Source organism: Pseudorasbora parva, chromosome 18, assembly GCF_024679245.1.
Source record: "Pseudorasbora parva isolate DD20220531a chromosome 18, ASM2467924v1, whole genome shotgun sequence".
Lineage (NCBI taxonomy): Eukaryota > Metazoa > Chordata > Actinopteri > Cypriniformes > Gobionidae > Pseudorasbora > Pseudorasbora parva.
The window spans coordinates 7,726,021-7,870,199 of record NC_090189.1 but is presented as its reverse complement, the minus strand read 5'-3'; the positions used below and the strand labels follow the sequence as shown (position 1 = coordinate 7,870,199).

Genomic DNA, 144,179 nt, shown 5'->3' with positions numbered 1-144,179 from the left:
CTATATCTACGACCTAAAGGAAGTACCACAAACTCTCTATGTAATGGATGGGAAGAGGAATTAATTATCACATTGGCTTTTTTAACAATGCGCTCTTTAAAAATGTCTTGAACTGATATCTGTGTAACTCCAATAATCCGAGATGCAGTCTTAATTAACCTCATCAATCTATTCCTGCTAGACAAAGGTAAGGTAGGTAAGTAAGAACATCTACATAAGTAAGCTGACTTGGAAGATTTGTTTGTGTATATTATTTTGTGTTTCTCGGGATTTAGGAAAGCATTAACTCTGAGTTGTAGCTAGTTTAGATTAGTTAGCTCAACAGTCCTTACTTTAAGTTTTGTATGTTTTTTTGTGTTTTGTTTTAATTTGTTGTCAATAAATGTTATCTTTTTACTACCATGGTCTTTGCGATTTGGGTTTTTTGGTCATGCCTTTCTGAATGGCTCTTATGGTCCCTATTTTGGGTCGTAACAAACACCTTTTTTTGTCAGCTCGAACCTCTTTTGAAGTAAGCAGTTAGATTTTAGTTAAAATTAAGTTCTTTTTTTTGTAAAGGTTTTTATTTAAAAAAAATGTCAATTTACACACACACACACACACACACACACACACACACACACACACACACACACACACACACACACACACACACACACACACCGTATAAACCTGAAGAATATATTCAATTAAAAATTACTTGTATTAGCAATTTTTACAATAAATGTATGTAAGCAGCTTATGACATACCGCCTTACAACCCCAGTGAGCAAGATAAAGGGAACTACAGTGAGAAACTAGAAAGATACAAAGCAAACATATACAATTCTGGAAAGTATGTACAGCAAGAAAGGAGAGAAACATTTAGTTAACTGAAACTGTTAGAATGTTTTGGTAGACTTTATCCATTTTGCTTTATTTTTTTACTCTCTGAAATCTTCTGGAGGACCCCAGTTTGAAAACCCCTGATCTACATTACTAACTGCAGTTTTTGTCATGTAATTTAAATCAGTAAACTGACAAGAATGTGCAAGTAATTTAGCCAGCACTGATAATGACCGGTACTTTTGAACATGATTTATTACTTGGGGGAAAAAAATATTGCACTTTCTTTTGAACTTTTTACAGCATGAAGATTTAAATATGAACCATGAAACAAGGGGATAAATACATACAATTTCTAGCATACTTTTCACTTTATCACATCAGAACACTAAAGATGATACGGTGAATTTATTCAGTAGAGCGTGTGTCATTGTAGATGTAGAAGAGCCGCTGGATTCAGTGCAGCAGGAAGTAGGAGAGCAGAGAACCGCAGAGGAACAGGAAGCTCTGAGTGACGCTCTGAGCACCGTTACACAGGTTCCCCTCACAGCAGGAGAAGCTCCCAAAATTACCAACTGATGTTGCGGCATCACACACCTCTTTAGTGGCACAGCTTGATATAGCAATTGCCTGACCATTGTGAGCCACTTAAGAAAAGAAAGAAAACAGAAGTTAAGTCAAAACTAACATAAAAACCACAGTCTGAGCTGGGCATATTGGTGTGTGAACTGTAAAAGTAAAAGAAAAAAAAATCCCACCAATGATGAAAAGAGAGAAAAAGAATGACTTTATTCTTCTTTTCCCAAATTCTTACCTGTTCCTTTAAAGCAGCGATCTTGACTCCCTGAACAATCCATTATGTTTAAGCAGCTCTGACCAATACAACTGTAACATCTCTTTCCATTGGGATTGGGAGGATTGGGGTTATTGGAGAGACTTGGATAACTGAGGATATTGGACATATTGAAGATGCCTGGACTGGACTCTCCACTCAGCGCTGTACAAAATAAGACATCTAATGAAACAACACTACTTAAGCCTCTCCATCAGATCAATTCCTACATTTGTTTTCCTCATTGAATGTCCATACGGAAGTAAAATGAGTGTTGACTTTTAAGCAGATGGTCATTTGCATATTGTCTGTAAAGTACAATACCTGCATCTTTGGCATTACAAAGATCTGTGTTACAGCAGAAATAAGAGACATCTTCACTGCTCAAGCTTGAGGACAGACATCCAGCTGATGGAACACACGCTTTAAACTTCACCGTAGTAGGAGGACTGCCTTCTAAAAAACAAATGATACAGGAATGATGAACATGGTGAATTGATTTACAACAGAAAATGTTAGTCTCTCTAATCAGAGCTGCAAAACAGAAGTTGACTACTTAGGGCTGAGATTGAGACCACTGGTAAAAAAAAATATTTCTTAATTTTTTTTCCCCATTACAAATTATACAGGGAGTGCAGAATTATTAGGCAAATGAGTATTTTGACCACATCATCCTCGTTATGCATGTTGTCTTACTCCAAGCTGTATAGGCTGGAAAGCCTACTACCAATTAAGCATATTAGGTGATGTGCATCTCTGTAATGAGAAGGGGTGTGGTCTAATGACATCAACACCCTATATCAGCTGTGCATAATTATTAGGTAACTTCCTTTCCTTTGGCAAAATGGGTCAAAAGAAGGACTTGACAGGCTCAGAAAAGTCAAAAATAGTGAGATATATTGCAGAGGGATCCAGCAGTCTTAAAATAGCCAAGCTTCTGAAGCGTGATCATCGAACAATCAAGCGTTTCATTCAAAATAGTCAACAGGGTCGCAAGAAGCGTGTGGAAAAACCAAGGCGCAAAATAACTGCCCGTGAACTGAGAAAAGTCAAGCGTGCAGCTGCCAAGATGCCACTTGCCACCAGTTTGGCCATATTTCAGAGCTGCAACATCACTGGAGTGCCCAAAAGCACAAGGTGTGCAATACTCAGAGACATGGCCAAGGTAAGAAAGGCAGAAAGTCGACCACCACTGAACAAGACACACAAGCTGAAACGTCAAGACTGGGCCAAGAAATATCTCAAGACTGATTTTTCTAAGGTTTTATGGACTGTTGAAATGAGAGTGAGTCTTGATGGGCCAGATGGATGGGCCCGTGGCTGGATTGGTAAAGGGCAGAGAGCTCCAGTCCGACTCAGACGCCAGCAAGGTGGAGGTGGAGTACTGGTTTGGGCTGGTATCATCAAAGATGAGCTTGTGGGGTCTTTTCGGGTTGAGGATGGAGTCAAGCTCAACTCCCAGTCCTACTGCCAGTTTCTGGAAGACACCTTCTTCAAGCAGTGGTACAGGAAGAAGTCTGCATCCTTCAAGAAAAACATGATTTTCATGCAGGACAATGCTCCATCACACGCGTCCAAGTACTCCACAGCGTGGCTGGCAAGAAAGGGTATAAAAGAAGAAAATCTAATGATATGGCCTCCTTGTTCACCTGATCTGAACCCCATTGAGAACCTGTGGTCCATCATCAAATGTGCGATTTACAAGGAGGGAAAACAGTCCACCTCTCTGAACAGTGTCTGGGAGGCTGTGGTTGCTGCTGCACGCAATGTTGATGGTGAACAGATCAAAACACTGACAGAATCCCTGGATGGCAGGCTTTTGAGTGTCCTTGCAAAGAGAGGTGGCTATATTGGTCACTGATTTGTTTTTGTTTGGTTTTTGAATGTCAGAAATGTATATTTGTGAATGTTGAGATGTTATATTGGTTTCACTGGTAAAAATAAATAATTGAAATGGGTATAAATTTATTTTTTGTTAAGTTGCCTAATAATTATGCACAGTAATAGTCACCTGCACACACAGATATCCCCCTAAAATAGCTCAAACTAAAAACTAAAACTTCCAAAAATATTCAGCTTTGATATTAATGAGTTTGTGTTCATTGAGAACATGGTTGTTGTTCAATAATAAAATTAATCCTCAAAAATACAACTTGCCTAATAATTCTGCACTCCCTGTATGCTGCCGTGCAAAGGCAAAGGGCCGTAACTTCGTTTTTGGTCGAAAATGAGTTATTGACATTTTTGGGACTTTCAAGACCTCCTTTATCATGTGGATAAATATCGTTAGTCAATTATGTTGTTTTTTCGAGAAAATTATGGATTGTCTGAACAGTAACTTCCAAAAGCCCAGGAGAAACCAAGGCAGAACACCGTAACAGCAGTTACCGCTCTTTGCCTTGGTTTTAGAACACTCAAACTGAGTTACGGTACTCTGCCTTTGTTTAGCCTTGCGTCTAAATTAAGTTACGGTACCGACATGCAGTTATGGTGTCCCGCCTTTGTATTAATGTCTATTAAAGTTTGCCGCGTTTGAGTTACGGTGTAGCCTGTGTACTGTCATACATGTTTTCATAATGCAGAATATTCACTCAGCGCACCTGTCAGGCAGTCTGGGGCTGCCCACTGCACGAGTGTGTGCACTCGAATGCAGTGACAGCGTGCGATCACGCATACAATCAGTAGGCTAGTAACAGTTCGCAATTATATCCATATATCCTACCTTTTCTTGTAAACCCGATAAAATCCATGCCAATGAACGTCATCGGAGATGTTTAATCCACAAGCATTCTGAGAATTATTCCTGTCGTTCACATCAATCTAAAAGTTGTCCTTTTAGGCTTGGCGATTTTCATTCAAAGATGTAGAAGTATAAGCTATGTAGCCTATTGTATCTTTTTTTACTAGATAAAAACATTAAAAACATATTGCAATAAATAATTACTCTGTTTAGCCTATGAATGGGCAATCCGATCCAGTCAGCGCTGTCATTAGCCAAAATATAATAGCGTGATAGCCAAACTTAACCCTTGATTAACCAGCGGCACTGTTTGCTATTTGTCTTATTTATCACATGCATTTTTACAAGATTTTTTATTTGTTCTATTTTTTTATATCTTTGCATTATATATGCAAATGTTTACTCATTAGAAATAATCTTATCTTGTTCATATAATTCAGTGTCACCTATCAACCTGTAAGTTTTGCTGCACACCAATGAAGATTCTCTTTACTAGAGGTATTGTGTCCTTAATAATAATAAGATGGCTATAATTAATTGTAAATCATCCAAAATAAATGCCATGATCATTAGATTTTATAAAGGTGTTACTATATTGATTTTGCAAATGGTGATCAGCAACCAAATATTGATAATATGGAAGTTACTGCCTTTTGCCTTGGCATGACTCCACATTTTTTGCAGACAATACAAAGGCAGAGTGCCGTAACTTCAAAATAGGGGTCAAAAGTCAAGTTTGAGTAAAAAAAAAGTGTATGTAGATATTTGTCATTACTAAAACATCTAAATGCCAGATTTCCAGTGTCCTACCTATAACTAATTTGGCTGGACAACAAAAAATCTTTAAAGTCATTTTTCTCAGTTCCACACTCCAGTGAGTTAAGGTCTTTTGCCTTTGTAGGGCAGTATTGTTAACATAATCTGAGTAAAAGGAATTACGTAACATACATTTGTATAGAAAATTCTATGCTTGCAATCATAAATCTTATATATACAACTCTGTCCTTAATAAAAGCCTCTGAGAGACTACAGGGACAATCTGCATTTGTGACACAAACATTAAATATTTGTGAGGCAAAAAGTACTTTTGGTGGCTTTTCTTTATTGCAGACTGATATTTCTTGATGGTATAAAGTTTGTGGTCAACAAAGAATACATCATCCCTGCTCATCTCCTCTCCATTCAAGTGATCAGGTGACCCCCCCCCCACACCCCGCACCCCACATGTAAAAATCCATTAAGACTTTCATGTCTGTATACAATTACATATTAATATATATTCCCACTGCTGGACTTACCATATAGTTGTGCTACTGTTACTGAACTGAAGCACTTAGAAAAGTCAGGGCACGTTGTTACCTCTGGATCTTCACAAGAACCCGTATGACTCAAGCACTGATAACACCTGAGAGAGTGTCCTTTAGGAATAAAAACACAGAGTTTTTGAAGAAACAAACAAACTAAAAACTGAGAAAAAAAACTCAGAAAGTGAGAGAGATCAATGCGAAATTAATTCATAAAAAACATTTTGTCTTTATACCTGCAGTTAAGAGAATGAATAAAAGAAAAACAGAGAGTTGCAGATCCATCTTTGTTCAGGAGGTGAATGCAATAATGTGTTTTAGAGCTCATTTTATATCCGAGAAAAAGGGATGGGCCTTGTAAGGGAAGATCATAATATAAATATTAAGAGGTGTTGTGAACTTACAAATACACTTCCAGATAAACACACACACAAGACACAACCCAAAGCCAAGAGGAAGGAAGGGAAGGAACAATGTCCAAAAATGGCAAAACCTGAAGAAACCGCCATCCACCGACACAAGTCAGTTGACAGCTCTAGCAGCTCTGGTTCCTCTGGAAAAAACCTGAAGGCACTGCATAGAGATCAATGCAGAGGATTCTGTATAAAGACCTCTGTTCTTTCTCTCTTCGGGGTGCATCTTTTGAGTTGAATGATAGGTGTATCCTCATGGAGAAATTGGTTCTTTACGAGTATTTGCTCAAATTGCTCTACTATATTTTTTTAACTTGAATTACTCTGATGAGAACAAGTTCTTTTTTTACATCTATTGCTTTGAACTGCATACAAGGTAATTAGCCGCTATATTCTTCCACTCATACAGGACTGCCCTGTTGAGATTGGAAAAGCTGAAGTATTAATCTGTAACCTTTTGATATTTTGCCAATATATATTGATCATTGTGTAACCAGTATTTTTATATTTTGTTTAAATACATTTTATTTTTATAAAGACAAAGTACTGTTCAGTTTTTTACTTCAGCTTATAAAGACAGTTCTATAGAAAGAGCAATATAGTGCATCTGACAAGGCCAAGGTCAACTAACCAGCGGGAAGAGAATCTGCTGGAATGAATGCAATCAAAGGGTCATTGACTGATTATTGATTTTGTATTGTTCATTAAAGGGTAGAAGGTCATTCACCTAGATTACTGGTATAGAGTGTAGGTTAAGGCCTAATTCTGACCTGACAGCACAAGGCTACTTAGTTGCAATTATTATTATTGTATTCTAAGGGTTAATCAGGAGCTGAGGTACCAGATCTCACCACAGCCCTCATGGGATGATGACAGGTTAACAGAAAGGAATAAAACATTGAATTTTAGGAAATAGAACGTGGGAATCAGGAAATTAGTATTTTAAGGAAAGTGTCCAGTATGTCTACAGTAATGAACAATAATGACAAAACATTGGAAAATGACAGATTTAAACACATTGAGTCGAACTGAATTTGGTTTAAACAATGACCGGACACACTACAATTTATAATAGTGATAATTCTCTTTCTTTACAATTTCTTATCAGCATTTTTATTCACAAAAGAGAGCCACGGCCCACTACTACCAGGTGTGTCAATTTCTGCTCCTGAAGTCCACTGTCCCATAAAGTTGAGGTCCAACCCTAATTTAACACACCTGTCCTGAACCAGCTAATCAAGGTCTTCAGGATTATTATAAAAACTTCCTGGCAGGTGTTTTGGGCAGGACACACATCTGCAGTATACATACTGTATTTAAAGGACAGTTTAAAAGATAAAAATTAGTAATAGAATAGTAATAGAATTAGTGAGAATAAAACATAAAATAAATAATTCTCCCATTCAGTTCACTTACTTAAAAAAAAAAAATTGTAAACCTGTTACCTTAAAATCATGAAGTCAATAAACTTCATGCTTAATCAAAAAAAGGTTATGTGAACTTGACAATTATTAAAAACTGAAATTAAGCATGACGTTTATTTACAACGGGTAACGGGTTAACATATACCAGAAAAACACAGTTTACATGATAACCACACACACAAAAAAAAAAAAAAAAAAAAAAAAAAAAAATCTTGCTATATTTACTACAGATACTCTAAACCAGAAGAAAGAAACCAGTCAGGTTTAAAAAGACCCGAGGGTGGTTAAATGAATGTTCATTTTTGGTTGGACTATCTGTTTAACAACAAACTGATGCTCAAATATATTTAACAAAGCTCCACATTAGTAAATGTTTTATTTAGATTAAGAAGAGTACATGCACTAACTAGCAAAACCAAGCCTAACCAGGAAACTGATACAGGTCAATGATGAGTAAGAGGACTTGACAAAAGATATTTCAGTACGGTACATCTAGTACAGTACACATTTGGACCTGACAGTTAAGACTTTCATTTGCATAATAATGCTTAAGGTATAGGTTGGGAGGCGATGATGGGAAGTTATTGAGAAATCAGGCCAATTCTTTTTGTTCTCTTGTTCCATTAAAAGATTAAAACGGGTGCAATAAATAAGGAAATAACTTTCAAGAGAAACAAAATAAGGAAGATAAAACATGCCAATGAGATAAAAACAACATACAGCTCTGAAAAAAAAAAATTAGGAGACCACTGCGAAATGATCCGTTTCTCTGTTTTTTTTTTTCTATTTATAGGTATGTGTTTTGGGTAAAATTAACATTTTTGTGTTATTCTATAAATTACTGACAACATTTTTCCCAAATTCTAAAAATATTGTAATTTAAAACATGTATTTACCGAAAGCAACACCTGGTCAAAATAACGAAAAATATTCAGTGTTGTCAGACCTCGAATAATGGAAAGAAAATAAGTTCATATTAATTTTTAAGCAGCACAATACTAATGTTTTAACTTTCAGAAATCAATATTTGGTGGAATAACCCTGATTTTGAATCACAGCTTTCATGCATCTTGGCATGCTCTCCACCAGTCTTTCACATTGATGTTGGGTGACTTTATGCCACTCCTGGTGCAAAAATTCACGCAGCTCGGATTTGTTTGATGGCTTGTGACCATCCATCTTCCTCTTGATCACGTTCCAGAGGTTTTCAATTGGGTTCAGGTGGAGATCGGGCTGGCCATGACAGGGTCTTGATCTGGTGGTCCTCCATCCACACCTTGATTGACCTGACTGTGTGGCATGGAGCATTGTCCTGCTGGAAAAACCAGTCCTCAGAGTTGGGGAACATTGTCAGAGCAGAAGGAAGCAAGTTTTCTTCTAGGACAACCTTGTACGTAGTTTGATTCATGTGTCCTTCACAAAGACAAATCTGCCCCATTCCAGCCTGGCTGAAGCACCCCCAGATCATCACGATCCTCCACCAAATTTCACAGTGGGTTCAAGTTCAAGAGTTTTATTTGTCACATACACAGTTATACAGAATACAACCGGCAGTGAAATGTAAACAGGTCCGCTCCATGGACAGCAAATAACAATTAACAAAAAAAGCACAATAAATTATAAAATAGGAATAGGATAAAGGTGCTATATATATATATATATAAATACGTGGATAACAGAAGTGCAGGAGTGTAATGTTGTCACATGCCTGTCCTGTCTTGTGTGCACTTGTGGGTTTTGTTATGTTGAGCATGTGCTCGTGTCCCTGTCGGTTCCCTCCCCCTTGTTATCTGATTATTGGTTAATTTGCCCCACCTGTTCTCCCTCATTATCTGCCTTGTTTGTTCCCTTTATATCTCCTTGTGTTTGTCAGTCTGTGTTGGATCCTTGTGTATGTCTCGTCTACGTCTCCCAGTTCCCCGTGATTCCTTTGGTTTGAGTCTTTGGTTTATGTTTTATGATTATGTGTTTTTCCCCCTTGTGGGTTTTGTTTTGAGTTTATGTTTATTTTGTAATAAATTATCTTTTTTCTCCTGCACTTGAGTCCTCGCACCTTTTCCTTTGTGTGTAACGTGACAGAAGGATCCAACCCTAGAGGATTCAGCAAGAGGATTTTTTTGTTTTTGTTTTGTTTGTTGTTTGCTCGTTGGACTATGGAGCTAACCAGGCGCGTACAGGTGATGCGGCAGGTGAACTCTAAATACATCCGCCAACAGGGGGCGGGTGTAAGAGAGTTCGCCTGTCAATTCCTCAAGGAGGTGCATCACCTGTACCTTAACGACACAGAGAAGGCAGAGGTTTTTAACCTCTGCCTGGACATGCCTCTCAGTCCCACGGAGGTGGAGAAAATGGGGACTCCGGACTTTTGGGAGTTTGTGGACCGGCTGGACTCCAGTCCCTCTAGGACCAGGGTCCGGATAGCTCCGGTGGTCCCAATGCCGGTGGATCGCGTTCCGGTGGTCCCATTGCCGGTGGATCGTGTTCCAGTGGTCCCTTTGCCGGTGGATCGTATTCCGGTGGTCCCAGTACCGGCAGATCGTGTTCCGGTGGTCCCTGCTCCGGTGGTCCCGAAACGGAGGAGGAGGAGAAAAGCCCCCTCCGTGCCTGCTCCGGTGGTCCCGATTCCAGGGGTTCCAGTACCGGTGGATCGTGTTCCGGTGGTCCGTGTGCCGGTGGATCGTGTACCGGTGGTCCCTGTACCGGTGGATCGTGTTCCGGTGGTTCCTGTACCTGTGGATCGTGTTCCGGTGGTCCCTGTGCCGGTGGATCGTGTTCCGGTGGTCCCTGTGCCGGTGGATCGTGTTCCGGTGGTCCCTGTGCCGGTGGATCGTGCTCCGGTGGTCCCTGTGCCGGTGGATCGTGCTCCGGTGGTCCCTGTGCCGGTGGATCATGTTCCGGTGGTCCCTGTGCCGGTGGATCGTGCTCCGGTGGTCCCTGTGCCGGTGGATCATGCTCCGATGGTCCCTTTGCCGGTGGATCGTGCTCCGGTGGTCCCTTTGCCGGTGGATCGTGCTCCGGTGGTCCCTGTGCCGGTGGATCGTGCTCCGGTGGTCCCTGTGCCGGTGGATCGTGTTCCGGTGGTCCCTGTGCCGGTGGATCGTGTTCCGGTGGTCCCGAGTCCGGAAACGGCCTGGAGGGCTGTGATGGGATGCTTTGTGGTGGCAGTCCTGCATGCTTGGAAGGAGCACAGGGCTTTATCCGAAGCCCCGGAGGCAGTTCCGGTGGTCCCAGTTCCGGTGGATCGTGTGCCGGTGGTCTCAGTTCCGGCGGATCGTGTTCCGGTGGTCCCTGTGCCGGTGGATCGTGTTCCGGTGGTCCCAGTTCTGGCAGATCATGTTCTGGTGGTCCCAATGCCAGCAGATCGTATTCCGGTGGTCCCAGTGCCGGTGGATACTGCTGGACTGGAGAAGTTTCCCCAACGCCCTGCCTACGCCGCTGAGGCGTCCTGCTCTCCGTGCGCCGCTGAGGCGTCCTGCTCTCCGTGCGCCGCTGAGGCGTCCTGCTCTCCGTGCGCCGCTGAGGCGTCCTGCTCTCCGTGCGCCGCTGAGGCGTCCTGCTCTCCGTGCGCCGCTGAGGCGTCCTGCTCTCCGTGCGCCGCTGAGGCGTCCTGCTCTCCGTGCGCCGCTGAGGCGTCCTGCTCTCCGTGCGCCGCTGAGGCGTCCTGCTCTCCGTGCGCCGCTGAGGCGTCCTGCTCTCACCGCGCCGCTGAGGCGCCCTGCTCTCACCGCGCCTCCCTGGCGCCCCCTGCACTCACCGCGCCTCTCTGGCGCCCTGCTCTCACCGCGCCTCCCTGGCGCCCTGCGCTACCCGCACTGCCCTGGCTGCCTGAACTCTATGGGCCGCCCCGGCCGCTTGAACTTGGTGGGCCTCCCGAACTCGGTGGGCCGCCCTGGCCATTCGAACTTTGTGGGCCACCATGGCCTCCTGAACTTTTTGTTTTCCTCGTTCCTCCCTTGTTTACCCCTCCCTTGTCTGTACCTTCTTTGTCTGTCCCTCCCGTGCCCCCCTGGTCTGTCCCTCCCGTGCCCCCCTGGTCTGTCCCTCCCGTGCCCCCCTGGTCTGTCCCTCCCGTCCCTCCTTGGTCTGTCCCTCCCGTCCCTCCCTGGTCTGTCCCTCCCGTCCCTCCCTGGTCTGTCCCTCCCGTCCCTCCCTGGTCTGTCCCTCCCGCCCGGGTCTGTCCCTCCCGTCCCTAGTGGAGCGTCTGGTAGCCGCTCCTTAAGGAGGGGGTAATGTCACATGCCTGTCCTGTCTTGTGTGCACTTGTGGGTTTTGTTATGTTGAGCATGTGCTCGTGTCCCTGTCGGTTCCCTCCCCCTTGTTATCTGATTATTGGTTAATTTGCCCCACCTGTTCTCCCTCATTATCTGCCTTGTTTGTTCCCTTTATATCTCCTTGTGTTTGTCAGTCTGTGTTGGATCCTTGTGTATGTCTCGTCTACGTCTCCCAGTTCCCCGTGATTCCTTTGGTTTGAGTCTTTGGTTTATGTTTTATGATTATGTGTTTTTCCCCCTTGTGGGTTTTGTTTTGAGTTTATGTTTATTTTGTAATAAATTATCTTTTTTCTCCTGCACTTGAGTCCTCGCACCTTTTCCTTTGTGTGTAACGTGACAAATGTGCAAACAGCATTATAATGAGTAGTTACATGGAACACAAGAATAAAGTGCAGTGCAATATCAGTATGTGAGTTTGTTAATACTGAGTGAGGTGAAGTCACATGTTGTTAAGTGACAGCGTTCAGGAGTCTGATGGCCTGTGGGAAGAAACTCCTCCTGAGTCTCTCAGTTTTGGCCATCAGGCTACGGAAGCGCTTACCAGAAGGCAGCCGGGTGAAGTGGGGGTTGGCCGCGTGATTAATGTCCTTGTTGATTTTTGTAGCTCTACCTCTGCATCGTTTGATGTAGATGTCCTACAGAGACAGGAGAGCTGACCCTGAGATGTGCTCGGACAAGCGCACCACTCTTTGCAGGGCTTTGCAGTCATGACTGGTGCTGTTACCATACCACGCTGTGATAGCCTAGAAATCTAGACGCACCCTAGCGGCAGCAAATTTAATTTGCCCGCAAGTGTGGTCTAGCAACTCTCAATTCCTATCTGAGCTGTATTCCTCAGAATCTGGACGGCCCAATCACATCGTGTAGGTAGGCTATAGAGTCGGCGGGCGGGGCCATAATGACGACGGCCGAGTTGCGTTTGCGTGCTTCTAGTAACACAGTCTTCTAGTAAACACAGAAACTGGCGAACGGCGGCGGTCTTTCGAATCAGCTCTGCCCGCGCCTCCGGAAGACTTGGAGTTAAGCTTTCCTCTGAGAAAAGAACAAAGAGCGGCACTGAAGTCATTCTTAAAAAGGGAAGATGTGTTCGGAGTTTAGCCGACCGGATACGGCGAATGTTTAATCAGTCAGCGAGCTCCCCTTCACCGTCGTTGCTCCGGTTGGTGTACCGCTATCCTATCACGTGAGTTTGAAAGACAACCATTTATCCCGCCCCTCAGATTGAGCCCTGTCTATGATGAGTTTCCAGACCAAACATCTTGATGTGGGTCTGGCTTGTCAGGCTAACGCTGTGATGCACTGAGTCAGTAAACTTTCTATCGCCCCTGAATAGAAAGTTTTCAGGATAGCTGGTGAGACCCGGAATTTCCTCAGCTGGCGCAGGTGGTACAGTCTTTGCCTGGCCTTTTTCACCTGAGACTGGATATGTGCAGTCCAGGTCAGGTCCTCGGAGATGTTCACACCCAGGTATTTGAAGCTGCTCACTCTCTCTACTGGTGTCCCGCTGATCATGAGAGGGGAATATGACCGTTGCTGTCTCTTCCTGAAGTCCACAATCAGTTCTTTGGTCTTGTTCACATTCAGAAGGAGACAGTTGTCTTTGCACCATGATGTCAGTTGCTCCACCTCGTCCAAATATGCGGTCTCATTGTTGTTTGAAATGAGGCCCAGGACAACAGTATCATCCGCAAACTTGATGACAGAGGTGGAGCTGAGTGTGGACAAACAGTCATGCGTGTAGAGAGAGTAGAGCAGGGGACTGAGGACACAGCCCTGTGGAGCTCCCACACTCACGGTGATGGAGGGGGAGGTGAACTGTCCTACTCTCACCACCTGAGGTCTGCCAGTGAGGAAATCTTCAATCCAGTGACAGAGAGAAGAGTTCAGTCCGAGATCCAGGAGTTTGTTAGTTAGCTTAATGGGAACTATGGTGTTAAAGGCTGAACTATAGTCAATAAATAGCAGTCTTACATAGTTCCCATTCTTGCTGTCGATGTGTGTGAGGGAGGAGTGGAGGACGTGAGAGATGGCATCTTCAGTCGATCTATTGGGACGATAGGCGAACTGAAGAGGGTCCAAGGTGTCAGGGATGGAGGAGCAGATGTTGTTTTTGATGAGTCTCTCAAAGACCTTCATGACTAAAGATGTGAGAGCCACTGGGCGATATTCATTTAGGCAAGAGGGTTTACTGTTCTTAGGGACAGGGATGATGGTGGATTTTTTGAATGAGGTTGGGACCACAGATGTAGCAAGGGACTCATTGAAGATGGATGTGAGGAGTCCGGCGAGCTGATCAGCACAGGACCGCAGGACACGACCTGAAACGCCATCCGGACCAGCAGCTTTCCTAACATCCACACGCTTGAGTGTCCTACGAACCTCATCCTCCGAGACAGAGATCACGTGATTGTTGCAGCTCTGAGCGATTGTCTCTGACGCGTCACTCGGCGGTGTCGCGCTGCCGCGATTGCCATCAAAGCGAGCGTAGAAAGAGTTTAACTCGTTCACAAGCAACGGATCAGCTCTCACTTCTGCAGAGGATTTCGTTCCAAAAGCACAGATGGTCCTCAGTCCCTGCCACATCCGCCAGGAGTCGTTGAGTTGGAAATAAGACTCCACGCGATCCCCATAACGGAGCTTTGCGGCTTTAACGGCGCGTCGGAGAGCATAACAGGATGATTTATAATCACTCATATTCCCTGTTAGTAGACCGGCGTTGTATGCGGCAGTGCGGGCGTTCACTGCAGCGCGGATTGAACTGTCCACCCACGGTTTCTGATTAGAGAAGGACGTTATAGTTATTGTTTGTGTGGCTTGATCTGTCAGTGTGTTGATGAAGCAGAGCGCCACATCAGTGAACTCGCTGACGTCCGATGAACTCGCCCGGAACATGTCCCAGTCAACGTCATCAAGAGCTGCCTGTAGCGTGATCTCTGAATGAGGCGACCAGCATTTAACTTCCCGCCTCACCGGGGGTTCCTGAACGAGCCTTTGTTTGTACTCAGGTGTAAGGAAAATGGCGGCATGGTCCGATTTACCAAAGGCTGGTAGTGGACGAGCCTTGTAGGCATTCTTAAACAGAGAATAGCTGTGCCCGGGACCGCGGGCGTGAGCCATGTTTCGGACAAACAATAGATGTTGCAGTCTCTCATGTCCTGTTGAAAACTTATCCTGGCTCTAAGATCGTCCATCTTATTCTCCAAGGATTGGACATTCGCGAGCAGAATGCTCGGGAGAGGAGGACTGAATGCTCTCTTCCTCAGTCTGTTGCGGATCCCAGCGCGTTTCCCGCGGTGTTTTTTGAATCTTCGCCGACGAGTCGAGTGGCCTTTTTTCAACTCGCCGTTCCGAAGAATCTCAGGTGGCCACAGAGGATTGATGAAAGCGTCTTGAACCAGGTCAGTGTAGCGATAACCTATATCCAAAAGTGTTTTGCTATCATAGCAGACCAAGGCTGATGATAGATTAGTAAAAATCGAGAACAAAAGAGTGTAGAATAATAAATAAAAGCAAAGTCTCAGAGGAGCGACCTGAACGGCGACCGAACACGGCGGCGCCATCTTGCATCATTAAGGGTGGTGCGAGACACTGTGGCTTGTAGGCCTCTCCAGGCCTCGGTCTAACCATTAGATGACCAGGTGTTGGACAAAGCTGCAAATTGGACTCATCAGAGAAGATTACCTTACTCCAGTCCTCACCAGTCCAATCCTTATGGTCTCTTGCAAACCTCAGCCTGGCTCTTCTTTGCTTCTCATTGATGAAGGGCTTTTGTCTAGCTTTGCACGACTTCAGCCCTGCCCCTAGGAGTCTGTTTCGAACCATCCTCGCTGTGCACTACACCCCAGCTGCCTTTGCCATTCTTTTTGAAGGTCACTTGATGTCATCCTACGGTTGTTGGGTGACATTCGAATGAGTTGGTGGTCATTCCGGTCAGTGGAGAGTCGTTTTCGCCCTCTGCCGGTCTGTAGATTTGTTGTCCCCAATATCTGCTGCTTGACCTTGTTCTAATGAACCGCAGTCTTTGAAATGTTAAGGATGGAAGCAACCCGACGCTCACTGCATCCTTCTGCCAGTAAAGCTAGAATTGAACCCTTCTTTTCCTTCTAAAACTTTCCAACTTTTTTGGCATGGTCCATGGTTATTTTTTTGATTCCAATAACTTTTGAGGTACTAATAGCACTGTTTTTGCCATTCAGCTGGTCCTACTGCAAGAGTATAGTGATGACCACAGAAGTGTTTTAAAAAAATACTTTTCCTTATTAAATAAGATTTGCTTCAGGTGATCACCTAATCAGCACCTCGTTCAGTAGAATGAGGTGTGCCTGTGTTGGAATTCAACAGACATTGAAATGGAATGGCTTCCATCCTTGTAGAGACGCTGATTTAAGAAAAAAAATTCCAGTGGTCTCTCATTTTTTTCCAGAGCTGTATATGATAGGATGGAACAAAGGTTCCTCAAAAAAATGCACTGTAGTAAGCACTCCTAGGGAGTGTGGGGTAAGATGAGCCACCTATTTTACTGGAGCTTGGGCATAACTTTTGCATGTTTAAGAGAAGCATGTCATATCTTGCTGTCTATAATTAAAGCGTATGGGAAAGTATTGATGTCAACTTTTAGACTGTGTATGGGAAGCATAGTGATATTTTTTTGAAACAAATATAATGTTGATTACTTTTTTCCCCTCAATATAATGGTTTGGAGTGAATATTGGCCAGTGATTCTATTTGCTTTGGTATTATTTTAATTATTTAAAATAAAGAGTTCAAACACACAAATCAGGAAGAGGCTGTAGCGTTAAATTAGCTTGATTAAGAAACTTGGGGAAATACAAGGCAGGAGTTTTCCAGCATTCTCAGTTTAATGTTGAATGATTGTCCTGTTCTTGTTTAGTTATACTGTGTTATATATTTCCCGCCCAAACCCATACGAAAAAAATAATTCAAGTGTGCTATTAGTATACTTATTTTAAACTAAAATAAATGTTTATGTACTTTTCAGATATATGCTTAAAATTGCCCTTAAATATTGACTTATGCTGACAAATTAGAAGGTTAAGTATATTTGGAGAGTATATAGTCAATCTTTAAATCAAGATATAAAGCATAATTAAGTATAAGTAAACTTGTCTTGTAGTTGTGTTTACACTTGATTGAGTAGCCTATTAAATCATTTTTTTACATTAGTTTTTCTTAGAAACTTACATTGTTTGAAATTATTGAGTTATAAATAACTCAATCATTTAAAATAACAAACCAGTACAATGGTTTGTACTGTATAAAAACCATTACGCATATGAAGAGTCCCCACAAAGATAGTGAACCAGTGTGCATAGGAATTTACTTCAAATGTTCTTTACTCTTTCCTCACCAGTAGCCACTTTTCCATTGTCAGGCCAGTACGAACAAGGGGCTCACAGTATGCTGGGCTGGGACAATAGCCCCAGACCTCAAGCACAGAGGCCTAAATCAATAGTGTCCCATATTTGGAATTAGTGCTCTGCATTTCACCAACACTGTGAACACACACATGGGTGTGTGTGGGCAGCCATTTTGTGCTGCAGTGCCTGGGGAGCGATTGGGGTAATGAGAGTAGAAGAGAGCGCTGCACATTCACATCTACATGTTTAGCATAAGCAGCCTTTATCATCTCATATAGATATCGCTTATAGATACAGTACACAGAAAATCCTCATCGAAAGGAAGTTACTTCAAACTTGTTGAAAATAACATCAAGTTCAAAACACATTTCAAAATGTCTTAAAATGTCTTAAAATGTCTGTTAAATGTTGAAGTTAGCTTGTAGTTTGATAGGATAACATGAGAAATGAGCAGTGGTGTTACCCAAGCCCCAGTTGGCCATCTTTGGACCACAGCATTTACTGGCGATCATCTCTTACAGAATAAACATGAATTAATATCTCTTAAGGTGTGATGATGATACATTACACGACATATGATACATTTCAGTATGTTTTAATCGTTCAATCGGTGTTTCAACCGCAGAAATCTTTCGGAGCATCAGCGAGAGCAACGGTTCAGCAGAACGAGTGCAGCCTACTGTATCACCAGGCGTTTGTAAATCTGAAAACTCCAAAAAGGAGCAACATTTTCAGACATCCGTTTAGCACTTTCACAGAGGAAAACACCAGACAAACAGTGGTAGTCGTTCACAAAACTGACTGACTGTTTTACTCACTGAGAAATTGCTTCAGATGATTCAGAGAGAGGGCAGAACGTTTTGTAAATGCGTTCGACCAATTCATAATTTAGAACGTAATCTAAGCATCAAAAACAGCCGTATATGTGCACACTTCAGTTACACAACTGTTAAAAGAAACATATGAAAATCTTAACAGGTTATTTTTATACATTTTTTTTAATGATCATACTTATTTCTTCTGAACATGATAATGATTTAATATTTTTTCTTTAAGACAAAGCCCTATTTATTATGAGATTTTCTTTTGGACTTTTTACAGCATGAACATTGAAAATATGAACCCAATACATAACATTTTATTTACATACGATTTCCTGTATTCTTCATCACATCAAAACACCAAAGAAAATATTAGCTATGTATTTGTACAGCATTTTACATTGTGTCTGTTGCAGCTTCAAACAGCTTGAATAGTCACCAAATATTGTAAGGAACAAAAATGAGTTAAATATTCAGTAAAGTGTGTCTCGTTGAATGAGAAGAGCCGCTGGATTCAGTGCAGCAGGAAGTAGGAGAGCAGAGAACAGCAGAGGAACAGGAAGCTCTGAGTGACGCTCTGAGCACCGTTATATGTGGAGGTCTGGGGGACGCTCTGAGCACCGTTATATGTGGAGGTCTGGGGGACGCTCTGAGCACCGTTATATGTGGAGGTCTGGGTGACGCTCTGAGCACCGTTATATGTGGAGGTCTGTGGGACGCTCTGAGCACCGTTATATGTGGAGGTCTGTGTGACGCTCTGAGCACCGTTATATGTGGAGGTCTGGGTGACGCTCTGAGCACCGTTATATGTGGAGGTCTGTGGGACGCTCTGAGCACCGTTATATGTGGAGGTCTGTGGGACGCTCTGAGCACCGTTATATGTGGAGGTCTGGGTGACGCTCTGAGCACCGTTATATGTGGAGGTCTGGGTGACGCTCTGAGCACCGTTATATGTGGAGGTCTGTGGGACGCTCTGAGCACCGTTATATGTGGAGGTCTGTGGGACGCTCTGAGCACCGTTATATGTGGAGGTCTGGGGGACGCTCTGAGCACCGTTATATGTGGAGGTCTGTGGGACGCTCTGAGCACCGTTATATGTGGAGGTCTGGGTGACGCTCTGAGCACCGTTATATGTGGAGGTCTGGGGGATGCTCTGAGCACCGTTATATGTGGAGGTCTGGGGGACGCTCTGAGCACCGTTATATGTGGAGGTCTGGGTGACGCTCTGAGCACCGTTATATGTGGAGGTCTGGGTGACGCTCTGAGCACCGTTATATGTGGAGGTCTGTGGGACGCTCTGAGCACCGTTATATGTGGAGGTCTGGGGGACGCTCTGAGCACCGTTATATGTGGAGGTCTGGGTGACGCTTGGAGCACCGTTATATGTGGAGGTCTGGGTGACGCTCTGAGCAGCATTATATGTGGAGGTCTGTGGGACGCTCTGAGCACCGTTATATGTGGAGGTCTGTGGGACGCTCTGAGCACCGTTATATGTGGAGGTCTGGGGGAGGCTCTGAGCACCGTTATATGTGGAGGTCTGGGTGACCCTCTGAGCACCGTTATATGTGGAGGTCTGGGTGACGCTCTGAGCACCGTTATATGTGGAGGTCTGGGGGACGCTCTGAGCACCGTTATATGTGGAGGTCTGTGGGAGGCTCTGAGCACCGTTATATGTGGAGGTCTGTGGGACGCTCTGAGCAGCGTTATATGTGGAGGTCTGGGTGACGCTCTGAGCACCGTTATATGTGGAGGTCTGTGGGACGCTCTGAGCAGCGTTATATGTGGAGGTCTGTGGGACGCTCTGAGCAGCGTTATATGTGGAGGTCTGGGTGACGCTCTGAGCACCGTTATATGTGGAGGTCTGGGGGACGCTCTGAGCAGCGTTATATGTGGAGGTCTGTGGGACGCTCTGAGCACCGTTATATGTGGAGGTCTGGGTGACACTCATGGTGACGCTCTGAGCTCCGTTACACAGGTTCCCGTCACAACATGAGATGCTCACAAGTTTAACCGATGCTGTGGCACTGGCATCACAAATGCCTTTAGAGGCACATCCTTTTAAAACCGATGACTGGTTTCCAGTCATCTCTGATGAAAAGAAAGATTAGGTTAATCTAAGCTTTACCTTTATATGTGATCTGTATATAATTTTTAAACATACAGATAAATCAAAATAACAACTTCATCTTCTTCTTCCTTTTCCAGATTCTCACCTGTTGCTGTAATGCAGCGGTCTTCATCCCCTGAACATATCAATGTTTGTGAGCAGCTCTTCCCATCACAATAGTAACATCTCTTTCCATTGGAGCTAGATTCTACAGAAAGGTATTTTTTTTAAATGTATTAATTCTTTTTTTACTTACATTTTATTTTCTGTACAAAATATAACCCATTGGCTGATCCCACCCATTTCCTGATTATAGAAGTACAGCGAGTGTCGATTGTTGGTTTATTTGCACATGATTACTGAAGTACAATACCTGGAGCATCTTTGGTGTTACAAAGTTCAGTGTCACAGCAGGAAGAAGACATCATTGAAGTGCCAAAGTTGAAGGACCAAGTTTGACAGTCACTTGGTAAAGCGCAACCTTTAACCTTTACTGTAGTATTCCTGTCACCTAAAAAGAAAAGAAACATACTGGAAGTTCAAATGCACAGCAGAAATCCACATTGTCTATTTTAATATATTTATTTATCTCCATCCGTCAAAAAATAACAGTAAATTTCACTCCATTACACTGGACTTACCAGTTTGTGTCACTGCAGTTATACTCGTACATTTGGAAAATCCACTCTCACATGTCATTACCTGTTGAAATGCAGAAGAACCCCCTATACCTGCACTCTGATAACAGCGGAGAGAGTGGCCTATAGTAATAAAACAGAGAAACAGTGAGGAGAGAGATCCCGTCTCTCTTCATACCTAATAACATTAAAAACTATTTGTCAATTTGTCTTTTGTCAATTTGTCTTTGTACCTCCAGTGAGAAGAATGACCAGAAGAAAAACTGAGATTTGCAGATCCATATTCGATCAGGAGGTGAATGAAATAACATGCCTGTTTCAGTGCTCGTCTTATATCCTAGAAAAAAGGGTGGGCCCTTTTGAGATAATGGCAGGTTAAACAATGTATTTCAGGAAAAAGAAATGAGAAATCAAGTAATTATAGTCTATTAACTACAATGACAAGACATTAGAAAAGAGACATAATTTATCACATTGAGCCTGCTTTGAAATGTGAAGAACTAGGTTTAAAAAAAGTGCTGGACAGATTTGACCTTGTTTCAATCATAGACAATACTTAAGCCTAGTCCCAGACTAAAACGCATGTTTTACCTGTTTTAACCGCAAACAATATGCACGGGTATATCTTTAAATATGTAAGTGCTTTTTTTTGGTCACAAGATGCACACCAGTAATGTTTTATTTTCTAGCTGCTTACATGTCCTAATTGAATTAAGGCTTAATCCTAGTTTATTTTAATCTGGACCTAAAACTTATTATAGTGGTATTCCTTAAAAGCATTTTTATTCATAAATAAGAGACACAGCTCACTATCAGATGTGTCCTATCCTGCTCTTGAAAGCCACTGTCCCATAAAGTTGAGGTCCAACCCTAATTTAACACACCTGTCCTGAACCAGCTAATCAAGGTCTTCAGGATTATTATAAAAACTTCCAGGCAGGTGTTTTGGGCAGGACACACATCTGCAGTATACATACTGTATTCTAATTCCACATTAATACAACAGTAACCATATCAGAGTCAGTGCTGGGTAGATTACTTATATTGTAGTCCATTACTGAATATAAATTACACAATGAAAGATGTAGCGTAATCTATTACATTACACATTTTATATAATATAGTCTGACTAAACCATTGAGTGGATGTGTTTTTTTACAGTGTAGGTGGAATTATGCAATAGAGGAAAGGTTTATAAAGCTATGGCAACAGTTGCCTTAATGATGTTTCCACAAGGAAACCTAACCCTAACCAATGATGAGTAAGCTGACATGACATGATATTTAATTACGGTACATTTAGTATAAACCTTTGGGCCGGACAGTTAAGACAATCTGCATGAGAATGTCTAAGATGCATGTTGGATGGTGATGATGGGAAGTTATTCTATTCTCCTTGCACACCAACATATTTTAGTGTTCCATTAAAGGATTAAAATGGATGAAGTTCAACAACATAACTTACATATAAAACACACTGGATGTTGAACTGATAACACGCAACATCCAGCTGTAACAGATTTTATTAAAATGTAATTTAAATATGTATATTTCATTTAAATAGTGTGATCGACTATGTTGGCACCCTGCACTGAAAGAATATGAATGATAAAACAGATAAACAATGCAAAATAAATAAAGAAATGTACAAATAAGAAATTAAAAATATGGTAATTCAATAAAACAGTAAACAAATAGATGGAAGGAAGGTTCCTCACCCTGAAATTAGTAGGCAAGTATGCACTGTAGTATGTACTCCTAGGGAGGGTGGGGTAAGATTAGCCAACCATTTTACTGGAATTTGGGCATAAATTTTGTATGTTCAAGAGAAGCATGTCACATCTTGCTGTGTGAAATTAAAGCTTATGGGAAAGTATTTTGATGTTACCTTTTAGACCTGTGTATGTCAAGCAAAGTGATATATATTTTTTTAAATCAAATCAAACTTTTTTCGCTCTCAACATAATGGTTTTGAAGGAATATGGGCCAGTGATTCTATTTGTTTTGGCATTATTTTAAATTATTATTTGCAACACCCATATTTATATAAAAATAGGAACAGGAAGTAGCATTAAATTGGCTTTATTGAGCAACTTGGGGAAAATACCAGGTAGGAGTTTCCCAGCATTCTTTGTTTTAATATTAAATTATTTTGTCATGTTTATATATTTGTTACTTTTGGTTTTCTCTTTAGTCTGATTCTCAATATGGTATTTTGCTTATCTAAAAATAGGTTTAAAAAGTTTAAATATAAAATGTAATAAAAAATGTAAATACTGTTCAAATTGTAAATATAAAAGGAATGCAATCATTTACAAATCTCATAAACTTATATTTTATTAACAATAGAATATAGATAACATATCAAATGTTGAAAGTCGTGAAATGTCTTGCCAAATATTGGCTCATTTCATGAGAGCTACAGTATTGTTCAAAATAATAGCAGTACAATGTGACTAACCAGAATAATCAAGGTTTGTAGTATATTTTTTATTGCTACGTGGCAAACAAGTTACCAGTAGGTTCAGTAGATTGTCAGAAAACAAACAAGACCCAGCATTCATGATATGCATGCTCTTAAGGCTGTGCAATTGGGCAATTAGTTGAAAGGGGTGTGTTCAAAAAAATAGCAGTGTCTACCTTTGACTGTACAAACTCAAAACTATTTTGTACAAACATTTTTTTTTTCTGGGATTTAGCAATCCTGTGAATCACTAAACTAATATTTAGTTGTATGACCACAGTTTTTTAAAACTGCTTGACATCTGTGTGTCATGGAGTCAACCAACTTGTGGCACCTCTCAGCTGTTATTCCACTCCATGATTCTTTAACAACATTCCACAATTCATTCACATTTCTTGGTTTTGCTTCAGAAACAGCATGTTTGATATCACCCCACAAGTTCTCAATTGGATTAAGGTCTGGAGATTGGGCTGGCCACTCCATAACATTAATTTTGTTGGTTTGGAACCAAGACTTTGCCCGTTTACTAGTGTGTTTTGGGTCATTGTATTGTTGAAACAACCGTTTCAAGGGCATGTCCTCTTCAGCATAGGGCAACATGACCTCTTCAAGTATTTTAACATATGCAAACTGATCCATGATCCCTGGTATGCGATAAATAGGCCCAACACCATAGTAGGAGAAACATGCCCATATCATGATGCTTGCACCTCCATGCTTCACTGTCTTCACTGTGTACTGTAAGGCCGCCCAAATCGTCCCAATGGAGGCTAACGATCGGCGGGTGAAGGTCACTGCGCGTTCGTCTTTTCAGCGGGGAAAAGGGGATTTTATTTCCAATTCCTCGTTATCTGACTCCATTTAATTATAATTTAGAATTTAGGTTTGAATGCCAATTGGTTATTTGGTCATTTATATTTAATAGTTTAACTACACATTTAATTATTCCGTTCAACCCTTTGTTGAAATTATGTCCGTTCATAACCTGAATAATTCCAGAGCAAGTCAGAATCAATCAAAGTATAACAATTTATTAACAATCAGGAAATGTATAACGCCAATTACATAATCAATTCAAAGGTATACTTCACATCAAATACCCTAAAGTAAAGAATGAGATGTATACCGGACTTATCAAGGTTACATAATGCTGCATGGGTTAAAACGTCCAGCATTACGGGCTGACCTGAGTACAGTATCGAGCCCTGAGCTCTTTGCAACATTTCCTTAAATACCCAGAACCAGATACATACCCAGAACCATTTGAAACTCTTTCAAATGGAAACACGAGTTCACAATAGGAATTTGCATTGATCAAGTCCTATAGACTTGATTAGAAGAGAGGCCAAATGGCTGAAAGCCACACCCACCATTCACCAAGGAAAGATATCTTTAAACCCTTAAAACATTTATGATGTTCTAGTTTACTTCTGTGGAGTTGAGATATTTGTACCAGGCGCACTGAGACATTTCAAATGATATCAAACACATATAATACTGCATTGTGAGGATTGACATTGTAACAAAGAGATTTCTGGTGCATTTCAGGTGATCCATATGAGGGGCAGCAGGAGTTTGGGGGAAGTTTCATGTGAAAGGAAAGGCATGTAAATTAGAGTCATTCATAGATGGTTCACTCAGTGTGATGTCGTCTCGGACAGAGACTCTAACTGTATGAATGAGTTCAGATGCTAATTTCCTTTGTTTTCTCAGAGCGATTAGACATTTCCAGCATCTACTAGCTTTTTCCAGCCTTACAGTACTGTGGCTTGAATTCAGAGTTTGGGGGTCATCTCACAAACTGCCTGTGGCCCTTGGACCCAAAAAGAACAATTTTACTCTCATCAGTCCACAAAATGTTCCTCCATTTCTCTTTAGGCCAGTTGATGTGTTCTTTGGCAAATTGTAACCTCTTCTGCACATGCCTTTTTTTTAACAGAGGGACTTTGCGGGGGATTATTGAAAATAGATTAGCTTCGCACAGACGTCTTCTAACTGTCACAGTACTTACAGGTAACTCCAGACTGTCTTTGATCATCCTGGAGGTGATCATTGGCTGAGCCTTTGCCATTCTGGTTATTCTTCTATCCATTTTGATGGTTGTCTTCCGTTTTCTTCCACGTCTCTCTGGTTTTGCTCTCCATTTTAAGGCATTGGAGATCATTTTAGCTGAACAGCCTATCATTTTTTGCACCTCTTTATAGGTTTTCCCCTCTCTAATCAACTTTTTAATCAAAGTACGCTGTTCTTCTGAACAATGTCTTGAACGACCCATTTTCCTCAGCTTTCAAATGCATGTTCAACAAGTGTTGGCTTCATCCTTAAATAGGGGCCACCTGATTCACACCTGTTTCTTCACAAAATTGATGACCTCAGTGACTGAATGCCACACTGCTATTTTTTTTAACACACCCCTTTCAACTAATTGCCCAATTGCACAGCCTTAAGAGCGTGAATATCATGAATGCTGGGTCTCATTTGTTTTCTGAGAATCTACTGAACCTACTGGTAACTTGTTTGCCACGTAGCAATAAAAAAATATACGAAAAACCTTGATTATTCTGGTTAGTCACATTGTACTGCTATTATTTTGAACAATACTGTACGCATTCCAAAAAAGTTGGGACCGTTACTCCATTCAGACTTGCTCCACTGCCGCAGCAGTGTTATATTTTCCGCTCCCGATGGAGCTCTGCTCCAATCACATTTTTACACGTACCACAAGCTATTTGCAGCAAAATGCGCCACCCGAATTGCCCAATGGAACCAGTGCCCATACTTGGGCGCGCTGGACACGGAACTCCACAATATTATTTTTTTGCTCGTTTGCAGTATTTCCTGTGCAGTTTGTAGGTCACTCGCCCATTCCACCACATCTTGCCCTCAGGTAAACCCGTCAATTCCTCCAATTCCAGTTCCTAACCAAGAAAGATCAATTAGTTATGTTCCATGGCAAGCTACTACAAACTTCAACTCCTCCGGAAGAGCCTCTGCCTTTTCGACGAGAGTCAAAAGTCTGCAACCATTTCAACACAGGAGGCTGCTCAAGACAAATATGTCGTTTCTGCACATCTGCAATTATTGTGGTGGCGCTCATGCCCGCACAGTATGCCCTGTTAAGAAACACACCAATAAAAATTCAAAAAATTACTTGTCGACTCCCGTGAATATTTTACGTTTGTCATCATAACTGGCTCAGCACCCTGATCCAGAATTTACCAATGATCAAACGTTGATCAAACCAAAGTTTGATCCGAGCTTGGTGTTCCAATCGCACAGGAAAAAAACAGTGGCCCAGACACATCCATTGAATTCCTAGGCATCAATCTGGACACATTTAAATTTCTGGCTTCTTTACCCAAAGAAAAAATTGATAGAATAATCTTGGTCTCATCCATGTTTTTAGACAGCCCAAATTGTTCTAAGCTCGAACTTCTCTCCCTGCTCGGCCACCTAAATTTTGCAATGCGCATAATCCCGCAAGGTCGCCCTTTCATCTCACATCTCCTTTCCCCCGCATCCTCCGTTAGCGCGTTAGAAGACCAAATAACACTAACCAATCCATGCCGTAAAGAGCTAAAGTTATGGATAACCTTCCTCAAACAGTGGAATGGATTATCTTTCTTCTATAATACTTTTGTGTCTCTCCCAAGCGATATCCAACTCTTCACTGACGCAACCCCCTCCATTGGCTTCGTTTTTTTTTTTTTTACCAAGGCCATTGGTTCGCATTCACCTGGCTACCGCAGCTTCTGGACACGACCCATTTCTCAGCCTCTTCAGCGCTGATTGAACTTTATCCTGTCGTAGCAGCAGCCTCTCTATGGGGTGAAGGATGGTCCACAAATAACATCATTGTTTACTGCGACAACGAAGCAACCGTGCACTGCATTAACAAAACCCGCTCTCATTCACCCGCAATGATGCCACTATTAAGACGCCTCATTTGGATCGCATGCAATTAATTTATTATAACAGCGAAACATGTACCTGGATCAAAAAATCGAACTGCTGACTCTCTCTCACGTTTTGCTTTTCAGAAATTCAGACAGCTGGCTCCAGAAGCGGACCCCAATCCAACCACAGTACCTCCCTATTCAGAATTAATTTTCCCGTAAACCACTCCTTGAGACCACTGCTCCACGCTTCTCTAGATTCAATTTTCCAAGCTTTTCCCCCAGAACTCTCCAATCATATCGAACAGCTAGGAGATGTTTTAAAACCTTTCATTTAATTTAACCTACCCTTCCAGGATTTCTCTCTGCTCACAATTACGTCATTTGTCTCCTACCTCAACAACATTTTCCACAAATGTATTTTCAGCTCAATCTCTCCTGCTTTAACGAACTCACATACTTCACTGCTTATTAAAGGCATCCAAAAGACCCGTCCTACCCGCCCAGACGCTAGACAACCCCTAACGCTAGACCTACTCACCAAATGCATCCGTACCCTCCACCTAGGCTACCATTCTATTAATACACCTAGCACGACAGTTAGCTCGCCATCAGCGAATCGGGACACAAAGCAGAATGAATTGGCTTATTTCTCCATTTTCCTCTAAATGAGCTACAGGCAGCTGATTTCACATGCTCAGTTAGCCCATCTTCCTTCCTGGAAGAAAGCAGTCACATCACCAATCCTTCTGCAAAAAATACATTTAGTTTGTCACAGTCGAAAATGTTTGAGTGAAGCATTGTAAAGTCATATTTTAATCAGTTTTTTTTAGCTTCTAAAATGTATAGTTAGCATGTGTCAAAGCTGTTGTGTCAAGCTAACATAGCAAGTTTCATCATGACTGGCTTCCCTTATCACAACATTGATGTAAAACTTTGTCATAACATAACAGAATTATAATTTTATGTACAGTATTAATAAAGAACCCCTTTCTAATATTCAGGTATATCCCCTTTTTATTCAGGTATGCCACACAAGAGGATGGTATCAGCAAACAGACTGAAGCATAAAGGCAAGACACTGAGTCTGAGGCAAAAGCCTTTAGCCACATGGGGGGACGTGAGGACTTTTCATATGTCAACAGTCATGGTTGATGTTTATTATAATCAGATACCACAACAATTTAATTCAAAATCGTTCTTTGTTCGACCCATTTCAAGCAAGCTTCGCTCAGCGTCTTAAACTGAAGAAAGGGGCAATTACAACTGTTATTAATTTTCATATTTTACTTTTCAAATATATTACAACTGTATTCCTGCAAGCAGTAAGTAGCGATTTATCCACTTATTGACTGTTTAAACAATTTCTGATTAAATTGAAAGTTTCTTAGAGAGACCATTGTCTACATAACGCAATATGCTAGTACAGTAATAATAGGAAACTCCAAGTACCATACAAAACTAAATAGTGTGTCTAATGACAAAGGGTTATATTATTTTGTATTACAAAATACAACCGTAGATACGTTGCTAACAGATCGCTCACTCGATCCTTCTAGCAAACGTCACCTTTTCCACCATATAAGTTAAAACGATAGTCATTTGACAAGGCTATTCATTTTGTAAAAATATGTATATTTATATTTTTGAGAACCGAAGTATGATGTTTTTTCATGCTTGTATTTAAGAGTACATCACAGTCACTGCGTAACCTACATTGTGACTAACGTTATATAAACATGCAATATCGTTGACGCAAAAAGACGATTCTAAAATGTAGTTTAAAAAATAAAAACTTGCACAAAAAACACCGGTTTTGGTTTTGACGGAGGAAAAGAAGAGCGCTCATGCTTACGGCTGCCAGATTTCAGTCATTTAAATCCCCCAATCAGAGCTTTTCTGTTAAAAGAACACGTATACTATCCAGTGTTTTACCTAAACATGTACAAATCTGGCAACAACATGCTCTCTCTCGTGCACAGGCTGCATTTTAGAAATCTTCATTTGAGATGTTCTGATAAATAGAAGGTTTTTATTTAGCTGTAGTAGCCTCTTTTCTAAGTATTTGATGAACACTTGATTAGCAAGTGCAAAGGTCCAGTTGTACAAAAGATGATCTGCTGCACCCTGCCGATAAAAGAGAAGCTGAGAAGTTAAAAAGTTGCAGAGTGAATGCAACAGAAGTGTCTGGCATCAATGATTCTCTCACTCAGATTGTTCATCAGGCTGGGCAAAAAATGTGATTAATATTTGTTTTGTTTTAGTTTAGGCAATTCGATATTGGTTTTATTTTCTGTATTTATGTAGTGTAGCAGCATACAATACTACTGGGTCTGCTAAACATGAACTTTATTTGTAGGCCAAGAATCTTCTCTAAATGTCACTCTTATTTACTTTTACTGCACAAAGATGCAACAGAAATTAGTCGATTAAATCTTTAAGCGCTCAACATTCCTTATGAAAAAGAAGTTTATTCAAGTGTGCTATTAGTATACTTAAATTAAAAATAATAAATTATACTTTCAGTCTACATTTTATGTACTTCACAGAAATAAATTATACTTAAAATTGCACTTAATTTACTTGACTTATACAGAGAAAAAGGTCAAGTATATTTGGACAATACATGTACTCAATCTTTTGATCGAGATATACCTAAAAGCATAATTTCGTATTCAAAGTAAACTTATGTGTGTTGAGTAGCCTATTAAATACTTTTTTGCACCTAGTTTTCCTATAAACTTACATTGTTTGAAAATATTGTTTTATAAAGACAATTTGTGTAAGCTAGTCCACAGGAATTTTACTCTTTCCCTGCCACTGACTCAATTTTCTCTGTGAAAATCTGTGTTTTCACTGTTTTACAGAAGAGGCCGCTATTTGAACATGTAAAAATAATACAATAAAAGCTAATAGACAAAAAAAAAAGAAAAAAAGATTCACAATGGTAATCAAGCACTGCTTTGTTTATGGGTTGTAAAGCTGCAGATTCCCCTTTTGAATGACAAATATATCTGCTTAAATAGACAGTTATCTCCTACACCGAGGCTAGCTGACATTCGCCTGTAGGCCTTTTGGTGTGTTCAGGTGCTGTTTTTTCCCCATGAGGCAAAAACTGAGTCGGCTTTCATCGGCGCCAGCTCTTTGGTCTTGGTTTGGTGTTTCCCTACCTTAATGGTCCTGTATGTAAGTTTATCACTTTACTTAAGCATAAAAACATGTTTTTCAGATATTTAGGAAATATGCTAAAGTGTAAATAAAAAAAGAAAATAATTGTAAATAAAATTATGCTGTCTGATTCCATTGAGAATCACACTCTGTAATAATGTCAAAATCATAACCCAATATATAATTTCATCAAGATGATATCCATGCCCAACACGCCTGTCTATGACACCAAAGGTTTCTTATTGAAAGCAATGGAGTACTGCACGTTAAAAAACAACGCTAAAGGGGTACCCTGCTCGTATAATGCATTATAGAAATCTAGACGCACCCTAGCGGCAGCAAATCTAATCTGCCGCGAGTGCCGTCTAGCAACTCACAATACACTTCAACGCTTCACGTTGCTCTGGTTGGTGTACCGCTATCCTATCACGTGCAGAGGGAGTTTGAAAGACAACCGTTTATCCCGCCCCTCAGATTGAGCTGTCAATGGTGAGTTTCCAGACCAAACATCTTGATGTGGGTCAGGCTTGTCAATGCAATAATAAGTTAGTACTGGCTGCAGATAAAGTCCTAATTGTTGGCAGTAGATTGATTGATTGATAACTACCCAAAAATAAGCACCACCTAAATAAGCACACAAAAGGCCGGAGAGCTGGAAAATGTGTACAGGTGGTATTCCTCTAGGAACAGGGTTGGGAAACACTGCTTTAAGCTCAGCGGTTGAACCGGTTTCCAGACAAAGGGAAGCAGCGCACAGAGAAGTCTCAGGTTGCAGGAAAGGACTGGAAGAGAACATCACTCAGTAAGACTACAACAATACAACATATAGTACGGTTTTATAGGTAGTTATGATGTTGTTGGTGATGATAAAACCATACTATAAGACTCTTCTCCGCCCTTTAATACAATACAAAAAAACAACAACAGAACATTATCTGATTTTCTTTCAGAGTTAGTACTGGCTGCAGATAAAGGCCTAATTGTTGGCAGTTGATCTTTTTCCTATTTAGCACCTAAAATCTGGAACAATCTTCCTAGCATTTTTCGGGAGGCAGACACACTCTATCAGCTTAAATCTTGACTAAAACATCTCTTTAACCTAGTAAACACAACACATTATCAATTTCTATAATTTAAGTCATAAAATGGCCGTTAGGCTGCATAAATTATGTCAACCGGAACCCGAAAACAGTTCCCATAACACCTGATGTACTCGTTACATCATAAGAAGAATAGCACCTAAGCTAATGCTAGTCTCTCTGTTTATCCTGCGGTTTACAGTGGTCAGCCGAATCCAGGGCGTATCCAAATCAAATGAAGGACCTGCACCTATACACGACCATCTAATCTATGAATCTGTGGGCTGTAAATTAAAGTGGTGTTTGTCCCCCTCTTATTTCATGTAGTTACAGGTTAAGTACAATAAAAACACGTACACAATCTAATATCTCATCTTTATTTGAAAAACAACTTTACAAGACTTCTTATTTGTTTCTCTAGCTTGGCTTCTACCTCTTCTTTTTCATTCTTGCCACAGATGAATCTTAAAGGGGTGATGAATTGAGAAATCAACTTTCCCTTGAGCTTTTGATATATAAAAGGTCATGGTAATATAAGATTATCCTCTAACTTTCAGAGCTGAAAACTTGTTAGTCAAAGAAAAGCTTTTATAGACACCAGGCCCAGCAAACAATCGGTTTCAGGATATGCTTCACCTTGAGATCATCGTGTGGTGAACCACCGACTCTACAGAATAATAATAAGCAGCAGCAGCAGCAGCAGCAAAAAATAAAATAAAAATAAAAATAGCTAGATATTGCACTATTCCTGTTTGTGGAAGAACACAGTCGCTGCATAACCTTCCTTCGGATCCTAATATTGGGAATGTGTGGTTGAACTTTGTTTTGAATGAAGTTTCAGCTCACGTGGGAAAGACATGTACGCATGTTTGCTTCATTTCATTTGCAGACATATTGAGATTAAAACACAATGCTGTTCCATATTAGATCCGACAAGAATGGTGCAACACACTTATGTGAGTAAAACATGTTTATATGTGATAGTATTGCATTGTTACAGATCAGTTTGATTATGTGTATGTGTCTAATAACATTCCTTAGCATGCTGCCACAGGCTGGAGAATCTGGAGAATCTGGATTAGATGGTTTATTGCATTTCGGGATCAGACTCGGACATGTATGTACCAGGGCTCGAAAAGCCCAACATCCCAGGGGTGTTTTCCAGACGGGCTACCAAAATGAAAGCCTGTCGGCAGGCTGGTGAATCTCAAATAGTGAAATAATATTCCTTTCTTAATCTTTGTTGTTCACTCTCTTTACTTGATATTTGAAGGGCTCAAGCGTGTGTCTGTGTGCGGTTCACACTTATATCCACCGATTGGGTGGGACAAGTAAAAAAAAACAAAAATGTTTTCTAATGATTCGTGGGTGGATGAGAGATAAATCATTGTGTTTGTTTGATAAAGAGGTTTTGCGAGCCCTGTGAGAGAATCATTCGGGTTGCCGCTTTCAAAACAATTCCTGATGTAAACTGCGGGTAGCTTAAGCTCATTAAATATGGAAATCTTATCCAATCCTAGCCGTGGGCGTTTACTTCCAAGTCTCCAGTGCGGCACGCCCATCAAAACCGAACGTTCAGGAGAAACCCTCAAGACCAGAGTAGGAAATAGCCTATTACTTATTAGTTATGATGTTTTTGAATGTAAAAAACATGCAAACATTATAACTTGACCTCAGACAATAGTATAAAAAAAATAAAAAGGCCAGTTCATGAGACCTTTAATAAGGAATCCCATGTCTCTAGCTATTCTGTATTCAAATAAAATACAGTACACCCAGAAATGTCCTCACCGTTGACTTGTCTTTTACCCTCATGCCATCCGAAATGTATACGACTTTCTTTCTTCAGATAAACACAGAAAAATAAATGATTCCTGCTAATGTTTTGGCATCTTGGAAAACTCATTGATTTTTATTTGTGAGTGATGATAGAATCTGAAATGTTGACCGTTCCAAGATGGCAGACATGTCACTGGACCAGTTGAATGTGCCATCTACATCTAAATAAGGTATTTTGCTTTTTTAGTAAAAAAAACATTTACAGCTTTTTTACAGCATGACAAGTTTTATTGAATACGACCACAGGAACACAGTAATGTATGTTATTTCATAAAATGTCACATCAGAATTTTATAACAAAATACATCAAAAATATAGTAATACAAGCTATATTCTGTATCTGTAGAATGAGAAGAGCCATGGATTCAGTGCAGTGTGTCTTGTAGAAGAGCCGCTGGATTCAGTGCAGCAGGAAGTAGGAGAGCAGAGAACAGCAGAGGAACAGGAAGCTCTGAGTGACGCTCTGAGCACCGTTACACAGGTTCCCCTCACAGCAGGAGATGCTCTCTAAACTATTAACTGATGTGGTGGCATCACACATAGATTTAGAGGCACAGCCTTTTAAAACCAATGACTGGCCTCCAAAACTCCCTGATGAAAAGAAATAGAGCAAAGGTTAGTCTAAGCTAGACATTGATATATGTGATCTGTCAAATGTTTACAATGTTTAAACCTAAGATCATGACTTCAATCTTCTTCCTTTTTTTCCCCTCCAGATTCTCACCTGTTGATTTAATGCAGCGATCTTCATTCCCTGAACATCCCATTGTTTTTGAGCAGCTCTGTCCATCACAGGAGTAACATGTCTTTCCATTGGGGGTGCTAGAGGAATCTGCAGGAGAAAATCAACTATTATTTTATTTTATGAACAAAATATCGAATAAAACAAAGACTCCTTTAGCGGCTCCATTCAATCAGTTCACGTCAGACAAGCTGCACCCTGCTTCTATTTTCTGAGTGTCATATGAAAAAAAAAGTGTTGACTTCACAGAAGTTATTTGCTCGTATTCTGTCCCTCTAGTTCGCTAGTGCATTTCTTTATTTTCCCACTAGAGGTCACTATCTCCTTTAGTATTTTTTTGGGGTTCATCATCGATTATATTTTGCACGTGCTATGACTGCTCGTGTCAGCAGGAAGAAAGTTTGTTACCCTCAGTGTGAGAAAATGTCTGGAGGTGTTGACATGCTATACACTCCTCTCCGACCCCGTATATCTTTGGGAAGCTTGGACATGCCATAATCTGTAAGTAATAAATGGCCCATTTTGTCTTTCTTAATGTTCTGTTACTTAAGAGGTTATTTTGACTTTTATAAGCAAAAAGATGTTTGTGAGCTAAGTCAAGCTAATGTTGATAGCTTGTTTGGTATGTGGTTGCACAGTTTCTTATAAGGCAATGTCAGCATTATCTTTTACACAACCTAGGTCATCAGGTTGTTCATACAGGTTGTCAAAGTAAAACAAGTAACGTTAGCCTTTTTTCCTGTGTAGCTGAGTTCATTTTCTACTAAATTTATCTAATACTTTTACAGAACAGTGAAAAGGTAAACTAATGTATAACTTTCTTCTACAGTAGCAGTAAATACATTTTGGAATTATAAATATGTTAAACAGCATTTTGAACTGCCTGTTAATTTGTGTACTGAAACTGAAATTGACTGCAGTATATTCTGCAACCACATGGTGGCAAACTGACACAAACTGAATTATTTAAAATGTAATTGTGTGATTCTTATATCTTGAGTTCTAATCACTTCCAGCATCTAAATCCACAGTAATGTGTCTTGGTTTGTTATATAATTTATTTTTAATAAACTTTGCTTGTATGTTTACAGTTTTACAAAAAATCAAAAAAGAGAGGTCTTCAGTAAAGGCTTTAAGAAGAAAACTGTGTCCTGTCATTCCTGGAGCCACACCTTCTCTTACTGCATGTTTAGCTCGCTGCATAGGCTGAGTAGCCACACACTCAACCAAGGGCAGAAGAGTAAAAAGATTATCTACCTATCAAGCACCCAAGATGTCTCAGCCTGAAGCTACACCGCCTATGTCCCAGATGGTAGCTCGGTCGGAGTGCTACTCACGTTCTTCACGCCGTTCGTCCACCAGTCAAGCTGCAGCACGAGCCCGAGCAGACGCGGAAGCTGCCCGCACCAGAGCACAGTACGCCAAACGCCAGATCGACATGGAGGTTGAGAAGGCGCGCATCGAGGCAACGCTAAACGCTCTGATGAAAGAGGGTGAGGCTGAAGCAGCGCTTGCTGCAGCTCATGTCCTGGAAGCGGCAGCAGACGAGGAGCACCACGCCATCGACCTCACTGAGCAAGGCATCTCCCCTAAAACGCCTCCTTCCATTAGACGTGCTCGAGACTATGTGAATGCTCACTTCGCCAACTTCAGTTTGCAAGTGAAAGAAGAAGAAAAGCCTGACACAGGACAACTGGTCAGTCATAATGACTCTCACCATCTACAACAGAGCCAAACTCCAGTCGCTTCCTCTCCAGATGAACATCTCACTGATTTTGTAGACAGGGAACAGCTGAAGCCCCCTCCTACACAGATAAAAATGGAGTTTTCCCCCCAGTCTAGACCTTCAGTGACTCCACAGACTGAACTGTCAGATCTAGCAGCCTACCTAGCACGCCGTGATCCAGAGTCCTGCAACGGGTCGGGTACCCGCGGGTATCCGCGGGTACCCGCATAAAAGTGGCTAAAACGGGTGGATTATGACATTTATAAAATTCACGGGCGGGGATGCGGGCGGATAATTAACTCTGTGCGGGCGGGTAGTAGCGCGGATGGGCGGATGAAAAATATGTGCAATATTTCTGTGGCAAAGTGAACGCGAGAGCGAGAGAGAGAGAGACCAGGGCGTGATTGTGAATGAGCGTCACCTGCGAGCCACACCGGTCTCGAGTCCTCTGAGGGAGCTCGGAAGCATATAAGGACGAGAGATCACCAGACCTGGATTTGACGTTGAGTTGTGTTTACGTTTTATTATGCGTGTGCGCATGGGAGATGTCCATGAAGGGCTACTCACGTTACTTTCGTTTTGTTTGGTTAAGTCTTTTAAATGTTCGCTGGTTCCCAGCTCCTTCTTCCCCCATCCAACATTTTGTAGGCTATTACAATTTCTATGTCCAAATTACCATTACACATACACGCAACAATGATATACCATTTGACCCATCACGTCACCACCACTGCGACATTGAAACTTTAGTTGATGCCTCTCGTAGCGCAGAAGGAGCGAGCGTTGCAGGAGTAGCAATGGATGAAGTAAAAGTAAAGCTGGTGAGTGGAGTAGCTATATGAAATTGTTGACAATGAGTCTTTAAAGGCACTTTTGCCTGTTTCATTAGCCCATTCATGACGCTGTTGATGTTGAGAGAGGTGTAGGATAAAAAAATTAAGCATTTTAATTTGAATGTTTTAGCGTGTGTGATTTATCGCGGGCACGGGTCGGGTAACGGGCCAAATATTAACGGGTCTGGGCGGGTACGGATTTAATTTTGAAATTTTCACGGGTCACGGGTCGGATCTGGTGCTAAACCTTGCGGGTACGGGCGGGGGCGGGTCTCCAAAAATGGACCCGTGCAGGACTCTGCCGTGATCTGCTGACAGCGGGATTCAAGGTTTTCGACAACCGTCCTGAATCCTACTTGTCCTGGAAGTCCATCTTCCGCAACGCAATAGAAGGCCTTAACCTCAAGCCCAGCGAAGAGCTTGACCTTCTAACCAAGTGGCTCAGTGGGGAGTCACTTCAGCACGCTCTGAGGATCAGGGCGGTCCATGTGAACAACACACAAGCAGGTCTACAACGTTTGTGGCAGCGTCTAGACAAGAGTTATGGCTCTCCAGAGGTAATCGAAGCATCACTCTTCCAACGCTTACAGTCTTTTCCAAAGATATCCAATAAAGACACTCACCTGCTGCAGGAGCTTGCAGATCTTCTGCTAGAGTTAGAGTATGCACAAAGTGAAAGTTTTCTGCCAGGCCTTAGCTTTCTTGACACCCCAAGGGGGATAAACCCGATAGTTGAAAAGCTCCCTTACGGACTCCAGGAGTCATGGGTGAAACAAGGGACAAAATACAAAAGAGACAATGGTGCAGTTTACCCACCTTTCTCATATTTTGTTCAGTTTGTAAATGACTATGCTGAAATGAAAACAGACCCTAGCTTCGTGTTACAAAGTTCAAACATAGTAGCTCCAAAAGTTGACAAGACACTGGTTAAACCAACCAGATACAGAGTTCCTGTTATGGTGAACAAAACAGATATCAGTCAAACAAACGCCACAGCTCAATCATTCATTCTCAATCCGGACAAGCAATGTCCCATTCACCACAAGCCCCATTCACTCGCTAAATGCAGGGGATTTAGGTCAAAAACGCTGGATGAACGAAAAGGTATTCTCAAAGAACACGCTATTTGTTATAAGTGTTGTTCCTCCACAAATCACAGAGCTAAAGACTGTAAAGCCCTTATCCAATGCTCAGAGTGTAATAGTAATGTACACGTGTCCGCCATGCATTCTGGTCCACCTCCGTGGACACCTAAAGACTCTAACCCTCTGCCTCAGAACCACGGCGGGGAGTCCGATTCCCCAAGCCCTGTAACTACAACCAGTTGCACAGAAGTGTGTGGCCGAGGCCTCAAAGGTAAATCCTGCTCTAAGATTTGCTTAGTCGACGTGTATCCCCGCACATCCCCTGAAGAGAAAAGGAGAATGTATGCCATGTTAGATGATCAAAGCAATTCATCCTTAGCCAGGTCTGCCTTCTTTGACATGTTTAATGTAAAAGGTACCATACTCCCATACACCATGAAAACATGCGCCGGTTTGTCAGAGACTGGAGGGCGCAGAGCTAGTGACTTTGTTATTGAGGATTTAAACGGAGAAGTGTCCATGCTGCTGCCCATACTAACAGAATGTGATCAGATTCCAGATAACAGGGACGAGATTCCCACCTCTGAGGCTGTGTTGGCTCACCCTCATCTACAGGCGATCGCTTCGCAGATTCCTCCTCTGGACCCATCAGCAGAAATCCTTCTCCTCTTGGGCAGGGACATCATCCAAGCTCACAAGGTCCGCAGTCAGGTGAATGGTCCTAACAGTGCGCCTTATGCTCAACGCCTTGACCTGGGATGGGTAGTTATAGGTGATGTCTGCCTCTCGGGTGCCCACAAACCCACAGTGAACTCTTTTAAGACAAACGTTCTTAACAATGGCCGCCCTACCTTCCTCAGCCCCTGTGAGAACAAAATCTATATCAAAGATAAATACACAGAAAGCTGTCATACACTTGATAAGACACAAGTTGAATTGGGGAGGCACATTTTCCGGCAAACAGCAGATGATGACAAAGTGGCACTTTCTGCAGAAGATGCTTTGTTCCTGGACATTATGCACAAAAACTTTGCAAAAGATGATGCAAATAATTGGGTAGCTCCACTCCCATTCCGCACCCCCAGACAGCGTTTGCCCAACAACAGGGACCAGGCCCTCAGTCGTTTAATGTCACTCCGCAAAACGCTAAAAAGGAAACCTGAAATGAGGGAGCATTATGTTGAGTTTTTGGGCAGAATCTTCAGTAAGGGCCATGCAGAACCAGCTCCTGCTCTTACTCCAGACCAAGAATGCTGGTATCTCCCTAGTTTTGGAGTTTACCACCATCAAAAGCCGGGGAAAATTAGGGTAGTCTTCGACTCGAGTGCTCAATACAGCAATGTTTCTCTCAATGACGTGCTACTAAAAGGGCCAGATCTCAATAACACTCTTGTGGGAGTTCTGATGCGTTTTAGGTCTGACCCATACGCAGTCATGGCAGACGTGGAACAAATGTTTCACAACTTTCTAGTTCGAGAAGACCACCGCAACTACCTTCGCTTCTTGTGGTTCAAAAACCATGATCTGGATGGAGAAGTGCAGGAATTTAGGATGAGAGTACACGTATTTGGGAACTGCCCTTCCCCATCCGTGGCTATCTATGGACTGAAACGGTCAGCGATGGAGGGAGAAAGGGAATACGGCAGTGATGCAAGAGAGTTCATTGAGCGTCACTTTTATGTAGATGATGGACTGAAGTCATTCTCTTCCACAGATGAGGCCGTGGACATTCTCTGTAGAGCTCAAAAGATGCTGGCTCAGTGTAACATACGCCTGCACAAAATCTCATCCAACTGTCCTATCATCACAAGTGCTTTTCCAAGTGAGGACCTTGCAACAGACATGCAGGGCCTTGACCTCGGACAGATTACCCCACCTATGCAGCGCAGCTTAGGTTTGGGGTGGGACCTGTCCACAGACCTGTTCAAGTTTCAGGTAACAATCAATCAAAAGCCCTTCACTAAACGGGGAGTGCTTTCAGTCATTAATAGTGTGTTCGACCCACTTGGCTTTGCTGTCCCAGTTATTGTAGAAGGCAGGGCCATACTGAGAGACATTTCCACTGACATTTGTGAATGGGACACCGAATTGCCCAAAGACAAATTACAGCAGTGGCAACAATGGAAAGACTCCCTTAAATATCTACAACAACTTGAAATTCCCAGAATGTACACCTCGATACCACTATCTGCAGCTCCAACTAAAGAGATCCATGTTTTTTGTGATGCCTCCACTAAGGCAGTGGGAGCTGTTGCTTACCTCAAACTCACAGATAGGGATGGGCACAGTGAAGTGGGTTTCCTTCTCGGCAAGGCACGGCTTTCCCCGAAACCAGACATCACTATACCCAGACTTGAACTTTGCGCAGCAGTCCTGGCTGTTGAGGTGGCCGAGTTAGTCCTGGAGGAGCTAGACAGCACAGTCGAACAGGTCAGCTTCTACACAGACTCCAAAGTAGTGCTCGGTTACATCTTTAACAAAAAGAGACGCTTTCATGTTTATGTGCATAACAGAGTGGAACGTATTAGGCGCTTCACACAAGCTCACCAGTGGCGTTACGTGCCCACTCATTTAAATCCTGCCGATCATGCCACACGAGCACTACCCGCTGAGCAGCTCTCTAACTCCACATGGATCAGTGGACCCGCTTTCCTTTCCAATTCAGGAAAGAGTCAAGCACAGGCAGAGTTGTTTGATCTTGTAGACCCAGAGACTGACAACGAACTGCGACCTGAGGTCACTACTTGTGCCACCACTCTCTTAAAGGAAAGACTCGGTAGTGTCAGATTTGAAAGGTTTTCGAGTTGGAATGTACTTCTTAAAGCTATATCCAAACTCCAACACATTGCCCAGTCATTTAAGCCGAACACAGAGAGCTCCTGTCATGGCTGGCACAGCTGTAATGAATATTTCACTGAAGAACAACTCAACCAAGCCAAGAACACTATCATTCGCACTGTTCAAAGAGAAGTTTATGCAGAGGACATAAGACAAGTTGAAAAAGGTGTGCCCCTTAAAAACTCAAGCCCACTCAGCAAATTGAGCCCTATTGTCGACACTAATGGAATCCTCAGAGTGGGTGGGAGACTTAAACGTGGACAGTTGACATCGGACGAAATAAATCCCATACTCATCCCTGGAAAGCACCACCTTGCCCAGCTCATTATAAAACACTTCCACGGGAAAGTATGCCACCAGGGCAGACATTTTACTGAAGGGGCAGTCAGGACTGCAGGTTTTTGGATTGTGGGAGGTAAAAGAGCAATAAGCAGCGTGATATTCAACTGTGTCACATGCCGCAAACTAAGGGGGAGACAACAGGAACAGATCATGGCTGAGCTACCAGAGGACAGACTGTCCATGGACCCTCCTTTCACTCATGTAGGCCTTGATGTGTTCGGCCCCTGGCCTGTCACAGTCAGAAGAACACGTGGTGGGCAAGCGGATGCTAAGCGATGGGCGGTCATATTCACATGTATGAGCACACGTGCCATTCACATTGAAACTATAGAATCAATGGACACGTCGTCGTTCATCAATGCCCTGCGTCGTTTCTTCGCCATCAGGGGTGCAGTCAAACTTCTTAGATCTGATTGTGGGACCAATTTTGTGAGCGCCTGCAAAGAACTGCAAATAGACAAACAGGGCTGTCACAACAGCAAACTTCACAGCTTTCTCAATGATTCTGGCTGCAAATGGCATTTTAACCCCCCACATGCATCTCATATGGGTGGCTCCTGGGAGCGCATGATTGGGGTCACACGCAAGATCCTCGATGCCATGCTCCTAGAGCATAGAAATGCAAAACTTACTCATGAGATATTAGTGACATTAATGGCTGAAGTCACTGCAATAGTGAATGCTCGCCCGCTCACAGCAGTTTCTACAGATCCAGAAAACCCAGCTATTCTTACCCCTGCCATGCTACTCACACAAAAAGTTGCGACTCCACCAGTCCCACCAGGTCAGTTTGAAAGCAGGGATCTTTTCAGAGCGCAATGGAGGCGCGTGCAATACCTCGCCAATGTTTTCTGGAGCCGATGGCAAAGGGAGTACATCTCAGGACTTCAGAACCGCCGCAAATGGAAAACAGTAAAACCAAACCTACAAACAGGAGATGTTGTTCTGCTAAAGGAGGCAGTTGAACATAGGAACAACTGGCCACTTGGTCTCATCACCAAAATCTTCCCAAGCGAGGATGGACTTGTCAGAAAAATTGAGGTGAAGATTTTCCGCAAGGGTGAACTCAGATACTACATAAGACCTATAAGTGAGGTTGTGTTATTGGTGTCTAAGGACAGTACATAGAATCAGGCATTTTATCTGTATTTACAGGCTAGTTATGGATGACATTCTACAGATGTCAGGCGGGGAGTATTCTGTCCCTCTAGTTCGCTAGTGCATTTCTTTATTTTCCCACTAGAGGTCACTATCTCCTTTAGTATTTTTTTGGGGTTCATCATCGATTATATTTTGCACATGCTATGACTGCTCGTGTCAGCAGGAAGAAAGTTTGTTACCCTCAGTGTGAGAAAATGTCTGGAGGTGTTGACATGCTATACACTCCTCTCCGACCCCGTATATCTTTGGGAAGCTTGGACATGCCATAATCTGTAAGTAATAAATGGCCCATTTTGTCTTTCTTAATGTTCTGTTACTTAAGAGGTTATTTTGACTTTTATAAGCAAAAAGATGTTTGTGAGCTAAGTCAAGCTAATGTTGATAGCTTGTTTGGTATGTGGTTGCACAGTTTCTTATAAGGCAATGTCAGCATTATCTTTTACACAACCTAGGTCATCAGGTTGTTCATACAGGTTGTCAAAGTAAAACAAGTAACGTTAGCCTTTTTTCCTGTGTAGCTGAGTTCATTTTCTACTAAATTTATCTAATACTTTTACAGAACAGTGAAAAGGTAAACTAATGTATAACTTTCTTCTACAGTAGCAGTAAATACATTTTGGAATTATATATATGTTAAACAGCATTTTGAACTGCCTGTTAATTTGTGTACTGAAACTGAAATTGACTGCAGTATATTCTGCAACCACATGGTGGCAAACTGACACAAACTGAATTATTTAAAATGTAATTGTGTGATTCTTATATCTTGAGTTCTAATCACTTCCAGCATCTAAATCCACAGTAATGTGTCTTGGTTTGTTATATAATTTATTTTTAATAAACTTTGCTTGTATGTTTACAGTTTTACAAAAAATCAAAAAAGAGAGGTCTTCAGTAAAGGCTTTAAGAAGAAAACTGTGTCCTGTCATTCCTGGAGCCACACCTTCTCTTACTGCATGTTTAGCTCGCTGCATAGGCTGAGTAGCCACACACTCAACCAAGGGCAGAAGAGCTCGTGATCATTGAAGTACAATACCTGGAGCATCTTGAGCGTTACACTGGTCCGTGTTACAGCAGGAAGTAGTCATCCTCATAAGGCCGATGTTCAAGGACACACTTTGACAGGCAACAGCACAATCTTTAGTCTGCACTTTAGAAGTCACGTCACCTAAAGAAAATGAATTATGCAGGAAATTAGGCATTTTTCTCATATCAAACTACTTTTTAAGACAAAATCATAATCTGAAAGAAAGCAAATGACATATCATAAATATATTTAGGAGGTGACAAGATGGCGTCGTAGAGTAGACACGTCTTTTGACGAGCTCCTGTGACATATGCAAACACCCAGTCGATTTATATTCACTTAGTGCAATCATTTTACTTGGTTAGATGGTTATTGTGCCATGTCTTTAGATCAATGTTGTTCAAAATGATCTGACAGAATGCCCAATGCCTAAAATATTGGGTGGAAAAGTTCTATATCGGCGGCGACGAGAAGGATGCCATATATGACATGAGCATGAAGAGCCGCAAGGAGTAGAGTTCCAACTCCATCTTTGCTCAAGCTTTGGACTAGCCTGACAAGCCAAACCCACATCAAGATGTTTGGTCTGGAAACTGACCATTGACAGCTCAATCCGATGGGTGGGATAAACGGTTGTCTTTCAAACTCCCTCTGCACGCGATAGGATAGCGCTACACCAACCAGAGCAACGAAGGTGAAGCAGAGCTTGTTGATATTAAACATTCGCCGTATCCGGTCGGCTAAACTCTGAACACATCTTCCCGTTTTAAGAATGACTTCAGTGCCGTTCTTTGTTCTGTTCTCAAAAAAAAGCTTAAAGGGTTTGTTCACTTTACTGTCCATGTCCAGAAAGCTAATAAAAACATCATCAAAATAGTCCATATGTGACATCAGTTGGTTGATTAGAGTCTCTTGAAGCATCAAAAATACATTTTGGTCCAAAAATATCATCTTATATTTTCATCATCTTATCAAAAATATCTTTCTGCTTGAAAGATAAAGAACAACATGGAATAGTCTCTAGAATAGTAATTTTTTAAATTTTATTTAGCTGTATCATAATCACCACGTGAAATTGTTAAGGAGGCTTAACTTTATACCATCAATGCACACTGATAACTAGCTTAATAAAAAGATAAGCCAGCGTCATTTATTATGCATACATTAACCCTTTCACGCTTAATTTTAATATTCTAACTGACTCCCCAGTGAGTTTTTTCCATAGACTGTAAAAAAAATATGGACGTAGTGTCCGTGACGTCACCCATAGGATTCCGATAAGCAGTTCCGAAGCGTAGAGTCGAGCTGGGCGTTGCCATCTTGTGAGCGAGTCATCGCGTGTCACTCCCGGATAACAGAAAATGGGCAAAAAGGCGGGATGTGCGCGGAGCTGAGGTGACGTAATCACTATAGAGGGAATGCACGTGACGTCATCGTCAGCTGGAGTGACTGTGATTACGCCCCGCTGAGTGGCAGAAAGACTGAGAGGCAGCATTGGTTTACAGCGCGAATGCAGCGAAAACTCACAAAACCAGGCCCGGCGCCAGAAGGGGGGTAGGGGGAGGCTTGTCCACGGAACGCATAGTCATCGCTGTTCTGAGCTTGAGACGGACTTGATAATAGCGTGTAATTTTCTCACTCAAACCACTGCCACCTGCTGCTGCTTCTGCTTTTAGAGTGAAAAGCTGCCCATAACTGCTTGTCTGTGATATTTAATCCTCTGTAAGAATTCGTAATAATTGCATATTATCAGCGAAAAGGAGCTAGCAAAAGATCCAGTGTGTATCTGCATTTGCACTCGTCAAATGATTAAATTTCCAACGTGTTTTCGCCTCGGTGAGTAATGTAGCCAATCACAGACATGTTTGTAGACTTCTACTACTGAATTGGCCAATCCCAGGTGTTGAAGTTGGAATTACTTCCCGTTCAAACGTTTGTCCAGGCGCTGAGTTCAGTTAAACACGCGCAGCAATCCTCTGTAAGTGCAGATATTGTGCAAATAAGAGATTCATTGTATACCAACATCACTGCGGAACTTTGTGAGATTGCGTTTATTGAATGAGTGAAAGCTTTTACTGAATATAAAGTTTATTACCACCACTACACGCATCAAAACACTGACACATCCACATGCGGGATTCACTTGAAAAATCTGATGAATGACAGTTAGAAACATTCTTGTCGAAATGAGGCTCTTAAAAATGTCAGGAAAACACGATTCCTGGCTGCATATCATTATCCATGGATCACTGAATCTTTGGTAAGTTGTAAGGATCGTTTGCTCTACTCATGTTTTCCTCCATTACCTCCAGTCACGCAGCAGTTCTTCTGCCACTCAGCCCCGGCTGAGGGGGCGTGTTACGGTGGGAAAGTGACGTCGATGCATTCCCTCTATAGACGCCTATCCACTTGTAACCACGCCCTTAATTATGCAGAACTTTAAAGGTCAACTGAAGTGCCTTGAAACGCGCCGCATTATTCAATAGGCTTGTTTGAGTTTGAGATGCACCTTGCCTCGCCTGAAATAAAGGCGAGACTAGGCGGTTGCAGTGAGGGGAGGAGTGAAAAAAGTGCAGGCAAGCCGGACAGTTCTCTCCTCTCGTAGTGGATCAGACACCTGCGAGATCAGTTGCGGATATCGCGGGATTCACACTCGTGCGCTCTGTTGCTGATAAACTGGATGTAATTTAAGTTCTGTTGCTTTTATATGAAAATAAATATTATGAACAAGACACCCAAAGTTTTTGTTATTTATTTCCATTCGAAAGACCTGTTTATCAAGCATTTTTACTTTTATTACACACGTTTTTATATATTTTTATAAATATGACAACAATCACATATAACCCACAGAGAGATCGCACTGTCCGAGAGTTTGGGAATATCTATGCACACATAATGAATACACATTAAAACATGATATCAGTTTTAAAATCAAACATTTTAAAAAAGAACCTTGCATCACGGTTGTTTAAACCAATGAGCATTAAGCTGTGTCAGCAAGTCGTTTCCCATCATGCTTTTGCTCCGCAAGCCATTTTACGATACGCGAGTATCGCAAGCCATTTTAGCATTTAAACCTTTGTCTGACTATCTATAAATATATTTAAAGATAGTAACAATTGTATTTTGACTAGTGATAATTATAATTCGACTAGTCAAAATGACAATTAGAGATATCTGCAATTATAATTGCACTAGTAAGAAATCTGATTCGAGATATCTCTAAATACATTTTGACTAGTCAAAACTCTATTAAAGATATCTGTGATGACGTCAGAGATATCTTCAAAAGACGCGTCACACATACGCAAAGGTAATTAGAGATATCTCTAATTCAATATCGACCAGTCATATTTGGATAAGGATGTTGTACGATCTTCAGAACAGCAGGAGGCGCTTTTTCTTAAAAACGAGGGGTCTGAGAATGTAGATGCAGGCTCCGAGTCTGCAGCTTCATACTACTCACTATCCTGGGAAAAAAAAATCGCCCCCGGGCCGTATTGCCCATGTATGGCTTAGGGCGTGCCAGTTCAGCCCATTGCAAAGCTTCTGCCAGTAACGGGCACTCATGTAACGGAGACCTAAGCAATGACGCACTTCGGAGTGAACGAGACGGAGGGAAGTTCGAGGAAGGACATAATAAAAAGGAACTAAAACGCAGCACGAGTCCGTTATGAAGTGAAGCAATAAAGCGGGGTGCCGCGCCTTTCAGTGCCCCGCCTATTTTTGCTCTGCTGCTGCTCAATTAAAAGTGAAGCAATCTTTTGATGGAAAAAATAAATAGGATTTCACATGTAGAAGCATAGTGTGTTTTAACAAGAATGCAGATAATTTGATCTTTGACCGTTAAGAAACTTTAATTAATACTGAAGAAATATTTGTTTATATATAGCCTATATATATATATATAAATAAAGAGAGAGAGAGAGAGAGAGAGAGAGAGAGAGAGAGAGAGAGAGAGAGAGAGAGAGAGAGAGAGAGAGAAAGAGAGAGAAGAGAAGATTATGTGACCTAAAAAATGAAAAACTACATCTGCCAGAAAATTAATAGCAGCATCTCCATCAGTCAAATATAACATTACATTTCAAACACACTGGACTTACCAACTTGTGTCACTGCTGTTACACTCATGCACTGAGAAGATCCACTGGGACATGTTTTTAACTTCTGATCTGCACAAGAACCCGCCAGACCCAAACACTCATAACAGCTGAGAGAGTGTCCTTTAGTAATGAGAGAGAGAGAGAGAGAGAGAGAGAGAGAGAGAGAGAGAGAGAGAGAGAGAGAGAGAGAGAGAGAGAGAGAGCATCTAATGATCTGTATTTGTACTCAATAACATCACAAACACTATTCGTCTTTGTAGCCTACCTGCAGTGAAGAGAACGAAGAGAAGAAAAACTGAGACTTGCAGATCCATCTTTGATCAGGAGGTGAATGAAATAAATAACATGCGTGTCTCAGTGCTCGTTTTATAGTTTATCAAAAGGGGAGGGTCTTCAAGAGAAAATGAGCTTAATAGAAATTATTTTTTAGAAACAGAAACTTAAGCTTACATAATTTACTTGCCAGTTAAAGATAAAGGTTTAATAAGAAATTGTAAATGTGGTCAAGAAAAAAGTCAAACAGAAAATCGTCTTTTTTTTTCTGCAGCAGAAAATTCAATTTAAATAGAAAGGTTTTAGGGATTACCATTCATTGAGGAGGATGGAAAGTTCAGGAAAAAAGCAGTGTCCTCCAGACACTCTGTATTATGTATTTTTCTGACATCAGGTATTCATCTTTTACTCTATATTTCTGATCATTAGATGTTTTGTATTAATTATCTTTGGATTTTATGTATTTATTATGATACATTTAATTGACTAATAATAAATTGTTACATTTTAATATGGCAGCGGCTATCTGCACTAAGTGTAAATAGAATCTAGTTGCTATTTACACCAAGTTTTACACTCAGTAAAAATAACATATTTTCTAGATATTTACACTATAGGTGCAAAAAGCTGTTGATTGTGTGAGGGGGACAGAAATGTTGTAATACCATTTTTTTTTACCTATATAATTTATCGCATCTCTTGCTTTTAATTCGGTAAGATATCAAATACACTGCTGAACAGCAACCGCTAATATCTATAATATTTTTGTTCGATATTTTATGCAAATATAACATATTTTGTGCATCAAGTCTCCATATATTTTATGCTCTCTCTCTCTCTCTCTCTCTCTCTCTCTCTCTCTCTCTCTCTCTCTCTCTCTCTCTCTATATATATATATATATATATATATATATATATATATATATACTGTTAAAAATTTGTGGTGGTTTTTGTTGGTTTAACTTAAAAAGTAAGTAACCTGGTTGCCTTAAAATTTTGAGTTTATTGAAATTAAAAAATTGAGTTGATGCAATGAAGGAAATTAGTTTTAATAAATAGAAACTCAAAATATTTTTGTATCTGAACCACATAAAAAATTTCATAAATCATGAAAATAGCACAATTTGGCATGTTTCACTCCGTCATCAGAAATAACACACACATAATTACCCAATATGCTTACAAAATCTTTTAATAATCTTTTAATAAAGGTTGTCGAATCTCCAAAAATGTTCATTGTATTAACTCAAAATTTTAATTTCAATGAACTCAAAATTTTAAGGCAACCAGGTAACTTTTTTTCTAAATATTTTTTTACAGTGATGCTGCATTTATTTAATTAAAATTGCAGTAAAAATGTAATGCAGTGAAATAATATTCTGATGACTTTTAATTTCTTTGTTCCTCTTTTCTTCTTTTGAAATGCATGTAGCCTAAATGCAACAATAGGCAAATTACACTTATAATAATAATAATAACAACAATTATTATCATTATAAATGTTAACAATTCAAATATCAATTAATATTAATTAAAATAATAATTGTTTTAATTTATGACTATAAATGTCAGTATGTTTATCATAAAATAATTAATGAATGCTTTAAAAAAAAAGTTTTGAACATGAAGACTTTGTTTATGACTTTTTTGACAACTTAATTGATGTTATTCAGTTTGTTAGGGAAGAGCTCCAAGGCTCAGGAGCATTGCATGGATATAGATGGATGTACAGTAAATGCAAGGAAAGAGGACTTCATGTGTGCAAAGAAGATGTCCACCTCATTCTGTCCACTCTTGACCCACTGGGCACCGACATGTGAAGAAAAAGAAGACTGCACAGAAGAGCTTACTTTTCAAAAGGCCCCAACTTTCTATGGCATGTTGACTCTTATGATAAATTTGGCAGCCATTTGGCATTTGTATCAATGGGGCAATAGATGGATTCTCGAGGAGAATCCTATGGTTGAATGCATACTGCACAAGCAGTGATCCTAAAGTCATAGGAGGCTTCTTCCTTGAGACAGTAAGAAGTCTTGGTAGCTGTCCTTGAACCTTGAGAGCAGATATGGGAACAGAAAACAGCACCATAAGGGATATGCAGCGGTATAGTCGTGACATAGGGATGCTGATTCACTCGCTGGAGAAAAAAGCTTCATCTAAATAGTTTTATAACTAGTATTACTTTATCTTTATATAAAAGTACGGCCAACCAGAGAATTGAGAGCTGGTGGGGTATCCTTAGAAAAGAGTGTGTGGAACTTTGGCTTGAATATTTTCACCAAATTAAAGATGAAGCCAACTTTGATGGCAGCTTTTTGGACAAGAAACATATGTTATTCTGTTTCCTGGGCTTAATAATTAGTGAAAATCCTCTTTCTGTCCCGCTTTCCTTGCAATTTTGCCATCTAAAATAAAAGAGGGAAAAAATGTAAAAGACAATCTGCCTGGAAAAGCTTTCATTATTTCATTAAATGGTCGGTTCATGTGAGTAAATTATGACAGATTTTACATTTTTGGATTAATATTTTAATTAAATAAAAGTACACGTATTATTCATTTTATGATCATTTTCATTAGCTGATTTATTTGTAGTGACCAACAGATGGTGCAGTTTCACTTGTAGGGCCTGTTTCAGAAAAGGAGGTTAAGTGAAAACTCAGAGTATGTTAACCTGAAATAAGGCAAACCTTGGGGTTTCTGTTTCAGAATGGGAGGTATGTTTAACCCAAGGAAGCAGTGTAAGTCAAGCCTGTTTCTGAAAGAGAGCTAACTTATACTCAGTCAGTTACCAGGGTAACACACTGTGAACCTAATCTGGTCTGGAGCAGGTTGTTTTGCTGAACCCAGTGTTTCTTTCTGACTCCTTCCCCTTTTTAAAGTGCCGGGGATGTTTAAATACTAAATTCATTCATTGATGATGCATAAAGGCTTTTCATACCGAGTATTTTTTCTTAACTTATTGGCATATAATTTGAAAAGAAGAAGAAGAAGAAAAAACACTTCAATTAGCTTTTTTTCTTTCTTCCTTTATTTGCAGTGCAGGTACATTAATTCACTGTGAATATTTTTTAATCAAGAGGACATTGACAGCATTATAAAACTAGCATCCTGTAGATGAGGAGGCTGCAGTAATTTGTACACTGTAAAAAAAGGTCCCTGAAAATACAGAATAATATACTGTATTAACTTGAAGGAATTTTCCGTATTTTGATTTACGCATTGCATTGTGGGAGCAAGAACCTCAGTCGGCGGGAAACGCAGGAGAAACAAACTTCTTTACACACACGAATCGTCATTACACGCACGGGTCACCATCACGGGTTCAGTCAGATTTCGGAGTAGGATAAACCTCCTGCTTCTGTGGTAAACATTAAGAATTGTATTTTGTTTTTGTTTATTTTTTTATTTATAAATTTGTCTCACAACCTGTTTTAGAGCATTCATTTAGGATTGTATTTTAGGCGCTATCTGACCCGTCTGTCAGAACGTTGCGTTTACCGTCTCGTATGTTCACACGCAATGATTTGTCAGAAGAATCAGCCGCGATGAACAGCCGATTTGTACGGAGGCATCTGATGACCAAACTACATTGGAATTCAAGAACAGAAAAAATCAAGTAAGCCCAGAGCGGTTTGTGTTCAGACTGCGTGTTTTTAGCGAACCGTACCATAAGATGAGATCGAACCGTACCCAGACCACCTCCCGTGATGGTCTCGGCTCGGTTCGCTTTAAAGGGGTCTGAGATCGTTAGGAGTGTTCACATATGGGCCAAAAATCACGCGAACCGCGCTCAGACCCCTGAAAAGGACCAAGTGTGAAAACACCCTTAGTTACAATAAGTTGAAAATCATTAAAACATGGTACTGCTCAGATAAATATGCATGTGGATATAGCAAAACAAACAAACAAAAAAAAATGTCCTAAACCTGACATGAATGTAACTCCTTATAGGAATAAAAATTTCACAAATATAACACGTTGGATTATAGAACATTTTGTGAAAAGAGCATTAGACTGTATACACTAAATTAATATAATATACACTAAATTAAATTTATTTAATATGTTAAATGTTTGTAAAGTCATTAATCCTACACCTATGAACCTTTTATGCTTAAAGGTAACATTAACTGTTACCTGATTCAAATATATGTTTATACTTCATTTTGTAGCTGCTACCACATTCTTTTTTTGCACGTGGGACACCATGAAAATGAATATTAGTTCAATAACTTGCCGTTCTGCCAGTTTTCATCTCTGATATTATAACAATGATTAAGGATTAAATTTACGCTTGCAGTATGCAGACGTCTTTTGTTTGGTGCTGTTGCCATGGTGAATCGTAATTTCGGAGCTCCATTGATCATCATGCCTTTCACAGTCGTGGTGCACACGCTTAAAGGTCCACTGAAATCAAAATTGAAGTTCCCTTTCGGGGAACTCGAGCTGCGTCGAAACGCTGTGAGAACGCCTCTGCGTTAATGCGTCGTGAAGCGCCTGTAGAACCATTCCATCGGAAAAAAGATCGATCGTCGGCGTGATGACGTCATCGACCGGAAGCTATAAAACGTCCGTGAAAACAAACAGGAACTAGCTTCTGAGCCTTCAGCAAGCGATCTGTGTGAACCTGTCTGTCTATTTGGTGTTTTTGTCTGTCTATTATCAGAGATTTTCCACCCTTTTTGTTAAATATTTCATATATTAACAGAGAAAAGAGAAAATAAAATAGATAGAAATGGCGAGTGAGAGCAGCAATTTCAGAAAGTGTGTTCCTCCCTGCCCACGCTACATCATGGGCGGGGACACACATCTTCTCTGTGTTGCATGCTTGGGAGCGCAGCATGCCCAGGCAGCCCTCGAGGGGGCTGCTTGTGAGCACTGTGAGCGTTTACCATTAAGAACGCTGCGCTCCCGCCGGGCACTCTTCGAGGAGGGTGCCTCGGCTCGTGTTCCCCGCGGCAGAGCGGAGGCTGCAGTCGTGGGGTTCACAATTGGATGTTGCAGAGGGGTTAGAGACGGGCGCTGCCTTATCTCTGCCCTCACCTGCTCCATCCAGCGGCTCTTCTCGGGGCATGGAAGCACGCATGGCGGTTTCTTCCCCCCCGAGAGAGTCGCCGGTACTTCATCTGTCCAGCTCTGAGGAGGTGGACGTTGAAAGTATCGATACTGAAGATTCGCCACTTCAGTCCCCTGCTAGTGAAGAGCTAGTTGAGGTTTTGACGCGAGCAGTGGCCAGATTAAACATCGACTGGCCCACTGAAAGATCTGAGGCAGGAAGAAAACGTCATAGCAAGCTAGACGAACGCTTCCTGCCATCTCGCGCTTCAGAACCTCAGCGACGGGGCCTGCCGTTCTTCCACGACTTGCACACCGAGGTGGCAAGATCGTGGAGGAGACCGGCATCATATCGTGTCTTCAGCCCGCAGACTTCAGTCTATAGCAACATCAGCGGGCTGAGACAGTACGGTTATGGGGCGATGCCAAAGGTTGAAGAGACGCTTGCGAGCCATCTCTCACCTTCTTCGGCATCGTCCCTTAAGGCCCCGACTTTACCCACCAGACCATTGAAAACAACGTCAGCGTTGGTGGGTAAAGCGTACTCGGCAGCGGGTCAAGCGGCTGCATGCCTGCACACGATGGCTATCGTGCAGGCATACCAGGCTGACCTGCTGAGGGATCTGGACGGTAGTGATGCTGTGGGGGGAGATATTGTAGCTGAATTAAGATCTTCAGCCGATCTAGCTCTCCGGGCCACCAAGGAGACGGCCAGATGTGTTGGCCGCTCCATGGCAGCATTGGTGGCTACGGAGAGGCACCTATGGTTGAACCCCACAGATATCAAGGAGAGGGAGAAAGCCTTTCTGCTTGATGCGCCGCTTTCTCCTGGAGGCCTCTTCGGTGACGCAGTCCATACTGTCACCGAGAGGTTCCAGGAGTCGAAAAAGCAAGCTGCGGCGCTCAAGCAGTTCCTCCCTCTCCGAGTCCAGGTCCCTGGGGCTGCTGCTGATACCACCAAGCAGCCCAAACCGAGTACGAGCTCTTCACACAGGGCTTCACAGAAGCAGAGCGTCGCTGCCCGAGCTCCCCCTCAGCGTGGGGACGAGGGGCGGCGCTCTCAGACGAGGCCTTCGAGGGGCAGGGCTGATCTGCGGACAGTCCTGATCGCCAAGAAGGCCTCGTCGAAGCGTTCCTGACGCCAGAAGCGTCAGGACGCTGAGGGTGGTTCCCCCCGTAGGGAAACGGTGTTTACCCCTGCTAACGGTACCCGTTTCCCTACGGCACCCTCGGGGGGCCGCGCTGCCAACCCCGCCGCAATGCCGGGGCGCAGTCGGTCTCCGCGGGCCACCCGAGGGTGGTCCGCACCCCCTTCGGGGGGCCCCCGAGCAGTCAAGTCAGTCGTTCCCTGCCGGTCCGCCGCTTCAGGGCACTGTGCTTGTTGCTCAAAATACACCAGAGGCCAGCCTCGAGAGGCTGGTTCCCTTAGTAGATTGTCTAGACGAGTGGAAATGTCTATCAAACATATCTCGTTGGGTCCTGCAGATAATAGAAAGGGGGTACGCTATTCAATTCAGAAGTCGGCCACCTCCTTTCTGCGGTGTCCTACCTACAGAGGTGGGCCCGGAGCAGGCTCTGGTAATGGCACAGGAAGTAGAGACACTCCTGCAAAAAGGGGCTATAGAGAGGGTTCCCCCTCCCAGCAGGGAGTCTGGCTTTTACAGCCGTTACTTCATCGTGCCCAAGAAGGATGGGGGCTTACGCCCGATATTAGATCTGCGGCTATTGAATCGCTCGGTGGCCAAGCTCAAATTCAAGATGCTTACACTCAGACAGATTGTAGCGCAGGTCAAATCGGAGGATTGGTTTGTCACCATAGACCTCAAAGATGCGTATTTTCATGTCTCCATCCTTCCACATCACAGGAAGTTCCTGAGGTTTGCCTTCGGGGGAGAGGCATACCAATATCGTGTACTTCCCTTCGGTCTAGCACTGTCACCCCGCACGTTCACCAAGTGTGTGGATGCAGCTCTGGCGCCGCTGCGTCTACAGGGCATCCGCATACTGAACTATATCGACGACTGGCTGATTCTGGCGAATACAGAGCAGATGGCGGTTCAGCATCGAGATGCTGTTCTCGCCCACATGTCGAAGCTGGGGTTGAGGCTGAACGCCAAGAAGAGTGTGCTTTCTCCGGCTCAGAGAACCACTTTTCTAGGTGTGAACTGGGATTCGGTAATTATGCGGGCGCAATTATCGCCAACACGCATAGCATCGATCCTGGCAGCCGCCAAAGAACAGAAGCTAGGCCGAGCCGTCACTGTGAAACAGTTCCAGAAACTGTTAGGTCTCATGGCAGCAGCGTCCAACGTGATACCTTTTGGCCTACTGTACATGAGGCCACTGCAGTGGTGGCTCAAAACAAAAGGGTTCTCCCCGAGGGGAAATCCGCTCCGCACGATCAAAGTCACGCGGCGATGCCTACGTGCTCTGGTCATGTGGAAAAACCCGGGGTTTCTATCTCAGGGTCCCGTGTTGGGGGCTCATGTTCGTCGCGTAACGCTAACGACTGACGCCTCTCTCACGGGCTGGGGGGCGACCATGAGTGGTCGCTCGTCCCAGGGTCTATGGCAGGAACATCAGCGGCACTGGCACATAAATCGGCTAGAGATGCTCGCAGTGTTTCTTGCATTGAAACAGTTCTTGCCCGACCTCAGGGGCCACCATGTACTAGTCAGAACAGACAACACGTCCGTGGTGGCCTATATAAACCACCAGGGGGGTCTGAAGTCTCGTCCGTTGGACAAATTGGCACATCGGATCCTCCTGTGGGCCCAAGGGAAATTGCTGTCAATCAGGGCAGTGTATATCCCGGGGGCCCTGAATCAGGAAGCAGACAGCCTGTCGAGACAGGGGCCGAGGCCCGGGGAATGGAGACTCCACCCAGAGGTGGTGGAGCTCCTCTGGAAGGTTTATGGGAAAGCAGAGAAAGACCTGTTCGCTTCGGCGGAGAATTCTCACTGCCCGCAGTGGTTTTCTCTGACCCATCCGGCCCCTCTGGGGCTGGATGCCATGGTACAGGAGTGGCCGAGGCTGCCTCTGTACGCCTTCCCCCCGATTGTCCTGCTTCCAGGAGTTCTGGAGAGGGTACGCCGGGACGGGGCCCAGGTACTTCTAGTGGCTCCGAACTGGCCGACCCGAGTATGGTTTTCGGACCTGATATCTCTCCTGGAAGGCTCTCCGATGGAGATTCCGACCAGGAGGGATCTACTCTCTCAGGCGGGCGGGAGATTCCTGCACCCACGCCCAGAGATGTGGAAACTGTGGGCCTGGCCTCTGAGGGGGCTAGGCTCATAGAGGAAGGTCTCTCGGCCGAGGTCGTAGAGACCACCCTACACTCCAGAGCTCCGTCCACAAGGAAGCTGTACGCTTTGAAATGGAGACTTTTCTCAGCATGGTGCAGAGAACGCCAGTGGGACCCAGTTAACTGCCCGGTTGGTACAGTGCTGGAGTTCCTGCAGGAGAGGTTCTCGGCAGGGTTGACCCCCTCCACACTTAAGGTGTACGTGGCGGCCTTGGGTGCCTTCCACGTCCCTTGCAGTGGAGTGTCTTTGGGAAGACACCCTCTAATTACACGCTTCCTTCGTGGCACTTTAAGGTTGAGGCCAGTTATGCACTCGAGGGTCCCGGCATGGGACTTGGCCATTGTTCTGAGGGGCTTGTCCGGACCTCCGTTCGAACCTCTGGAGGAGGTTTCGGATAAGTTCCTCACCCTAAAAACCATCTTCCTTTTGGCCATTTCATCTCTTAAAAGGATAGGAGATATTCAGTCCCTGTCAGTAGGGCCCTCATGTCTAGAGTTTGCGCCAGGGATGGTGAAAGCATTTCTACATCCCAGGCCGGGTTATGTCCCCAAGGTTCCTACGAGCCCACGGGGCCCCATCACTCTACAAGCCTTCTGTCCTCCTCCATTTATGACGTCAGACCAGGAAAGGTTAAATCTGCTGTGTCCTGTGAGGGCACTGGATACTTATGTCCACAGAGCTGCCCTGTGGAGAAAATCCGAACAATTGTTTGTTTGCTTTGGACCCCCTAAGAAGGGGGCCCCAGTATCCAAGCAGAGGATGAGCAAGTGGGTGGTCGAGGCCATCTCACTTGCTTATGAAGCTACCGGGCAGCCATCTCCTCTGGCTGTCCGGGCGCACTCAACCAGGGGTATGGCTGCTTCTAAAGCACTCTTGTCGGGGGCTTCCCTCCACGATATCTGCAACGCGGCCGGTTGGTCGTCTCCTTCTACCTTCGTCAGGTTCTATGAACTAGACCTGGCATCTACAGTAGGGGCACAGGTACTCTCGTAACCGTGTGCGCTTCGGCTTCACACATACGAGACACTTGGTCCTATGGCGATGTGGGTATAAGCGTTCTCACAGCGTTTCGACGCAGCTCGAGTTCCCCGAAAGGGAACGTCTCAGGTTACGTATGTAACCCTAGTTCCCTGAGGGAACGAGACGCTGCGTCGCTCTGCCATACTCCCGGCGTGTCCGTGATCACTTACTTCAGGCTTTATCAGAAGTTAGTTCCTGTTTGTTTTCACGGACGTTTTATAGCTTCCGGTCGATGACGTCATCACGCCGACGATCGATCTTTTTTCCGATGGAATGGTTCTACAGGCGCTTCACGACGCATTAACGCAGAGGCGTTCTCACAGCGTTTCGACGCAGCGTCTCGTTCCCTCAGGGAACTAGGGTTACATACGTAACCTGAGACGTTTTTTAGCTTTTAGTATGACTGTGTTAACCTTAAAGTTATGAATAAGCTGGTATGTTCCAAAACTATGACAAAATTTGCATGTAGGAGATATAAGCATTTAAAATTTACAGTCTCTCATTTCCGGTAAAACGAATCTCAGATTTTGGTGACATCATCGCAGACTTCACTTTCTCGTCAAATCTTCTGTCCTATCAAAATGCTCTCTAGAATCTAAAGCCCGCCCCCTACACTGCTGAAGCTGCGGCTGAAATCGGTCAGTTGTTAACACACATTTACTAATTTCTACATGGTGAAAGGCACATAGCACACTAGATATGTGATAGGAAACCATTCAGTGTAAATATGCTTTAATTTGAGGCGAATAAAGTCTGTTTTCACGTTAGCTGCACACACCGCAGCAGCGCACACACACCAACGTCTCTGGTCTAAATTTAGACTACAGACACGAGAGCGCAGCGCAGATCATATGCGCAAGTCCGCGCAGACAACAAACATATCGTCCCATTTGAATTCTGCACAGAATGCTGATTTCAAAGCGATATGGAGGAGATTATAATGATAAACAATTAGAGGAAACTGGCTTTACCAAACAGAAAGGTCCGCTCCTGCGCTTTAGTTAAACTGTATATTAATTAAATGCTATTGGCTGTTTCAAAAAAGGGGAGGAGCTGCTAACAGCTGGAGCCGTTTCAGGGGAAATTACGTCAACACATTGAATAATGCGGCACATCCCAAAGGACTTCAGTGGGCCTTTAAATCAGAGTCAGTCTACTCAGAGTTGATTGAGCTTCGTCAGTTCAGCTGTTCTGAAACCCAAAACTCAGAGTTTCAAATCTCAGCGTAGGTCAACTCAGAGTTCAAGTTTAAACTCAGATTTGGTTGAACCTCCTTATTGTACACTCAAAAAATGACTCTTTGAATGAACATAAAAAAACATGGAAAGTATTTCCACATGATTAACTTGCTTTATTTCAGCATTATGCAATTCTGTTATTCCAATTTAATGTACTTACGTTGGGTCAACTTAATTTATTAAGGTTGATTAAACTTATTTACTATGGTTGGGCACAGCTTAATTTAATAGTGTCAGCTCAACTACACAAATTTGTTTTAATCTTGTTGTATTAATTTTTGTTAGTAGTAGTGATGTCCGGTTCGCGAACGAATCGTTCTTTTTAACCGGATCTTTATAGTGAACCGGTCGAACCAGTTCACCAAATCGAACTGAATCGTTCTAAACGGTCCGCGTCTCAAATCAGGGCTGATCCCACAAGTTACTGTAGTTATTAACTTTCTGCCAACAGTGACAGTCTCTCAAACTAGAAATAAAACTAATATCTTGAATAGATGCTGTAACTCCAATCGTTAGCTGAAGTGAGACATGTTTTGCTGAGAGATCTGATGAACTCACGAGCAGCTGATACTGAGCATGCGCGTGTAACCGAACGTACCGGTTGTCGGATCTCGGATCAGCAGTACAGAATCAAAACCGTTTCTGTCGGACACGTTCGATACTGAGAACCGATGAGCCGATGAGCTGCGCATGCGTGTTATTTGTTCAGAGGAACGAAATGCAGGTTAAGTGTATAAAACTAATCACGTTTGGAAACATCATAACAAAGTTGTCACTGTATTATTTTAAAGTTTTGGAAACAATGGATTGTAAAACGGTCAAATTAAACATTTATTTGTTTTATCAATAATGCAGGATATTTTCAGGAACAGCTTTTATCTTATTTAATTTCTAAGTCGATACAGATTTTAAAATACATGTAATCAAAACAGTAAGTTTGATATAGACTATTCAGCTTGCAGCAGTTCGCAGCTCAGCACCGTGCTCAGCACACACACACACACACACACACACACACACACACACACACACACACACACACACACACACACACACACACACACACACACACACACACACACACACACACTGATACAGCGGTTCTCGAGTCAGATCGACCGGTTGCAACGGATCACCGGTACAGAATCGAGAACCGTTTCTATCGGACACGTTCGATCTTTCGGACATGTTCGATTCTGAGAACCAGTGAGCTGAGATACTGAGCATGCGTGAGAGCGTCGTAACCGAACTGTTTCTCTCGGACTGGGACAGCTGATGCTGATAATACATGAGCCCGGGTGAACACTGAGGATTTGTGTAAGTAAGTAGGCCTATTATATGTCAATGTACGTTTATTTAATCCGTGTAAAACATCAGTGTTTGCACGACAGTGACAGTCTCTCAAACTAGAAATAAAACTAATATCTTGAAGTAAGTTAGATGTTGTAACAATTGATCAGTTCGATTTGGTGAACTGTATTTAGTGCTGTTGCAAAACATAAATGAAAAAATGTTTCCAAGATGATGATGATGTCAATAATAATTATTACTATACTTAGTTTTGATTACAAATACTTTATAGGAATGTGTTTGAATGTATTTTCATCCGCCGGGATGATAGAAATGACGTCATTACGTAAAGACGTAAAAGAACCGGTGATCCGGTTTTTTTAACCGGATCATGGAAACGAACTGTCCGAAAGAACCGGTTCGCGGAAAAGAACCGAACTTCCCATCACTAGTTAGTAGTATTGACTAAATTATTTTATGTCAATCCATTTAGAAAAAGTAGGATAGAGAGGGATAGAACTGATGCCCATATGTATTCTATGGGAGCTGCATCACATGAATTAGTTTTCTTTATTTCTATAAAAACTAGCACAGTTTCAGTTTCAGAACAGCACAGCTTAACCACAAGATCTACACTTCACGATAATGGTAACCTCAAAAAAAATTTACACAACATAACACTTTTTGATGTCAAATATAACTGTCAAATAAAACATAAAACATGAACAGGTCTTTCCCTTCACTAAAAAACACATTAAACAGCACTTCATTTCAGCATTTACTCTCCTGAGACATCCCAAAGCATGCTGGGAAATAGAAATACACCGCCCAGTTCAGTCAGCGCAACATAAATGATTCATGTAGTCTCAACACAAATGGTTTAGGTTAACTTTTTTTTATTTCATTTAACCTAATAAAATCAAGTAAAATGACACTTAAGTAAAAAACTAAAGATTTGTGTTGTTTCAGCTTATTTTATTTAAATAAACTCAGCAAACAGCTAGAATAATTTTTTTGAATGTAACGGGCCCCTGCTTTTCAAGTTACTCATGCTAAATTATGAAATTATATTTTCTGCCACTAAAACATTTTTATAAATTAATTTACTATATATGTAAAGCTGAGCTGTCTTGTGTAGGGTATTCTCACAAAAATGCGTAATAGTAGTGTGCAATGTCGTGGAATGTATACGCCAAAACTCATTTTGGCGTGTCTATGGCACGCCGTTTTTCGCGTGCATATGATACGCATTTTATGGCGTATTATACATACGAACCCCCCACCCCACCACCCTAAACCTACCCAAAAGCGTGTCATATATACGCCCCACTACCCTAAACCTACCCAAGCGCGTGTCATATATACGCCCCACTACCCTAAACCTACCCAAGCGCGTGTCATATATACGCCCCACCACCCTAAACCTACCCAAGCGCGTGTCATATATACGCCATAAAGTGCGTATCATATGCACGCGAAAAACAGCGTATCAGAAGCACGCCAAAATGAGTTTTGGCGTATACATTCCACGACATTGCACACTCTGACTATTTATACGCATTTATGTGTGATCGGGTTGGCTACGTGATCTTTACTCAAACTGCAATAGGAAATATACGGCATAGCCTACTTTGTTTAGACAAGTGACTGACAACCTAAGTAAGTTTGTTTTGTGTTGTCAGAGTTATGCATGTAAGGCTTCACTGGTGGATGTTATAGGCCTATTAACTTTGCATTCAGCCAGAGAGCAAATAATGACGACATAACCTGCAGGCTGCATTATTGGTTTGGTATTGCGTTTTACCTTCTCCTCTCAAAACGCTGAAAGAGTGGCATCATCCAACTCTCTATCGTTTTTGAGAAAGTTCAGGAAATTCTCCATTTTGTAAAATAAAGATGACTTATTAACAATATACATCGCACCAGGTGGCCTGGTTGAATCTGCCACAAAGATTGGAGGCGGGGCCACAAATCTGTGAGTACAGTTTTTACAAATCCGTGCGCACGGATTGCGAATTTGTGGGAACGGATTTAAAAACTATGGGTACGGTTTGCAAAATCTGAGCGCACGGATTGAAAATTCGTGGGTACGGTTTATTAATCCATGGGCACGATTTGTTAAACCGAGGGAACAGTTTAAGAATTCATGATCATGGTTTATAAACTGAGGGAACGGATTGCAAAACCATTGGCACAGATTTTTTTTTCTTTCTCTCCTATAGGGGACATGCGGGGCTCCATAAATTCGACAGTACCATCTGATCTCACTCAGTGATTGTAGGCTATGCAGAACCATGCAGGAAATGGGGGGAGATATTTTTTTTGTCAGAAATGCAGAAATAAGACATCGTTTTGTTTTATTTGTTACTCTGGTAGGTTATACATTTACAATTTATATTTCATTACGACTAGTATTGTTACTACTAATAAAACCGATCCCAAAAGTTCATGGGCCCTTAGAATCATACAGGATAATCTTATATTACCATAAACTTTTATATATCAAAAGCTCAAGGGAAAGTTGATTTCTCAATTCATCACCCCTTTAACAATACATCCCCTAATTCTGCTCACCTGTCTCCTCATCCTTATATAAAACTTTGCTCTGACCTAATCTAATTACTTATCAGATCCTGACATTCAAAGTCGCTATAACATTTTGAATAGGTTCCCTCTAGCGGATAGAGTGCAGCTTTAACCTAACAAACTGAATGCATCCGTCCTTTCCTCAAACTGCTTGTCCTGATAGGCTGTGATTTTGGAGCTGATTCGAAAACTCTGTTGGCCAGTCCATCCCAGACAAACTAGGCCTACATAATAATACATAAATGAAATGCAACAAATTTTTATTTGTAAATGCTGGACTGCTAAACGAATGATATCTGCAACCGGTTCGATCACATGGACAATGGATAAAAGTTAAATGTCTTCATTGTGAATATATGCAGTTTTGAGTCATATAATTTCTAAGCATTTCAACTTTTGATTTAAACCTTATTATTGAACTAACTAATTGAACAACCAAAAGAAACCAAATTTCCAGTCACTCCTGTTGTTTTAATGTATTTACATTCTAAAATAACTTTTATTTTATGCATAGGAAAGATATACATCTGTTAGTGCTGATGCAGTATTTTGTTTAATATTAATTAATATTAATTTAAGCTTATACTTCACCGAATAAAGCTTTTTTGTTGCTCTTCTGTTCTTTGATTTAAGGAACTGTTCCTTAAACCAAAGAACAGAAGAGCAACAAACAAGTTTTATTCAGTAAAGTGTGCGTCAGAAGTAGCGACGCCTCAGATTGCGTCTCTCATTCGCTGGTTTTTGCTGTAGAATCTGAAGTGCAGAATCTGGGCTCAATGAAACAGGAAGTAGAAGAGCAGAGGAGAGAAGAGCAAAGGAAAGACGATCTGAAGGAAGCTTCCCTTAGACACTCCATCTAATAAAGAAAATGATAAACATTAGTATTAACCAAACTGATAATGATAGTGATTAAAATGGCATGTTCATTGTTGATCAAAAACAATAAAACCTCTTTGACAACACTTGAGTAATTCATAAGATTCTCCTTTTCATGCTGTTCAAGTTTTACACTGTTTTTGTCTACTCTATATTGTGCTACTTATGAATAATCACTCATTTATTATTATTGCTTGTTTAAATTGAATTGTATTAAAATTTGTATCATTTCCTCATTTTAAGTTACTGTGGATAAAATCAAACAGTCAAATAAAGGCCAATACCTCCTGCATTGCAAAGGTCAGTCTCACAGCAGTGGACAGACAGTGTCCCTTCAGCTATCTTTTGTGTCCCTGCTTTACATTGCTCTGCACATGCTTTAGTTGTTAAGGAACCTGCAGCAACAACAACAAAACAAAAAAAAGACAAATGATTAAAATAGGATAATAAAACTAATCTAATTGAACTGCAATTATGTGAAAAGATCAACAAATATACTTTATCTCCAGCGCTATCATTTTCAGTAAATTATGACAGCAGATTTATACAGATCACACTGGACTTACCACCTGATTGTTCCACTATACTGCTTGCACATTTAGAAAATCCAACTGGACATGTCTCCACTTTTGTTTTACAGGAACTTGTCGAATCAGGCATGCACGAGTAACACTTGAGAGAATATCCTTAAAGACAGAGAGAGACATTGAGTTACCGCTCTACAGTATATGTATCAAATAATACACTCAATACTTGCTGTTTTTGTACCTCCAGTGAGAAAAACGAACAGAAGAACAACAGACACTCGCAGATCCATCATGTGTCAGGAACAGAATGAAATAACTGTGTTTCCAGGCATCCTGTTATCTCTGTTCAGAAATGGGGGTTTGTGTTTGTTGAGAAATCGTGTGAATTCCACAAGGCTATATGACCGTTAGCACGCCATCCGTGAATCATGACAAAGCAGAATGAATTGGCTTATTTCTCCATTTTCCTCTAAATGAGCTACAGGCAGCTGATTTCACATGCTCAGTTAGCCCAGCTTCCTTCCTGGAAGAAAGCAGTCACATCACCAATCCTTCTGCAAAAAATACATTTTAAGTTTCAAAAAGTACATTTTGTTTGTCACAGTCTAAAATGTTTGAGTGAAGCATTGTAAAGTCATATTTTAATCAGTGTTTTTTTTAGCTTCTAAAATGCATATGTGTCAAAGCTGTTGTGTCAAGCTAACACGTTTCATCATGACTGACTTCCCTTATCACAACATTGATGTAAAACTTTGTCATAACATAGCAGAATTAATTTTATGTACAGTATTAATAAAGAACCCCTTCTAACAGTCAGATAAGGGTTTCCCTCTGTTCTGATGTTGTTGACTTTTTTTTTTTTATTGTACCCTTGGGGAAATTTGTTTGCAATTGTTTCCACATGCGTAATCACAACACAAACAAACACACATAATACACAGAAAAACAGTATACAATAAGAAATAAAATAAAAAAAAACCGACATCACTGAGACCAGCTCAGTACTCAGTACAAAAGTACTATTTTTCATTTAAAAGTTTAACTGCTTGTGGCATGAAAGATTTTTTCCCCCTATTTTTAAAAAAACACTGGTATTCTAAATCTGCGACCTGATGGTAGTCTCTCAAACTCATTAAACAGAGGATGCCTATTATCCAATGTCATTTTCATTGCTTTATTCCGACATCTTGTTTGATATATTTGTTCTAAGCCTGACAGAGGAATGCCAGTTAGCTTACTTGCAGTACTTACAACTTTCCTAAGTGAACTCTTTAGCACAACTGAGAGATTCCCATACCAGAAGGTAATACAAAAAGTCAAAACACTTTCAATAAATGTGTTTGTTGATGTTATCAGCAAACACGCTGAAGCATAAAGGCAAGACACTGAGTCTGAGGCAAAAGCTTTTGCCACATAACCTTTACAAGAATACATAATTCAACATTCACTTAAATACACGGTTACATTCAATTACACACAGTTTAGTAAGCTTTCGCAGAACTATTATTACATTTCAGTGTGTTGATTTTGATTTAAAAAATATATATTTCGTAATAATTTACCAAAACCTGGTTGTTACTTGAAATGTTGAAACTGTTGTTGAAATGTTGTTACTTCCTGTAAAAAATGATGTTAAAGTTAAAGAATTATTTTATTATATTGTAATGAATGTTGAAACTTCTCCTGTGGTCTGTTGCAACCATCCCCGGCGTATTATAATATCTGACATGGTCAAATATACAGTGAGGAAAATAAGTATTTGAACACCCTGCTATTTTGCAAGTTCTCCCACTTGGAAATCATGGAGGGGTCTGAAATTTTCATCGTAGGTGCATGTCCACTGTGAGGGACATAATCTAAAAAAATAAATCCAGAAATCACAATGTATGTGTGATAAAGTTCGTGTGTGGGAAGGAAGAGGACACGGGGGTCAGCTGGACTGCTGACGCTATTTTATTTCTTTAACTCAAAACACAGCAAGCACCCTCAGGCGTGTGACTTTTTCTCAATACTCTTTGACAATAACACTTCCGGGTCACAGCACTTACGGCTTCCGGGTCAACTCAGTCTCTATCGGGGATGCGCGTCAGCAGTCCGTCTCTCTCTCCCAGGCTTCCGGTTCCACAGGCGTTTTATCCTCTCCCCACGCCCATTGCTGGAACAAGATACAGGTGTTATTAATCTGCGTCCAACCCACTCACTTACCGCTTATCCCGCGGCTCACTCTCCCGCTGCAGACCTCGCTGAACCACGCCCCCCTTGCCACAGTATGATTTTTAACTATTTATTTGTATGATACAGCTGCAAATAAGTATTTGAACACCTGAGAAAATCAATATTAATATTTGGTACAGTAGCCTTTGTTTGCAATTACAGAGGTCAAACATTTCCTGTAGTTTTTCACCAGGTTTGCACACACTGCAGGAGGGATTTCGGCCCACTCCTCCACAGATCTTCTCTAGATCAGTCAGGTTTCTGGCCTGTCACTGAGAAACATGGAGTTTGAGCTCCCTCCAAATATTCACTATTGGGTTTAGGTCTGGGGACTGGCTAGGCCACGCCAGAACCTTGATATGCTTCTTACAGAGCCACTCCTTGGTTATCCTGGCTGTGTGCTTTGGGTCATTATCATGTTGGAAGACCCAGCCTCGACCCATCTTCAATGCTCTATCTGAGGGAAGGAGCTTGTTCCCCAAAATCTCACAATAGATGGCCCCGGTCATCCTCTCCTTAATACAGTGCAGTCGTCCTGTCCCATGTGCAGAAAAACACCCCCAAAGCATGATGCTTCCACCCCCATGCTTCACAGTAGGGATGCTGTTCTTGGGATGGTACTCATCATTCTTCTTCATCCAAACACGTTTAGTGGAATTATGACCAAAAAGTTATATTTTGGTCTCATCTGACAACATGACATTCTCCTATGACTCCTCTGGATCATCCAAATGGTCATTGGCAAACTTAATACGGGCCTGGACTTGTGCTGGTTTAAGCAGGGGAACCTTCCATGCCATGCATGATTTCAAACCATGACATCTTATTGTATTACCAACAGTAACCTTGGAAACAGTGGTCCCAGCTCTTTTCAGGTCATTGTCCAGCTTCTTCCGTGTAGTTCTGGGCTGATTTCTCACCTTTCTTAGGATCATTGAGACCCCACGAGGTGAGATCTTGCATGGAGCCCCAGTCCAAGGGAGATTGACAGTCATGTTTTGCTTCTTCCATTTTCTAATGATTGCTCCTTTGATTGAACAGTGGACCTTTTTTCACCAAGCTGCTTGGTAATTTCCCCATAGCCTTTTCCAGCCTATGCAGCTAACGAGCTCTAACAGGTGCATCTAATTTAGGGTAATAAATGGAGTGGAGGTGGACATTTTAAAGGCAGACTAACAGGTCTTTGAGGGTCAGAGTTCTAGCCGGTAGACAGGGGTTCAAATACTTATTTGCAGCTGTATCATACAAATAAATAGTTTAAAAAAAGCATATATTGTGATTTCTGGATTTTTTAAATTTAGATTATGTCTCTCACAGTTGACATGTACCTATGATGACAATTTCAGACCCCTCCATGATTTCTAAGTGGGAGAACTTGCAAAATAGCAGGGTGTTCAAATACTTATTTTCCTCATATGTGTTGCAGCAGTGTGGGTGGGCAGTTGACAGATGTGGGTATATTGCATTAAACGTTTGGATTTCCAATCAAACACTCTCTGAGAAACCCAAGGAAACACTTAATGTCCAACCGTCCCCACTCTCCCCCTACAAAAGATGATCTGCTGCCACCTGCTGAGAAATAATGCTAATATAATGTCCTTTTACAATTTATTCAAAATGTCCAAAAAAACATTTTGCAGCAGTTCTAAAAGGGGAAAGAAACAAGTAGCAAGGCCAGAGTAAATTGTGTTGCAATTAACATACATTTATCAGTGTAGCAATTTATCAATGTTTTACAATTCTTCTCCTACCGACTCTCTTATTTACTTTGCACAAAGATGTAACGGAAACCTGTTGATTGAATCTTTCAGTGATCAACATGAGCAAATTGCCCTATGCCCTCCTATAACTATTACCAGCAAAAAAAGAAAAAGAAAAAAAAAGACAGACAAAGGTGCGGTGATGACTGCGGTAGGCATGTCATTACCATTATATTGCAATGATGTGGTTATTGTCACACATCTAATTGCACATTTTTTTTTTTTTAGGTTATGTTACCATGATAATGGAACGTAACATATGACCATAGCTTTGTAAATACACAATATATATGTAATGTAAGGATATGCAAATGTTTTTTTTTTTGTGCCATTTCAGAAATATTATATAACAAAATATACTATTTTGTTATTAATAAATAATAATAATAATAATAATAATAATAATAATAATAACAATAATATAATGTAAATAAATAATAACTGATGGATACCAATGATAATAATGAACAAATCCATCAATGATCAACCATTTGCATTGTTTTATTGTGACAAATAGGCCAAGGTTATTTAATTAAATTAAAATATACTTTTTATTTAACATGTACGGAAAGATATCATCATGGACTTCATAGAAAGTGTTGTATTACATACACTGTAAAAAATATAAAATTTTTGAGTTCATTAAAATGTAAATTTTGAGTTAATACAATGAACATTTTTTGAGATTCGACAACCTTTATTAAAATATTATTAAAAGATTTTGTGAGCATATTGGGTAATTGTGCGTTATTTCTGATGACACAGTGAAACATGCCAAATAGTGCTATTTTCATGATTTATCATTTTTTTTATGTGGTTCAGATACAAAAATATTTTGAGTTTCTATTTACTAAACAGATCTCCTGCATTGTATCAACTCAAATTTTTTATTTCAATAAACTCAACATTTTAAGGCAACCAGGTTACTTACTTTTTTAAGTTAAACCAACAAAAAACAACAATTTTTTTTTACAGTGTACAATCTATAGTATAATAATGATTCATTTGTTAAATATGACCACAGGAACAAGGTAATTGTATTAGTATTTTATAAATTGTCACAGAATTTTACAGCAAAAACGAACCACATCAGGAAAAACGATTTACAGCCAAAACAAACCGCAAGCAAATAAAGTACAGAGAAAATGCAAGCTATATATTCAGTAGAGCGTGTCTCATTGTAGAATGAGAAGAGCCGCTGGATTCAGTGCAGCAGGAAGTAGGAGAGCAGAGAACAGCAGAGGAACAGGAAGCTCTGAGTGACGCTCTGAGCACCGTTACACAGGTTCCCCTCACAGCAGGAGATGCTCTCAACATTTTTAATCAATGTTGTGTCATTACAAATAGATTTAGACACACAGCCTTTTAAAACAACTGACTGGTTTTCAATAGTCCCTGATGAAAAGAAAGAGAACAAATATTGATTCAGTGTAAGCTGTACATTAGCATTTGTGATCTGTAAAGTTTAAACCTAAGAGAGTTAAAAAGATCATGACTTTACTCTTCTTCCTCTTTTTTCCAGATTCTCACCTGTTGCTTTAATGCAGCGATCTTCAATCCCTGAGCATCCCATTGTTTTTGAGCAGCTCTGTCCATCACAATAGTAGCATTTCTTCCCAGTTAGGCCAGGGTCTGCAGAAAGAAAACATGTAATCTTTTTTTTTCTTTTTTTCTATACAAAATATCTAATGAAACAACACTCTTTAAGCAGCTCTATTCAATCAGATCAAGACAGACAAGCTGCACCCTGCACTTTATTTTCTGATTGAATGTTATTTGTAAGTAAAATGAGTGTTGACTTCATAGAAGTTATTTGCACATGATCATTGAAGTACAATACCTGGAGCATCTTGGGCATTACACAGATTTGTGTTACAGCAGGAAGTAGTTGTCCTTGTAATGCCGATGTTCATGGACATACTTAGACAGTCAGCAGTGCAAGCTTTGTACTTCGAAATAGAACTAATTTCACCTAAAAATTATACAGAAAAGACCAAATAAAACAGCAAAATTGATTCATAAATGTATTTTCTTTTAAATACAAATCATGACAATCTGAGAAAAAAACTCATTAAATACCAGGAATATATGTTGAATATTTTGTGGTTGTAAATTCTGCCAGAAAAGCAAGTAATTAATAGCAGCATCTCATCAGTCAAACAGAACAGTTTTCCAGTCGTATTGGACTTACCAACTTGTGTCACTATTGAACTCTCGCACTGAGAAAATCCACTGGGACATGTTGTTACCGTTTGATTTGCACAAGAACCCGTCAAACTCATGCACTCATAACAGTCGAGAGAGTGTCCTTTAGTAATAAAACAGAGACAGTGAAAGAGAGAACCATTGACCCAATGAAAAAGAGAAACATCACAAATACTATTTGTCTTTATACCTGCAGTGAAGAGAACGAAGAGAAGAAAAACTGAGATTTGCAGATCCATCTTTGATCAGGAGGTGAATGAAATAACGTGCCTGTCTCAGTGCTCGTCTTATAGCTTATCAAAAGGGGAGGATCTTCATGTGAAAATGAAAAAAGAAAAGAAAAGAAGTATAACCTTCAGCTTATTTACTGGACAGTTAATGATAAATTACAGTTTAATATGGAAACTACAATTACAATGTGTACTATAGGTCTACTTAAACTTCTAACTAACCTTCTTAAAGTGATAGTTGACCCAAAAATGAAGATCGTGTCATCATTCACTCATGTCATTCAAAGCCTGTATGACTGACTTTCTTCAGTGAAACACAAAAGAAGATTTTGAAAAATATGTGTATATTCATACAATGAATGCCAGTGTGCTTCAATGTTGTTCAGACCCAAACATTCTTTGAAATATATTATTTTGTTCTCCAGAAGAATGAAAATCACACATACCTATGTTTTTAGATTTAGGTGTTACCTTCAGTTGTGAGTGTGTTAAGTTATTGAGAAACCAAGTCAACACTAATTCTATGATCATTTCCCTTAAATCTACTTTATTGTTTTAACATTATAAAGGATCACAATAAGTGAGGTTTTCTGGTACACATACACACTGTGGGACATGTAGCAACCTGTTTAAACAAAACCATAAGTTCTCTGAAATCAATAAGATCTGTGACATCCTGAAAGAGCCTTTAATAACCACAATACAGAGGAAGTTTCATAATTTCCATCACAATCTTAACCACATGACTAAGCGTGACAAGTAATAATCTCTTGATGGAAATATTAAATGAATATGATTTTTGTTGTTGTTGTTTTTTTGCCCAAAAACATTACAAATATAATATCCATTGATTTTCCAAACTGCTTGTCTGATGTATCATAATAGGGATGCTGTAAAATGTGAGGTAAAATATATTTCTCTCATTTGTCATTTTATTTTAGGCTTTTAACATAAAATGCAAGGAGTACAAAAGCAAGAACAATAGCAAATAACAGATAACATCAAAAAACACAGTTTGAAATCGACAATGTTTGGCTCAAAAGAATGTATTCCCTCCCTCCATTTGTATAACTGTACAGGTCCTTCTAAAAAAATTAGCATATTGTGATGAAGTTCATTATTTTCCATAATGTAATGATACAAATTAAACTTTCATGTATTTTAGATTCATTGCACACCAACTGAAATATTTCAGGTCTTTTATTGTTTTAATACTGATGATTTTAGCATACAGCTCATGAAAACCCAAAATTCCTGTCTCAAAAAATTAGCATATCATGAAAAGTTTCTCTAAACGAGCTATTAACCTAATCATCTGAATTAACTAATTAACTCTAAACACCTGCAAAAGATTCCTGAGGCTTTTAAAAACTCCCAGCCTGGTTCATTACTCAAAACCGCAATCATGTTGTCCAGAAGGCCATCATTGACAGCCTCAAGCGAGAGGGGAAGACACAGAAAGACATTTCTGAACGAATAGGCTGTTCCCAGAGTGCTGTATCAAGGCACCTCAGTGGGAAGTCTGTGGGAAGGAAAAAGTGGGGCAAAAAACGCTGCACAACGAGAAGAGGTGACCGGACCCTGAGGAAGATTGTGGAGAAGGACCGATTCCAGACCTTGGGGGACCTGCGGAAGCAGTGGACTGAGTCTGGAGTAGAAACATCCAGAGCCACCGTGCACAGGCGTGTGCAGGAAATGGGCTGCAGGTGCCGCATTCCCCAGGTCAAGCCACTTTGGTCTACAGAGAAGCAGCACTGGACTGTAGCTCAGTGGTCCAAAGTACTTTTTTCGGATGAAAACTAATTTTGCATGTCATTCGGAAATCAAGGTGCCAGAGTCTGGAGGAGGTCTGGGGAGAAGGAAATGCCAAAATGCCTGAAGTCCAGTGTCAAGTACCCACAGTCAGTGATGGTCTGGGGTGCCATGTCAGCTGCTGGTGTTGGTCCACTGTGTTTTATCAAGAGCAGGGTCAATGCAGCTGCTATCAGGAGATTTTGGAGCACTTCATGCTTCCATCTGCTGAAAAGCTTTATGGAGATGAAGATTTGGTTTTTCAGCACGACCTGGCACCTGCTCACAGTGCCAAAACCACTGGTAAATGGTTTACTGGTATTACTGTGCTCAGTTGGCCTGCCAACTCTCCTGACCTGAACCCCATAGAGAATCTTTGGGATATTGTGAAGAGAAAGTTGAGAGACGCAAGACCCAACACTCTGGATGAGCTTAAGGCCGCTATCGAAGCATCCTGGGCCTCCATAACACCTCAGCAGTGCCACAGGCTGATCGCCTCCATGCCACGCCGCATTGAAGCAGTCATTTCTGCAAAAGGATTCCCGACCAAGTATTGAGTGCATAACTGAACATAATTATTTGAAGGTTGACTTTTTTTGTATTAAAAACACTTTTCTTTTATTGGTCGGATGAAATATGCTAATTTTTTGAGGGACCATTTTTTTTTTTTTTTTTTTCTAATTTTGGGTTTTCATGAGCTGTATGCCAAAATCATCAGCTTTAAAATAATAAAAGACCTGAAATATTTCAGTTGGTGTGCAATGAATCTAAAATATATGAAAGTTTAATTTTTATCATTACATTATGGAAAATAATGAACTTTATCCCAAAATGCTAATTTTTTGAGAAGGACCTGTATATACTAAAACATTTAATTCGGCCAAGTTTTGAAGCTTAAGGGGAGTCCAAATATTTACATTTTCAGAGAATTATTATTATTTGCAAGGATCATATGCAGCAATAATGTTTTTCTCTTCATTAAATGTTGTAAAATAATTTGTGTAAAACGAAAGTGTTTTGTAGTGATAAAACAATGAAAACTTTCCATTTTTCAAGTCTTAGTATTAGGCTTTACTGTAGAAAAAGTGAGTCATATATGTTGATGAAATTAAATTTGCAGTTAACTTTAATACAAGCAAAATATATGGGTCTAGATTGTACTTTTACATTTTTGATACATCAAAATATAACCACCTAACCTTAATTTTTTACCCAGATGTGTACTAGAAAATTTGTACAGTTGGTGTTCCTCCAAGAACAGGTTTTGGAAACACTGCTTTAAAGGGGTACTTCAGCGCTGGGAAGATGAATCTGTATTTAAACTGGGCCATTAATGTAGTAGAAATGTGAAATTACTTTTGAATTTGGTGCTTTCTAGACTGAGAAAAGGCAGAAAATGTATTTTTGTCTCATAGGGATAAAAGACTACAATTCCCAGAATGCTTTACTGGCCTGTGAGGCCACTCCCAAAGCCACCAACTGGATTACTGTGACTGAGTTAGAGTACAGACTCTACAATTAAAAACTGAACGTGTCTATTCAATATAATGATCGAGTCGTCGCGTGAGTCTCACACCACTAACTCAGATTAGGAGTCAGATTACATTTAACGTCATAAATGAGCTGAATGAGCTCTGATGAGAGCTGAGGTAATCGCGACTACACTCGCGACATACATTCACAACAAATATTCTTTGCTGGACCACTCAAGCTCCAAAAGGCACAGCTGGCAAAAAACTACTTACTTAAAGGGTTAGTTCACCCACAAATAAAAATTCAGTCATTAATTACTTACCCTCGTGTCGTTCGACACCCGCACGACCTCCGTTCATCTTCGGAACACAAATGAAGATATTTTAGTTGAAATCCGATGGCTCAGAAAGGCCTTCATTGACACCAATGTCATTTTCTCTCTAAAGACCCATTAAGGTGAATCACTACAGTGATTGTAAAATCATTTTATTAAGCGACCATAATTATTATTTAAAAAAAGATTTGTAAGGGAAAGCGGGGCACAACCTAACACTTTTTTGATTTTCTCATTTTGTGTAAATCTACTTATTATTTAAATTACTTTCACACATTCAAATATGTTGTCTTGTTTAATTAATACAAGTATACTTGAAACACACACACACACACACACACACACACACACACACACACACACACACACACACAAAAACTGGTTGGAAAAATGTACCTAAGAAATTTACCTTTGCTTTATATTAAATAAATGTTCAGTGATATTTTCCAGAGATTTCTGAAAGTTGGTGCAATTTTTTCTGTATATGTGACGATATGTAAATTGTTTTAGTTTTGTCAAGCTGGCATGTGTGGAAGTGTTTAAAACGAGTGTTTTACTAATAGTTGTGCCCCGCTCACCACTTTACTGGTATCGGTATCGGTGCCTCCCTAAATTTGACCATAACTGCATATAATTAAAGGTGCCCTAGAATGAGTTGAAACAATATGTTAAATTGTTCTCTGATATCTACATAGAGGGTATGTGGCTTATTTAAAGGGGGGGGGGTAAAACACTCAGTTTCACTCAATCTCATGTCAATCTTGAGTACCTATAGATTAGTATTGCATCCTTCATATCTCCGAAAAGTCTTTAGTTTTATTATATTTATAAAAGAAATATGGACTGTACTGAGTCTTTCCGAAAAAAACGAGCGCCTGGAGGCATATCGAGTGGGCGGAGCTAAAGAATGACGAGCACGCGCAGCTACTGCATGAGATCGTCTGAAAGCTGACATCCAGATTCAACTAATACAGATATGATCCAGAATCAGATCCGGAGGCTGAAATAAATTGAACAGGAAAAACAGCAACAGCAGGACGTCCGTCTCTGTGGTATGTACTGTATTTAGTGGCCTGTCAACATTTGTGTGTCTTTACTCGCAGTTTATGAGGACATGATTCGGTTTATGGACTATTGTATGCAACTAAACCTTAGCAGTAGCAAGCAAAACGGTTTTGCATGTCAGACTAGTGTAACGTTATACATAGAACAACAATGGAGTAACCGTTAGCGCATTTGAATGACGAAGCACGCTTTGTGAGAACGCTAGGTTTATGTTTGGGTGGTTTTACAATAATCAAACTGACACCTATAGTGGTCAGCTAAACAAATGTATTTAAGAACACCTTAGATCGCATGCTCCAATGATAAATTAACTAACGTTATACGCGATCGTGTTGTTTACTGATGTTTAACGTTACTTACGCGACGATAGCCAACAACACAGACATTTGAAGCAGTTTTACTCACCGCGCACAACCGTGAACCTTTATCATTGGGACCGCTCCGTCAAAAACACACTTCTTTGGTAACTGTTGATTTCGTGAAGTCCTGTGGCAGCAGTGACTGTGGAGATCGACGCGACTGAAGCGTGATGTGAAGCTTCCCGTCATTTCTGCGTTCAAATCGGTTCAAATGCAGCGCTGCCTTCCCGGAATGCTGTGCTGAAGCGTTGAAGTCGCTTGATGTCACGCATAGGAATAAAGTGAAGCGTGGCGCGACCATAGGGCGCGTCAGAAGTGTTGCTCAGAGTCGATCTGCACCTGAGAGAGTGTTTATGGGCGGCGTGCATTTCCTCTCTCGCTCTAGTCACGCGCGCGCACCCTACCGGGAGAAAAGCCCGTCCGGCCCATACAAGGACCTTCCGCTCTATTGACGTCAAGAGGACCCATACTCGAAAAAAACTCTCTGAAACTTGTGAGAAACCGGAAGGAGTATTTTTGACACAGAAATACTCCATCAAACGCCCAACATTAGTTTTTGAAACTTTGTCTATGTTTAGGATGGGAATCCAAGTCTTTAACAGTGTAAAAAGCTCAGTATGCATGAAACAGCAAGTCCCCCCCCCCCCCCCCCCAGGCAACAATTGTCCAGATACAGTTTTACAGGTCCATTTACAACCCTATAAATTGTCCCTAGGATGTAATGCTGTTTTTGCCTTATTTGGAAGAGTCATGAATATTAATGTTGAGCTCTGCTCTGATTGGCTTATTTCAGACCCTCACGGCACAACTGTTCAGCTGTTCAGCGAAGCGGCTCGTGAGTCCTGACCGTCCTGACTGAACACAGACTGACTGAATGACACTTTAAGCAGAAAATCTCAAATGGAGATTGCTTTCAGATCATCCGTACGCGAGAAAGAGCTTAATTGCGTGCTTGCGGTTGCCAGATATCGGAAGATGCCTTGTAAACCTGCAGTCTCGAAGATTCGGCTCCGTCAGTTCTGCCTGACAATAAACATGTTCGGACATATGCAAATGTTGGGGGAATGCATATAAATGATCCCCAACACTTGCGTCACGGTTGGCGTTATGTTGAGAAGCACTTATTTTTCTGTGGTGTTTTTGATTCACAAGATTTACATAAGAAGTAGAAGGCAATGATGTTTGAGACTCACAGTATGTGATGTCCATGTACTGAACTCTTATTATTTCACCATGGCAAGGTTAATTCAATGTTTCATTCTAGGGCACTTTTAAACTCTACTGTTTTTCAACATATGGGTTTTTTGCTCAGGTTTAAGCAAGAAAAAACGACTTAATCCTAACAAGGTGACATAATAGAGGGCACTTTTCTCTTTAAGAAGGTGGAAAAAAAGTTATTTAACACCAGCAAGATTTCTTGTATGAAGATTTTAAATGCAAAGGGAAAGGCATGCAAGTCAGCTGATTTTGTCAATTGTATAAGTTTAAAATTAAAATGTGTGTGAATTTAACATGCGAAAGTTATATGTTTGAAATATGTTGTTTAAATTTTGTGTGTTTAAACATGAATATGAAAGATTGCAGCCTATACGTTATACTATGTATGAAGAAATCATCATGACGGCAGCCTCCTTTTTAGAAAAGTCTGGATTTAGGGTAATTTGTATTAACTCCAGAAACCTTTTATGCAATATTACGTCTGTGGTTTTATGTATGTTGTGTTACTTCAAAATGTAGGCCTATCTGAAATGGATTTTCTCCAGAGCCATGTAATCTTATAATTTGATGTTTTTAGATTGTAAAGGGTTTTTTAAAATTTTAGAATAGACTATGAACTCGCGCTGCTTCACCGCAATGGGAACGCCTCTGCGTGATTGCGTCATGACGCACGTATGTAATCAGTCCAATAAAGAGACAGAACGTCATAGGCGAGCGACGTCATAGACCCGGAAACTATAAAGCATCCCAGCAAACACACGCCTCCAGCTTCTGTTGTCTTCAGAAGTGCTATGTGTAACGTTGCCTTTGTCAGATCTGTGTTTGTGTCTGAGTTCAGACTTTTTTGTTTTCATATAACAAGTTTGCAACACAAGATAGACACTAGGGCGAGTGAGCGAGCGAACAGCGTTACTGAAAGTGTGTTTCTTCTTGTTCTCGTTACTTCTCGAGTGGGGATAACACATTTTATGTTCGTTGGTTATTTAGGAGAACTGTATGCGCAGTCGGCTCTCGAGGAGGCGAGCCACATTAAAAATAACAGGACGTGATGAATTTTTTTTTTGCATGTGCATGTTCAATTACAGACACTGTATTTCTTATTCCATGTGTTCTTCGTCATTATTATTGCAATTAATAAACCTGTTTATTGGCAAAATTTGGGACGTGCATTAAAATATAGCCCAAATGGAACACTAAAAGTCAACCGTTGATGGTTTTATGTCCATGTACAGCGAGTAGGCTATAGAATGACAGCTAAGGTAATGGTTCCCCAGAAATGCCCAAGCTGGCTTGTCAAAAACTAGCAAACGGTAAATTGCCACCTCTCTTCTCTGCTGCCTAATTTGTTATCCAATCCCTCCCTCTAGTGGACAACATTAGTATTATGGCCTTCAGAATTATGAATGCTTAATTCTTATTACAGACATCTACCTTAGCCAATATACTTTTTGTTTTGTTTTTGTTTTTTTGCCCTCCGTCGATGAAGGAAATGTGGTGTTTGTGGCCCGAACTGGGCTAGTTAGTGCCTTTAAAGGGTATGTGAGCCCTGTGCTGGAAAATGCAGCTCCTGTTTGGCACACTTATTTGACTGCAAATCAAGTTACAAGACTAGAAAGTTGGTAGAATTAGGTTTTTAAACTCATACATGGACAAAAGTTGTCTAAGTTTATTGTATGCCCTCAATATTCTTGAACTGAAGGCATCTCTTGCAGAGAGACAAACTAAACTGTCTTACCTTTGCCAGAAAGGTATACGAGTCTAGTTTCAGAGTCTGGCTAGACCCCCTCGTGGAGAGCTTACAGACTGTCAGATGGGGCTGAATGATTATGACAAAAATCATAATTGTTAATTCTTCCCTTAATTTGAATTGTGATTTATTAATTACAATTATCACTATTTACATTAAAGCTCTTCAAAACAGCATTCATACCATTGTTTGAAGCAACTGCATGCCGTATTTTTATTTAAAAATAAAAAAGCAAGCTGAAGACACTTTCTGAAAAACTTGTATTACTTTTCTATAGCATTAAGCCTCGTGTCAACTATACATTGGTTCAGTTACTTTAAAAAAACAAAAAACAACAAAAAAAAAATTTGTAAAACAGTAGTCCTACTTATAGGAATTAACCTCCAGGGTGGTTCCCTGAGAAATAAATGTCCCCCTAGTACCATTTTCCTGGTTGCATTTGCACCGCCAGTAGGTATGAATCTGCGCTTGTTGTTTTGACAGGGCTGAGAACACCAGAGCTGCCTGAAAACACAGCGCCATTAGCTTACAATCTTTTTAACAGTCCTGTCTAAGATATTATTAGATAGAACTGTTATACAAAAAAAGACATTATAGGAAAAGGTATTAGCATTTGCCGTGTGGTTGATGTCCAATGTGACTAAGCAGAAACATGTTTCGCTTGGTTCCTTAAAAGTTGCGTTGAATTTTCTCCTTAGCATAAAGGTTAAGAGGTCCATCCATCTCTGTTTTCCATGTTTGTGGAGTTAAAGCTAATGATGTAATTTTTCCGTCCGCTAGAGGGCGCCTATTGAAAATAAAGGCATAGATTGATGACGCCAAGTTTAAGCTCAGAATCTTGGGATATTTGGTCTTCATCTCACAGCTGGTGCAAAAGAATCGGGATAGACTCGGCCAGAAGTCATGTTCATGCGATTATTAACATTACTGTAGTATGAAGCAGAGAAGGACCGAGTGTTGTGGAGCTGAGCAAGGCCATTGGATCGATTGTTAATAAGATGAAGCAACACACGCCTTGCGAGCAGCAGGACTTTTATTATGCCACATGTGCCATTTCCGCTTTTCTGGTCATGAGTATGAGGTAACACAGCACTGTTTATCATATTAGATATACATTTAAGTGTGTTTAAAATTATGATGTTACTCTGTGCGTTTGCTCTGCGGCTGCTGTGACACTTGTTGCACACTGCTAAGAGTAAAGCGCTTCTGGAAACCGAGGGTGACACAATTGACAGGCGACTCTCAGACGTCCCAGTTCATTAGTTAAAATAGCAATTTTCTCACAATTTACAAATAGTTGGAAACATTTTCGATATTGTAAGAACTCAACTGAACAAAATGTATAACACTTGCCTGGTGGTTTTTGGATATTTTACTGCAAAAATACTACAGAGTGCACCTTTAATATATAGGCTGTGTACATGGCTTTTTAAAAATGGAGGGTTTCGCATGCGTTCGACCAGTCAGCATACACGTCACATCACTGGTAGTTCCCACTGTTAGTTCCTATTCTGAAGTAGTCATGAATTACCTCTCAAAACGTAATAAGCACGCAGAGTAATGTAAGTACCCCCTCCTCAAACTGAGAGATACCAAAGATCACACATTCCTTATTTGTGCAGACTTCTTAATGATCAAAGATAATGAAATTATCTTTGTGGGATTGTTATTTTTTTAGTAATTGTTTTCATTTCCATTATTTTATCTACTTTAAATTTAATTTCTTTAAGTGAACCTGCGATAATGCTGATTTTTAATAATAATAATAACTGTTAATATAATCCCGCAATACAGACACAAGCAGCAACAGAAAATCTTATAACAGTCTTGTTATAACCTACTAAAATACGTGTACTTTTATATTAAAGTTGTTCATTTACCAAAATGTATGTTTAAAGTGAGAGTTACTCCAAAGTTTTACCAGCTCGGTAATCAGTGAAACCTCAAACTCAAATGTTTATAGCAGAATGATACCATAAAGGATTTCAGGTGATGATAGTACAAAGAAATACGAGCTCTATTTAATACAGCCTGTTTTATTGTATAATGAGAAGAGCTGCTGGATTCAGTGCAGCAGGAAGTAGGAGAGCAGAGAACAGCAGAGGAACAGGAAGCTCTGAGTGACGCACCGTTACACACGATGCTCGGTGTCACTCTTAACACTGTCATAGCTCTGGGTGACGCTCTGAGCACCGTTACACACGAGGCTCGGTGTCAATCTTAACACTGTCATAGCTCTGGGTGACGCTCTGAGCACCGTTACACACGATGCTCGGTGTCACTCTTAACACTGTCATAGCTCTGGGTGACGCTCTGAGCACCGTTACACACGATGCTCGGTGTCACTCTTAACACTGTCATAGCTCTGGGTGACGCTTTGAGCACCGTTACACACGAGGCTCGGTGTCAATCTTAACACTGTCATAGCTCTGGGTGACGCTCTGGATGAAGCTCTCGGTGAAGCTCTGGCCCTTATCCCCGTTACACAGGTTCCCCTCACAACATGAGACGCCCTCAATATTAGTTGCAACATCACATATAGATTTAGAGATGCAGCCTTTCACAACCATTGACTTGCCTCCAAAAGTCCCTGATGAAAGGAAAAGAAAGAAAGTTTTAGTCAGTCTGAGTCACATATATGTGAATCGTATCATTGGTAATAAAACCCATTAATGATGAGAGATATACAAATGCTGACTTCATTCTTCTTCCTTTTAGCAGATTCTCACCTCTATCTGTAATGCAGCGGTCTTCAGTCCCTGAACAGCTCAGTATGTTCGAGCAGCTCTTCTCATCACAATAGTAACATGTCTTTCCATTCGGGACCATATTTCTGGGATCTACAGGAGGGAAACAAGTGTACTTTTATTTGATTTCCTCTAATATAAAAATCCTCCTTTTTTTCCCTCCCCATTAATTTCTAATTGAATCAACCTGGAGGTAAAATGAATGTTGACTTTACAGAAGATAGTCTTTTGCACTTAGTCAGTAAAAGAACAATACCTGGAGCATCGTTGATGTTACAAAAGTAAGAGTCACAGCAGGAAGAAGACGTCTTTACCACACCGAGGTTCATGGACCCACTTTGACAGTCAACTGCACAACCTTTAACCTTCACTTTGGAATTAATGTAACCTGAAAACAAATGATACAAGAGAGCAGTTCAACGGCACAATATTTTGATGAAAAATGTATTTATAAATGTGTCGAAAAAGCAGTGAGAGTAAAAGAAGTGTTTTTCGGATAAAGTCGCATGGATGATTTTTATCTCGCATTACAAAGCTGAGAAAATTTAGTGAAAAGACAATTTTGTAGTTTTCTATTTTTGTTACTGCAACAATCTGAAGGAAAACCTAATTCAATATCAGAAATTCATATTCTGTGATTGAAATCCTAAATTCCCCCAGGTGAATGAGTAGTGGTCTCGCAGTGAGATATATTTCTACTATTGCAGCTCCAGTAGATTATAGAAGCATCTCCAGTCAAAAATAACAGTACATATCAATGCATCATACTGGACTTACCAATCTGTGTCACCACGGTTGAACTCTTGCACTTGTAAGCGTAAATGGGACATTTCACGAGTTTTTCTGTACAAGAATCCGTGAGGCACTCGTAACAGTAGAGAGAGTGTCCTTTAGTAATAATAATAGAGTCAGCAAGAAAGTAATGCATCAAATGATCGGTATTTTTAAGTACAATTATAAAAAGCCATTTCTACCTGCAGTGAAGAGAACAAAGAGGAGAAAAACTGAGACTTGCAGATACATCTTTGATCAGGAGGTGAATGAAATAACATGTTAACGCTCGTTTTATAGCTTATCGAAAGGGGAGGGTCTTCATGACAGTTTAACAGGAAGACAATGACATAATTAAACAAGCAGATACTTTATTAAATAGGGATTTAAGATTGCAGAATTGTACTTGTCAGTTAATGTCGAAAGGAAGTTTAATACATGATATCAGTCTTTCTATTTGTAAAAGTTTTTTTTAAGTCTTTTTTTAGGCCAACCTGTTAACAATTAAACATAAATTATAGCATTTACCATGAGAGAATTAAGATTTTTAATGATTCTGAGTGCGCTATCCCTTTAACCCAACTGTTCTTAAAGGGGGGGTGAAACACTCAGTTTCAGTCAGTGTCATGTCAATCTTGAGTACCTATAGAGTAGCATTGCATCCTGCATATCTCCGAAAAGTCTTTTTTTTTTTTTATAATTATATAAGAAAGATGCGCTGTTCCGAGTCTTTCCGAAAAAAGCCGAGCGGATGGGGGCGTGTCGTGTGAGCGGAGCTAAATAATGACGTGTGCTCGCTGCTGCTATTGTGTTGAGTCGAGTGCGTCGTAAAGCTGTGTCATCCCTAACAGCGGGAAAAAACTTAACAAAATAAAAATATGGCTTTTAATCAGATACAGCCATACATCTATGATCCGGAATCAGACCCAGAGGCTGCAGTTGAACAGGAGCAGCAGCAAAAACGACTAGAGCAGGACGTCTCTATGTGGTACAAGTTATACACTAACTATATAATATGCTTAGCGGCTTTTGTTATTTACATATTTATACTTGAATTATATCGTCGTATTTTTGTCTTTGAAGGTGTACATGTGGGAAGTGCAGTTGTGCACGTGTGTTTGTGTGTTTACGCGTGGTTTGTGTAGACAATTGTAACGTTAGTAAGCGGACTGGTTTTGCACGGCAGGCTAAGTTAGTGTTTACATAGAAAGACACGGAATAGTAGCGCATTTGAAAAAAGAAGCGCGCTTATTTAGTTCAACATATTTCCCCACTCTTTGTGTATTGTTGTTTGGAGTGCTTTTACAATACACAAACATAAAGTTACACATATAGTGGCCAGCTAAACAAATGTACACGCACTACACATCGCATGCTCCATTGATCAATTTCTATATATAGTAATATATATAGTAACTATACGTGATCATGTTTGGGCTACTTGATGAGCATAGGCAAAAACACAGACATTTGAAGCAGTCTCACTCACCGCCCGCGGTTCTAACGTTGGGACCTTTATCGTTGGGACTGCTCCATCCTTCAGCATTAGGCGATCGGAAAATCCGGCGTCGAGCTGGGCCTTGTTTATGAAACAGTCGGCACCGAAATGCAGCGAACAGATATAAACATTCGCGCAACTCAGTTGCTGATCCGGAAAAGCAAATTACATCCACTGTTGCCTTAACGCGGGGTTTTGGGGAATCTGTGCAGGACTGTCTTGGTCTGGCAACCAAAAACGCACATTTTTGGTGACATTGGTAATTGTGCACATCACCTGTGCAACGCATCCTACAAGCCAGCGCTTTGATGGGCGTAGCCTGTTGCTTTCGCTCTCTCTCTCTCTCTCTCTCTCTCTCTCTCTCTCTCTCTCTCTCTCTCTCTCTCTCTCTCTCTCACGCTCTTCCGGTAGAATTGCCCGTACAAGGAAATTCCGCCCCCATTAACGTCAAGTGGAGCCATGATCGCAAAAAACTTGCCGAAACTTATGACTAACCGGAAGTAGTATTTTTGACAAAGAAATACTCCCATCAAACGTCCACCTTAACGTTTGAAACTTTGTCTATGTTTAGTATGGGATTCCAAGTCTTTAACAGTGTAAAAAGATCAGTATGCATGAAACAGCATTTCACCCCCCCTTTAATCAGTATCATCAATTAATTTCTGTTTTAGATTTAAACACATAAGCTTTCAGATAATGCACAACATTGCTTTTCTGATCCACCAACGTCATACTACTAACCTCCAAAACAAGCAGGAAACGGATTTAGGTCAGAACTGGGTTATTTCAGTAAAGGTTTTTATGCTTTATAAAATGTTAAAAAAAAATGTTTGCACTTGTGGCTGGTTATTTGAGTTGTAGCATTGTTCAATCTAAATGTTAATTTCATGGTATTTACATAATTTACCACAATTTGTATTCTTTATTTTTAACACTTATCATATAAAACCTGTATTTTGAACAATGGAAAACTACTGTAATTTTACGTGATGGTTACTTTGATTTTTGTTTTTTGTTCTTACAGTGTATAGAAGGCTTGACCAATAGGGATTTAACTGTATAGTTATACAAACCTTGAGACCAGATAGTTATACTTTATTATACAACACTTATCCCACAGTCATCATGTTTTATGGACATTTAAATTTTGACATGACAGTGGTAATATCTAAGTGGCTGAGTTGGTTACTTTTTTTATATTTAATTAATCCTCACACTAACACGCACAAAAAGAAAAGTGGGATTTATTGCATGAACCAATTATATAATCAGCGTGTTGGAGACATTAAAGGGGTCAAAGCTGATTAAAAAAAAAAAAAAATTGTATACTGTTGTCTGAGGTCAACTTAACTGGTTTTTACATTCAAAAACATCATCATGAATAAGTAATAAGCCTAGTTTTTGAGCCTAGCTCATGGAACGCTCATTTTTATGGGCATGCCACATTGAAGACTTGAAAGATAATGCCTACTGCTATGATTGGATAACAGTTTTGCATATTATAATGAGCTTCGGCTCCCCCGTCATTGCACATGGGGAATTGTTTTGAAAATGTTTGGGAAAAATGGTAACTGGAATGATTCACAAATGTATTGATTTTTTTTTTTTAAATTACATGCTAGATCTAATGACCTCAATCAACCTTTTGTCACTGCATGTCATTTTGGATCATGACAAACAGATGTAAAGGACGTGTTGCGGTGGTTTCTTTTTTTATGGTTTGACCTATTTGATTTACAAGAGAAAAAAAACACTTTGAGCGTTAAATGTTTTCAGCTCCAATGTGACCTGAATGTTAGTCAGAGAAAGCTTTAATAGTCAAGAGAACATTCAGTATTTAAAGGTACACTATGTAACTTTCCCATCCGCTAGAGGGCGCCTATTCAAAACAAAGGTGCAAGTTTTGAATTTGAGCAAAGAATCTTGGGACATTTGGTCTTCACCTCACAGCTGGTGGAAAAGAATCGGGATAGACTCGGCCAGAAGTCACGTTCATGCGATTATTAACGTTACTGTAGTATGAAGCAAAGCAGGACCGAGTGTTGAGGAGCTGAGCACGGCCGCTGGAGCGATTGTTAATAAGATGAACACAACACACACCTCACGAGCAGCAGGACTTTTATTATGCCACAGATGCCAGCGCCATTTCCGCTTTTCCGGTCATGAGTATGAGGTAATGCAGCTATTTTTATCATATAGGATATATTTGAGTGTGTTGAAAATTATGACGTTACTCTGAGCGTTCACTCTGCGTCTGCTGTGTCAGTAAAAGTAAAGTGTTTCTGCAAAATAACCAAACCGAGGGTAACACAGATATGACTCAATTGACAGGTGACTCTCTCAGACATCCCCGGCTCCTTAGTTAAAATAGCAATTTTTTCACAATTTACAAATAGTTCATTTAGGGATATTGTAAGAACTCAACAGAACAAAAAATAATATTGGCCTTGTGGTTATTTGATATTTTGATATTTTACTGACATTTTTACATAGTGCACCTAAAGTCCTCATGAAATCAAAATTGACACTATTTAATTTGTTAGCACATTTTACATGTCTTAGGGTGAACAATTAATCTGTGCAAGTTAATACACAGAAGAAAAAAAAATAGTTTGCCATGGTAATCTTTAATCAAAATCTGAAAAGTTTCCGGTCTGGAAACTGTTCCTTCTCAGATGACTTAGGTTTGAACTTCTTTAACCCCTCCCTTCCAAATGTTAGTCTGCTGAGTGAGAGATGAAGAGGAGGAGCGCTGCAGTAAATCCACACCCTCAATTTACTGTTTCACTATTGAAATACATCGCGGCACTGAAGAAAACTCACTTGCTACTTCCTGTTCACTCAGACTTTAAAGGGGCATGAATTGAGAAATCAACTTTCCTTTGAGCCTTTGATATAAAAAAGTTTAACTTGATATATCCTGTAAGTTTCAAATGCCCTATCTCAGAATATATCCACCCTTGATGTTATCGTATGCTATAACGCCGCCTCAACAGATATATGTACGCCTGCTTTTGTAACCCTGCCCACCGACTTGTGGAGCTAAACGGATCGCGCTACCGAGCAATTAACATGCCGTTGAGGATTACAAAATATTGTGCAGTGCCTGGGACTGACAGTTAGCCTGACAAGCCAGACCCACATCAAGATGTTTGGTCTGGAAACTCACCATTGACAGCTCAATCCGAGGGGCGGGATAAACGGTTGTCTTTCAAACTCCCTCTGCACGCGATAGGATAGCGCTACAACCAACCAGAGCAACGAAGGTGAAGCAGAGCTCGCTGACTGATTAAACATTCACCGTATCCGGTCGGCAAAACTCCGAACACATCTTCCCTTCTTAAGAATGACTTCAGTGCCGTTCTTTTCTCAGAGAAAAGCTTAACTCCAAGTCTTCCAGAGTCGCGGTCAAAGCTGATTTGAAAGACCGCCGTTCGCCAGTTTCTGTGTTTACTAGAAGCACGCAAACGCAACTCTGCCGTCATTATGTTAAGCCCCGCCCACCGACTCTATACACGATGTGATTGGCGCGACCAGAGTTTGTCATTTACAACTCAGAAGTGTATCGAGAGTTGCTAGACGACACTCGTGGCAGATTAGATTTGCTGCCGCTAGGGTGCCGCTAGGGTGCGTCTAGATTTCTAGGCTACTCAACAGTAATGCAACATGTAAGACTCACTGTGTTCAATCTAATGCCTGATCTGAAATGTGGTGATTGATGTAGTCAGATGTTCTTTGTCTGTGTGTCAATAAATCAAACCAGTGACTAAACGTCAACTTTCGTTGTTTCTCTTAGTCAATGGTTATTACATTCTATAAAAAAACGATCAAAGAAAGCCCCCTGTGCAATCTTTGAATCTGCAGCTGTCAATCAATCTGAATTTGTCAGTGACTTCAGTTTTATTCAACAAATCCACAAACTAAATCACTATAGTGTAAATTAGTGAAGATGAAAGCATTTGTTAATGTACAAAAAACTTGTTGCAATGACGAGATCACTGTTTTCATGTGCTCAACGTGTGTGTGTGTGTGTGTGTGTGTGTGTGATGAACAATGTTCATCATTGCAAACCATTCATGATCTAAATATAATGCCATAGATCTAATGTAATGCACAACTTTTCACGATTAGTTAACCATGAGAGCTGTAAATTACAGCGTTCAGACCAGAAGGCTAAAATCAGGGTAGGAAAAAGGCTTTTTATTTATAAATTATGACAGTTTTTGATGTAAAGAGCCTTCTAACATTATAAGTGCACAAGGACACATCATAAAACAATAAAACAACGCAGTTCATGACCCCTTTAAAATGGCATTTGTGGGTATTGTGGTATGTGTGCGTGGGTATTGTGAGTCTTCTTTAGAAATCAGTGAGTGGAAAAAGCCTGCTCTTTCTATACAGAGAGCGTATATTAAATATTGTGAATAGATACAAAAGTCCCCTCTGTGGGTTTTGGTTTTTCTTCTTTAGTACATTAGTTTTCCATTTGGGTCACAGTTTCTGGGTCAGTTGCATGGAACAAAATACATCTTATGACAAATAATCAATAATATAAAATCTTTAATGTGTTATATAATGTTTATATTTACCATAAAAACAAAGTATTTAATCCATTATTAAAATTAATACCACTAATAAAGTTCACTTGAAGGAGTGAATGAAAACATGTGAGTGAATACGGACAGCCGATGTGTGTACATTGGTACACTCGTTATTGCGGTGCAAGGTGGGATAGAATGAGTGCACTCAGAGCCGATCCTGACCTCCCTGGGGCCCTAAGCAAAATTCTGCTAAGGGGCCCTCCTACCTGACCTGATCATCTGGGTCTGTGCTTGTACTGGCAGATGATCCAGCAGCTCCTCTATGTACAAACTTAAGCATAGCACCTGCAAATTATAGATCGAGAGATGCATAGCCTGCCTGTCCAGCTTAGCAAGACAACAGAAGAGAGATGCACATCAACTTACCTTTACTGTTATTTGCTGACATCAAACTTGGAGAGGAGAGAACACAGAGAGAATTCTCGTGGTGTTTTTTCCCCCTTTAATGGCCAGAAGGATAATTCTGCTTAATTTTATCATCAGTGTTTACAACATTGATTGACGCGCTTTGACACAAGGGGGAGGCGGGGCCTTGAGTGAATTGCGGGGCCCTACGCAACTTGAGTAGTGAGCGTATAGGGCTGTTCGACTCTGAGTGCACTCGATAATGTCCACTATGGTTTCAGGCACCACTACATATGCTGTCCCTTCAAATAGTGCCCTATTTAAGGGTATGGGGGCGATTTCGGATTCAGCCCCTCTTCATTTTTCTTAGTCATTGAATTATTCATTCAATTGATTCGTTAAAAAAGCTGATTCAGTAATGAACCACCTCTGTGTGTTGCTCAGCAGTGGCGTTGTTTTAAACTATTTTTCATTGGTTTTAGTTTTAGTTAGCAAATTGCGCAGGCTATTTTCCCTTATCAAAAGTGCGCACTGCAGGGGTCGGGTATGGGGTTGCATGAGTGTGCGTATCATGGGCAGCATCTGCATCTGGAAAGGCATTATCAATGCTAAAAGGTATATCCAAGTTCTAGAACAACATACGCTCCCATCCAGAAGTCATCTCTTTTGAGGGAAGACCTTGCATTTTCCAACATGGCAATGCCAGTCTGCATACTGCATTAATTACAACATCATGGCTGTGTAGAAGAAGGATCCGGGTACTGAAATTGACCAGCCTGCAGTCCAGATCTTTCACCCGTAGAAAACGTTTGGCGCATCATAAAGAGGAAGCTGCGACAAAGAAGACCTAAGACAGTTGAGCAACTAGAAGCCTGTTTTAGATAAGAATGAGACATTACTATTCCTAAACTTGAGTAACTTGTCTCCTCAGTCCTCAGACATTTGCAGACTGTTATAAAAATAAGAGAGGATGCCACATAGTTGTAAACATGGCCTTGATGCTATGAAATTTAAAATCAACTTATTAAATTATACATTTCCTCAGTTTAAACATTGGATATGTCATCTGTTATATTTTGAATAAAATATTGAAATTTGAAACTTCCACATCACTGCATTCCTTTTTCATTCACAATTTATACAGTGTCCCAACCGGTTTTGAATTAGGTTTGTATAATTTCCTCTTTTTAAGGTACTGTAGATAAAATCAAACTAGTACATAGTCAAACAAAGGCCAACACCTGTTGCAGTGCAAAGGTCAGTGCCACAGCAGTGGCACCAGTGGGTTGTCATTGTCCATCCAGATGGTAGCTTTACTGTCCCTGGTTTAGCTTGATTTGACCACCCTTTAGTTCTGCCAGAAAGACCTTCCTTTTTTAAAGAAATACAATTTGTTTTATTATTGCAGTTTTACCAAACTTCTTTTCAGCATTGCAAGATTTATTAAATATGACCCCAGGAACAAGGTGATTTTATATTTCCCAAAATATCACATCATAATTTTATTTTATAAAATCACATCAGAACACCAAATATAGTTCAGAGAAAAATACAATCAGTGCAGCGTGTCTCATTGTAGAATGAGAAGAGCCGCTGGATTCAGTGCAGCAGGAAGTAGGAGAGCAGAGAACAGCAGAGGAACAGGAAGCTCTGAGTGACGCTCTGAGCACCGTTACACAGGTTCCCCTCACAGCAGGAGGCGCTCTCTACATTTCTAACTGATTTGGCATCACAAATAGATTTGGAGGCACAGCCTTTTACAACCAATGGCTGGTCATCAGAAGTCCCTGATGAAAAGAAAAGAAATGTTGATTCAGTCTAAGCTGGACATTGGCATTTGTGATCTGTATCAAATGTTTAAACTTATAGATTAAAAGAGCATGACTTTAATCTTCTTCCTTTTCCACATTCTCACCTGTTGCTGTAATGCAGCGGTCTTCATCCCCTGAACATCTCAATGTGTTTGAGCAGCTCTTCCCATCACAATAGTAACATATCTTCCCATTTGGGACATTAGAGGGCTCTACAGGAAGAGAACAAGCATTATTTAATTTTCTGTACAAAACATCTAATTAAAGTGTTTCTACCGCTTCATATGATGCAGCTCCACACCCTGCTTTTTATTTTCTGATTGATTGTCATTTGGAAGTAAAGTGAATGTTCTTTAAAGAAGTTATGCACATGATCGTTGAAGCACAATACCTGGAGCATCTTCAGCGTTACACTGGTCCGTGTTACAGCAGGAAGAAGACATCCTTGCAAAGCCGACATTTATGGACCCACTTTGACAGACTGGAACACATTCTTTAATCTGTACAACTTTAGAAGTAATCGCACCTAAAAAATATGAATAATAGAGGAAATACCAATTAAACTGTAAAATATATTAATACATGTTAATATTAAGGCCCCAATAGATAATTTTACTTGAATTTACTGACTTATCTCCAGGATATGATGTCAAGACTTGTAAAAGTTTTTTCGTTATAGATATAATAATAATAATTCATTACATTTATATAGCACTTTTCTAGGCACCCAAAGCGCTTTACATATAGAAGGGGGGAATCTCCTCAACCACCACCAATGTGCAGCATCCACCTGAATGATGCGACGGCAGCCATATTGCGCCAGAACGCTCACCACACACCAGCTGATTGGTGGAGAGGAGACCGAGTGATGAAGCCAATCAGGAGAGGGGGATTATTAGGAAGCCATGATGGACAGAGGCCAATGGGCAAATTTGGCCAGGAGGCTGGGGTTACACCCCTACTCTTTATTGAAGGACATCCTGGGATTTTTAACGACCACAGAGAGTCGGGACCTCGGTTTAACGTCTCGTCCAAAGGACGGTGCTCATTGTCAGTATAGTGTCCCCATCACTATACTGGGGTGCAGGGCCGTGCACAGATATTTTGAGTGGCAGTGGCCAAAACCAAAAAAAGGGGCACTATAAGGGGATTGAGTATCATCTTAATATAGAAAATGAATAACAAACCTTTTACAATCATACTGTAAATACAATTGTTAGGCTTTAGTGCTTATTCAATTTCTGTTGTTCTAATTATTCTTCCAAAAAGTTGATTCTGGGCTAATTTGATATCTTTTCTATTTAAATTTTTTATTGGAGATTTAAGTAGCAAATGAGAATCACTAAAATTGAATATATTTTGAGACAAAGGTCTTGTTTATGATTTATGTAAATCATACTCAACAGATTTTTAATAACAGAATATATAAAAGTATGGTATTTGGGGTAAAAGGCATATTTAACATGATGATAAACAGCTGACTGACTTCCATTTGTTGACATGACATGGTTAAGATTCAGATGGTTAATATCTTAAGTTGGGTGTCCATCTTAGAGGCAACATCATATTTATAATAAAAAATATGATAATAATCATATAATACACATATATTTAGTTGTTACAACACTTTTGTAATTATTATGGAATCTCATTCATTCAATGTTAACAGAAAATACTGCAAACGTTGCTTTTTTGCACAAGTATGGACTTTTTTGAAAAATGAGCACATTTTTCTTAGGGTGTGCTTCACACAGAAAAATAGGGTGTCAAAATTGCACCTTTAGGGGTACAACAGCTTGTTGCTGGGGCAGTACCCTTAAAAGGACAACTTTGTACCATTTTTACCACAAAAAGGTTCATAGTAGTACCTTAAGGTACGCATTTGTACTCAAAGGTACTAATATGCACTTTTTAGGAGTAAAAAAGGTACAAAGTTGTCCTTTTAAGGGTACTGCCCCAGCAACAAGCTGTTGTACCCCTAAAGGTGCAATTTTGACACCCTATTTTTCTGTGTGTTTAGCCCTATTGTATACAACTCATGTATATTTATAATAGCCTGTATTACGTTTTTTTAAATTGTGTATACGATAAATATGGTCTAAATAAAATATCATAAATATGAAGTATGTTAGGCTATAGATACTAGTAGCCTATTAACTCGTAAAATTGATTATAATCGGAAATCTATTTTACAGGAGTGGCATGCTGGAGCTTTGAATCCATGTTTGCACTGTTGAAACAATTCAACGTTGTGGATTGTAGTTTGTAATATACCTGTTAATGGGACGACATTCTTGAACAGCCGTCTCCACAGAGAGCAGACAGCCGCAGACTTTGAGCGATGCTGCGCGGAGCGAACGGGAAAACACGGAAAGGATTAGCGGAACTAGTGGATTTTTAGCGGAACCGACCGCTTTTATGGAAATCCTCTGAGGGTGAGGGAGGGAAGGGGGCAAGAGGGGCACCTTAGCCGATGAGGGCAAAGGGGCAGTGGCTCTAGCCACCGGGCCACCCCCCTGTGCACGGCCCTGCTGGGGTGTTAGGACCCACACAGACCACAGGGTGAGCGCCTCCTGCTGGCCTCACTAACACCTCTACCAGCAGCTACCTGGTTTTCCCAGTTGGTCTCCCATCCAGGTACTGACCAGGCTCAGCCCTGCTTCAGTGGGAAACCAGTCTTGGGCTACAGGGTGATATAGCTGTCTGAAATCATTAACGGTCATTGATATCGTTTTGATTAGTTTATAGTAATAAACATAATTTTGTTCAGTTAGAGAACAGATGCTACAATTAAAAACTGAACTGAGCACAGACCAGCAGCAGGAGTCAGATTTCATTTATCACGAGTGAGTAGCTGACAATATAAGGCGGAAGATTCAGTTTCAAAGCTAAATGTAAAAGCGCCCGTTTAAGCGAGCTTGTCACTGAACTGTTCTGTTACGTTTTTTATTAAGAATTTTGATGTTAATATTAAACGCAACATTTAAGCAATTTGCTCCCAAATACTAGCCTAGAAATCTAGACGCACCCTAGCGGCAGCAAATCTAATTTGCCGCGAGTGTCATCTAGCAACTCTCAATACACTTCTGAGCTGTAAACGCCAAACTCTGGTCGCGCCAATCACATCGTGTATAGAGTCGGTGGGCGGGGCTTAATATAATGATGGCCGAGTCTGCTTCACCTTCGTTGCTCTGGTTGGTTGTAGCGATATCCAATTGCGTGCACACCGTGCAGAGGGAGTTTGAAAGACAACCGTTTATCCCGCCCCTCAGATTGAGCTGTCAATGGTGAGTTTCCAGACCAAACATCTTGATGTGGGTCTGGCTTGTCAGGCTACCCATTCAAAAGTGAAAGTATAATCCGTGCGGGAATTCATAACCGTGAGGATTATGAATGCAGCCTTCATTCTTTGTGAAAGATAAAGATAGAAATGTGCACAGGAATAAAAACCTTTCAAAAATGATATACAATCTGCCTAATCCTGGCCATATCACAGAGATGCCGATTATCACAGGACCTCTGTGTTTGGCGAATTATGGTAGGTAATTTGCGGGGGAATTTTTACTTTACAAATTACAGACATGGCCGATTCGCACAGGATTAAGATCACAGACATTCTCTGCAATTATTACAAATCACCTGAGGCCCCCAGATAATACTAATCCTGTGCGAATAGGACATATGAATGCATTTGGGGAATGCCTCCAGTGTGACATCCCGGGCCCTTCACTATGTGAATGTAGTTTTTTTTAGCATCCCTGATAACATCCTCCTCACATTTGAGAGTCAACCGGCCAAGGCCCGCCCACTTCTTGGAGTTATGGGGTTTATGAGTAATGCAGGTTGGTGCTGAGGCAGAGTTGATAGCGACTTAGCCAGTGTTCATGGGGTGGGGTTAGACTGTCTTTTACTCATAAACAAAGAGACTTGCTGGACCCCGCCTCACAGAGCTAGTTTTTAACCGCCGGCTTTTATAGACTTCAGGACAGGGCCTCAAGCAGGCCTCCTTGCAAGTGAGTCCCGACGTTTGGGGGACAAGCATAACAGCTGCAACCAGGTGGCTCCTGCGGACGGCCCCCTGCGGACGGCCCCATGTGTGCTTTGATGTGGCATACTCCCCAATGATGTCGGCATCAGTAACAAGGCAAAGTTTATTTATATAGCACATTTCATACACAATGGCAATTCAAAGTGCTTTACATAGAAATGAATTAAAATAGTGGTAACATATGCGTGAAAAAGAATACCATGTATAAAAATATAAACAGTTGTAAAGAGAATTTAAATAATAACAGAAAACCACTACTAGGCCCTACGCTGGCTCCTGGGAGGAGTCTCAACCTGCCAAATGTAATCACTGACAGGAAATATATAAAACTGACATTTGGATATTTGACAAAATGTGTACTGCACACATAGGCATGAGTGTCAGGATCCCAAAATGTATCCATTCTTTCTGTATCCATCCAGTTTTTTTTGTGTTTTTTTGTGTGGCTTGTTTGCTGTACACCTTGTAACATATCAGCTTTTAGACATTGTTCTGTTTTTTTGCTATAAGTAAGAAATGACAAGTCGACCGACTCACACAATACAAAGTCAATGGAGAGCGTTGGATTGCAAGAACGGCAAACATTTTCATAAATCATAAGAAAAGCATCTGATCATAGCAACGTGGATCTGCATGAGCTCCACGGCACTCCAGGAAAGTCACATTTATTTATATATTACTTTATACAATCAATTTGTTAAAATCAAGCAGCTTTACTGTATTAAACATTTAAAACATAGAACAGTGTAGTTTCATCAGATCAACTTCATTTTCTACCATAAATCAGCTCTCTAGTGTGTTCTGTTTTCACTTGCGGCTCACATCTGACCTCGACCAACGTAACAGGTGAATTTTCACGTGAAAGAAGGCAGAGCCTCCTCGCATGCCTATCTATTTCATAATCGCCAGGACCACTGGTCGTTCAAATATATTTCTGGAGTTTCCAGCTTTGGCAAGCTGTTTCACACTCCCAAAACAAACTCCAAACAATCTTCATTTTGGCCTAATTTAGCTTGAAATGACATTACATAATTTCGTTCTTCGATTTCTTGGCCTTTAGCACCTTTGTGTTTCAATGTTTTAAATACAAATCATAAAAATCTGAAAGAAAACAAACTTAAAAATCTATGTGGAATATTTTGTGATTAAAATCAGAAAAAAAAAGCATTCGTTCCGTCACACCACTAAATAACAGCAGCATCTTCATCAGTCAAATATAACTGTAGTACATTTCAATCATATTGGACTTACCAACTTGTGTCACTATTGTTGAACTCTCGCACTGAGAAGATCCACTGGGACATGTTGTTATCCGTTGTTCTTCTGCACAAGAACCCGTCGAACTCATGCAGTCATAACACCTGAGAGTGTGTCCTTTAGTAATAAAAAAGAGACAGTGTGAGAGAGAGGATATCTAATGATCTCTATTTGTACTCAATAACATCACAAACACTTTGTTTTTGTACCTGCAGTGAAGAGAATGAAGAGAAGAAAAACTGAGACTTGCAGATCCATCTCTGATCAGGCGGTGAATGAAATAACGTGCCTGTCTCAGTGCTAGTTTTATAGTTTATCAAAAGGGAGGGCCTTCATCAAGAAATTAATTTTTAACAGCCGTATACATTTCTTGAAACAGAAACTTAACCTTACATAATTTCATTGCCGGTAAAAGACAAAGGAAGAACTGTCACATCTTAAAGTGACAGTTCACCCGAAAATGGAAATTCTGTATCTTCTATTCACCCCTAATGTCATTCAAATCCTGTATGACTTTCTTTCTTCTAGAGCGCAGAAACATCTGTTGTTCTGCAGAAGAAACTTCAACTTAAATAGAAAGGCTTTAGAGATTACCATTCAGTGAGGATAAGTTATCGAGAAGCCAGGAAACAAGCTTAAACAATAAAGTTTTACAATAGCTGTAATTCAGCAGTATACGACCAACACCTACACTGGACGAGACATGACACATCAGACCTTAGACCTTTTTTTTAAGACAAAATCTTTAATGACCCTAGAACATTTATCACATTCTCAAGCACATGACAAAAACCAAAACAAAAAACTCTCTTGAGGAATACACACACACACCCCAAGAGAAAATCAAGAGAAAAGTATACTGTAATTAATTGTTTCATTGTAAATTAATGAAACAACCACATAATTGTGAGGGTGGGCTGGAAGGGTGGGGGGTTAAAAAACGGACAAAGTCAAACAGTGTTACTATGTGCCCCGCTCTCCCCTACATCACTCTGTATAATCTGAGGAGCTATAGAATATATTAAATGTATGAATATAGATGAATATGAGTATATGCATTTATTCAGTACGGTGTGTCTCCTTGTAGATGTAGAAGAGCCGCTGGATTCAGTGCAGCAGGAAGTAGGAGAGCAGAGAACCGCAGAGGAACAGGAAGCTCTGAGTGACGCTCTGAGCACCGTTACACAGGTTCCCCTCACAGCAGGAGATGCTCTCTAAATTACTAACTGATGTGGCATCACAAATAGATTTAGAGGCACAGCCTTTTACAACAACTGACTGGCCTCCCAAAGTCCCTGATGAAAAGAAATAGAGCAAAGGTTAGTCTAAGCTAGACATTGATGTATGTGATTTGTATCATATGCATAAAGAGAAAGATGGAGAAACAAAATGAATGATGGATGATCTTCCTTTAGCAGATTCTCACCTGTTGCTGTAATGCAGCGGTCTTCAGTCCCTGAACAGCTCGTTATGTTTGAGCAGCTGTGCCCATCACAGGAGTAACATGTCTTTCCATTGGGGACATCAGAGCTGAGATCTGCATCAGGAGGAAAACAAGTGTTCTTTCCTTTTGTTTTCTGGACAAACTGTATCATCTAATGAAACATCAGTCCAGACAACAACAACAAAATCAGTCTACCCAGCTTTTTCCCTGATTGAATTTCATATCGAGTTAAAATGAGTTTTGACTTCTGATCATAGCAACGTGGATCTGTATGAGCTTTACGGCACTCCAGGAAAGTCATGTGTATTTATATATCACTTTATACAATCATTTAAAAAAAATATCATGCAGATTTACTGTATTAAACATTAAAACACAGTGCAGTGTTCATTCGACTTCAGCTCTCCAGTGTGTTCTGCATTCACGTTTTCTTTAATTCGCAAAACAAGTGTTCTTTAATTTTATTTTATGTACAAAATATATCATCTAATGAAACATCAGTCCAGACAAAGAAATCAGTCTACCCAGCTTTTTCCCTGATTTTATTTATATTGAGGTAAAATGAGTGTTGACTTTACAGAAGTTATTTGCACATGATTTTCCACGGCTGTTAGGCTGAGAAGTAACATTTCCACTGTCACAGCACCAGTAAATAATAGCAATATCTCCATCAGTCAAATATAACGATAGATTTAAACAAACCACACTGGACTAAGCCATTGTGTCTCCGCTGTCATGCGCTTGGAAAATCCACTGGGACATGCCAACTGTTGTTGTACACAAAAACCTGTCAGACTCGCGCACTCATAACATTTGTGAAGAGTGTCCTTTAGTAATAAAACCGAGACAGTGAGAGACATGAGTGGTCTGTATTTGTACACAATAACAATTCTAGTCTTTGTACCTGCAGTGAAGAGAACGAAGAGAAGAAAAACTGAGATTTGCAGATCCATCTTTGATCAGGAGGTGAATGAAATAACATGCCTTTTTCATCACACATTTTATAGCTTATTAAAAGGGGAGGATCTTAATGTGAACATTTTAATTTAAAAGAAATATCATTGGAATTAATAGGTGTTCTTATGTCAATTTAATGAGACATTAACTAAACAAGGATTCATTAATAAGAATAACAAAAATGCATACTTGATCATACAGAGTCTACTCTGCAATGTGAAGACTTGGATTTAAAAAGGGTCTGATTTCTTGACAAAGATCTGATAGAGATATTTCATCTTAAAGTGCAGTGATCTGCAAAGCCCAAAAGTCCATGTTAAAGCTACACTGTGTGATATATTCCCTCATCGAGCGGTGTAAAGGTATAGGACCATTCAGTGAATAATAGTTTCTGTTCCTCTCAATTCTGATTTCCTTTTAACTCCTACGGTGGCCGATTTAGTCCAAGATTAACATGGCAATCCCCCTCTTCATATTCGACACGGTGCCATCGAGTGTTAAAACGTGAAAGGCGAAGCTTGAATTTACGGGTATGTCCCTCTTTGGTTAATGTACTTTCAAGATGGAGGGGCAACATGGCGTCCAGCATTCGAACCCCTCACCCGTATGTATTTTCAATGGCTTATTATAAACTTACGAGAATACTTTATTACTTGAAAGAAGTAAATATACATTAGCACATATATTTTTGAAAGAACTAAGTGTTTTTAGCTAAGAATAAACAAAAAAAGTTACACAGTGTAGCTTTAAAGAGAGTTAATCTCCAACAGAAAACACTTGGTCAAAATGCCACAACATACCATTTACTGGTTGCTTTGGCTCACCCTAAAAAGCACAATATGTATTTTAATATGTGTATTTTTAAAACCATTACATGTGATCTTGATGAAAGCCTTTCTGAGCCATCGGATTTCAACAAAAATGTCTTAATTTGTGTTCCGAAGATGAACTGAGGTCTTATCTTGATGGTGCTATAAAGGAAAATAGTCCAGTGGGAGATGTCGTTTTCACCACCTAGAGATGAATGGAATTCACAAATCATGTCCACAAATGAGGTAATGAATTCATTCTTGTATTACCTGTACGTTTGACTACACTATGTTATGTCGTCATAATGAGTTGGCTGCAAAGAACGCGAAATGTAATGCTATATTAGCCTGTGACTGATTTGTGACTATTAGCTCAAATTTGGTGATTTGGTCTCTCCATCTCAAACGCCACACTGATATTGATCCTCAGAGAAGGAGGCGGGAAGTTTCAAACACTTAAGATAAACCAATTAAGAGTAAAGTGGCAGCCCCTCACGGACAACTGCAATACACACATCAACAAAGTAAAACGTAAAAAAGTCCAGGCCTGGTCCTCTCTCATTCCTTCAATACCGTCGCACCTTTTATGCTTTCGAAGCTCCTCCATGAGTGAAACGAGACCGCTCATTATCAATATCAATATACCTATTTCACCTGCAGCGTGCGGAGGTGTGCTGCGCGCGCTGCTCTGCATCTGAAGATGAACGAATTCTCGGCGAATCTAGCCGAGGATGACGTCTCATCACACCGGCACCAGTTTGCACATACAAATTAGGTGCTTATATTTACAATATGAGCCTAAAAAAGCAGAAATAAGCCATTTTAAATAAAGATCCATGTCTAATCAAATACATAAATAAATCACGACACTAAAATGTTTAGTGAAATTAGGAAATATTTAAGAGATCATTAGTTGCATACATATATTTTTTTCTCATGTCACAAGAAGTAATATCAAGCTAAGGTTTACGCGATTCTTTTGTAGTGTGGCTTTTGGTGAAATGTACTAAAATAAATATCATCACCTGTGTACATTAGCCCACTTTTTTTTGACGCTTTTTCCTGATGGTTTATAGAAGAATTACTCTGAGATTAAGAGATTACTCCGAGTCGCTCTCTGTCGTTTCAAAGAATAGCACAACGGCGAGCGTGTCAAGTATAAACGACTCGTCCGTTTGGGGAGGAGCGTGCATAGTCAGCCCAGGCAAAAGTAAAAACAAGGTTTTACATCCATCATCCCAGTCTTTGTTTTTCGTCATCTGACCTCACACTCTAACCTCACGACAACTGCCACCTACAGTACTGTAGGCTACTGCAGATGGCAGTTATCGCGAGGCTAGTTACAGAGCTAAGATTGGAAATGTTTTTGTTTTTTTCCTCTGGTATTATCATTTTTTTTAATAATGCAGGTTAAAATACAGGATATTTACAGGAAAATACTAATACGGGAGAATGGTGGGAGAGTATGGTAAAATACGGGACTTTCCCGGCCAAAACGGGATACTTGACAGGTATGACTTACCCTCATGTCGTTCGACACCCGTAAGACCTCCGTTCATCTTCGGAACACAAATGACGATATTGTTGTTGAAATCCGATGGCTCAGAAAGGCCTTCATTGACACCAATGTCATTTCCTCTCTCAAGACCCATAAAGGCACTAAAGACGTCATCACAAAACCCATCTCACTACAGCGGCTCTACAATCATTTTATGAAGAGACGAGAATAGTTTTTGTTGCCAAAAAAAACCCTAGCTAACGACTTATACAGTGATGGGCCAAAGCTTCGAACCGTTATGAATCAGTGTATCGATTCATGATTCGTCTTACTCTAGTGAGGGCCAGAGAAGTCTTAGCTTAAAGGAAACAACCATGATGCTGCTTTTACTGTCACTCCTTCTGGTGTCTCATTCCTTCCCTACAGAGCCCATGCCTGAACATCAGACAGAAACTCGGTCATGCTTTGCAGCTCTGGAAGTTCGGCTTTTGCAATTGACGGGGTCGCCATCTGGTGGACTCCGGTCCGAATCCGGGCCGCAAGATGCATCCATCCGGACCGTGAAGACGTAATGAAAAAAATAAAAGAAATAATCACATTTATATCAGGCAGCTCAGTAGAACCGTTTTTTTTGCCGCGGTTGTGATGACAGTTACGCTACCATGCTCACTGTTGCTACGTTCAGACGCACAGTAACGCATGCAGTGAAGAGACTGAGAGCTGAAATCGGCGTGCAAAAACAGAAGCGGAATTTGAAATTGCCCCCTAAACCCTCATTCACTGTTCCCTACATTAATCCTCTATTACAGTTCACTTGAGGGAGTGAATAAAAACATGTACATGAAGTCAGACAGCCGTTGAGTGAACATTGGCTGTACACTTATTGCGGTGCAATGTGTGATTAAATTAGGGGTAACACTTTATAATAAATACACACTTTGAAGCATTAGTAAATAGTTAATTCATCATTTATAAACCATTAATAGGCAGTTTATAAAGTTTTATACAGATATAAAGGCTTTGTTCTTGATTCATAAGCATATCTATAATGTGTTTGATAATTGCATTTTCCTACTTTATAAATGATTAATTTATCATTTCTAAATGAAGTATTATATTATTTACAGAGCAGTTATTTACTTGTCGTCAGAGGTTCATACACTGTAAAAAATTATTTAGAAAAAAAGTTACCTGGTTGCCTGAGTTCATTGAAATTGAAATTTTGAGTTAATACAATGAACATTTTTTGAGATTCGACAACCTTTATTAAAAGATTATTAAAAGATTTTGTAAGCATATTGGGTAATTGTGTGTGTTTTATTTGTGACGCATTGAAACATGCCAAATTGTGCTATTTTCATGATTTATCAAATTTTTTATGTGGTTCAGATACAAAAATATTTTGAGTTTCTATTTATTAAACTAATTTCCTTCATTGTATCAACTCAAATTTTTAATTTCAATAAACTCAAAATTTTAAGGCAACCAGGTTACTTACTTTTTTAAGTTAAACCAACAAAAAACAACCAAAGTTTTTTACAGTGTATGATCATTTATAAAGTGTAAGTAAAGGGTTAATAAACAATTTACATGTACATTACATCACATTATTTAGACATATAATAATAGTTTCTCAGTGTGTTAATAAATGCTTTATTAACACGTATTGCTACTGTAGTTCATGATTAATTCAGGTAGTTATAAAACATTTAGTAGTTGCCAGTTAACTATTTCTGTGAGCTCATCTCCAGTTCCTTGGAATTAAAAATTTTAGTAAATACAATGAACATTTTTGAGAATCGACAAACTTTATTAAAATATTAAAATATTTTTTAAGCCCATTGCATAACTGTGTGTGTTTTATTTGTGATGATGCAGTGAAACATGCCAAACTGTTATTTTCATGATTTATCACATTTGTTATGTGATTCAGATACAATCGAGTTTCTATTTATTAAACTAATTAACTTTTGATTATTATATCAACTCAAATTGTTTATTTCAATAAACTCAATTTTAAGGCAACCAGGTTACTTACTTTTTAAAAAAGTTAAAGCAACAATATTTTTTACAGTGTAGAAATATTTATTTCAAAATGCAAAAATGGAGACTGTATTTAACTATTTTTAAAATATCAAAATTAAATTAAACCTCTTCAATGTCATAGAAAATATTATTTCTGTAGATCACCAGAAACCATAACTGCAGTCAAGCCGCTGCAATCATAAAAATACATTTATGTAAAGTGTAAACTTTGCTTAATAAAAATGTACCAGTGGATTACAGGAGTAGCAAATACAACAAATACAATTATTATAATAAAATAATAAAATATTTTGCAGTGTCAAAACAGCAGTGCAGAAGAGAACTGAGTCTTTGTAAAAGCTTTAGGAGGCATAAATAGACCTCACTTTAGATGAGCTCACAGAAATAGTTAACTGGCAACTACTAAATGTTTTATAACTACCTGAATTAATCATGAACTACAGTAGGAATACGTGTTAATAAAGCATTTATTAACACACTGAGTAACTATTACTATATGTCTAGTTACTATATGTATAGTTTATTAACCCTTTACTTACACTTTCTAAATGATCAAATGACAACATCACTGACAATTCCTAAATAACTGCTCTGTAAATAATGTAATACTTAATTTAGGAAGGATAAATTGATCATTTATAAAGTATGAAAATACAATTATTAAACACATTATACATATAATTATAAATCAAGAATAAAGCATTCATAGTTGTATTTATAAACGGCCCATTAATGTCTATTAATGCTTTATAAATGATAAAATAACTATTTACTAATGCTTTATTAATGCTTCATAGCATGAATTATTATAAAGTGTTACTGAATTAGTTCACTCAAACATGTGGTTTCGGACACTACAAATGGCTGTCCCCTCAAATAATGATGATAATAATTCATTACATTTATATAGCACTTTTCTAGAAACCCAAAGCGCTTGACATATAGAAGGGGGAATCTCCTCAACCACCACCAATGTGCAGCATCCACCTGGATGATGCGACGGCAGCCATATTACGCCATAATGCTCACCGCACACCAGCTGATTGGTGGAGAGGAGACCGATTGATGAAGCCAATCAGGATATGGGGATTATTAGGAGGCCATGATAGACAGGGGGCCAATGGGCAAATTTGGCCAGGATGCCGGGGTTACATCCCTACTCTTTATTGAAGGACATCCTGGGATTTTGAACGACCACAGAGAGTCGGGACCTCGGTTTAACGTCTCATCCAAAGGACGGTGCTCTTTGTCAGTATAGTGTCCCCTTCACTATACTGGGGTGTTAGGACCCCCACAGACCACAGGGTGAGCGCCCCCTGCTGGCCTCACTAACACCTCTACCAGCAGCTACCTGGTTTTACCAGTTGGTCTCCCATCCGGCTCAGCCCTGCTTCAGTGGGAAACCAGTCTTGGGCTATAGGGTGATATGGCTGCTGGCATAATGCCCTAATTAGGGTATATGGGGCAATTTCGGATTTAGCCATAGCTGCCATACACATTTTGAAGACACTTTTATCCTCAGCAGTCCGAGGAAAGGGCGCAGAAAATAAAGGAGCCAAATTCTCCCTGTAACGAAACTGCTCTGAGACAGAAGGTTGGAGATCCAAACGCATTATTTATTGAAGGGTAATCCAAAGTCGTAGTCATTTAAACACGCAAATGTCATACACAGGCAAGCAGTCCGAAAAGGCAAACAAAACAGAAGGAACAGGCAAAAGGGTAATCCACAGAGAAGGCAAGAAATCAAAGACCAAGATACATGAAAACAGGGAAACGCTCAGAAATGCAGTTGTGACACTAAACAAGACTTCACAATGAATGACAGAGATAACCAGGCTTATATAGGCAGAGGTGATGAGACACAGTTACGAACATTGAGTGCTAATGAGTCAGAGGAAAGGATTATGGGTAATGTAGTTTGTGATGGAGTGACAGTCTGGGGTGGAGTGCCCTCTGGTGGTGATCACGGGCACTCACACTGGTGAATTGTGACACTCCCACTGAAGTACAGATTTGCAGTATGCATTGTTTTTTTTTTTTTACTAGGAATTTTTATGCTTCTGTTCTGTCTTTAAGTTCAACTCAGTTTAGCCTTTTGAAATGTGAAATGAGGTTATTTACTGTTTTCTGGATTTAAAGGAACAGTTGAAATAAAGAGAAAAGATTTTTCTTGCACTTAAATTTTTCCCAGAATAGTGGCACTGATTTTTGTCTGAAGATTAGATACATTTAGTTAGCTAGAGACTAAACATATGAATGAACATCAAATGTGTTAGGAGATTTGTGTTATGTTTTGTTTTTTAACCAGGGGGGTTTGTGTTACTGTTTATTTCAGTTCAGCAGAAAAAGCACTTGCTAGTAATGTTGAAATTAAAGGGTTATTTCAGCGATTATGGCTTTGTATCAGTAGAAACCCTGGAGTATCTTTGAATGATTGTAAAAAGGTCAAACTAAACATTTATTTGTTTTATCAATAATGCATGAAATTTTCAGGAACTGCTTATTTCATTTCTAAATAAGTTTATATAAATCTTAAAATGTCTCAATCAAAACAGTACTTTTAATATATTTAATTCAGCTCAACACACTTACACTGTAAAAAATTATTTAGAAAAAAAGTTACCTGGTTGCCTTAAAATTTTGAGTTCATTGAAATTAAAATTTTGAGTTAATACAATGAACATTTTTTGAGATTCGACAACCTTTATTAAAAGATTATTAAAAGATTTTGTAAGCATATTGGGTAATTATGTGTGTTTTATTTCTGATGACACAATGAAACATGCCAAATTGTGCTTTTTTTATGTGGTTCAGATAGAAAAATATTTTGAGTTTCTATTTATTTAACTAATTTCCTTTATTGTATCAACTCAGATTTTTAATTTCAATAAACTCAAAATTTTAAGGCAACCAGGTTACTTACTTTTTTAAGTTAAACCAACAAAAAACACCACAAATTTTTTACAGTGTACACACACTGCTACAGCGGTTCTCGAGTCAACAATGGCCCTGATAGCAAAAACCATCTGCAATCTTTTCAAGTGTTTCTGCAGAAATAAAGAGTCACAAGTATTTGTGTTTTAAGTAAAAATAACTATTTTGTATGTTTTAATTTTTCTTATTTTGTGCCGTTTAAATTAGTTTTAAACCTATTATTTTAATCTAATATTTTATATATGTCCTGTTTGTTTTCTTTCAGAGAAACACGTTTCACTTTAAGGCCTTATATTAATTATTTTTATTTGACATTTGAAAAAAAGAAATGTCACGTTCTCTGTCTATTATTTTCAATCGAAATAATGCGATTGAATATAGAGTCAAATGGGGAACACTTGTGTATTAGGTGTAACACACAAATATATTAGGAGGGATTTATATTTTTTAAATAATAATAAAAAAAGTTGTAGCATTGTTGAAGTGACATTAAGCTACAGTGTTTGTGTCCATTAACATTAAATCTCAGGCTATTTTCTGTCAGTTTTATTTGTAACAACATGAACGAAATAATACTAATATCTATAGTCAAAAGAGAAACTCTTTGCAATATGTTATACATTTATTAATATTTTAAAAATAAAAACTGTGTATAGTTTTTGCCTGTTTCCATGAAGTATAAACTACTGTCTTTGTTTTCATTAACATTAAGCATGACCAATAGGCTATGTTTTAAAATGTTGATCATTGTACATCATGACATGTATATTATACGAACAGAAAAGTGACTTTATTTAAAAGTATTGTTGTTAAATATTGTAGACATCGATCCGATCAAAATCCATGTGGAAAACAGCTTATATTTGAGAATAGAAAATAACAAATGGATAGCGCAACTATGACTGTTTAAGCCCCACCCCTCACTTCCGCTTCTGTGGATGGTGTCCTGAAACTGGTGTGATGCTGGGTTTCAACTGGTTCATTTTCTCTGGCGGTTGCCTCCGTCTAAAAGACCGTGGCCAGCTGGTGACAAGCCGCTTTGAAATTGAAAGGATTTCCACTCTCAAAATTGACCATGTTGGCAATGTTTGGCATGGAGTTAGAGTGGCACTAACAGCATTTTAGTCACTTTTCACATTTAAAGCAATTATAAAATCATTATATATATATATATATATATATATATATATATATATATATATATATATATATATATATATATATATATATATATATATACACACATATAGTGTCGACGCTACAAAAGAGTCTAACTAACCAACTGATGCCACACATGGACTACTTTGATAATGTTTTCATTCCCTTTTGGACGTGGACAGCAAGTGTGCATTCACTTACATTCAAAGGACAGAAAGGCCTCGGACTAAATCTAAAATATCTTAAACTGTGTTCTGAGGATGAAGAATAATTACTGTGTTCATTAATGAAAGAAATTTCATTTTTGGTTGAACTAACCCGTTAAGAGTTTAGAAAATTTGTTAAAAGTTTTAAAAATATTGTCATAGCAATCAAAAAAAAAAAACTAAACTCAAAAGATGCTTCTGATAACATGAACTAACAATGAGCAGCTAGAATGTAATTAATACTTTAAAAATGTATTTCTCATTAATGTTAGTTAATGCATTACATAATGTTAACTATAGGACCTATGTTTCCATTCCTTCTGATTTATTTTTAATATTATCACATTATTATCGGATCATTACTTATCAGATTTTCACTGTGTTTGTCGTCACTGAGTGAACAAAAAAAAATGTTAATCTTGCAAGTCTTTCTTGACAAATATCTTTTTAAAGACAGATGTAAATGTGAGCAGTTGTGGATTATAGTCATGTTGTTTCTGAGCATTTTAAACATTTGATTGGTTAATCCATAGTCGAACAGCCAAAGGCATACATTTTCATTATTTGTGGAGATGTTGGGATTGTGGAAACCAATTTCTCATAATCTTATCTCAAAGTATCTCATTTTCTGTGTATTAAAGAAATGTTTGTGTTTTGATTCTTCTAATTATTTGGCTATAACAATATAACATTTTCTCATAATGATGAAGCAGTAGCCTATATTTGCTTGAAATTTGTTTATTATTTTTTTTATTGAGATTCCTCAATTATTAATGCCAAAGAACAGCAGAGCAACAAACAAGCTTTATTCAGTGAAGTGTAGCGACGCCTCAGATTGCGTCTCTCATTCGCTGGTTTTTGCTGTAGAATCTGAAGTGCAGAGTCTGGACTCACTGAAACAGGAAGTAGAAGAGCAGAGGAGAGAAGAGCAGGAGGAAGCTTCCCTTATACACTCCATCTAAACAAGACAATAAAGAACATTAGTATTCATAAATACTATAACACCATATCTGTTATGTGGAGTGTGTAGATGTCAAGACGAAGGAGGATTCAAGACTTCCAAAACACAAACGATCTTTATTTACAAAATACAAACTGGATCTCCAAGAAACATCTAACACTTCACCAAATCTTAGGAAACATCGATTAACATTAAAGGTGGTAACATCGAGACCGGACAAAGACTAGGAACTTAAATACTGACACTGATGACAGACTATCGAGGGGGAACAGGTGACACAGATGACGAGACAACTCACAAAACTTAATACACGCTGGGACTGACTGGCAGGAAAACTAGAACAAAGGAACATGGAAGAACATGAGGAAAACACAGGAGACGAAGACTGGACATGTGACAATCTACTAATAATTATAATAATAGTGATTAATAAAAGTTGATTCATTGTTGATTAATTTCATCAGTTTTTTTAAAAATTCTCTAAAAGCACTGGACTAATTACAAAAACACCCTATTCACTCTTTTCTATCTTTATGCTATTTTAGAAAAAAATAATTTGATAGTGTAACTTGTTTTTGAATTATTGTAATAGTCTTGGTGAGAAAAGACAACTGTAAGTACATATTAATGTAAATGAGCACATGGTCAACTAAAGGCCAATACCTGCTGCATTACAAAGGTCAGTGCTACAGCAGCGGAGAGTTGATGTCACTTCATTTAGCTTAAAGCTCCCTGGTTCACATTTAGTTGCACACCCTTTACGGCCGGTCCCCCTTTTTTCTGAAAAAAAAGACACATTTCTTACAGCTAAAGAAACAATTACAGAAATCATGTTCATCTTGCAATAGACAAATAATTGCAATTATGTAATGAGATTAACATATGTAATTCTATTTCTTATCACATTAAACAGTAAATTTCCACTTCGTACTGGACTTACCATCTAAAGCATCTGAGCTATAACATTTAGATTCTCCATCTTTACAGGTTGTTTCACAATTTGAATCAGAAGGACTGCACGAGTAACACTTGAGAGAATATCCTTAAAGACAGAGAGAGACATTGAGTTACCGCTCTACAGTATGTGTACCAATACACTCAATACTTGCTGTTTTTGTACCTCCAGTGAGAAAAACGAACAGAAGAACAAAAGACACTCGCAGATCCATCATGTGTCAGGAACAGAATGAAATAATTTTGTTTCCAGGCATCCTTTTATCTCTGTTCAGAAAGGGGTGGGTTTAATGAAGAACCTGTGAAGATCTACACAAACTTGACAAACTCAAACAGCCACGGTACATGTTTCTCCTCCAGAATAACTAATGATCAGCTTTAACCCCTTAACTGCCCCCCCCTTAACTGTCTTTGATTTAAAGCAGACACTCTGCTTTAAATCATAGCAGATTATTGCTGAAGTGAAAGCATTTCAAAATATGAAAGAATGAAAAAGTTATGGAAGTTAAAATTTACAGAAAATGAAAAATACAGCACTAATTATTTTTTATAAACATAAAATATATATTTTACAAAAACTGTTTTACTCTAAAATTACTATAAAACCAAAGCCATATGTCTAACCAATTTGTGTTCCAAATTTGAAGTTGATATCACAAAAATTGAAGTTCCCATGAGAATTTCTTTAGGCGCTAAACAAAAAAATAGCCACCGGGTGTCATTCAATTTCCATTGATTGTTTTTTTGATGCATTTTACTGTAAATTTTTGTCCAAATATAAATTCCATCATAAAACAGAAACCAAATATGGAACTTTGAGACTCAGACCTTTCCAATGATATGTGTTTTGTCAAGATTAGAAAAGATTTTGATTATAAAGTAGTTAAAATACATTTCGTACTGTGACACATGACACCACCGACTAGGGGAGGAGTCCGCCAGAAGAATTTAGAGTACCGTTTCCATTGTAACGCGATGTCTCATTTCAAAACGGTTTTCACAGGATAAAATTTGAGTCCGTACGCTTTCGAATGATACCTAATTTCTGATAATTACTAAAAAATGTGATATGAAAAAAAAGGCGATTGAAAAAAGAGTGCCAGTGCCTTAACGGTGACAGTTAAGGGGTTAAATGATGGATTGTAATAATTTATGTTAATGATTTTAAATGAAAAGCTCAAGACAAAAGTTGCATACACAGACGCATTGGGTATTGCAACGTTATCATCATGATGAAATTTTATTGGTTTATGATTTTGCCATTATGACACGCTGGAGTGTGATTCTCAATGTAATCAGCGAGCATAATTTTATTTACATTTATTTTATTTACGCTATTTAGACACGTTTTAACATGTAGCCTAACCCAGGGGTTTTCAAACTGGGGTCCTCCAGAAGGTTCTAAGGGGTCCCCAGAGAATAAAAAGACAAAGCAAAAATGCAAAAGTTTCATTTCTAAATGTTTCTCTGCTTACTTGCCATACATACTTTCCATATTTGTATATGTCTGCTTTGTATCTTTTGATTGAGTTATTCTCACTATACTCCTCTTTATCTCACTCACTAGGAATGTAAGGTAGTGTTCTTAACGCAGTACATAAGCTTACATACATTTATTGTGAAAGTTGCTTATTCAAATTATTTAATTGAAAATGTTCATCAGGTTTATACGTCCAATCTTAAGCAGAGCCAATTTAAGTTTGGAAACAATATGTTGTATTTATAATGTCACACTTACTATTTATCTAACAGTTTAAATGTTTTTTCATACATAAATATATATAGATGGATTTAAGGAAGGGGGTCCCTCATAAAAGGTTCATCATATTTGGGGGTCCTCGGCATAATAAAGTTTGAAAACCCCTGGCCTAACCAAACCCAACCCCACCCCATCCCATCCCTAAACCTACCCATTTGTGTGAACATGTGAACACAATTTATTCAAAAAGTACAAACAACCAAAGTTGCCGAGGCCAAACAATTGATTTGTGTAAAGGAAATCACCAAAAGCGTTCGTCTCCATCCGCCGAAGATCGTGCACATCAAATTTCAAATATTTCCGGCAGTTGTCAGATTTCATAGTGAAATTGCATTGGCTCTCGTATGTCTCATGACCAACTGCGTCATTACGTCAGCTTTCATTCTAAAATGTCATTGGCTCTTGTGTGTCTTGTGACCAATTGCGTCATGCTCAGGAGTCGTGTGTATTTTTTGAATGAGATATGACTGTGTACATTCACGGAGCAGCGGGATCATCATTTCAGCGATTAAGACATAGACCGTAAAAAAATATGGACGACGCAACTTCATCCGTTCTGGCCAGAGTTGAAGCTTTCAGACGCTCCGCACGGCGCTGACATCTTGGGACCGGAGTCTGTGCATAGAGAGCAGGAAGTAGGAAGTCGCGATATTAAAAGCCCGCCCGCACTCTTACAGATGCAGAACAATTAATTATGTTGGTGTGAAATAAACAGTTATGGAAATGTAGAAATTAAAGCTAAAGATCTAATCTGCTCCCAAAAATACCGGAAAAAGTCCGTTAGTGCCTCAGTCACAACTTCACTCGGAGAAGATGTCGATCTCAGCTGTCAATCATGGCGTCACACACCCGTTTTTATAGCATCAAATAACTAACTATCTAACTAACAAACAAAAATCTAACTAACTAAAACTAAACATATTAAAAAAATGAACACATGAACAAATGAAATCATCGTGATGATAACTGCCTACAATGACAGAAACTAACTTTGGGGAAAAATATTTGAAGTGTAATTTGATTGTTTAGTTTGCCTCGCGTCCATTAGAAAACACAGAGGGGCGGCTATACTGGGACCGGTCACCAGGGGGCGATCGAGGCGCGGAGGCTTCAGTTTCTGAGAGGGGTGCTGCAGGCTTGGATTAAAACATTAAGATCAACTCTGTTCTTTACATGAAAACATCGTATGACTTCAGAAGTCTTGGAATACAACATGAGTTAGTTTTATACAGTTTTCGGTCAGTTTTTGCAATAAATACCTGTTACTGTACTTTTATTTGCCTGTTGTGTGTTTTATATTGTTTAGATGTGGGTAGGTTTAGGGTAGGAGTTGGGTTAGTGGCTGCAAAATATAAAAGTGGCCTTTAAATGCGCACTATGTAGTATTTTTGCAGTAAAATATCCAAAAAGCACTAGGCCAGTGTTATATATTTTGTTCAGTTGAGTACCTACAATATCCCAAATGTTTCCAACTATTTGTAAATTGTGAGAAAATTGCTATTTTAACTAAGGACCGCGTTATACACCGCGTTATACACCGCGTGCTTGTATAACAATCACTCCAGCGGCCGTGCTCAGCTCCACAACACTCGGTCCTGCTCTGTTTTACACTACAGTAACGTTAATAACCTGAGTCCTATTTTCCACCGGCTGTGTGGTGAAGACCACATTTCCCAAGATACTGTGCCCACACTTGCCGTCATCAAACTACAGCTTTGTTTTGAATAGGCGCCCTCTAGTGGACGGAAAGTTGCATAGTGCACCTTTAAATATTAATAGAATCATGTCTGCTTTTACAAATGCGTCTCTGTATGATACCAAAGGTTTCTCATTGAAATGAATGGAGCACCAAGCGCTTTGAAAACTGACGCCGAGGGGCCCCTTTAGTGTCTTCATTGAGACGCGGCTTCGGACCATGCTTCGGATTTTGACACCTTGGGAGTGAGAACGGCTTGTGTTTGTCTGAAAGCGTAAGATGATGCTACTGCTGCCCGTCGGTGTGGTGCAGTAAAATGAAAGACAGTGAGACTTATTAATTAATTAATTTCTTAAAATGTCATTGTACCTTTCAAGTACGAGTAAAATTTCAGACTGAATTAACAAATTCAGTCCGAGTTATCCAATTATCCAAGTCCAAGTTTAAGTACCCCAACTCTGCTATAAGCTGTCATTTATTTTAATTCATCACGCTTTCACAAAGGTCTGCTAATTGATGAAGCCGACTGTACAAATATTTGATTTAGCCTATATCTCTAGAATTTTTTTAAAAGTTATAATGAGAGGAATTGACTGCCGTTCTCAGTACTGGACAAAACTTAAACACATCTGATTTGGCCATTGTGTTCTAGAAATCATCAGATATGTTTGTGATTGGCTACTTACTTCAAATCAAATCTGGTTATGTTTATCAGTTTATAATGAGAATACTCGCGAGAGTGCAGAATTTATAGTTCAGCTCGCACTGAACAAAACTCTGGTGTTTCAGCCATTACTAATCAACAGCCATTACTACTCTTAGCCTTTGTTGATTTTATGAATGCAATGACCAATCAGAGTCATGTGTGATTGGTTATAGTATGATGCAACATAAGCACATGTAAATTTAATGTCACAATCGACACTATTCATTTAATATTCATTTTCACTTTATTACTGTTTAGTTGAAATGTGCAGGTGCAATTTTGGCCCAAGCCCCTGTTAGTATTTGACCTGTGGCCAGGGAAAGGCCTATGGAGAGGCGGCCATCTGTTGGAAGTAGGAGAAGACTTCTCACAGCTGAGCAGGAGACTGCCCTGGTGAATATGGTGGTTGGCAATAATGCCATCCATACAATATGTGCAGCAATCAGCAATCATGGCATCCTCCACTGCCATGTCATTCTGTGTCCATGCAACACGGCACGACTCCTAAAGTTTCTAGATCAGCTGCACATTCTTCAGGAGAGGAAGAGCAACCAGAGCATGCCCAAAATGTTGCCATTTTGCGGGGGGATTGCGGGGGGATTGCGGGCCCAACCCCTAACCCAAAACCTGCAATGGTGGACTCCTGTGGTGATGTGTCTGAGGAGTCTATCCAGGGTTATAAAAGGCACACAAGGCTATTTTTCCCACAAGGGCAAACATAATTGATGGGATATCATGGCCTGACCAAGACCTGATTCGACATAAGAACGCTGATGCTGTTGAGTTTTAAAACCATGAGATTTGAGATAATGGTGAGTTGTTCCCAGAATTGTGTAGCAATTGAGAAACTGTAAACAAGAATTAGTTAAATTCAGCGTCACACTTTAACAAGACTAACACCATCTTTTGACCTTTTTTTTGTGTGACAACTAAGCCTTTAACCACTTAACCCGCACCCCCACTAGCCAAAAATACTTATTCAAAATGAAACGACTGCAGCTCTTAAACCTTTTGGTCTGCAGGCACATTTATCCTGGTCTCGTTTAAAGAGCAGAGACTTGACAGTAAACATGTGGCCGAAGCCGTTCACCCCACCTCTTACCGCTCGGCTGGGTGGTGGTTTAGCATACCAGAAGTCACAAGGACTATATTTGGTCTCTTCTGCTCACCAAAGCTGCATTTCTTATTAGAAATACAAAAAAGCTTTAATATTGTGAAATATTATTAAAATATAAAATAACTTTTCTATTTAAAAATATTTTTAAATGTAATTTATTCCTGTGATCAAAGCTGAATTTTGAGCATCATTACTCCAGTCTTCAGTGTCACATGATCCTTCAGAAATCATTCTGATAGGATTATTTGCTGCTCAACGAACATTTATGACTTTTATTATTACTAATGTTAAAACAGTGTAATTTTTTAAGATTCTTCGATGAATAGAAAGTTCAAAAGACAGTATTTATCTGAAATAAAAAGCTTTTGTATCATTGTACTACCATTTAAATGTTTTAGGTCTGTAAGAATTTAATTGAATTAATTTCTTTGAGAAATAACTTAAAAATGCATACATTTATTTAGCAGGGATGCATTAAATTGATCAAGTGACAGTAGACATTTAAATTGTTGCAAAAGCTTTGTATTTCAGAAAAATGCTGTTCTTTTGAACTTTCTATTTATCTTTGTACCTTACTTTCCCTTAAGGGTACATATTAGTACCTTAAAAGGTGCATATCAGTACTTTATCAGTATCTCAAAGGTACATATTGGGTACCTTTTCAGTTTTGTACCTTAGGGTACCACCCCAGTGACAGCAATGTACCCTTTAAACAAAATTAAAAATGTCACCAAAGGAGTGAGTTTTTGGTTGTCAGGGCAAGTCAACCCTGTACAGCTTCCCAAAGAACCCAGTGTTAATGGGACAGTGGATGGAGTTTGTTTGAGTTGAGCGTTTTTTTTTTTTTTGCTCTCTGCATTTCGCCGACGATGGTTTACAAACAAGGTACTCCAGATTTGAAGCTTGTCTAATGCTGAAAGATGGAGAGGTTCCAGCGATTAAGGTTCACGGTCATATGTTGGAAGCAGGCAATGAGTAAAACTGCTTCAAATGTCTTTGTGTTGGTATCGACTTGTTCATTCAAATGCGCTACTATTTCTGTTTTCTAAACAAGCACTAGTCTGATGTGTAAAACCGTTACGCTTGCTAGTGTATGTATGGCTAAATCTGATTGATCTCAATGGTATTTAGGATAGTGTTTTTTTCTCCACATTTAAGGATGTCAGAGCTTTCAGACGCTCTCAAAGGAATAGCTGCGCGCGCTCGTCATTCTTTAGCTCTTCCCACATGATACGACTCGGTAGAGCCCTTTTTTAAATAAATATAATAAAACTAAAGACTTTTCTGAGATATAAAGGATGCAATACTACTCTATAGGTACTCAAGATTGACATGAGATTGGCTGAAAAGTGTTTCACCACCCCTTTAACTTCAAAAACATCAAAATAGAAGATTCAACACTAGAGACTGTTGAACATTTATTCTCATGGTAAGTAATAAATGAGAAGGGTTCACAGCATTAAGGTGTCACGGAACGGGGAATAAACAGAAGGCAGGCAGAGATAGTGATGGAGCTCTGAAGCGAGGCTCCGGAGCTTGTGTCGAGCAAAAAGGGGCTTTCCAGATGAAGCCCCGATTCGAGGCTTGTATCGTTTCCGTGAAAATCACGTGACGATGACAAACGAGGCCTCTTTTTCGGTAGAATACGTCATTGCTTCATTCTGAGTATCGCTTTCGGATAAAAGTGGTTCGAAATATATATGTGTATATATGTGTATATATATATATATATATATATATATATATATATATATATATATATATATATATATATATATATATATATATATATATATATATGTGTATATATGTGTGTATATGTGTATATTTACTGCATGTCATGTGCAGGGCATCGTACAGGAGAGCTATCAGTTTTTACATGGGAAAACAATGTAACTTGCATTAAAAAAGTAAAGTCAGATATTTTGTTGCAATTTTAAAAGTAATGCGCTACTTTAATAGTTCCTTACAAAATGAATTTGATTACGTAACTCACATTACTTTACAGTAATTTCTTTATCTCAATAATGTGTATTACTGTTTTAGGGCTGTGAATCTTTGGGTAGGCAGCGAATCGTTTTACAATTCATAGGTTTCCGATTCGATTCAAGAACGATTTTTACCAATTTGGAACAATTCGAGACGATTCACGTTAATTCGATACGATTCGATTAATTCGATTATGCAATTTTTTTTTATATTTATAGGATTATTAAAATGCTTTCCCTAGAGAAGACAGTGGGCAAAAAAACGGTAACATTTTACAGTAAGGTTCATCAGTTAACATTAGTTGCACTACAATACACAGTACAACTGCACTTATAAAGCATTTATTTATCTTTATTAATGTTAATTTTACCATTAACTAATGCCTTATTCAAATTTTGTTAACATTACTAAATGTACTGTGAACTAACATGAATAAATAATGAACAGCTGTATTTTTAACTAACATTAACAAAGATTAACTAATGCTGAACTGAGGTGTTAACTAATGCATTAACTAGTGTTAACTAATAAAATCTTATTGTAAAGTGTTACCAAAAAAAAAAAAACTTTTCTTTATTGTTAATGTTAGTTTTTTATTACACACTATACTTTAATATCCTATATAAAATGGCATTTGTAGAAATGTTCATAGGCCAAAATTAAAAACGGCTTTAAACGTATTGTTAGTGTTGAGGCAAATATGTTAACTCCGTTGCATTTCTGAATAAGAGACAAACCTTAGCCAATTGTGTCTTTATAAAGATTTAATCCTTGTAAGAATGAATCCACAGTCAATACATCCAAGTATGCCTGCATCAAGTGTGAACTGAGGAAACAAAGAAGGCCCAAGCTTTTATACCCCTCAGTGTCTCAGTAGTGTTTTTCCGTACCGAGGAAAGGGGAAACAAATGTCTCCCCCCAACACCTTTTGTCATGGGACACAATGGTCCCTGTACCTACAGGGGGAAAGAAACACACACACATACATGGCCCCCCTTCTGTCTTAGAACTAATTTAGATTAGCCGACACCTCTGATGAGGGAAAACTCTCAAACTAGGGTTCCCGTCCCTACCCCCTGGGTTTCAAAAGACACTGTCTTATGGTGTTTTATTATGGCAGAAACAGATGTTGACTTCTTGTGTGAACTCAAACATAAATTATAAAAATGTAAAAAATTTAAAACATTAGTTAATGCCAACTATAGTGTATGATAGTGTTAATGGCTACTCAGCCTTACGGGGAGACTAGAATAACAAGCACTTTTCCAGCTAATCCTAAACTAACTTTTCTTCATGGAATAGAAAGAAAAACTTTGTTCTCTTTACATTTACATTTAATCATTTAGCAGACGCTTTTATCCAAAGCGACTTACAAAAAAGGGTAGAGCAATAGAAGCAACAAAACAGACAAGGCCAACAACCTGTAAGAGCTGTAAGAAATCTCAATTAATTAGCACAGTACACAATTTTTTTTTTTTTTTTTTTTTTTTTTTAGACATCTACAACAAAAACTCATGTACGCAAAATGCCGAACACTGGATTTTGATAGCTATGATAACAACCCATTAGGACTAAGGCTGTTGCCCCAGCTGTTGTCATTAATGCAGATTCAGTGGCCCAGTGGTCTCTTTATACAAACATTTTCTTTATGATGATGATCCTGAAAGAAAACACGCCGGGTGTCTACTGTTGCTATAGTAACAGGCAATTTTAATTTGGAATATCGCATACAACATTTGCAAATAAAGCACCTTTCCATCTCGTGTTCAAGAGAACAAAATCATCACTCCTGGGAAATTGGCACACATTTTTTTTTTCAGTGTATTTATAAAGCACAATTAAAAACAACCACCATTGCTGTACAAGAAAACATAAGTAAAATAATCTTGATGATTTTATGCTACATCCCAAAATGCTCATAATGGAAACAGCTAGTGTGAATGTGAATGTGGGTGTGAGTGTTAGGACAATGTGTGTTATGTGGGTATCAGTGAAAACCAACAAACATGACTTCTTGTAAGTCTCTTCTGCTTATGTTAAATATGGTCATATTGCTACAAACAAGCATATACAAAGATCAGGCATAACATTATGATATCTTTATATTTGGTAGGTCCACCTTTTGCTGCTAAAATATGGAATTACTAGCCTGACGTGGTCATACTCAATTCTAGTCAGAATATGAGTCTGAAACTGCTCCATTGGGCTGTGATTATGGGGCGTGTTTCAACTGAACCAGGAAAGACATCAATTGGATAGACCTACAACCAATCAGAGCAACGAAGCGACGCATTGTCAAATGTCAACAGAGTTCAACTGCACTGTGTTGCCAAGTCCGTGTTTTTCCCCCGGGTTGAAGCGACTATTATGTGATATATAGACCCATGAGTGCGAATTTTAGCAGGCAACCTTGCCAAAATAATACACATTTTACCCCCCAAACACCATTTTTACCCCGGAGAACCCCCGAGAAGCTATTAGGGTTAGTTGTTGGCGCGTTTTGTTGTAAAAACTTGGCAACCCTGTCTGCACACGCGCTGAAATCCGGCTGGAATACATAATCTTTGCCAGTGTTGTAAAATAATTAAATGATACACAGAGAACTTACACAACATGATCATCATTTCTGAGAGAAATTGAGATGGTGAATGCATATACAAACAAGCTCTCCGTTTAGGATTACTGTGGATCATCTGTCCGTCATCGTCTAAAGCCCGCCCTGATGATTTCATTGGTCCGAACAGTTTCTTAATAATAATAACTCCTCTATGGAGCAAGGCCAGACCGAATTGCCCGACCTAAAATTTTTGTGGGCGGGGCTAAGTTCGGCTGGCATCCAGGCTATGGAATTACCTTTGTCTCAATAAACCTGAACAAAACTTTATAAAACTGAACAAAACTTTTTCAGAAACTTTCACTTTCCACCCACTTTTTAAAAAAAAAGTTACGCCACTGTTGATATACATAAAACGTTTTTAAATAATTAATGTGTCAAATAAAGCCAGAACTGATACAACTTTTATCTATATTATTGGTTACTTCAATAACACAAACTTACTGCTGCCTTGAAGAACAAGCGGGTGACGAAGATGATGAAGATGAAGCCGCCGCCACCGCTCCATGTCTCTCCTGAGAGCTCATCTTTATGAACTAATTAGTGTTGTTACGTTCGTGAACGAATCGTTCTTTTTGAACGAATCTTTTAGGTGAACGAATCGTTCTCGTTCACGTAGTCTACTGACTCAGGTTTCTCGTTCACTGAAATTCCTCCCTCCACCGCAGCGTGGCGCTATTAGCAGCGAGCGCATGCGCAGCTCTGTCGACTGTTTCATTCTGTCAAAGAATGACAACCTCAAGCCAATAGCGTTCGAGTATGAGATGTGACGGAGCATGTGATTTGTTGAATTCAGTGAACGAATACGCCCTTTACTGACCGAGAGGCTTTGAGTCTTACTCTGAACGAGGAATGTCGTTCGTGAACGAATTGGTAGCAAGCCTGCAGTCTCCCTCTCATTTACTGAAGCTTTCGCGCCTCGATCGCCCCCTGGTGACCGGTCCCAGTATAGCCGCCCCTCTGTGATTTCTAATGGGCGCGAGGCAAACTAAATAATAAAATTACACTTCAAAAATGTTTTCCCCAAAGTTAGTTTATGTCACTGAAGGCAGTTATCATCACGATGTTTTCATTTCAGGTGTTCGTTTTTAAAATAAGTTTAGTTTGAGTTATTTGATGCTATAAAAACGGGGGGTGTGACGTCATGATTGACAGCTGAGACTGACGGCTTCTCTGAGTGAAGTTGTCACTGAGGCACTAACGGACTTTTTCCGGTATTTTTGGGAGCAGATTGGAGCTTTAGCTTTAATTTCTACATTTCCATAACTGTTTATTTCACACCAACATAATTAATTGTTCTGCATCTGCGAGAGTGTGGGCGGGCTTTTGATATTGCGACTGTACTTCCTGCTCTACTTCCTGCGCTCTACTGCGCAACTCCGGTCCCGAAATCGCTACTGCGCAGACTCGGTCCCAAGATGTCCGCGCCGTGCAAGGCTGCCTGAAAGCTTCAAATATGGCAAGCGGAAACGGATGATGTCGAGTCGTCCATATTTTTTTACGGTCTATGATTGGTAGGCTACATGTCGTTTGTTCGAGAACGAAATTAACCAATTGTTGAAGAATACTGCTAGCCAACAGCTCGGCTCGTGTAGGTGGCATATTTGCAGCAAAGAAAGAAATGTACACTTTACCACTGTAATGAAAACAGTGTAATGCAGGTTGATGGTTAAATGATTACTACAGAGTGAAGTAAAGTGTGCTTGTATTTTCTTTTATGTTTGAACCATTTTCTTCATTACGTTTGAGTCATGTCATGCACTTCTCTAAAAACTGTAAAACAAATAAAAAATGTGACAGTGGCCTATGGTTTAAAAGATCTCGTGTGTCACGTCAGTAAATAGCATTCTGAGCTACTGAACGAACTTCACTGACCGAATCGCTGTTTTGAGTCTGAATGAGATCCAAGGGGGTAATCTAGCACTAGGAAAGCGGGTTTTGAGTCGTTTAAAGACTCCATGTGTCCATTGTTTATTTCTAAAGAAACACAACAATGCATAAAAGGCTCCATTACCTTGTATCTTACACTATCGCCCCGCAGAAGCTGTTTTTGTAAAAATAGGCTAACGATTGCGTCATAACCAACACGACTCTGTCGCACAGTTGAGAAATTACCGTATAGACAGGAGGAGACGCTCAGAAGCAATCTTTTACTGTCTATGAGGCAGTCGGGGGGACGTGGAGACATGAAGTCTGATAAAGTCAAGGGGGAAGATTGGGGAGAAGCCCGTAGTGAGCCAAAAGCAACGGGAGAAAATATTTAAACAACGTGATTCAGATTTCACTTTCCACAACTACTAGAAGACCTACAGCTGTCAGACAGGAGGCTCACGTCACATCTACGTCCTCAAGCTCAGTCTGAGCCTGCGCAGTTCGCTCAGCCATCAGGAAGTGAGTGCTCCTTTACTGACCTCGCTGTCCGCCGTTGAAGTCAATGGGATAGCTCTGTCCATTTCTTTTACTGTCTATGGAGAGATCTCGTTCGTGAACGAAATGAACCCGCTCTGAACGAGAGAGAGATCTAGTTCGTGAACGAACTAGGCTACCTCGGTCATTTAGCATGCGTGTCAGTCTCGTTCAGCAATAAGCAGAAAGCGGATGCAAAGCACAGTTATAGACAAACCTCATGTTTATAACCCCATGTTTACCATAATCCCAGATATATGAATGTCTAAATGTCTGACCAAACAATTAAATGTTAATCATGCAAGAAAACATGCTTTGGTCATCTGAACCACTTATTTAGACTTATTTTATTTAATGAGTAGATTATGTATTTTAATAAAGCCAAATCAGTTTTTTTGTAAGTAAATACGTTCGTTGACTTAAGACATTATTACACATAAAACACTCTTTTTCGTCACCTGTGGTCATATTTATGTAATATTTTTTTAAAAATGTTACTGAACGAATCATTTTGGTGAACGAACTGAAAATGAACAACTCTCTTAAAAGAATCAAAATTTCCACCACTAGAACTAATACAAAGCACCGCGAGATCATTCCAATATGTGCAGGTCAGAGAGGACCTGTCCATCAAAAGCTCCTTATCCAATCAGAGTAGATCACTGTTAAGCCCGCCCCCACGAGAGGTTTGTGTCAAAACAGCAAACGAAAAACTAAGAAACGTAAGCGAAATCTTTGGCAATGCATTCACAATCCACAATCCACAATTTGCGAAAACGAATCTTTGAAAAACATTAACAAAGAATGAAGCATACTGAATATCCTGTTACATTTGTGCGATTGAGGTCTTTTTTTTTTTTTTTTCAATGTGTTTTTCTTCTTTTGTGATGGCATATTTTTCCACCCGTCGTGGAATCCACTAGACCCCTGAGGGTGTGCTGAAATATCTGGCACCAAGATGTTAGCAGCAGATCCTTGTAAGTTGTGAGGTGGGGCCTCTTTTATTGTTCAGCACATCCACAGATGCTTGATTGGATTGAAATCTGTAGGAAAGGGGAATTTGTAGGAAAACTCAACACCTCAAACTCGTTGTTTTGCTTCTTAAACCATTCCTGAACCGTTTTTGGCAGGACACAAGATTTCCCAGCAGAACATTGCCGGCTTGCCTTCTTCCCATGGTGAATCCTGGATCGTTGCTTTAATGTGACTATATTGTATTGCAATAGGTAGCACTTCAAAGTCAATACCAAATCAAAACTAGTTAGCAATCATTTATAATTGAATGAATTTAATGACAAAATCTGGTTATGGTTACACTTAAAATAGTAATAAAATAGATGAATTAGATGATAAAAACCTACACCATTAATCGTACCCAACATGTAAAGAATGTTACCTGAGGGATAGAAAATAATACTAATAATAAGTTTAATTTATATAGCGCCTTTCCCAAGCCCAAGGACGCTTCACAAGAACAGCAAATAACAAGCATTTTATACATAAACGGACAGAGGACATTTGCAGTCCAAGTAATTGAATGATTGCAGTTGCAAATCGCACTACATTTACAATACAACATGAAAGACATAAGTAACAGATTAATTACAGACGGCATGGTGGGCAGTTAGGGTAAAGATGAAACAGATTATAGGTAGTGAGTTAACATATTGATTGTGTTATGTCAAGTTAACAATTTCATGACTGATAATACTGACTAAACAAATATTTAGAAAACGGATTAGCATTTTGAAAAAAAGTTTGTTTTACAAATGCAAACTGAGTGTAAAACATATAATGTGCTTTCAGTTTTGCAGACTTTGTCTTAAGATTATGTGTTTATGGTGAATAGTTTTACTGAGTGAGGCTCAAGTAATACTTTTAGTGAAAGCTATTAAATACAAACTAATCAACGGAAATCTGATTGTAGAGCGCAAGGGAAAGAATATTGCAAAGACTACTTACCTGCACTTGCAGTTGAGTTTCACTTACATATTGTGTTTTTCCCTCTTCGCCTGTAGAGGGAGCCCAAACATAAAGGGCAACACTTTATTTTGATAGTTCACTTTAGACCGTCAAGAGGCAGAATTTAGTAGGGACGCTAGGGACTAAATTCACTTGGGGTTCAGAGTATTTTTTTTTTTTTTCCCATAATATTTTCCCACATTGTTTCATTAATACAGTGTAAACGTTTTTCCTGATTTTCCCTAAAAGAATGGAAGTGAAATGTGACAAGATACCACATAGGGGTATATTGTAACATGACGAAATTAAATAAAAATAAATTCATTTTTTTTTCTTCATAAAAATACAACTATATATTTAATGAATGGCATAAGTCTTATTTTAAATATACACAAAAAAGAAAGATGAAAAATAAACTTTTACTTTTTACTTTTGCAAAAAAATTACTTTTGCCATGGTTAAATAAATGTTCAGTGATATCTGAAGATTTCAGATATAAATATTTTTTTTTGAAAAAAGTACCTCTAGATGCATTTTTGCCCAGAATACATGGTCCATTTCTTTATTGGAAAGAGAGAGATCAGTAATTTTCCCTTATTTGTATGTACTTGCTAAAAAAATATCTTTGCATGCAGCAACAAGTGTCCCCTATGAGAGGATTTTTTTCAAAGGCTGGAGAAATTATATGTAAAAAAAAAAGAAGTCAGTTGAGTCATTCGACAGCAGAGAAAAGCATATTTTTTAATACAATGTTATGTAACATATGTGACACATTTTGGCTTTTTTATTTATCTCGACTTTTCATGACAAAATTACTAGGGTAACAATGCTTTGTATGACTCATGTCATAAAACAGCATTCAAAAACGTATTTTGAATAATGCCATTGCACTGTAAAGCGGTAATCATGATTGTAGACAACAGACAGTATAAACTGAGCCAAATAACTTTTTCTATTTGGTTGCATGCATTTCCAGTTTTATGTTGAATAGGCTGTTAAGTTTGAGAAGGCCAAAATATTTGAATTTGTATGGTGGTAACTGACAGTTTTCTTTACCATTTTGTTATTTTGGCTTGGATTTTTGTAATATGAACTGAATTTAGACATTTTTTGAAATTAAAAACGTTGTGTTAAATAAACAAAATACATTTTTGAAATGCAGGCGGTGTTTGGAATTGGGTGCATGCAAAATAATCAGTGAATATCCAGCTCATGTAGATAAGACATTGTGCTTTTATTCCTTCATTTCACCATGGATTCGTTTGTAAACTGGATCCGTTTTGAGACTGGATTTGCAGACAGGATGAGATTACATGAATGAATGAAGCAACACTAATGTAAGTAAAAATGTTTTTTTTTTAATATGTGATAGTACTGCATTGTTACAGATTGTTTGACATAGATCTATTGATAGTGTGTACGTGTCTAACATATCCATTTATCCATTATATCCAACGATCGGGCGGGCCAAGTAATAAAAAATCAATTGCGGGTGGATGAAAGATAAATCATTGTGTTTGTTTGATAAAGACGTTTTGGGAGCCCTGTGTGACACTTCAAAACAGTCCCTCACAGTGTACTCGCGGGGGAGCCGAAGCTCATTAAATATGCAAATCGTATCCAATCCTAGCCGTGGGTGTCTACTTACAAGTCTTCAGTGCGCACATAAAATTCGAGCATGCAGGAGAGAGCCTCAAAAACGTCTCGGTTACGTATATAACCCTCGTTCCCTGAGGAGGGAACGGAGACGTAACGTCAGTGACTGACAAATGGGGGTTTCGCCTAGCCTGGATGCCAGCCGAACTTAGCCCCGCCCACAACATTTTTAGGTCGGGCAATTCGGTCTGGCCTCGCTCCATAGAGGAGTAATTATCCCCGAACAGAAACTGTTCAGACCAATGAGATCATCAGACAGGCTTTAGACGATGACGGACAGATGATCCATAGTAACGTAATCATCACGTCATCAAAGGGGCTTGGATTATATTTACTCGAATCCTAAACGGAGAGCTTGTTTGTATATGCATTCACCTTCACATTTTCTCTCAAAGATGATGATCATGTTGGGTAAGTACTCTGTGTATCAATAAATTATTTAGTTTTTTAAAACACCGGCTAAGATCGTTTATTCCAGTGCACGTGCAGACAGGGTTACCAAGTTTTTACAACAAAATCCGCCAACAACTAGCCCTAAACAATAGCTTCTCGGGGGGTTCTCCGGGGGAAAAATGGTGTTTGGGAGGTAAAATGTGTGTTATTTTGGCAAGGTTGCCTGCTAAAATTCGCACTCATGGGTCTATATAATCACATAATAGTCGCTCAACCCTTGTACATATAAAACAACCGCGGAAAAAAACGCGGACTTGGCAACACAGTAGTTGAGCTCTGTCTGCTGACATTTGACAATGCATTGCTTTGTTGCTCTGATTGGTTGTAGGTCTATCCAATTGATGTCTTTCCTGGTTCGGTTTAAACGCCTCATAATCACAGCCCAATGGAGCAGTTTCAGACTCATATTCTGACTGGAATTGAGTATGACCACGTCAGGCTAAGTTTCGCCTAGAAGCCAAACATCTTCGAGATCTTAGAAAACGCCCAATGGCAGTGCCAATGGGTATGCGAGATTTGCATGCGTAACTCCGCCTACCCACATGGTTATATAAGTAGCTGGCATGATCGCATTATGTTTACCTGCTGAGGAGCCAAGACTGAACTCTCGGCCGGTCCAGCGGATGTGGCAGCGGGACGTTACGTCTCCGTTCCCTCGTCAGAGAACAAGGGTTACATACGTAACCGAGACGTTCCCTTTCGTTCAGTCACTCCGACGTAACGTCAGTGACTAACGAATGGGGGTCCCAATGTTATCACGCCACTCGGCTGTCTTCCAGTGCCCTGCGCAAGCGTGAGTTCCCTGATGCAAGATAGGACGGTCAAAGGCCTCCACTTAACGCAGGAATACCAAGGCACACTGGGAGGCATATTCCAGGTGGAGATATGCGCCATAATGCCTACCGGTAGGGAGGACTTAAGAATACACATATGACCCGCTAAGGGCTGCATACGGAAGCTCACTGGGGTACCAGCCGCAGGTGGATTTTTAAGCCGCAGGTGGACATCTCCTGACCCCGGGGACGTGTGGTCACCTACTGACCCCGGGCGGCGTAGGTGACCACACGTCCCCGGGGTCAGGAGGTGACAGCGTGACCGGTGGTGGCACGCAACTCGTTAGCCCTGGATCAACTCTGTCCTCGTGCATCTGCATCGGGGCGGCAGGTTACCCCGTAGCACTGCTGGACTACCCCACTGAAGTAGACGAGCCAACAGGCTTGGGAGGGCGCTTAGGATAGCCTCACCGCATCAGGTCAAAGCACTCCGTGGACACCGTAGTGCGCTACAGAGCATCTGACTGACGGGCAGCGACCCCTCAAGGGCAGAGAAGGTGGAGGAGGCCACCGAATGGTCGCGGGAAGATACGGGGATCTCCCGGACCGCGTGCACTCCTCATGGATCTCGGGTGCAAAATGGCATTGGGGGCGGGGCCCGCAGCTGTCGGGTGCCCCCCCCCAAAAAAAACAATTGCCGAACCGCGAGCACTCGTGACAGGGCGGAGTTCCACACCAGCCCAAAATAACATGACTGTCAACTCTAGGTCAGATTCTACAGTGCTACCACACCCGGAGGCGGAGCATAGCTGAATCGTCATCCCCGAAGGACTCTAGCCCACCTTGAGATGCGGCAATCGACCTCTCGCCGCTATCTGGAGTGTGAACGAAACGAACGGGGTGTCAGCAGGCAGTCCCGCTGCTTCAGTCCAACACTCACTGGAAGCGATGTGCGAGAGGGCGGGAGTGGCCCGAGGAATGATCGTCGGGGTTCTTAATACCACAGCACCACCCTCAGGTCACCCTGGCCACCAGCCAAAGTACCACCTCTCTCGGAGATGGTAGATCGGGGTGTGGCAGAGGGGACTCTCTCTCTTTACAGAGATCATTGAGTCTCGACCCCAGCATTGCAATGGTCATGCTCCCGCAGAGGGAACACAGCACATCCACAAACACTGTCTGAACGTGCTGGGCCCAAACACGTCGAGCAGTGAATGCGTCCCAAAGACAGCAACAGATATCGACCGCGCCCGGAAGTGCGCGGGCAAACCATCTTGAAAAAGACGTGCCACACGCAAGCTCTTTTTGTAAGAGGAAGCTCTGCAGAGTGCCGAAGCGCCCAGGGAAAACACACACAGCTGTTGCAGATCACTGCATAGATCAGCAGGCAGGCAATGTGAGATCGCTGGAATGCGCCGTTACACCAACACTCTGGAGAACCGCTCGTCTCGAAGACTGAAGAGAGGACTTCAGAATTCAGGCTTGCAGGATAGAAGAGATGCTCTTGGCTCCGAAGCAGAAACATAATGCGATGCCATCTACTTCCTTATATACCCATGTGGCTAGGCGGAGTTACGTTGGCACTGCCATTGAGCGTTTTCTAAGATCTCGAAGATGATTGGCTTCTAGGCGAAACCCCAATTCGTTAGTCACTGACGTTACGTCGGAGTGACTGAACAAAAGGGAACCAGGGTAGAAAATATCCTATTACTTTCTATTCATTATGATGTTTTTAAATGTAAAAACCAAGCAAACATCATAAGTTGATCTCAGACAACAGTGTGTATATATATATATATATATATATATATATATATATATATATATACAGATGACAGTAACGATATTACTTTTTTGAGTAACGAAGTAAAGCATTACACTAAAAGTATCGGTAACTACACTACTTTACTAGACTATAGGAACGCGCTTTTGTGCGTTACCCGAGTCGTGTTTGCCTGTGTGTGAAGTTTTGATCTGTTTAAGCACTCCGTGCATGCGCTGCGTGTGCTTGCCTGGGCACCGTTGCCATAGAAATCGATTTGAGTAACGTGGCTCCTCGTGCGAGGAGAGAGGGAGATGTGGACAGTGGCGATCTTCACATTACTTTCACTTTAGATAAACATTTTCCCTTTTCTACTGTCCAGTGATAATTTGGAAAGAAAACAGAAAGGAAGCCTACATGTTAATATGACAATGAATGCGACCTTAACTGCGTGGAGAGGGGCAATTAAATCAATGCCACACAGGATGTTTTTTTTATTTATTCCATTGCTCTACTTTACTTTCGTTTTTAATGTTACCCTAAACCGTTTGACTGTTGCACTTGCATCTCTTCCATACTCTTGCATAGTATCATGCCTGACGCGGAACTCAAGTAAAAAAATAAAAAATAAAATTCTCATCTCTAGACCTGCATATCGCATTTTTAACCGGAAAACCGCGTCCTGTGTGAATGGCCCTAAACTGATTAAGAGATAAACAGTTTCTATGTCAGTGCTTTTATTTAAACAGTCAGCTTGCCTCATACATTCAGTTTACTGCATCAACAACAAGCCAAAGAGGGCAAGTTTCAACTGAACTATGCTTTGCATTTAAACAATTAACTACATTATTGTCTAGCTCTGTCCATGCAATAAATGCACGTTCTTAAATGAGCGAGTTTTATCTGCTAGATTTGGCCTTGAATCACATTCATTCTCTCTCTTAAACATAGTGACCTTAATTTTTATATTTTTCATTGACCACTTAATTTTATTTTTGTGTGTGTCATGAATCTAATAAAAAGCTGGTTTTGTTCTCATTATAGCCTCCTTTATCCTGTTGTTTGTGGATTTTACATGAGGCATATGTCAGTGCAGACAGGGATATTGTTCTTACATATGGTATTACATGCCATTTTGTAAACATTTAAACAATAAGCACTATGCTGACAGGCTAAGTGATGATAGGGCTAAGATGTTTGACCATGGATCCACACTCTAAATTAAGAAACGGTAAAGTAAAGTAATAAGTAGTGAAGTTACTTTTCAAATACAGTAACTAGTAAAGTAATCTAATTACAATTTACAGAAGTAACTAGTAACTAATTACTTTTTTTGAGTAACTACCCCAACACTGGCTTTCTCTCTCTCTCACACACACACACACACACACACACACACACACACACACACACACACACACACACACACACACACACACACACATATATATATATAAGAAATATGAAATATCCCTCATATATATATAAGAAATATGCCTCATGTAAAATCCACAAACAACAGGAAAAAGGAGGCTATAATGAGAACAAAACCAACTTTTTAAGCGGTCAATAAAAAATATATAAATAAAGGTCACTATGTTTAAGAGAGAGAATGAATGTGATTCAAGGCCAAATCTAGCAGATAAAACTCGCTCATTTAAGAACGTGCATGTATTGCATGGACAGAGCTAGAAAATAATGTAGTTAATTGTTTAAATGCAAATCATAGTTAAGTTGAAACATGCCCTCTTTGTCTTGTTGTTGATGCAGCAAGCTGACTGTTTAAATAAAAGCACTGAAATAGAAATGCGCTGTTTATCTCTTAGTCAGTTTATTCACACAGCCATTCACACAGGATGCGGTTTTGCGGTTAAAAATGCGATATGCAGGTCTAGAGATGCATGCATGATACTATGCAAACGTATGGAAGAGATGAAAGTGCAACAGTCAAACGGTTTAGGGTAACATTAAAAACTAAAGAAAAGTAGTGCAATGGAATAAAAAAAAACATCCTGTGTGGCATTGATTTAATTGCCCCTCTCCACGCAGTTAAGGTCGCATTCATTGTCATATTAACATGTAGGCTTCCAGTCTGTTTTCTTTCCAAATTATCACGGGACAGTAGAAAATGGAAAATGTTTATCTAAAGTGAAAGTAATGTGAAGATCGCCACTGTACCCGTCTCCCTCTCTCCTCGCACCAGGAGCTACGTCAATCAAATCGATCTCTAACGCACTTTCTGCTTCGCTACTGTTCGGACGCTCTTCCTTACTGCTCCGCGCTTTGCTCTATCGGTTCTATATTTTATCTCATAATTTTAACTTCAGCTAATCAACACAGTGCTCAAACAACAAGGCTTGACTTCAACGATAAAACTAGAAACTCTGTTGACTAGATTACTACAAAAAAAGTGGAACATTTCATCTGACCAGCCTCCACACTGCCATCAGCTTACATTCCGGAAGGGAAAACACAGCTGCCTATATTCAAAAAGAATAAGAAAATGCCTCTTCTAGCTAAGGAATCTTCTTGCTGCACAAACTGCCACAGACTTTTACAAAGGATTGCAGTTCTTGAAACGGAAGAACTGCGGAACCACCAAACCGGACAAATCACACAGCAGAGCGTCATCATGAACGCCCTCTGCACACAGCCGGTGAGTCCCATAAATTTAGTGCTACTCAACAGATAGAGAAACAAGAAACTGATCAACACACTAATCGATGGCACAAACAGGGGGCAAGACCCAAACGCACTCGAGACATCAGATTGTCACGAGCTTCACATATTGCTCCAGTTCCATGCTCTACCCCAGACACAAGGATTGCAAACACTAGTTTTCTACCACCGTCTATACATCTCGAAAACAGATTTGAAGTATTAATGAATGAGGGTGATGAATCCCAAAATGTGATCGAACACAGATTTCATCAGCCCGCAGCTAACACTAATGCTAACAGGCGCTCAAGGTCGAGCAGACAGCTTCGCTCAGCTCAGAGAGCAGCCGAGCCAAGGACTCTGATAGTGGGTGACTCTACAGTCAGAAACATTCGCAGCAGAGATACAACTACATGCTGCCTTCCACAAGCAACCATTTCTGATGTAAACAGGGAAATTCAAAACATCCTGATAAAACATAAGACTGCAAATCAACTAATCATTCATGTGGGGAAGAACGATATTCAGAGAGAGCAGTCAGAACTCATGAAGTCAGACTTCAATGAACTTTTTGAAACACTTAGAAAACTGAAAGTTCAGCCGTTCATCAGTGGACCACTGCCAGCAAGAGGAACAAATAGGTTCTCAAGGTTGCTTGGGCTTAATACATGGCTGCAAAAAACCTGTAACATGAATGGAGTGAACTTCATCGATAACTTTATCGATAACAATCTCTTCTGGAGTCAGAGACAACTGTTTACATCAAATGGCCTCCATCCAAACAACTTGGTGCAAGAGTGCTAAAGGACAATATTTATTTTTCCCTTCATCATCCTTCAGCTGTGTGTTTTAACCCCCTCAACCTGATACAGAGTATGGATTACCACAGGACTTCATTTCAGCTCCTGAATGGACATTCGGTTGACACATCCCACTAGGGCAATGATAACACCACGCAGCCACAACAATTGCTCACGGACACACTCCCAGCTGAGCCCTGCCCACAGAGCTCACCACAGACTGACTGTGATGGATTAGAACTGCTCCAAGATTCAGCACCCAAAGATGACTTTCTTGAAAATGGACAGGGAAGCCAGGACAACATATTTCAGCTTCCGATAACACAAGAGCAACAGCCCCTCTCACCGGACATGTCATTCCTCTCTCCAGCATCCCCGCATCTGGGCTTCTCAGAGAAAATGGAGGAACTGATTTTTGTTGGAACTAGACTATCACACTCAATTGCTGCGAGCCCCCAGATATCAACCAAAAAGCGTCGAGCCCCACAACCACCAAAGCCTGTGGGCCCACCTCCCCCTCCTCCTGTGAGATTTCTTCGGTCACAACGCCCGGGCCCACACCCTCCTCCATCTGTTGTGTTATCTATGATAACAGTAACTTTATCAAATGTTTACAAAACAAGGGGGAACCCAGTGTGTCTCTTTATCTATCCCAGTTCTGTTACGTGAAAGAAAGTATAAGGCCTTGTCAGGCCGTTTAACAAACCAATATAATCAGCTGCCTGTCACTTGTCAAACTGAGACTAATGTGGGTGAAAAAATGAATACTGTTAAGTTAGCACTTTTAAACATCTGTTCACTTAAGAACAAACCATTTCTAGTCAGCGACTTAATAACCACAAACAACCTTGATTTTTTGCTTCTAAATGAAACGTGGCTAGAAGAAAACTAGTGCAACAGTCCTCAATAAAGCAACCCCTCCTAATTTTACTTTTATGAGTGTTTGCAGAGCAGTTAGGAGAGGTGGGGGTGTTGCTGCTCTTTTTAAAGATGTCTTTCAATGTAAGCAAGTGTCATTTGGTGAATATTTGTCTCTAGAATATCTGGGTATTGTGTTAAAAGGTGCTCCACGCATCCTGCTTATCATTGTTTACAGGCCTCCAAAGTACTCTCCAGCCTTTATTGAGGAATTTACAGAACTGTTATCAATAATTTCCTCAGTGTTTGACTGTGTTGCTATTGCTTGGGATTTTAACATTCACATAGACAATGCTGAATCCAGTACAACAAAAGAGCTCATGACTGTTCTTAACACTTTTGATTTGACACAGCATGTACATGGACCCACACACAATCGTGGCCACACTCTAGATTTACTTATCAGTAAGGGTCTAATCATTTCATCGTTTGTTATTAAGGATGTGGCACTGTCTGATAATTTCTGTATTTTATTTGATATATCAATCTCTCCTGCCATTGAAGCTAGATCTGTCTCTGTCAAAAAGAAATGCTTAAATGAGAACACTAATGTGCTGTTTTTGAAGGCTTTATCTCTAACACCAAGCATATCTGCCAACTCTGTTGATTTTCTCCTTGACTCCTTTAACTCAAAAGTTAAGTGTGATGATATTGCTCGTCTGAAAGTCAGGAAAAAAGAGTGGCAAACAAAAGGCACCATGGAGAAACTCAACAGCAGTTCAAATAATGAAAAGACAATGCAGAAAATCTGAACGAAAGTGGCGGAAGACAAAACTTGTAGTCCATTATAACATCTATAAAGACAGCCTTCATGCTTTCAATGTTGAACTAGGCAAAGCTAGACAGACCTTCTTTTCAAATATTATAAACAGAAACATTAACAAAACACGCACTCTTTTTGCTACTGTAGACAGACTAACAAACCCCTCGAGTCACATTCCCAGAGAAATGCTCTCAGACAGCAAATGCAGCGAGTTTGCTTCCTTCTTCTCAGAGAAAATCAAAAATATCAGAAAGGCAATCAGCACATCCTTGAGTTGCTCTGGGGTCAGTCAGATCAGACCAAAACCTCAGAAAATTACTATGTCTGATTTCGAAGCAATTGACAGTAAAATTTTAGAAGACACAGTACAGCAACTTAAAACATCAACCTGCGCCCTAGACGCACTCCCTTCTTTTTTCAAAAGTGTGTTTAACTATTTAGAAGCAGATCTTCTAGAAGTGGTGAACTCCTCACTTCTCTATGGGACTTTTCCAACCGGCCTTAAAACTGCAGTAGTTAAGCCTCTTCTGAAAAAGAGAAATCTGGATAACTCCATACTGAGCAACTACAGACCAATCTCAAATCTCCCCTTCATTGGCAAGATCATTGAAAAAGTTGTTTTCAATCAACTGAACAAATTCTTAAACTCAAACGGATTCTTTGACAATTTTCAATCTGGTTTCCGACCGCATCACAGTACAGAGACAGCGCTCATAAAGATTATAAATGATATTCGCTTAAATACTGGTAAAACATCAATTCTGGTTCTACTTGACCTCAGTGCTGTATTCGACACTGTTGACCACAACATACTTCTAGACAGGCTGGAAAACTTGGTCGGGCTTTCTGGGATGGTCCTCAAATGGTTCAGGTCAGACTTAGAAGGGAAAGGTTATTATGTGAGTATAGGTGACCATAGGTCTGAGGGGATATCCCTGACATGCGGAGTCCCACAAGGGTCAATTCTTGCACCACTTCTGTTCAAACTGTATATGCTGCCACTGAGCCAAATAATGAAAAATAACAATATTGCTTACCACAGCTATGCTGACGACACCCAGATCTACTTAGCACTATCACCTAATAACTACAGCCCCATTGACTCCCTGTGCAAATGCATTGAGGAAATTTACAACTGGATGTGCCAAAACTATCTTCAGCTAAACAAAGACAAAACTGAAATCACTACATTTGGAAACAGATGAAATTCTCAAGGTGAACATATATCTTGAGGCTAAAGGTCTGATAACAAAAAAATCAAGTCAGGAATCTTGGAGTGATTTTGGAGTCAGACCTGAGTTTCAGTAGTCATGTCAAAGCAATAACTAAATCAGCACACTATCATCTGAAAAATACTACAAGAATTAGATGTTTTGTCTCCAGGCAAGACTTAGAGAAACTCGTTCATGCTTTCATCACCAGTAGGGTGGACTATTGTAATGGCCTTCTCACTGGCCTTCCCAAAAAGACCATTAGACAGCTTCAGCTCATACAGAACGCTGCTGCCAGGATGCTGAGCAGAACTAGAAAATATGAGCATATCACACCAGTCCTCAGGTCTTTACACTGGCTTCCAGTTAGATCTAGAATCGATTTTTAAGTGCTACTTCTTGTTTATAAATCACTCAATGACCTTGGACCTAAATACATTGCAGATATGCTGATTAAATACAAACCCAACAGATCACTCAGATCAGCAGGATCAAGTCAGTTAGAAATACCAAGAGTTCACTCAAAGCAAGGAGAGTCTGCTTTTAGCTATTATGCCAGCCGTTGTTGGAACCAGTTTCCTGAACGGATTAGATGTGATCCAACAGTAGCCACATTCAAATCCAGACTCAAAACACATCTGTTCAGCTGTGCATTTACTCAATGAGCACTGTGCCACTGTACGTCCGACTGATTGCACCTTATCTATGCATAATTTTTTTAATTCTTTTTATAACTTGTTTAGTTTACCCTTGTTCTTTTCTTTGGTTATCATCATTTTATTATTTTTAATTCTCTTTCGTTTTCGTATGCATTTTTTAGCCCTATTTTAATTCCTTTCTATGTAAAGCACTTTGAATTGCCATTGTGTATGAAATGTGCTATATAATTAAACTTGCCTTGCCTTGCCTTGCCTCTATGGCAACTGTGCCCAGGCAAGCACACGCAGCACATGCACGGAGCGCTTAAACAGATCAAAACTTCACACACAGGCAAACACGACTCGGGTAGCGCACAAAAGCGTGTTCCTATAGTCTAGTAAAGTAGTGTAGTTACCAATATTTTTTGTGTAATGCTTTACTTCGTTACTCAAAAAAGTAATATCGTTACTGTAATTCGTTACTTTGTAACTCGTTACCCCCAACACTGGTGAAAGCCATTTCATGACACAATTCATGGAATTGTGGTGGAAATAGCCAGGCCACATCATATGCTGACCCAAATGAGATTCGCTGGTTTAAGGTTTGAACGCCAGACATCATTTGTGCTTTACCGCTTCCTGATGATTATATATACATACACACACACACACACACACACACACACACACACACACATATATATATATATATATATATATATATATATATATATATATATATATATATATATATATATATATATAATAGCCTATTTCAGAGCATGTGAGCAAAGTAAAGATGTGTAATGCTCCGCTCAATATTCCGCTCTATGTCAATGTGCACCACAATTCCCTCTAAAGTATAAATTGTTTTATTTAAAAGTTTCTTTAGTCATAATGTTTTTGTGATAAGTATTCGCTGAGTTTCGGTTTATCTTTGAGACATGTTTCAGAAAGGATTTTGCAGAGACAGCTGAAAGTGAACCCTGTTTTTATTTTTTCAAAAGCACAAAGTTTTGTTGTTATTGTGAGTGTACGCAAATAAAAGTAGACCATTCTTAGTTTTTAATTATGTCTTGCACTTATCTGTATGGCTAAAAATGATAGAGTATTATGAGTTGTTTCTGCTGTGAGGAACCACTGATCAATATACATAATAGTCCTATAGATCAGTGATCAGAAAGCACCGCCGCCTTCTTTGGCCAGAGGGTTAAAGAAAACATTGGCGTGTGTAATGAACCCACTGGTCTGTTTCCTCAGCCTCTGAATAAAGCTGGAACTATAGCATCTTTCTGTTTTTAATAAATTTATTGAATAGGGTACGTAAAGTATTTAGACCCTTTTGATTTTGTTTCACTCTTTGTTATATTGCAGCCATTTGCTAAAATCATTTAAGTTAATTTTTTCTATCATTAATGAACACACAGCACCCTATATTGACAGAAAAAACTAAGAATTGTTGACATTTTTGCAAAAAAAAATGTTTAAATGAACAACTGAAATTTCACATGGTTGTAAGTATTCAGACCCTTTGCTCAGTATTTAGTAGAAGTGCCCATTTGATCTAATACAACCATGAGTCTTTTTGGGAAAGATGCAACTTGCAAAATTTGACTTTGGCAACTAGTTTTCTCTGCCATTCATCCTTGCAGATCCTCTCCAGTTCTGTCAGGTTGAATTGTAAACGTTGGTGGAAAGCCATTTTCAGGTCTCTCCAGAGACGCTCAATTGGGTTTAAGTCAGGGCTCTGGCTGGGCCATTCAAGAACAGTCACCGCGTTGTTGTGAAGCCATTCCTTCATTATTTTAGCTGTGTGCTTAGGGTCATTGTCTTGTTGAAAGGTTAACCTTAGGCCCAGTCTGAGGTCTAGAGCATTCTGGAGAAGGTTTTTGTTCAGGATATCCCTGTACTTGGCCGCATTCATCTTTCCCTCGATTGCAACCAGTCGTCCTGTCCCTGCAGCAGAAAAACACCCTCACAGCATGATGCTGCCACCACCATGCTTCACTGTTGGGACTTTATTGGACCGGTGATATTTTTCTCCACGCATACTGCTTAAAATTAAGGCCAAAAAGTTATATCTTGGTCTCATCAGACCAGAGAATCTTATTTCTCACCATCTTAAAAGTCCTTCAGGTGTTTTTTTTAGCAAACTTTCATGTGTCTTGCACTGAGGAGAGGCTTCCGTTCGGGCCACTCAGGCATAAAGCCCCGACTGGTGGAGGGCTGCAGCGATGGTTTACTTTCTACAATCTCTTTCTCTTCTACTTTCTCTTCCCCATCTCCCGACTGCATCTCTGGAGCTCAGCCACAGTGATCTTTGGTTTCTTCTTTACACCTCTCACCAAGGCTCTTCTCCCTCGATAGCTCAGTTTGCCCAGATGACCAGCTCTAGGGAGGGTTCTGGTCATCTTAAACGTCTACCATTTAAGGATTATGGACGCCACTGCGCTCTTAGAAACCTTAAGTGCAGCAGAATTTTTTTTGAAACCTTGACCAGATCTGTGCCTTGCCACAATTCTGTCTCTGAGTTCTTCAGGCAGTTCCTTTGACCTCCTGATTCTCATTTGCTCTGACATGCACTGTGAGCTGTAAGGTCTTATATAGACAGGTGTGTGGCTTTCCTAATCAAGTCCAATCAGTATAATCAAACACAGCTGGACTCAAATATAGGTGAAGAACCATCTCAAGGATGATCAGAAGAAATGGACAGCACCTGAGTTAAATATATGAGTGTCACAGCAAAGGGTCTGAATACTTAGGACCATGTTATATTTCAGTTTTTCTTTTTTAATAAACCTGCAAAAAATGCCTTTCTGTCAACATGGGGTGCTGTGTATACATTAATGAGAAAAAAATTGAACTTAGCAAATGGTTGCATTATAACAAAGAGGGGAAAATGTAAGGGGGTCTGAATACATTCCATACCCACTGTATGTCTTAATTACAGTAGGTCTATAGATAGTTATTATGAGAAAAGATGTCGTTAAAACTTAGGGAAAAGATGGCATTAATACAACATATCTCCTTATAACGAGAAAAGATCTTAAAATAATATATCTCGTTATTATAAGGAAAGATGTGGTTAAAACGACATAACATCTTGTTATTATGAGTGGAAAAAATAATATGTATGTGGCAGCAATGCGTCACCATAAAAAGATAATGACTTTAATCTTCTTCTTTTTTTCCAGATTCTCAACTGTTGCTTTAATGCAGTGATCTTTAGTCCCTGAACATCTCACAGTGTTTGAGCAGCTCTTCCCATCACAATGTAAATATCTCTTTCCAGTTGGGACAGGATCTACAGAAGGAAAACAATAGCAACACTCCTCTACGGCTCCATTTAATCTGTTCACGACAGACAAGCCACACCCTGCACTTTATTTTCTGATTGAATGTCATTTGGAAGTACGAGTGTTGACCTTACAGAAGTTATTTTTCCCATGATCATTGGAGTACAATACCTTGAGGATCTTGGGCATTCCACAGATTCGTGTTACAGCAGGGAGTAGGCTAGTCCTCCTTACAATGTAGACATTTATGGAGACATTTAGACAGGCAACAGCACAATTATTAACCATCCCCTTTGAAGTAATGTCACCTAAAAAATAAGAATGATACAGGAAAGACCAATTTAACTGAAAATTTGATTTATAAATATATACAAATTTAGCTTTTTTACAAAGTTACAAAGCATTTTTTTTAAATGTTTTTTAAATGCAAATCATAATCTAAAAGAAAACTAATTAAATATCAGAAATCTATGTAGAATATTTTGTGATTGAAATTGTAAGTTCTGTCAGAAAAACAAGTAAATAAAAGCAGCATCCCCATCAGTCAAACATAACAGTATTCCAATCATATAGACTTGTCACAACTTGTTATGTTGAAAAGAAGATCCACTGGCACTGTTTTTACTGTTTGCCCTGCACAAGAACCTGTCAGACTCATGCACTCATAACACCTGAAAGACTGTCCTTTAATAATAAAACCGAGACCGTGAGAGAGAGAGAACATTTAATGCGCTGTATTTGTACTCAAGAATATAACAAACACTCTTTGTCTTTGAAGAGAATAAAGAGAAGAAATACGGAGATTTGCAGATCCATCTTGGATCAGGAGGTGAATGAAATAACGTGCCTGTGCAATAATATTTTTCTCTTCTGTAAACCCTGACTAAAATTGTCCCAATGGAGGCTAACGCTCTGCGGATGAAGGTCGCTGCACGTTCTGTATTTTCAGCTGGGCAAAGGGATTTAATTCCACTTTATCTTTATCTGACTCCATTTTATTATAACCTCGAATTCAGTTTCGAATGCCGATTGGTTATTTGGTAATTTATATTTAATAGTTAACCACACTTTTAATTATTCGGTTTAACCCTTTGTTGAAATTATACCTGTTAATAATTCTAGAGAGTAAGTAAGAATCAAAATGTAACAATTTATTAACAGTCAAGTAAATGTATAACGCCAACTACATAATCAATTAGAAGATAATCCATACATGACATCAAATACTCTGAAGTAAATCAGTACTCATGTAAAGATTCAAGCCCTCTACACTCTTAAAACCTTTATTACCTTTCAGTTTACTTGTATGGGGCTGAGATCTTTGTACAAGTCGCACTGAGACATTTCAAATGATATCAAACATGTATAATGTTTAGTCCTTGTTCACATAACCCATTTTGATTTTGGGTTCATTTTAACATAGGGAAGAGGTAATGAAGGGGAGGACATGTAAATTAAAGTGATCTTTAGATGATTAACTTGGTGTGATGTTGTCTCGGATGGAGACGCTAAATGCACGAGAGTGAGTTCAGATGTTAATTTCCTTTGTTTTCTCAGAGAGTTGCAATCTACTACCGTCCTTACAGTCTCTTAAGTCTTGCACTTCATTAAATGTTGTCAGCCCAACATCATTTGTATGAAAGGATGTGGTACATCTTGCACGTTATGTAAACTAGTGTATGCAAATATAGGTCTTACGGATGTGGACCATGAGGGTGAGTCATTATTGACATAATTTTCATTTTTGGACTAACGCTTTAAAGCAGCGATCCTGGTTCTGTGAACAATCCATTATATCTAATCAGCTCTGACCAATATAATAGTAACATCTCTTTTCATTGGGAATGGGGGATTGGGCCATGGAGACATCGCGGACGTTGGAGACACTGGGGTCATTGAGGACATTGTAGATATTGAAGATCCCTCTTATATGACACTTCAATATAGAAGGCACAGCATTGTGTTTTAATCTCAAAACGTCTGCAAATTCAGCTCAACCTGAGACTAGTTTACTAACGATTCCGGAGTGAAATGAAGCGAAAACGTATGTCTTCCCCACGTGTGCTGGAACTTCATTCAAATCAAATTAAGTAGCACACATTCAAAATAATAGGATCTGAAGGGAGCTTATGCAGCGACTGTGTTCTTCCACAACCAGGAATAGTGCAATATCTTGCTATCTTCTTCGGCATGTTCATTGCTGCTGGCTAGCATTATCCGAACAGCTCCATGAGTTGGTGGGCGGGGCTACTGAATTACACGTGCTTATTATTCTGTAGAGGCAGTTTTTCACAACACAAAGGTGTCAAGGTGAGGCTCATGATCGTTTTTTGGGCCTGGTGTCAACAAAAGCTTTTCTTTGACTAACAAGGAAGTTTTCAGCTCTGAAACTTAGAGGATATTCTTAAATTACCATGACCTTTTAAATGTCAAAAGCTCAATTGAAAGTTGATTTCTCAATTCATCACCCGTTTAAACAATTCCATGAATCAGTGCTTTATTGTTTAAGTAGTTCATCAATTCAGTGAATCATTACATGAGTAGATTTGTCATTCTTCAGTGATTATATCATAAGTAGTTGATTATATATTTGTCCCACGGTGCCAGAGGAACTCTCAGATGCTTCCAATTGCCTGGAGCTCTATCTGGTCTGACTCCATCGTTGCCAGGTGTACTCTGGTCCTGCCTACAGGGTTACCTGGTGTTTGGGCTGATAGCGGGTTATTAAACCACAAGTAGAGTCTAGCCCATGTGCTAAGCACTGATGTGCTCATCGAGCCCTTCTTCTTTGGCTTTTATAGGACTTCCCAGACTATATTTCAAAATACAGTAAAAACCTTAAAATGTTCTCTTTAAAAAAAATAATAATAATATTTTTATAGAAGATATAAAACCTTTCAAATCATTCCCTTCGAATCTTGTTGCATTATCTCGTAACATGGATAATGACCTGCTTCAGGCCCTCTTATTTACAGTTTAAATATAATGAGTATGATAATAATAGATGAAAATAATGAATACAAATAAAACATATTGTGTGGGAAGGGGGCTTTTTTATGAAAACAACAAACAAAAATCCCTCCCACCTACTCTACCCATATTTATAAGATGCTTTCTGTTTTACCCAATATAAAAAACACAGTGGGGCTCCCTTTCTTCTCAAAAAGCAAGACAAAATAAAAATAATATACCACACCTTCCCTTACTTCACTGTTGACTCTTTTACATAAAGTCATCCAGATCAACCACTCCTGGACCTATTGGGTACACTCCAGAATTGGCACCAATGTCCATTCCCAATCTTTTCGCAGATATATTGGTCAATCTTTTGGCAGCAACATTGGCCAACATTGATATGAGAAAAATCAAAACACAACAGAACAGCAAAACAAAAATAAATTTCAGCCAGTGCTAATATTATTTCCACTTTAGTAAGCCATTTACCCCATAATTCAAATATTTTGACAAACTAGTTTCTTCACTGCCTCGTTGAGTGATCCACCAAGAGCTGTGGCCACTTAAGAATGGATGAAGTCCTTCTGCTTAGATCACTGATAAGTCGAACTGTTTGGGCTGCTGTTTCAGTGTTTCCCTCCTGATTAGGGGTGTAAGAAAATATCGACACACGTGAATATCTCGATGTTATGTTTGGCGATTGTTATGTTTGGCGATTTATGTTTGGCGAAGTAGCGGGGACTCTACGACAGCATGTCTCTCCTTCCCCTACCGAGTTTTGGCACCAGTATAACGATGTTCGTTGATGGAAGTAAGGAGTCGGTAACCGGCGAACGTTTAACAAACTTTAATTCAAAATAAATAAACAAAAAACGAAAGTAAACCGCGGGCAGCCCCTCACGGACGACTGCCCACACACACACACACACAACAAAAAGTAAACGAAACATAACATAAATCCAGGCCTGGTCCTCTCTAGTCTTCCGCTGCCTTCGCTCCTCCTTTTATGCTCCCGTCACTCAGCCGCGAGATGAGACCGGTGTGCCGCGGAGCCTGTACTCATTACCACTCGTCACCAGCCCGCTCTCACGGTCCCTCGCCCCGCTGCTTGCCATAGCGATACTGTATTGATTATAAAAAACACTGTATCAATATTTGTATATTTATTTATTTACATCCAAGATTCATGGCTTTGTGTTCAGTTTAAACCACAGACTGTATAACACCCAACCGCTAGATGGCAGTGTTATCTCAGAACGTATAACTGACGCGGAGCCGGAGAAGCACAAGGTGAAAGTGCGTGCGTCGCTAGTGTTTGCATTAGCAAACCAAGCTCTCAAGACGATAGCATTTTTCCGCTCCTGTAGTATACAGAGCTGAAGTGTGGACTCATTTTGGCTTCAGCTAAAAAGAAGCCGCTAAGGAAATCAATTTTGTTTGCAAAATAGGGCAAGTTAAAATCTAATACTGGGGAAACACATTGAAACTGAGAGCCTGCTTAAAATCCTGACGTCACCCGCGCTGCTGAGAAGCGTTTCAATAGAATGTACAGCACGTTTTCCTCTCAGTAACAAAATAAACACACACCAAAACTGCAGCGGTGGCAGAACGAAAGATCATAGCGATGTGGATATGATGACCAGCTCTGCAGTTCAGTAACGTTACTTGAAATAGCACTTTATACAATAGACTGCTTTATCGAAAATAGCTTAACTGTATTAAATATAAAACAGTCATTCAGTCATGAAATGGACTGCACTTTCTGTTGTTATAGCCACTGCTATACTGTGAAACTTTAAAACATATACAGATAAAGAATCCTGCAGTCTCTTTACATTTCCCTTTACTTAGATTGTACAAAATAGTGATTAGTGATATAAATTATACAGTATTAATTAAATAAAATACTTTGTCTCGTGTTTTAGGCATATGGTTGTGTTCTTTATTCTGTTAAATTATAAAAAAAACACAAAAGAAATATCGCAATATATTGCCTCTCTTACAATATCGCAATATATTACAATATATCGTACCGTAACCCCTGTACCGTGATTCGTATTGTATCGCCAGATTCTTGGCAGTACACAGCCCTACACCTCATCCGATGCATTTGGTCTGATGTCATTCAAGGGCCTGGTGTCATGGTGTGACAGTGGTTTGACTCTGGATACTGTTGTCCTTTTGCCTCCCCTCGCTTTTGATCAAGCCACGGAGGAGGCCGTTTTTGCATAGTGACAGCTTTTTATCTTGGTAATTTCTGCATTGACTTTGTCCATATCAGCCCCTCAGTTTCAATGTTCTTTATCAAGGGTGATGAAAACCCGTCAGCTAATGCCTCTTCTTCTCTCTGCCGCCATGTCCTTCACTTGTTCCACGGTCCAGTTGCTTTCATTTAGCATGTCAAGTCATCTGGTGTCGTCTGGAAATTGAGCACTCAGAGATCTGCACTAATCAGATTTATTCTTTATAAATTCAACAACCATCTTATTTAATTCTCTCTTATTTTCAGAAGTAACATCTGGTTAATAACAACAGTTCCCCATTCTATTTTAATAAAGCAAGTTCGCCACATCGGAGTACCGACGAATAAGAATTTCACTACGCATCTAATTCGAGTGTAACTAAAGCCGGGTGCACACTGTGCGATTTCTTTTTTTTTTTTTTTTTTTTTTTCCACGATTTTGCCATCTGAGACAAATTTAGCAAATCCTAAAAGATTCCTCTGATATAGGCTAAAATCTGACGTCTTTGGTCGTTAGTTTGACATGTTCACCGGCAGCCGATTAATGAGCGCTGCGATCAAATTTTACCTCAGACGAAATTCTGGCAGTGTCAGAAGATTTGACACACAATCCTGCAGTGTGACTTCTCCTACAACGACAGTCAAATATCTCCGTTTTTCAAGACAAACTATGACCAAAACGAGTGCTAGAGATTTCTTTGTAGCCAGCATTTCAGTCCCGCGTGTAATGTAGCTCGCTGTCACCGAACGCATCATTCATTGATGATATAAAACTCCGGACGAGTTTTCTTGTGCACGTCCGTTTGTAGCGCGCCTTCACTATCGTGCAGTCTGACATTAATGACAACTGAGATCTTACAGTGTTACATGGCTTACATCGGGGATCATGTTCGTACAGTCTGACAACGGACATTCGCAAAGGATTTTGAAAAATCGCACAGTGTGCAGGACCCATTAAGCCTAGTTCAGACTGCACGATTTTCAAACTCGTCGGGTCACTGCTCTTTTCACACTGCATGACTATCTATCTGGGGTATCATTTAGTCACTGCTGTGTTCACACTGCACGATGGTTTGACGACAGAGGAGTTGGAATTTTTATTAAAAATGATAAACTGCACAAAGTTTGCTTCAAATTGTATGTGCGCTGATTTGTGGAGAAAAAGAAAAAAGATTATGGCGGAAGAAATTGTTGGAGAGACAGAGGGAGCCAGGATTGTGTTCTGCAAAGACAGTTTGAGGTAAATAAATAATTGTGTAATGTGCTGCTGCTGGACGTCCAAATGTGTGCGCCTTGTTTCTGTTTAATAGAATTGTAAATATATGTATTAAAATATTCTGATATAAATATACTGATATTCTGCTCTATAACTCCTCCCTGAACCTCCTGCTGCCCTGTATTAGCTGTCGGTCATCGCCGATGTACTTTTCAGTCAGAACGCAGTTCACACAGCAGGAGTTTGAATCAAAGACAGGTCCAGATATTTAGCATGCTAAATATCTTGCCAGTGTCGGCGATTCTCTCTGATCGCGTCTTTGATCATTCACACTGCGTGATTGTCACTCGCTTGCACAAGCACCATTTTGCCTATGATCTAGGTCATTTGCCGTGATTTCCCAAAACCTGTCGGCAACCTTAAAATCGGGACAAAAATCGGGCAGTGTGAACTCGGCTTAAATGAGCCAATGCACTTTGACATGCAGTGATTGCACCAGCTGCTCGTGCCACGCAGCGCGGGTATAAATGAGGCACAGGTGTTTTATTTCTATTTAGTTTTATATGTTTAAAAATAAAAGGCTGTTCTCACAGCTGGTTCGGTGCGCTGTTTAGAGCACTAAAAAGCCGTTTTCACAGCTGGTAAGAGATCACTTTCTATGAGAGAGAGAGAGAGCGTGCGCATGACAGCCTGCACATTTTCTCTGTAGGTGTTGCCGCGACTATCCCCTGTGTGCTTCAGTACCCTGTAGAGCATTTTCCCTTAAAGAGCTTTACAGATAGAGCTTGCGTGTTTTTAAAGAGGACAGACCTGTGTGTTTCTGGTTGCTGTTGTTTCCTGTTCTCACTGATGGTCACAAGCACTATTTCACGTGTCTGGGCAAATGCATGTTGAGACCGTGTTCATGGGGGGTTCATGTT

General features: G+C 40.0%; 8 protein-coding genes across 10 annotated transcripts; all 8 read right to left on the bottom strand.

The window, feature by feature from the left end:
- Positions 1-998: 998 nt before the first annotated feature.
- Positions 999-6,041, bottom strand: LOC137046975 (ly6/PLAUR domain-containing protein 5-like). 2 transcript variants are annotated; one of them, XM_067424505.1, is made up of 5 exons: positions 5,938-6,041; positions 5,696-5,815; positions 1,982-2,113; positions 1,640-1,822; positions 999-1,472 (listed from the first exon to the last, which is right to left on the bottom strand). In XM_067424505.1, the coding sequence occupies exons 1-5, from the start codon at positions 5,984-5,986 to the stop codon at positions 1,282-1,284; spliced, it is 675 nt and encodes a 224-aa protein (XP_067280606.1). In that variant the 5' UTR covers positions 5,987-6,041; the 3' UTR covers positions 999-1,281. The 2 variants fall into 2 exon arrangements, with proteins under 2 accessions (XP_067280606.1, XP_067280607.1); XM_067424506.1 differs by having other exon boundaries at positions 1,982-2,110.
- Positions 6,042-18,522: 12,481 nt separating this feature from the next.
- Positions 18,523-21,616, bottom strand: LOC137047067 (uncharacterized). The gene is made up of 6 exons (XM_067424608.1): positions 21,564-21,616; positions 20,987-21,090; positions 20,757-20,876; positions 20,489-20,626; positions 20,222-20,323; positions 18,523-20,096 (listed from the first exon to the last, which is right to left on the bottom strand). Exons 2-6 carry the CDS (start codon positions 21,033-21,035, stop codon positions 18,523-18,525), a joined length of 1,983 nt encoding a protein of 660 aa, XP_067280709.1. The 5' UTR covers positions 21,036-21,090; positions 21,564-21,616.
- Positions 21,617-33,395: 11,779 nt separating this feature from the next.
- LOC137046213 (urokinase plasminogen activator surface receptor-like) lies at positions 33,396-47,438 on the bottom strand. Its single transcript, XM_067423329.1, has 5 exons — positions 47,324-47,438; positions 47,059-47,178; positions 42,962-43,093; positions 33,923-34,030; positions 33,396-33,789 (listed from the first exon to the last, which is right to left on the bottom strand). The coding sequence occupies exons 1-5, from the start codon at positions 47,370-47,372 to the stop codon at positions 33,599-33,601; spliced, it is 600 nt and encodes a 199-aa protein (XP_067279430.1). The 5' UTR covers positions 47,373-47,438; the 3' UTR covers positions 33,396-33,598.
- A 13,174-nt stretch (positions 47,439-60,612) lies between these two features.
- On the bottom strand, positions 60,613-63,716 carry LOC137046339 (CD59 glycoprotein-like). The gene is made up of 4 exons (XM_067423503.1): positions 63,470-63,716; positions 63,268-63,387; positions 62,986-63,096; positions 60,613-62,681 (listed from the first exon to the last, which is right to left on the bottom strand). The coding sequence occupies exons 1-4, from the start codon at positions 63,519-63,521 to the stop codon at positions 62,599-62,601; spliced, it is 366 nt and encodes a 121-aa protein (XP_067279604.1). The 5' UTR covers positions 63,522-63,716; the 3' UTR covers positions 60,613-62,598.
- A 4,565-nt stretch (positions 63,717-68,281) lies between these two features.
- LOC137046789 (ly6/PLAUR domain-containing protein 2-like) lies at positions 68,282-69,646 on the bottom strand. Its single transcript, XM_067424190.1, has 5 exons — positions 69,598-69,646; positions 69,394-69,510; positions 69,043-69,174; positions 68,733-68,834; positions 68,282-68,597 (listed from the first exon to the last, which is right to left on the bottom strand). The coding sequence occupies exons 1-5, from the start codon at positions 69,644-69,646 to the stop codon at positions 68,407-68,409; spliced, it is 591 nt and encodes a 196-aa protein (XP_067280291.1). The 3' UTR covers positions 68,282-68,406.
- On the bottom strand, positions 68,385-81,440 carry LOC137046788 (uncharacterized). 2 transcript variants are annotated; one of them, XM_067424189.1, is made up of 6 exons: positions 81,346-81,440; positions 81,149-81,259; positions 80,628-80,759; positions 80,354-80,464; positions 80,008-80,214; positions 68,385-68,468 (listed from the first exon to the last, which is right to left on the bottom strand). In XM_067424189.1, exons 1-5 carry the CDS (start codon positions 81,392-81,394, stop codon positions 80,012-80,014), a joined length of 606 nt encoding a protein of 201 aa, XP_067280290.1. In that variant the 5' UTR covers positions 81,395-81,440; the 3' UTR covers positions 68,385-68,468; positions 80,008-80,011. The 2 variants fall into 2 exon arrangements, with proteins under 2 accessions (XP_067280290.1, XP_067280289.1); XM_067424188.1 differs by lacking the exon at positions 68,385-68,468 and having other exon boundaries at positions 79,928-80,214.
- Positions 81,441-89,175: 7,735 nt separating this feature from the next.
- Positions 89,176-94,960, bottom strand: LOC137047066 (urokinase plasminogen activator surface receptor-like). The gene is made up of 5 exons (XM_067424607.1): positions 94,912-94,960; positions 94,697-94,819; positions 89,789-89,923; positions 89,502-89,609; positions 89,176-89,373 (listed from the first exon to the last, which is right to left on the bottom strand). Exons 1-5 carry the CDS (start codon positions 94,958-94,960, stop codon positions 89,186-89,188), a joined length of 603 nt encoding a protein of 200 aa, XP_067280708.1. The 3' UTR covers positions 89,176-89,185.
- Positions 94,961-106,486: 11,526 nt separating this feature from the next.
- Positions 106,487-107,921, bottom strand: LOC137047070 (weak neurotoxin OH-72-like). The gene is made up of 4 exons (XM_067424612.1): positions 107,836-107,921; positions 107,656-107,757; positions 107,379-107,495; positions 106,487-106,712 (listed from the first exon to the last, which is right to left on the bottom strand). The coding sequence occupies exons 1-4, from the start codon at positions 107,885-107,887 to the stop codon at positions 106,645-106,647; spliced, it is 339 nt and encodes a 112-aa protein (XP_067280713.1). The 5' UTR covers positions 107,888-107,921; the 3' UTR covers positions 106,487-106,644.
- Positions 107,922-144,179: the final 36,258 nt, after the last annotated feature.

Coding starts and splice junctions, on each gene's coding strand:
- LOC137046975 (XM_067424505.1), bottom strand. CDS start 5,986: ATGGATCTGCAACTCTCTGTTTTTCTTTTATTCATTCTCTTAACTGCA. Junction 2,114..5,695: donor AACAGTAGCACAACTATATG/GTAAGTCCAGCA, acceptor TTTGTTTTTTAG/AAGGCAGTCCTCCTACTACG. Junction 1,823..1,981: donor TTGTAATGCCAAAGATGCAG/GTATTGTACTTT, acceptor TATTTTGTACAG/CGCTGAGTGGAGAGTCCAGT.
- LOC137047067 (XM_067424608.1), bottom strand. CDS start 21,035: ATGGATCTGCAAATCTCAGTTTTTCTTCTGGTCATTCTTCTCACTGGA. Junction 20,627..20,756: donor AACTGCAGTGACACAAACTG/GTAAGTCCAGTG, acceptor TTTTCTTTTTAG/GTGACAGGAATACTACAGTA. Junction 20,324..20,488: donor TAACACCAAAGATGCTCCAG/GTATTGTACTTC, acceptor ACCTTTCTGTAG/AATCTAGCTCCAATGGAAAG.
- LOC137046213 (XM_067423329.1), bottom strand. CDS start 47,372: ATGGATCTGCAAGTCTCAGTTTTTCTTCTCTTCGTTCTCTTCACTGCA. Junction 34,031..42,961: donor TAACGCTCAAGATGCTCCAG/GTATTGTACTTC, acceptor TTTCTCCTGCAG/ATTCCTCTAGCACCCCCAAT. Junction 33,790..33,922: donor TCGCTGCATTAAATCAACAG/GTGAGAATCTGG, acceptor TCTTTTCATCAG/GGAGTTTTGGAGGCCAGTCA.
- LOC137046339 (XM_067423503.1), bottom strand. CDS start 63,521: ATGATGGATCTGCGAGTGTCTGTTGTTCTTCTGTTCGTTTTTCTCACT. Junction 63,388..63,469: donor GTTCGTTTTTCTCACTGGAG/GTACAAAAACAG, acceptor TCTGTCTTTAAG/GATATTCTCTCAAGTGTTAC. Junction 62,682..62,985: donor TGACCTTTGCAATGCAGGAG/GTATTGGCCTTT, acceptor TTTCTTTATTAG/ATGGAGTGTCTAAGGGAAGC.
- LOC137046789 (XM_067424190.1), bottom strand. CDS start 69,646: ATGGATCTGCAAATCTCAGTTTTTCTTCTCTTCGTTCTCTTCACTGCA. Junction 69,175..69,393: donor TTCAATAGTGACACAAGTTG/GTAAGTCCAATA, acceptor TATAATTTTTAG/GTGAAATTAGTTCTATTTCG. Junction 68,835..69,042: donor TAATGCCCAAGATGCTCCAG/GTATTGTACTTC, acceptor TTCTTTCTGCAG/ACCCTGGCCTAACTGGGAAG.
- LOC137046788 (XM_067424189.1), bottom strand. CDS start 81,394: ATGTATCTGCAAGTCTCAGTTTTTCTCCTCTTTGTTCTCTTCACTGCA. Junction 80,760..81,148: donor AACCGTGGTGACACAGATTG/GTAAGTCCAGTA, acceptor ATTTGTTTTCAG/GTTACATTAATTCCAAAGTG. Junction 80,465..80,627: donor TAACATCAACGATGCTCCAG/GTATTGTTCTTT, acceptor TCCCTCCTGTAG/ATCCCAGAAATATGGTCCCG.
- LOC137047066 (XM_067424607.1), bottom strand. CDS start 94,960: ATGGATCTGCAAGTCTCAGTTTTTCTTCTCTTCATTCTCTTCACTGCA. Junction 94,820..94,911: donor CTTCATTCTCTTCACTGCAG/GTACAAAAACAA, acceptor TTATTACTAAAG/GACACACTCTCAGGTGTTAT. Junction 89,374..89,501: donor CCGCTGCATTACAGCAACAG/GTGAGAATGTGG, acceptor TCTTTTCATCAG/GGACTTCTGATGACCAGCCA.
- LOC137047070 (XM_067424612.1), bottom strand. CDS start 107,887: ATGATGGATCTGCGAGTGTCTTTTGTTCTTCTGTTCGTTTTTCTCACT. Junction 107,758..107,835: donor GTTCGTTTTTCTCACTGGAG/GTACAAAAACAG, acceptor TCTGTCTTTAAG/GATATTCTCTCAAGTGTTAC. Junction 107,496..107,655: donor TAGCTCAGATGCTTTAGATG/GTAAGTCCAGTA, acceptor CTTTTTTTTCAG/AAAAAAGGGGGACCGGCCGT.